The sequence below is a fragment of the Melospiza melodia genome, chromosome 22 (assembly GCF_035770615.1).
Source record: "Melospiza melodia melodia isolate bMelMel2 chromosome 22, bMelMel2.pri, whole genome shotgun sequence".
Classification (NCBI taxonomy): Eukaryota; Metazoa; Chordata; class Aves; order Passeriformes; family Passerellidae; genus Melospiza; species Melospiza melodia.
In genome coordinates, this window is record NC_086215.1 from 10,772,501 (window position 1) to 10,895,241 (window position 122,741).

The 122,741-nt window shown below is 53.0% G+C and overlaps 6 protein-coding genes, 2 long non-coding RNA genes and 2 other non-coding genes across 12 annotated transcripts; 6 read left to right on the plus strand and 4 right to left on the minus strand.

Moving 5' to 3' along the window:
* The first annotated feature begins 45,667 nt into the window (after positions 1–45,667).
* PPP1R26 (protein phosphatase 1 regulatory subunit 26) lies at positions 45,668–56,375 on the plus strand. 2 transcript variants are annotated; one of them, XM_063174821.1, is made up of 3 exons: positions 45,668–45,754; positions 48,091–52,092; positions 55,868–56,375. In XM_063174821.1, exons 2-3 carry the CDS (start codon positions 48,152–48,154, stop codon positions 55,869–55,871), a joined length of 3,945 nt encoding a protein of 1,314 aa, XP_063030891.1. In that variant the 5' UTR covers positions 45,668–45,754; positions 48,091–48,151; the 3' UTR covers positions 55,872–56,375. The 2 variants fall into 2 exon arrangements, with proteins under 2 accessions (XP_063030891.1, XP_063030890.1); XM_063174820.1 differs by lacking the exon at positions 55,868–56,375 and adding an exon at positions 53,421–54,291.
* A 164-nt stretch (positions 56,376–56,539) lies between these two features.
* Positions 56,540–57,641, minus strand: PIERCE1 (piercer of microtubule wall 1). Its single transcript, XM_063174825.1, has 3 exons — positions 57,555–57,641; positions 57,159–57,237; positions 56,540–57,021 (listed from the first exon to the last, which is right to left on the minus strand). Exons 1-3 carry the CDS (start codon positions 57,617–57,619, stop codon positions 56,821–56,823), a joined length of 345 nt encoding a protein of 114 aa, XP_063030895.1. The 5' UTR covers positions 57,620–57,641; the 3' UTR covers positions 56,540–56,820.
* Positions 57,642–57,778: 137 nt separating this feature from the next.
* Positions 57,779–59,390, plus strand: MRPS2 (mitochondrial ribosomal protein S2). 2 transcript variants are annotated; one of them, XM_063174822.1, is made up of 4 exons: positions 57,779–57,848; positions 57,928–58,005; positions 58,125–58,254; positions 58,528–59,390. In XM_063174822.1, exons 1-4 carry the CDS (start codon positions 57,821–57,823, stop codon positions 59,069–59,071), a joined length of 780 nt encoding a protein of 259 aa, XP_063030892.1. In that variant the 5' UTR covers positions 57,779–57,820; the 3' UTR covers positions 59,072–59,390. The 2 variants fall into 2 exon arrangements, with proteins under 2 accessions (XP_063030892.1, XP_063030894.1); XM_063174824.1 differs by having other exon boundaries at positions 57,806–57,848; positions 57,931–58,005.
* Positions 59,391–59,875: 485 nt separating this feature from the next.
* On the plus strand, positions 59,876–63,116 carry LOC134428032 (uncharacterized). The gene is made up of 4 exons (XR_010030310.1): positions 59,876–60,122; positions 60,588–60,695; positions 61,384–61,493; positions 62,931–63,116. It is a non-coding gene; the product is annotated as an uncharacterized LOC134428032 (long non-coding RNA).
* Positions 60,937–61,070, plus strand: LOC134428375 (small nucleolar RNA SNORA17). Its single transcript, XR_010030378.1, has one exon. It is a non-coding gene; the product is annotated as a small nucleolar RNA SNORA17 (small nucleolar RNA).
* LOC134428374 (small nucleolar RNA SNORA17) lies at positions 61,578–61,711 on the plus strand. Its single transcript, XR_010030377.1, has one exon. It is a non-coding gene; the product is annotated as a small nucleolar RNA SNORA17 (small nucleolar RNA).
* A 1,432-nt stretch (positions 63,117–64,548) lies between the features above and the next one.
* DIPK1B (divergent protein kinase domain 1B) lies at positions 64,549–70,970 on the minus strand. Its single transcript, XM_063174313.1, has 5 exons — positions 70,864–70,970; positions 68,499–68,633; positions 67,206–67,313; positions 66,902–67,078; positions 64,549–66,321 (listed from the first exon to the last, which is right to left on the minus strand). The coding sequence occupies exons 1-5, from the start codon at positions 70,924–70,926 to the stop codon at positions 65,509–65,511; spliced, it is 1,296 nt and encodes a 431-aa protein (XP_063030383.1). The 5' UTR covers positions 70,927–70,970; the 3' UTR covers positions 64,549–65,508.
* Positions 70,971–81,288: 10,318 nt separating this feature from the next.
* AGPAT2 (1-acylglycerol-3-phosphate O-acyltransferase 2) lies at positions 81,289–89,604 on the plus strand. Its single transcript, XM_063174829.1, has 6 exons — positions 81,289–81,528; positions 84,961–85,094; positions 85,507–85,682; positions 85,866–85,961; positions 87,405–87,477; positions 87,943–89,604. The coding sequence occupies exons 1-6, from the start codon at positions 81,341–81,343 to the stop codon at positions 88,092–88,094; spliced, it is 819 nt and encodes a 272-aa protein (XP_063030899.1). The 5' UTR covers positions 81,289–81,340; the 3' UTR covers positions 88,095–89,604.
* Positions 89,605–90,069: 465 nt separating this feature from the next.
* On the minus strand, positions 90,070–106,971 carry EGFL7 (EGF like domain multiple 7). Its single transcript, XM_063174828.1, is given in 13 exon segments — positions 90,070–90,351; positions 91,931–92,087; positions 92,353–92,417; positions 93,177–93,341; positions 94,476–94,571; positions 95,144–95,256; positions 95,831–95,947; positions 97,361–97,460; positions 97,463–97,523; positions 99,661–99,775; positions 102,346–102,414; positions 105,307–105,563; positions 106,833–106,971. Coding segments are annotated over 12 exon segments (1,221 nt in total). The 5' UTR covers positions 105,447–105,563; positions 106,833–106,971; the 3' UTR covers positions 90,070–90,328.
* Positions 106,972–109,257: 2,286 nt separating this feature from the next.
* LOC134428233 (uncharacterized) lies at positions 109,258–111,739 on the minus strand. The gene is made up of 4 exons (XR_010030348.1): positions 111,473–111,739; positions 110,123–110,212; positions 109,876–109,975; positions 109,258–109,795 (listed from the first exon to the last, which is right to left on the minus strand). It is a non-coding gene; the product is annotated as an uncharacterized LOC134428233 (long non-coding RNA).
* Between the last annotated feature and the right edge of the window lie 11,002 nt (positions 111,740–122,741).

Consider the following 122,741-nt stretch of genomic DNA (forward strand, 5'->3'; position numbering starts at 1 on the left):
TTCCTCTCACTCACAGAGAGCCCCAGAGCTGCAGCCACAGGGTCGGGAGCTGCTCCAATCCATGGATTTCCAAACTGGTGGGGCCTGGCAGGAGCACTGGAGTAATGAGCTGGGTTTTGTCCAAGGGGAAGGGCAGCTGGGCAGGGAGGGGATGGAATTGCCCATTCTCCATCACTGCTGATGGAGGAATTACCTGCTTCTTGTTGTGGCAATTGGGAACAAGAAGGAAATGCCACCTGCCAGCCTGTTAGACAGGGTCAGCATGTTTGTGGGCACATGGCTGTGCCTTCCCTGCACTCCCCAAAGTCACCAAATCCCACAAATCCCAAACTCTTGCAGGTTCAGCAAGCCCAGAGGCCACAGGGACACCAGGGCTGTTCCTGCAGCTGTGGATGAGGTTTGGACCTTGGCAATGCCCTGCTGGTGCGAGGGGAGCATCTCTCTCGTTTCAGAATGATTCTGAATCGCTGAATTCCCTTTTATTCACCATCCCAGCAAACCAGAGGAACCCTGCAGGCTCCTTCCCACAAACCTGAATAAATTCCTCCCCAGCACTGGGCAGCAGAGCTGTGCATGCAGAAATATGAGGCAGAGGATGCATTCCAGGCTGTGTTTTCCAGCTGGTGCACCCAGAAAAATGAGGCAGAGGATGCATTCCAGGCTGTGTTTTCCAACTGGTGCATGCAGAAAAATGAGGTAGAGGATGCATTCCAGGCTGTGTTTTCCAGCTGGTGCTAGACCTGTTGTCCCCACTGACGTCAGAGAGAATTTGGAGCCTGCACCAGCTCTGAGCATTTAATCAGATGTGACCTCTCTGAAAAAGCAGCAAATTAGGGGCAGAGTTAAGAGCAGAGCCCAGGAGTGCTGATCCCCACCTCCCTCCTTTAATCACAAGGCGAAGCTTTGTCCTGATGGAAAGCAAACAGAGGAGGGCAGGAACGGAGCTTTGGTGAGTTGGAAACATTCTGAGCATTGCTCGGGTTTGAGTTGCTCATCCCAGGCTCACTTCGCTCATTCCCGTGAAGGGAACACACAGATGTGGCTCTGCAGGAGCTCGTGGGTGTTGCAACCCTCAGCATGGAGGATTTTGGAGCATTTTGGAAGCCCAGTCTCACCCATCTCCAACAATGACATGTGATTTTCTTTCCCCTGGAGCAGGATGCTGCTGCTTGCAGCATCTTCACCCTACAAATTGTAAATGCAGCTTCACCTGCTCCCGCCAGAGGAGCTGGGCCTGTCCAGCTCCATAACCCAGAATTAATCTGGGACATCCCACTGTGACACAGAGAATCACAAAATATCCTGAGCTGGAAGGGACCCACAGGACAACCCCAAAAATCCCATCCTGGCTTGTTTGTAAGAAAGCTGCCCTAGCCTGTGAGTCACCAGTGGGATAAATCCCTGCCTGGCCCTTTGGGGATGATGACTCTGTGTCCTGATGTGATAGAACATGCAACATGGCACATTTTTCCTGGAGGAGTCTCCACCATGGGTTAGATCTGGGGCTAAGGAGGCATCGCAGACATCTTTTTATGGAAAATCCTTTCCTTAGGATTTTTCCTCCTGAGAAGCTGAGAGGCCTCAGGAACAAAATGTAAACAATGGTTATCTGCTGCTGTGGAATGCAACAGGTGGGTCTTTGATTGGCCCATGTTGGTTGTTTCTAATTAATGGCCAATTACAGTCAGCTGGCTCAGACTCTCTGTCCGAGCCACAAACCTTTGTTATCATTCTTTCCTATTCTATTCTTTGCTTAGCTAGCCTTCTTCTGAGAACCTTTTCTTCTATTCTTTTAGTATAGTTTTAATGTAATATATATCATAAAATAATAAATCAAGCCTTCTGAAACATGGGGTCAGATCCTCATCTCTTCCCCAACCCAAGAACCCTGTGAACACGGTCACAAGGAGGCTCAGAGTACCTGACACAAGCACAACCTCCCTTCAGAAGATGCATCCCTGGCGTTTGTCTTGAAGAAGCAGCATTTGGCTTTTCTGTGCATTTCTGTGCTGCAAAGCAGGGAATTGACTCCGTTTCAGCTGCTTTAATTAAACGGAGTTAAAAAATCCATCGGCGCAAAGTTTCCTGCCATGCCTACACAAAATCTGTTCCATGAAAAAGCAAAAATACAATGGCTATTACTTTCTCTCGAGTTCTACAGGATTTTCTCTTTTTTAAGAGAGGCTGAACAGCTCATCCTGCAGCAGTTAAATTCCGGCTGCTGCTCCTAAGCTTTTTATTTCCAATGGATATATCTTTGTTAAACAAGGCAGGCTGCAATTCTGCCTTCCCCATCCATCCTCTGGAGGAGCTTGAGGGGTGGAACTGCACCAGCACAGCCCAGGGAGAGGGATGGAGGGAGAGGGAAGGGGAGGCAGGAATCCTGCATGGATGTGCCATGGAATCCCCCCTTTCCCAGCAGAACAGGGGCTCTGTGTGTCACTGTGCTCCCAGAGCAGGGCACTTTTGGTCCCCAACATCATTTAATGCCTTCTCTGAGTGACCAGGTCACTCCCAAGTGACTGATCCATGGATGGAGAATGGGAAGCTGCTCTTGCCAAGCTCAAATTACTTTCTTTCCTCCAAGGAAAGTCTCATTTATACACCCCCAGATACACTGGGATGGGAAAGGAGTGATGGGGGCAGCTGCCTCACTCACCAAGCCCAGGAGCTGCACTCTCTGAATCCCCATGGAACGCCCTGGGAGCTGTGCAGGGAAAGCTTTCAGTCTGATCTGAGGCATTTAGGCTCCATTTGCTGCTCTCTCTGTGATAGGTGCCATTTCCAGAGGGGAAAGGGCAGCTCCTCCATGCAAAAAGAAGCACGTGGGACTTCAGACACGCCGAGCGCTGCTGCTGAGCATCTCCCGGTGTCATCTTCCACCAGCAGCCCCTGACGGGGAGATTTCCAGGAGGATTAAACTGCAAAAACCCTTTTCCAGCATCTGCTGCTGGAGGAGAGGAGGTTGCTATGGCAACCACATCTGGCCTATTCACATGAGTTTTTAGAAGGAGAGAAACAAATAAAAAAACAAAGCAAAACCAACACGGGCGGGCGGCGCGCGGAGGAGAGGTGACTTTGTCTGCCTCCATCAAAGGGACAATCAGAGCCACGAGGAATCCTCCAGCCTGGCTGTTTGTGTGTGTCCCTGCTTGCCACCATCACTCCTGCATTCCCTCGAAAGCCAGGGGCTGGCACATGGGGAGTTTGGCAAGGAGAGGCTGGAATTGGGGTGCTGTGTGTGTGCTGTGGGTGCCTGGGGTTCCCTGGGGGTTCTCTGGAGGTTCCCTGATATCCAGAGGAGGATCCACAGCTGGAATTTGGGTGTTTCTGTGTTGTGGGGTTGTTTGTGTCCCTGTGTGCCACCAGCACTCCTGCATTCCCTTGAAAGCCAGGGGCTGGGACAAGGGGAGTTTGGCAAGGAGAGGCTGGAATTGGGGTGCTGTGTGTGTGCTGTGGGTGCCTGGGGGTTCCCTGATTCCCAAAAGAGGATCCACAGCTGGAATTGGGGTGTTACGTGTGTGTTGTGGGTGTCTGGGGGTGCCCTGGGGGTTCCCTGATTCCCAGACGAGGAATGGCTAAAACAATGCTTGCTTATTTCAAATACAATACCTGCTTGTAAGCCTTAAAACACAACGCACAGAGCTCCATTATTAAGCTTCAACCTTCCTAATATCTCGCTAGATAAACTTTTCTGTGGCTTAGAGAGTTATTCTAGACAAGCATTAATACACAGACCATTATTCTATTTGTCCTTGCCTTTCTACACTTTAAATCATTTTTCTGCTGACCAATCTCATGGCTGCTGCTTAGCTCTGCTCACAGTTCTGCTGTCTCTGAGGCCTGCCTTTTGCAGCTTTCCCAAACCCCTCTGATTTTGTGGATTCCCACACAGGGCTTGTTCCCAATGCCAGGCAGGCAGGGTCATCCCAAAGAGCCCCCCACACCACCCCAGCCCCATCCAAACCCAGAATATCCCTGTCATTTTCAGGAACACACACACACACACACAATTTACCATCTGGCCTGGAATTCTTTATGCTCCGAGCTCGATGCAAATGAGCCCAGCTCCCACTAATTGCTGGGATGTTAATGATGCTCACACCGAGGCAGGGCTGAGCCCCGCACCACTCTGTCCTGCAGCCTGCCAGATGCCACAGCCCTGCTCCCTGCCCTGCCTTGGGATGCTCACAGAGCCTGAAATGCAAAGGTGACAGCAAAAAGAGCCGGGGGAAGGAAAAAAAGAGTGGAGATGCAAAGCAGGAATTGAGCCCTGCAGATGAGCTGACCTATAAATGCCTCGGGCTGGAGAGGGTGGGTACTGAGAGACCAGTGCTGGGGAATGCTCTCTGCAGCAGATGGGCTGGAATCCTCATCAGCAGATGCAGACAGGGAAAATATGGGAGCCAGGGCAGGGAAAAAGCTGCTGCCTGTGCAGGGAGGCTGCACAATCAGCATCAGCATCAGGCAGGATGGACCCTGACCCTGGTGCTGCCTCTGAGAGCCACAGACAGCACCCCAGGGCCCCCAGGGCCAGCCAGTCCTTCCTCCTGCTGCTCCAGGAGTCCCTGGATTCCCTTCAAGCAGCTCAGAGTGACCAAAGCCATGGAGCTGGGGCCAGGCAGCAGGAGGGAGCCCAGGCTGGGAAGCCAAACCCAGAGGATTCCATGGCTGGGGAGCAGGGAGGGGCTCAGAGCTGATGGAAGGCGCCTCGTGTGGCTCAGGGCTGTGGATCCTCCAGGTTCCTCTCTAGAAACCCTCTCTTCTTCATCCTCTCTCTCCCCCTGCTCTGGGGTGGGAGCAGGGATGAGGAAAACCTGATCCTTCCTTCCTTCCTTCCTTCCTTCCTTCCTTCCTTCCTTCCTTCCTTCCTTCCTTCCTTCCTTCCTTCCTTCCTTCCTTCCTTCCTTCCTTCCTTCCTTCCTTCCTTCCTTCCTTCCTTCCTTCCTTCCTTCCTTCCTTCCTTCCTTCCTTCCTTCCTTCCTTCCTTCCTTCCTTCCTTCCTTCCTTCCTTCCTTCCTTCCTTCCTTCCTTCCTTCCTTCCTTCCTTCCTTCCTTCCTTCCTTCCTTCCGCCACTTCCTTCCGCCACTTCCTTCCGCCACTTCCTTCCGCCACTTCCTTCCGCCACTTCCTTCCTTCCTTCCGCCACTTCCTTCCTTCCTTCCGCCACTTCCTTCCTTCCGCCACTTCCTTCCTTCCGCCACTTCCTTCCTTCCGCCACTTCCTTCCTTCCGCCACTTCCTTCCTTCCTTCCTTCCGCCACTTCCTTCCGCCACTTCCTTCCTTCCTTCCTTCCGCCACTTCCTTCCGCCACTTCCTTCCGCCACTTCCTTCCGCCACTTCCTTCCGCCACTTCCTTCCGCCACTTCCTTCCTTTCTTTCCTTCCGCCACTTCCTTCCTCAGCTTTGCTGAGCCTGCCCAGCCCAGGGATGTACAAGTGGCTCTGAATTTCCCGTTCTGCTCTTCCCCTCCTTTTATTATTCCCGATTCATCAGCAGTGGCAGGAAACCCTTGAGGAGTTTTCCAGAGGTCCCCTCTGAGGATGAGGCAAGGCCAGCGAGCTCTGGCACTGCCCTGGTGTTTGCCCAGCCCTGATTTACCCCTTCCCTGGGAGCACAGAGCGTGGAGCAGGGCCAGGCTCGTGCTGCTGACCACTGCAGCATTTCTCCCCTTTCCATGAACCCTGTCCTGTTTTGGAGCTGACAAATCCTCCCAGCAGCCTGCCAGCTCCTTCTGCTCAACCCCAAAGAGTGGCAGCAATTTTCAGAGGAGCAAAAAAGGGAGGAAGAAAGAAAAAAAAAAAAAAAAAAAAAACCAAAAAAAAAAAAAAAAAACCAAGAGGGGAAAATAAAAAAACAAAAAAAAACAAACCCTGGCATCACCATGGCAACCTGCTCCATCCTGGAGCTGCAAACCCTGAAATTCCCACTGCCCATTTTCCCTTGGCTTGGATCAGGCAGGGATGGCAGCTGGCATCACTCTGTGCTGTGTCAGATGGGGTTGTGCTCCAGAGCAGGTTGGGTTTGTGCATCCTCCCTCAGCAAGGCTGGACAGGTCTCTCCAGGAGCCTGCAGGGGTTTGGGGCAGCAGGACCATTCCTGGGGCAGGGAGTGCCTTGCCAAGCCTTGTGCCAGCTGGGTGTGTCCCTTTGGCCCCAGTTCTCCTCCCCAGTGAGTGCTGCTATAGAAAAGTTTTGTTTTCTGCCCTGTTTTCTGCCCTTTCTCCCTTTGCCATGCTCCTCATTACCCCCTCTTTCCCAAGGACAGACCTCCCCACCTCCAAGGGCTGTTTGTCCTTCCCACAGCCACTCAGGCCAGGCCTGGAGGTGCAGGATGATCCCAGAACCCTGCAAAGCTCCCAGCCAGCACAGCAGGGCCTTGTGAGCCCCCGAAATCCATCGGGAGCTGTGTGGGGCTGCCCCACTGCTGTCCCCGTGCCCCTGAGCTCCAGCAGGCAGGGACTGCTGCAGGAATGGGCTCTCCAGAGGGCACCCAGCCCTCATTTTGTCTCATTTATTGCTTATTACTGGCCCTGCTGTGCCGGGAAAAGCAGCCAGAGGTGGAAAGGAGTTGGCTGTGCCCTCTGGCAGAGCAGTGGGATGCTGGATTGCTCCACACCATCCCAGCCTGGGAGCAAGAGCAGGGCTGGCTCATCCCAATGGATCTAAAGGATGAGAGATCCCAGGGGACCTTCCCCTCCTGCAGACTCAGGGTCACTCATTTGGGCACTGCCACCACCCTGACCCATCCTTCATCCCCACAGGAGGAGATGCTGCTCTGGGAGCTCAGCAGATGGGCCTGAGCAGAGAGAAAATTGCTTTTGCTTTATAGCTCAGGCAGCAGCGCTTTATTTCTCCATTTATATCCCGTTTATATCCCACCCCATCCTCTGCAAACCCATTCCCCTCTCTGGCAGCACAAAGTGGCACCAGCTGGGTCCAACATCTTGTGAGTTAAGCTCTTCAGTAATGCCCAGGTGGGGCAACACCTTCTCCTGAAGCTGCTGCTTCCACCAGGCCTCAGCACCTCTGGATAAACCAGCCCACAGCTGGAAACTCCCAGTTTGACTTCTCGGTTTGTAAAATCCCAGTTTGGCTTCAGAATTCACTCCCAGTCCCTTTCTGCATGGAATAATTGAGCTGTCCTTTGCCAGCAGGGAAACTGAGGCACGGGCTGGACCTTCCCTTCTGAATGAGCCCACAGAGCAGCCCCTTCCCATCTGTTCCCCCTCCTGTGGAAAGCAGGGGCTCCAGCCCATCCCATCCTGCCCCTGCAGCCACCACATCTCCCTCGGGATTCGCTTAATGAAGATTAAAGAAGCGCTGCTGCCAATATGTCAGTCATAAAATCACGGAAAATAATACAAGGAGCAGAGCACCGTGGCTATCAGCCCGAGCGGAAATCTCAATTAGCAAATATATCAATCACTGATGACATCTTAAGTAGCAATTGCAGGGAGAGCATTACAGAAATGATCTGCAATTACAGAGCTGCTGGGAGCAGAACTTCCTGGGCAGTGGGGCTGGATTCAGGGCGATGCTGGCCTAGAACAGAGGCTGGATGGAGTTAAAGAATAAAGCAGGAATTTATTAAAAGGATCTCCTCAATGGATGCACCTTGGGCAGCACAAGAGCCCAGCCAGGGCTGCACCCAAGATGAACCAAAATGGTCACAAAATGCACGACCAGTCATGGGGTCTCTCACTTTGATCAGTTCTGCTCCATTTGCATATTAAAGTTCATTGTCCCATTCCAGCTTTAGCCCAGGCAGTCCCACCCTGCTTGTTTTTCTCTCTCCAGCCCACGGTGTTTGTGCTCCTGGGCTGAGATTTGGATCATTTGTCCTTGGTCCCCAGCTGGAGCAGGAATTGTTTTGTCTCCCTGCTCTGTGCACAGAGCTCACCATCCCCTGATGTGAAGCTCAGAACTACACACCAAAGCAGCACAGAATCTGAAAAATATAAAAGCTAAACCCTTAAGCACCAAGGGAAGCACCATCCAGGCTCCCAGGAGATATTTGAGAGTGTCTGCAATACCAAGGATCATTGTGTCCTCATCACTCTGTACAGCTCCTGAAAGGTGCCTGTGCCCAGGTGGGGCTGAACTCTTTCTCCAGGAACTGACAGAGCCAGAGCACACAATCCAAAGCTGTGCCAAAAGAAATACAAGTTGGATATCAGGGAAAAGTTTTTTACAGACAGAGCGATAAAGTTCTGGAATGTTCTGCCAGGGTGGTGGTGCAGTCCCCATCCCTGGGTGTGTTTAACCAAGCCTGGATGTGGCACTGGGTGCCAGGGTTGAGTTGAGCTGTTGGGGCTGGGTTGGACTCAATATCTTGAAGGCCTCTTCCAACGCAGTGATTGTGTGGTTCTGTGTGAATTGCTGTGGTTCAGCTGTGCCAGGACAGAGCTGTGCAGAGTGCCCAGCCTGCTGTGGCACAGCTCCATGGAAAAAGAACATCTGCTGCTGCCTGGGGCTGCAGCCTGGGCTGGGCACAGCACTGCTGGGTCAGCCACCAGTGAAAAGGCTGTGAAAAGCCTCCAAAAAGCCTCAAGGACAGGTCCCATCTGGGGCTCTGTGGCACTGAGAGCAAGGAGGGGATAATGGTGCAGCAGTGCTGGCCAGCATCACCCCACCGGTGGCCACCAGCTGGCCGTGCCCAGGCCACTGGGACAGAGCCAGAGCTGATTTACAAGGTTCAGGATGAAGAGGGATTGGGGAAGGTGCTGGAACGTGCACTGGGATCTGTGGATATCACTGGATTACAGCAGCTTACAGGCTCCAGCTGGGAGCAAACCCTGCTGGGCAGCACAGAGGTGAAAAAGGAGGAGGAAAAAGTCACTGCCAAAGCTCCCACAGCCCTGGGATGTGCTTCTGTACACACACACAGCCCCAAAACTAAAGCCACAACAAAAAAAAAAACAGCAAAAACCCCGTTGCTTGTTTGTTTTAAAGGTGTAGGATTGATGTCACCCCATTAAGGTGGCATTACTGAGCTGACAGCACCCCTGCAGCCTGCCCAGGCTCTCAAAAAGTCCCTCAACACTTATAAAAGGGATTTCGCGGCCGCAGCTGCATCCCTGCATCCCACAAACTCCCCAAAAACACAGAGCTCCCATCCCACATCGCTGCTGGGGCTGATTTGATTTCCAGGCCTGAGGAACACTTGTCTTGTTCGGGCTGGTGAATAATTTATAATTTGCTTATGAGCAAAGGCAATGGGGAGTGTGGGGAAGGGGAGGGAGAATAAATATATATTTATAAAATATGGAAAAAGCTGAAAAAAATCATAATAATGCCCAAACCAGCCCTGTAAACTGTTCCTTTGATCTAATCCAGAATAAATTATACATAATGGAGCTGGATGGGTTTGCTTGCCGCCAGCATGAATAAAAAACCAGAAAGCAAGAGAGCAAGCCAAATCATCTGAGCTAATAACAATGTGCTCGCTGTAGATGCTTCATCTGGGATTATTTTGCAGCAGCCAGCACAGATTTCCATGGAAAAGAAAGTAATTTTTTAACTGGGAGGTGCTGTGCAGGCAATGAGCTGTGGTAATGCTCCAGGATGCCTGGAGCAGCTGAGGAGATTTTTCTTTCTCATTCCTTGATTTCTTCCACTAAAGGATCTGGAGGCACAAAGTCTCTCAAACTTTGCTGTGGGCCATGGGGCAGATGCATCTTCCAAACTCCTGGAATTCCATTGATCCAACAAAAAAAAACTACCCATATTTTGATTTACAAAGCAGACACATAGGAAAGTGTCGAGAGCTGCAGATTATTTTCCTGTCACCATGATATTTTCTGAAAAATCCTCTTTGCCCAGGATTTGCTCCTGGGAAGCTGAGAGGCCTCAGAAAAGAATGAAAACAATAATTATCTGGTTGCTTGGGAATGTGGAATGGAGAGCATTTACCAACAGGTGCATCTTTGGTTGGCTCCATGTGAATTGTTTTTAATTAATGACCAATCACAGCCAGCTGTGTCAGACTCTGAGGAGTCAGTCGTGAGCTTTCATTATCACTCTTTTCTAACCTTCTGATGCATCCTTTCTCTATCTTTAGTATAGTTTTAATATATAATTTCTTATAATATTATATGATCAATATAATATAATATAATATAATATAATATAATATAATATAATATAATATAATATAATATAATATAATATAATATAATATAATATAATATAATATAATATAATACAATATAATACAATATAATACAATATAATACAATATAAATTTTGTATATTATAGAATATAATATATTATATATAATATATGATAATTTATATAATATATAAATTATGTACTAATATAATTTATGATATATAATATATAATATATAATGTATGATATATAATATATATTATGTACTATATACTATATACTATATACTATATTATATATTATATATTATATATTATATATTATATATTATATAATATATATAATATAATATATATAATATATAATAATATATAATATCAGCTTTCTGAGAACATGGAGTCAAATTCCCATCTCTCACCTCGTCCTGGGGACCTCACAACACCACATTTTCCCAATGCCTTCCCCCTTCCTCCTCTCTCCTCCTCCCCTCTCTCATGGATGAGGCAGCTCCTCAGCTCTGCTGTGTCCTGCAGAGCTCAGCTGATGGCTCCAGGATGCAGATCCATCAGGAAACACAATCCATAGAGAATTCCCATCCAGAGGCTCGTGGAAAATCACTCCCATTCCCATTCACAGCTCCTGCTGCAGCCTGCACTGACTTCCTCAGGATGAGGAAGGTATTGACCCAATAACCAATACTCTGAAATTAAAACGATTCCCTCAGGCCTTGGCTTCAGCATCCGATTAAAATTCCTGCCAGAGCTCCCAGCCCTGTGGAATGTGCAATTCCAGAGGCAGGGAATGAGCTGGGTGCGGATGTGGCACAGCCAGGTCAGCCACTGACCACAAGTGCCTCCTCAAATTCACAGTTTTGTCATGAATTAAGAGACAGATGGCCAACGGGATGAGTTTGGGAAGAACAAAGGGTCCCTGAAGGTCTGAACTTGGGGGTCTCCCAGCAGGAGGCCCAGCAAAGCTTCCAGAAGAGATCATCCTGCTCTGTCTTATTTGGAAGAAAAAAAAAAAAAAAAAAAAAAAAAAACCCACTTTTTTTTTCCTTCCTGTTTCTGAAACAGTTTTCCTTTTGGCCGGTTATTTTGGGAGCAGGGAGAACCCCATCAGCTGGTGGATGGCCCCATTGCTGTGGGGACAAGCTCAGGGTCGCCCCAGCAGCTCCTGTGCCCTGATCACCTTTCAGAAAATTCACACCCACAGCCAAAACCCGAGGAAAGCGGGGGAGTTTGGAACGCTTGGCTGCGAAGTGGCGCCGCACATCAACACTCTGCACATCTGCACGAGGGGAATGTGCCGCTTCACAGCTCGCTCAGCTGTGACCCCCTTCTTCGAGAGCCTGTTTGTTTATTTGCTCACAGTTCTGTGCGAAATCCACCTGGAGGGAATTCTCTTCCCTCCTCCCATCCCAGATCCAGCAGCCAGGCTGAGTCAGACGAGGAAAATGGGAAGGAGTCCCTGCCTCCATCCCTGCTCTCTCTGGAGAGGATGGGAGTGCCCAGCTTCTCCCTAAAACTAATCCACCGTGCAGGAGGGGAAAATGATGCTTAATTCCTCTCTGCACCTTATTCAGAGGTGGAGCTGAAGGGATCTGAGCTACTCTCATCATTTTTTAGCGGGCAGCCAGGGTGTGAGGGGGTTTGGAGCTCGTGGCTTATGAAATAGAAGTGATGTAGGAAAAATGAGTGGGAATAATGCAAGGAAAATAGCTTTAAACTGCCAGAGGGCAGGCTTAGGTGGGATATTGGGAAGAAATATCCTTGTGAGGGTGGGGAGGCCCTGGCACAGCTGTGGATGCTCCTGGATCTATCCAAGGTTGAGAAAAGCTTGGAGCAAGCTGGGATAGTGGAAAGTGACCCTGTCCATGGCAGAGGGTGGATTAAAATTCCTCCCAACCCAACCCAACCCAACCCAACTCAACCCAACCCAACTCATGATTCTGTAGCTTTGTCCCATCACCACCACACCACAACCTCAGAGCTGCCCAGGAAGGACCAGATCAAAGCAGTGCCCAAAACCCCCACGGGTATGACCCACACAGGGCTGGCTGTGCTCTGGGACCATCCAGCTGAGTGTTTGCCCAGCAAAAACACCAAAATGTGCCTTGGAGCCACCCAGGGAACTTCCACTCCCTTCAGGCTGAGGGGTCCTGCCCCGGAACCAGGGATGTGTCACTAATTGGTGCCCGAGAGTGCTCAAAGGGAATCTCAGCTCTGAAGTCAGGGCTGGAGGAAAAGGAAAACCTCCCCTGGACGGAGTGGAGCTGAGGAAGGAGGAGAGCAGAGCTGCAGAGCCTCGGAGATCAATCACAATTACAAACCCAGTTAGAAGCAGAGGGCTGCTCAGAGAGGTCACTTCAGGGTGCTCCTGTTAGGGAAGTCTATTAGGGAAAAGGCTGATAATGGATGGGAGGCTGCCACACGGGCTAATTATAAACATCACACGGTGGCTCGGGCTCAGCTGCTCCCTGCCAGGGCTTTGCTGTGCTCCAGGCTCCAGCTCCTTGCTGCAGGTGCCACATTTTCCTGGAGAAGCTGCAGATATCCCTGCAGCATCCGTGGGTCCAGCTGTGCCCACCCTTTATCATCTGTGACCTTATCAGCAGGAGCTTGGCTTCCAAAATAGTGAGGGGTGAGAGCTTCTCACTGCTTGTGAGCACAACCAGCCCCTCCTGGATTCATTCAGCCGCATTTGGCTTTCTTTAAAGCTCTGCTTTTGCTTTTTGACTTTGTAACAGCCTTGGTTTGGATTAAATGCAGTTTTCACCAAATTCCTTCATCTACTGGGGAAATGTGCCCCCAGCACCAGGCTGGCAGCAGCCAGCTCTGCTCTTTTGTGCCCTCCACGCAGCACTGAGGTGGCTCCAGCCTGGAAAAGCAGGATGGATCAGGAGCTTTGGCTGAGGAAGCCCCAGGGTGAAGCTGAGCTGGTTGCAGAGATCAGTTTAACCCACACACTGTCCTCAGAGTGGAGAGCAGGAGGCAGAGATGATTTCTAGGCGGAATTTTTGCCTTTTCATGAGCAGCACTTGCTCTGTGTGCGTGGCACGGGCTGGGCACGGGCTCGGCACGGGAGCCATGGCCCGGGTTCCTGAGGACAAGGAATTGCATAACTCCCACCCCAGCCCGGCTGGATCAGCTCCCCAGCTGGAATAAATCAGGAGAGATCCATCGAGGTCAATCCTGGCCAATTGTATCCACTTAATCTTCTCTCTGGAAGCACCACTCAATCGATGTGCAGAGCTCCTGCCTCCTCCAGGGCCGCTCCAAACCTCTTCCCAAAAGGGCTGGAACAGAAACCCCTCCGAGTGCCTGAGCCACAGCCCAGCTGGGGCAGGGCCAAGCTGCCCCAAAAAACACATCTGGGATGGGCATCCAGGGGGAAAACTGAGCTGGCTGCCCTGAAAAACATCATTTATGCCAGAGGGACGCAGGGTTAGTTTATTTATTTTTATTTATTTTATTTGCCTGAAATGGCTGGGGGCTGGGGTGGAAAGAACGGGCACCTGGGAAGAAGGGTTCTTGATAATTCATATTCGAGGATGGTCCTGCTCCCAGCCCCAGCAGGGCTCTCATATTTAATTAAAAACTGTGAAATATTTATCTCTGCTAAGTGCTCTCCCTCCTCAGCCCCTCTCCCCATTTGAGAGCGAGGGGGATGGAGCAGGACAGGGATATTTGTGTGGATCCTTCACAAGCAGTGAAATAATCAATAAATCAGAAGTTTAAGGCCAGGTAATTTTTTTTTTTTTTTCTGGGGATGTTTCCACACCCATACCTGCTGCAGCAACTCCCAGATTCACATCAAAGCACAAAACCAAGGGGTGGGGAGGGTTGGGGTGTCCCTGGGGCAGAGGGGTGACCACAGGCACTGCTCCCCATCCCTTTCCCTGCCATCCCCAGCCCTGCTTCCACCAGAGGCTGACCCCGGTGCTTTGATGGAGACGTCTTTCAAAGAATCCTAACCAGCTTTGTTAGATGTTTTATTCACTTTTTATAAATGTTCCTTGCTCTAAAAGAGTAAATGAGGAGTTTGGGGCAGCGCCAAGGGGTCTCTTTTCTATTTCTCTTGGCAGTAAATCAGCTTTCAAATTATTATTATTGCCATAAGGAAACACAATATTCAAACGCAAGCCTCTCTCCCTTTCATCTCCCCATCCCCTCTCCTCTTCCTTCTGCTGACTGCCCCTCTTTTAAATGCAGATCAGCCCTGGCCCTCCCCATCACTCCCTCCAGTTTTGGGGAGGTGACACTTGGATTTCCAAATTCTGTGGAGGATGGAGAGGAAGATCCTTCTTCCTATCCTTGCTTTTCCCATTTCAGGGCAGGATTGGAGCAGAGAAAAGGCGGAGAAGGAGCAGATAAAGGGCCTGGAACACTCCCTCGTGTGCTTGGCTCCACACACCTGCCTGCAGAACAGAGTTCACAGCAACAGGAGAGGGAAAAACCAGGTGGCACAGCCGGGCAAGGAGTGTCAAATCCCAGGGGCTGGAATTGCGGCAAGTGAGGATCCAACAGCAATCCTGGGGCTAAAAATCACAGCTAAAAACAGACAAGGTTGCTCCGAGGAGTGATTTTAGACGATTCACCAGGGGCTGGGGGTCACATTCCCAGGGGACATCAGCTGACAGTGGTGGCATTAAATCCCAGCAGCTCCTCATGCCCCGAGCACTGACCTGCTCACCCCCGGCTCCCAGCCTCTATTAAACCCAGCCTCGGGAGATGTGGCTGGCATGACAAAGCACTGGAGATTTGCATGTATAAAATTCCCTGGAACAAAATGGCTTTGGTGGGGCAAAAGTTCACATCAGATGGGCCCAGGGGTGACCCAGGGGAGGTTTCAGCACTGTCAGCACTGAGCTCTGGTGCTGCCAGGGATGAGGCAGGAGCAGAGCTGGGCTGATGGCAATGGGAACAGCCTCTGCTGCTGGGTGCCAGCTGGGAGAGCAGCATTTGCCATGGGGCTCACACCAAAGGGAGCAAAGGGGGGATATTCCCACCCACCTTGGCCCTTTGGGGCTGCAAAAGGCTTTGGTGAGTGTGAAAAGCGCCAATCACTTGTTTTTTAAATTTTAAAAGTTTAATAGTAATAAAATGGTTATGTAAAAATAGTAATACAATTAGAGTAATAATAATTTGGACAATTTGAATTAGAACAATATGAGACCATAAAGACAAAGAGTTATGGACATCGGGGTACCTTTTTCTGGGCAGCACGAGCCCAAAAAATGACCCACTTTAACAGAGGATTAACCCTTAAAAGCAACAGCCTGTTGCATATTCATACACCTCATACATGACGCATAAATTCCATTCAAACACAGGATTCTGTCTGGTCATGGTCAACTTCTTCCTCTGAATCCTAACAGCGCCTTCGAGGTGGGAAGAAGTTCATTTCTTCTGATAATGGGGCAATAAATTCCCTTTCTCTGAAAGATTCAGGTGTCCTGTGGCTGCTTTCTGGTGCAAGTGCCTCATTCCTTCCTTAAAAAAAACCCACTCACATAGTTCTTATTTTAACTACAAAAGTTACCTTTTAATCACAAGACTACATTTATTATTAAAATGTTGACACAGCACCACTAATCAATACATCAAAATACATATGCTAAATATCTGCATAGAGCCATATGATATGCACTTTTCACAGTGACCACTCCAAGTGACCATTCCTGGCCTGACAGCCTGGGGGGCATCCAGAGAAGCTGATTCCAATTCCCTCTGGAGCTGGTGGGGTTTAGAGTTTGTCCATCAGGATTAGAGCAAGCTCCCAGCTCCTGGAAATAACTCCTCCAGCAGCAGCACTCCATCAGTGGCAGCCCCAGTGCAGCCAGTTGCTCTTTGTGTTTCCTCCCAGCGCGCTGCAGCACATGTACGTACACAGAAAAACACAAACAGGGATAAATCACCTTCCAGGCAAAGCCTGAGGACTTCAGAATTGCTGAGAAATCAAAGCACATTCCAGGGGGGAAACGCCGTAAATGGGAAAGGGAAAAATGCACAGAGAGGCTTTAAATAAAAGCAGAGCCAGGGAGGGAGCTCAGAGCCCTTTCAGGGCTTCCATGAAGTGAGCGCCAGCACAGCCCTGGGGGCAGAGAGGAATAAATGCCCCCAGCCATGTTCCAGATGGATGTGGGTGTCAGAGCCAGCTGAACTCGCCCATCCCATGGAGGGAGAGCGTTTGGGGTGCTGGAGAAGCAGAGGTTTCCCAGCTCTGCTGTTCTCTGAGCAAGGCAGGAGTCAGCACTGAATGCAGTTGAGCAAGCCAAGCATGGCTCTACCAGGTGAAGGAACGACAAAAAAGGTGTTTTCTAAATGAAAAATATAAATCTAAAGTGCAACCTCAGCCTTCTCCAGAGTGATGAGGGTTTAATGGTGAGAGCTGGAAGACAACCAGCAAGTGATGGAGAGGAGGAGGCTGGGGCTGAATTCCCTGTTGGGAACACGGAGCCCTTCCTGCTGCCCTGACCTCAGGAATGGCATCAATACCCCCAACTCTGCAGTGAGGGTGGCTGGAAAACACTTGTTCAATTGCTCACAGCCAGCAGCACAGCAGCCAGCCCGGATTAAAGACCTGCAGCCTCCAGGGTTGCCGTGGGACTTTGGGAATGGCCCTGGTGGCTTTGTCACCACGCACTGGGACCTGCCTGGGCCACCACGGCTGTCACAGCAGTGTGACTGTGTGTTCACTCCTGCTGCTGCATTCCCCAGGCAGCCACAATATTTTGCTGGCTGATTTTAGGCAAGCTGGAGCTGGGATGGAGATGGATGCGTGGAATGGAATATGTTGAGATATATTCTGAATACATTGCCGGGAGCGTTTCATGACGGGAAGGCAGCACTGACTCCAGCAGTGCTTTTCCCCAGCCTCAATCTTGGCACACTTTGGCTTTTCCTTCCCAAGGACCCATTAGTCACTGCCCTGAATATAAACCAGCCCAGGCAGCCAGATCCTTCAGTCTTCAGCAAAGATCCCCCACATTGTAATTCCAAAATAACACCGCGCTCCTTTAATGATCAATAGCAATTACTAAGTCATTTATATCCAATAAAGGCTCCAGCAGGAGGTCTGGGTGATATATTACTGTATAAATTCACACTATGAAGCAGATTAACAAAGCATTATGAAAAGCAAGCTTATTATTTGCATGAACATGAGGCTCAAGAGCTAATTGAAGCAATCCAGCAAAATGTCAATGACTCCTTTTGTATATGAAATATTCATTAAAGGCGAGCACTTCTTGGTGAGCGATTGTTTATTTATACCTTTTCATTTGCATTCTGCTATAAAACTGGCTGCCTTTCCATTAGGCCACAGCCAGCATCACTTTTCTTGGGAATGGCTGGGACTTGGAAATTGCCTCCTGTCTGCAGGGAGCAGTGGGGGATTTTTCTTAGTGGATGCATCAGATGGATCAGGCTGCTGGGGAGGGAAGGGAGCAGCTGCAGGAGTGATGAAGATCCTCGTGCTTCCTCATCCTCCCTCTGCTCCGTGCCCTGGTGCTCTGGAATGGAGGTGGCTTTGGACACTCAATCCTTACAGTGAGACCTGGGGGGATTGCCAGTCTTGTGATGCATTTTTCCCTGGGCAATAATTTGGTACTCTCGTATTTATTTTATTATGCTTTTATTTCTGTATTTTATGTTTATTAATGCTAACAAGCAGCACTTTCCCTGCTGTGGGGTGCGGGACCCTCTGCTCCCTGCAGACCCTCTCTGGCGACAGCCCACAGGGATGGATCCACAGGTTTCCCCGGATTTATGTCCACTGAGGATGCTGTGGGTGACACCAAGAGGTGTCAGTGGGGTGAGCCCAAGGCACAGCCCTGAGAAGGAGCCATTCCCATTCTCCTTCCCCAAACCCACTGGAAACAACTGGAAATGGGTTTGGTTTCCTCTTGGCATCATGTCCAAAGCCCAGGGCAGCAAGCAGTGATGGGGGTGCACAGAGCAACAGATCCATAGGGAAAATCATCCCAAAAAAAGGGAAGAATTTGAATCCCTTGTGCCCCAGGGAGGAGGCACAGTGTGATCCCGAGGCTCTGGGCACCCTTGCCTGCTGCTTTCTCCAATTTAAGCCCCAAATGAAGTTTTTCCCAGCCCATCCATTTGCCAGGACAGCTCCTGGGCTGCAAATCAATGCAACACCGCATCTTATTTGCTCTGCAGCCAGCTGAGCAAAACAATGTAGCACCAACAGAGACATGAATCTCCCTCATTTGTCTTCCACTAGAAAAATTTCAAGGCTGGAGCTTTTTCTCTGGCTCTCTGGCAGCACTGTCAGGAGGGTGACGTGTTAGGAATGGCTGGATGGGGGCTCAGGATTTGTTTTCTCTGTGATTTCCTCAGTCTAAATTGCAGCTTTGCTCACACACATCCCCAGGTGCCAGAGACAAATGTTTGACCAACTGCTTAGGGCAGGATCAATCTTGGATCCTGCTCCCAGGGAGGCTCCAGGAGAGATGGAATCATTGTATATTGTATATTGTGTGTTGTATATTGTGCATTGTGTATTGTGCATTATATATTGTATATTGTGCATTGTATATTGTATATTGTATATTGCATATTGTGCATTGTGTATTGTATATTGTGCATTGTATATTGTATATTGCATATTGTGTATTGTGTGTTGTATATTGTGCATTGTATATTGTGCATTGTGTGTTGTATATTATATGTTATATATTTTATATAATATATAATGTATTATGTATTATGTATTTTATGTGATATATGATATATGATATATGATATATGATATATGATATATGATATATGATATATGATATGTATTATGTATTATGTATTATGTATTATGTATTATGTATTATGTATTATATATATAATAAAATTTTCCCTGAACTGTTTCTCCTTTCCTTTTTTTGGACCTACTCAAACCTGCTCCAGACTGGGCCCTGGGAACACCGAGAGTTTGCACCTTGTGGCTGCAGCAGCTGCCCCAGCACTGGAGGGACTGAGAACAGAGCGACCACCCCCAGAGAGACTTTCTGAATTTGTCATCTTTGTCAGAGTGGTGTCATCTGGTATTGTTCATTCTGTGTGCTGGGGGTGCTGTGCCTGTTCAATAAACAGGTTCTTTCCACTTCTCTCCAAGGAATCCTTCCCAAACCAGTTGTGGGATGGGATTTGCTTTCTGGAGGGGCCCCTTTGGAGGTTTCCTCCCAAATTTGCCCTAAACCAGGACATGTGGGAAGGGAAGGATGTGAGAGCTGCCGGGAAAGCGCTGACAGAGCGAGCTGGCTGCGCCCTTAATGGCTTTTAAATCACCGAGGTTCAACAGGAAAAAAAAACCAACCCCTAATGTTTACTCACACTTGCGCAGCTTCTTATTTGCATATAATTACTTCCTGTCACAACACTCCATCCAGAGCCTCTTAATCCTGGCTATCAGAGGAGCCCTGAGCAGGGAATGCCAGGAATAAATCCTGGGATGCCTCAGGAGCATCCTGGGATGTTCTATGGCAGAGCAGGAGCGACAGGGACATCCCAGCAGGGCATTCATCAGAGAGAGAAACATGGGGAAAATAACGAGGCAGGTGAAAACATGGGTTTCCTTTGGGATTTGGATGGGTATTTATCAATCCTGGGAATGCTGGGGACACTCTGAGCCCAGCTCCCTCCTCCTCAGCCCTTTTTTACCCCTTTAACTCGCCCGTCTTCCAGAGGAAATGAAAAGATCCCAATGATCCCAGAATGGTTTGGGAGAAAGAATCCCCCTTGCTCAGAGCTGCGTTTGTGACGGGCCGTGGCTGGCAGGGGGTTCAGGGTGTCCCCACAGCCCCAGGTGCCCGGGGACAGCAGGAAGGAGGCGCTGCCTCTCCCCGTGCCCGTCCTACTTTCCTGCTCATCCGATGATGCGCTCACGATGCATTTTTTAAAAACCTCCGTCTGTCTGGAGGATTTAACTCCAGAGACACTTCCCGAGCACGATGCTAGGGATGTTGGAAAACATGATTTCCAGGGAGGGCTGAGAACCAGCTGAAACCAGCCCTCTGTGGATCTCTGGAGCTCTTAATTAGACACGAATTAACACCCTGGGAAACGTTTGATTGCTAACAAGGGCACAGCTCCTTTTCGCTGGGATTAGCCTCCCTTGGACTCCTCAAGCTTTACATCACCCTCCAGTACACAGATCTGCCTCCCCCACTTGTCCTGGCATCACCTGCCTGTGCAAAAAGTCCCTCCCCATCTTTTTTAATCAGCTTTTTGTAAGTTCTGAAAGGCCCCAATGAGGTTTTTAGAGCATTTCTTGAGTCAAGCTTTGAAGGCATGAGGTTCTCTGCGTGTCGTCTCTTCCAGCGTCCCTCCAGTTCAGGGGAGGCTCCTCATTCCCCAGACTCCAGCATTTCTCCTGACAGGCCACCGGATATGCAGAGACCATGAAATTTTAACAGAGCTCTGCATTTTCCACACTCCAGTTCGGCAGAGCAGGAGCAGGGCACGGTGGATGGGCTGAGGAGACACAAAAAAGGGAGCAGATTTCGGCTGCCATGCTAGAGGAGGTTCAGACCAGCTAATTAAGCTCTTAGGGTGGGGAAGTGCCCTGTATTTTGTTTCATTCCATTTTATTTTCCCCCTCCCCAGCCCCTCTCCCCTCTCAGACGTCACTGCGGGCGAGCGCACGTGGGGCTCCCATGATTTATTCAGGAGCCACATCGGCTCTGCCTTCCACTCCAGCGAGCACAAATTTCAATATTTCATATGGAAATCTCCAGCTCTCTGTCCCTGTTTCTGCCTAAAGCTGCTGCTCCTCTCTGGGGTGCAAACACAGGGTGGGTGCAGAGCTCTGCTGCTGCTGCAGCTCCAAAGTTTTTCCCAAAAAAAAGAAAAACTTTCCCGAGCTTTCTGGATGCTGTTGAGTCTGTTCCTCCATGCAGCAGTGTGGCAGAGTATGTGACAAACTCGGGGTGGCACCGTGTCCCCTGCCAGTGCCACCAGCCCTGGCTGTGCCCGTGGTTCATCCATGAGCCTGGAATTCACCAGGATTTACCTGTTAATGACCCTTCTGTTGAGTCCCTGGGTAAAGGAATTATTTCCTGAGGAGTTCCTGCCTGGAATTCACCAGGATTTACCTGTTAATGACCCTTCTGTTGAGTCCCTGGGTAAAGGAATTATTTTCTGAGGAGTTCCTGCCTGGAATTCACCAGGATTTACCTGTTAATGACCCTTTTGCTCAGTCCCTGGGTAAAGGAATTCCTTCCTGGAGAATGAAGAGTTCCTGCCTGGAATTAATCAGAAATTACCCACTTCGTTCATTAGAGAAATTCCTTCCTGGAGCCATAATTCCAGAGCAGCTGCACGGGACAAGGTTTTGTCTTTTCCTGCAAGGATTTGCTTTGTGCCTGGAAAACCACACCTGGGATTTGGGTTTTGCCAAAATTTCTGCGCTCCCAGAGCTTCCAGAGGCTGAGCCTGACTGCCCCCAGCCTGGCTGGCACTGGGGACACCCAGCTGGGCTCTGGTGGCACCTCCAGTGACATTTCTCTGGGCTGGTTTGGGTTTTCAATCTGCTCTGAGGAACGAGGCACGTCCAGCCTGATTCCTCCCAGGGAGAGGGTAAGAGTGTTAATTAATATTACTCTCCACCCAATTAATATCATTCTCCATGAATGGCTTTAATCAGCCCAGCAGAAACACTTGGCAGCAGTGCAGCATTTCCAGGGATGAGCCGCCCTAAATTCACCCAAACTTTGGGAGGAGAAATGGGATGGAGAGGTCAAGGGGTGCTGGTATGAGCTGGTTTCTGCACTAAAAACCAGCCCAGAGCCCGGCCCTGCTGCTGCTGCTGTGCAGATGGAGCAGAGGGGCTGAGACATCTCCCTTCTTAGGCTGAAATTTGGGGATTTTCTAATTTGGAGATCTGCAATACTCAGAAAATAAATAAATCTCTTTTCCAAGCCCACCCCAAATCCCACCTTGCTCCAAGCTTTTGAGCTGCTTGGCACTTTTTAAGCTCTTTAAACCCAAACTTGGGGGTTTGGTTGGAATGAGGGATGTCAATCAGCTGGATGAGAGCAGGAGGTTCATATCCCATGGAATGTCTCAGGGATAAGGGGGAGCAGCACGTGCAGGGGGCGAGGATGCTCTGGCAGCTGATTCCTGCTCTGCGCTCCCATCCCACCGCATCCCACAGCATCCATATGGAGCAGGGCCCACGGAGGGGGAGATGAGAGCCACCAGACAGTGATGGTTCAATTGGAGAGAATAAAGGAAACAACCAGGATGATAAATGCATTCCAAGAGGGGGGGAAAATTCATGTCTTTTATTGCTCTCCCAACAAAAACATGAAACACAAACAAATCAAAGGGCTGGAAGTGCTTCCAGCCTGCGACATGACCTGACTGAACAAGAGGCTTTAATGTGGAGGGAGCTCCCAGGGGGATTAAACTGCTGATAATAAATTATTGAGAAATATTAGGTGGCGAATGGGCCCGACGCCAGATTGATTCACAGCGACATCCGCCAGGAACAAATGGAAAAATGCAGGAAAAAAAAACCTCAAAGCAAAGCAAAGCTGAGAGCTTGAGCTGAGAAAAACAGAGTGAAAGCATCTCCCAAAGGCTGTTTTGGGGCGCAGGTTTGTGTCCATGTGGTGGGTCTGTAAATCTGTACATTTTCCTCTGGATTCTCAATTTCTTGGGTGTCAATGGTGCCTTGCACATGCTGGAGGCAGGAATATTCTGGGATTGACCCTGCCTGCTGGAATGAAGGGAACAAGGGAGCCAGACACAGCCATTAAAGGCAGCTCAATGGCTTTAATTTAATATTTTTTTCTGTTAATGCTATTAATCACCATAGGCACACGTCAGGAGCTGCTGCATATTTAAACTGGGCCAGGAGCCAGTGATTTCTCCCATGCAATTTCCTAATGTTAATAATGTTTCCATTAACCATATTCAGGGAATCTGCCATTTTTTGTCCTCTTCTGGCCCCGACTTTTTACTTTTAATTATGACCCAGCGTCAGCTATTGAATAGGTCGTCGCATTTGAAGCATCTGCAAAGATTTCTTTTTAATAATGCAATTTCTTGGCTGTAATGGCCCTATAACAGGAGTAATTAATGAACCACAGCGTGCTCTCACAGGCTGCCCATCCATCCGCAGCAAAATCTGCTGGTGGTGGAAAAGGTCCCTCAAACCAGGGGAGAGGCAGGAAAAATCCAGCAGGGATTGCTGCTATCCCCTTGTGCAGAGGGGCAGAGATGGGAGCCACTGGCAGCTGCAAAGAAGGGTCTGAGGCCACTTCCACAACCCCCAAACACTCCAAAAATTAAGGAAAAATGGTGGCAGGAAAAGTTCAGGATGTGGGTTCTCAGAGCAGGATTTATCCCCTCATGCCCTCTCAGCCCATGGCACTGACGGGACACAAGGAATTCCACCTGAGAAGAGAAATACCCAGGAAAACAAGAAAAGTGCAAAGCTCTGGGGATTTGGAGGGTGTGGGGGTTTGGGAGATGGGGATGGGAGTTGCCAGCACCAAATTCCCTGTGGGATCAGCCCTCCTTCCCTCTTTCCCCCCTTTATCTCCCACCACATGAGCCAGCTCATCGGAGCAGCTGAGGTCAGAGCAGAGGAGATGATCAGGGTGTGTGGGAGAAGAGAAGAAATGAAATGTCCAGAGAGGCTGGTTTGGGTTCCCAGCTCTCCCTGGTGTTGGTAACACAATCCCAGCCTCAGCTCCCTCTGCAGGAGCAGCTTTGGGGGTGACAATGAGCCAGGGCTCCTGTTGTCATTGCCACCAAAGTCTCACCAGCCAGGGGGACACCAACACACCTGGGCTGCTGCTTTGCCCAGCTCTGAGCCCACAGAGGCGCCTGGAAATGCTGCCATCCCCCCTGCCAGCCCTGATCCCACTGATGGGTGGGGAAACGCTGATGAAAAACCTGATAAAACACATCAGCTGTGGGGGACAGGCCAGCAGGGAGGCAGAGCATCCCACTGGGTGCCACATCCCACTGGGTGCCACATCCCACTGGTCCCTGCATCCCACCGGGTTCCTGCACCATCCCCAGCAGCCAGCCCCCTGCCGTGGGGCTGATGGAACATGACAGCAGACACAAAATTAGGCTTTGGGGAGCTAAACGGGGCTTTTTTGCAGCAAAGAGCCGTGAATCAGCCTCCTTGTTGGGAGCTATTAGTGTCTCCCTTGCCCTACTTTCCCCGTGCTCCATGCACAATTCCACGGCTGGATGTGTGTTACTAAACCAAAAAGGACATTAATAAATGAGGAACCGTGCAGTCCCCATGCCTGGCCTGAAAAGGAGCTGGGTTTGCAGGGTTGAGGTGTTCAATAAAATCCATCCCCACCCCTTTGTCCTTCCCCCTGTGCCCCCAGCAGGGCCAGGGCTCCTCCTGATGAGGAACTGGGATGAAGCAGGCAATTAGCTCCAGCAGTGCCTGGGAGATGCCAGCGCTCTGCTGCTGCCCCAATGCACTCAGCTAATAAATGTTTGCAGGAATTTAATGTCACCAGCAGCGGTGACAGCGTGGGGACAGCTGGGGAGGTGCTGCAGGAAGATGCTGCTGCCTCTCCCAGTGCCACTGTGGGGACAGAAGGAAAGTCTGCCCTGCCAGGGAGGGTGGAGAGGCTCATTTTGAGTGGCATTTACCCCATTTATCCCGTTCCATCCCGTGGTATCCCGTTTATCCAAAACACAGGAAAAGGGTCAGGCGCCTCTCTTCCTTATAGAAACCAAAATTCCAAGGGGAAATTTGGACCATGAGATAAAAAATGCCCACATTGCACGGTGCCCACAGAGCTGCCCACACCCCCAAGGGCCCTCCTTCACCCTGGCAGCATCCAAAGCACAGGGATGAAGAGAAAATGACAGGGATGATAGGGAAAAAATCCCACCCTCAGCCAGCATCTGCCTCTGCTCGTGGCTGATGCTAAAAACAGAGTGAGAAGGGAAATGAAGAGAGCCCTGAGAAGCTTGAAAGGTAATTAAGGTAAAACTCGTTAATATTTCAAGGCAGAGCTGTGCCTATTACAGCAAAAGGCCTGGCTGGAGCCGGGGAAGTGACGGGAAGAGCTTGTCTCATTGCATAACTGCACTTTATGGGATCAAAGCAATAAAATTTAAGCAACCTGCTGAAAACCCTGGCTGGGTGAGGGGGGAAAAGCCTCTGGAAAAGCCTGGGAGAGCAGAAAATAAAAATGCTTCCAGCTCTTGTCAGACATGGATGATCATGGAGAAAAATTCCCTGCAATCCTCTCAGGATTTCACTAAATCTCTTGGCCTGGGATGGTTTTGTGGGGCAATGGGGAAGGAGCTCAGGCCTGGAGGGTGCAGGGGGTGGGCAGGGCCATGGGAACAGGGCAGGGTCTCCTTGGGACCCTCTCAGCATCCCCCAGGGTGAGGATGGGGCAGCACAGCCCTGAGCAGGGCTGGAGGAGCTCAGGTTTGATCAGGGCTGGAGGGGCTGGGCTCATTATTGGGGATGGAGGAACTCTGCTAATTATCGAGGTTGGAGGGGCTCAAGTTCATAATCGGGGTTGCAGGGGTTCGGTTAATTGTCAGGACTGGAGAAGCTCAGCTAATTATCTCTCCCAGCCATTGTTATTCCGGCTGGGCTCTCCGGAGAGGCTCCATCTCCGGTTCCATCTCCAGGAGGGCAGGGAAAATGGGGCTTTATCTCCTGCTTGAAAAATTTTCCAGGCAGGAGCTGATTGCTGCTCTAAAACCCTCGGGAGGGGAGGTGGCAGCAGCTCCTGGGGGTCCCCATCCCTGCCTGAGCCCAGCCTGTGGCCCATCCTGTGGGGGAAGCAGGAAATCCCAGGGAAGCTCAGTGCCTTGGGATCACAGCCAGACCTGAGGGGTCCCACAGAAGGGTTGGGGCTGGAAACTGAGCCTGGAAGCTCCGGGGATGTGGATTCCCAAAGCTCCATCAGCTCCTTGGCCGTGGGCTGTGCTCCAATATTGGATTAGGAGATAAGAGAGCAGGGACCTGGCAAGGTGAGGAGAGGATTCCAGTGCTCTGCCCCCCGTAATTCCCACCCCAGGAATTGTTCCCATTTGCCAGGAACACAGCTGCAAATGTTTGCCTCTTCGACAAACAAACCAAACAAACACGACTGCCCCAAACTGCCCAGCTCTGTGCCAGGTCCTGCTGCAGATGGGCTGGGGGATGCCCACACCCTCCCTGCCACAGCCACGCCATGTGCAGAGCTGGCAATTCCCAGCACACTGAGATTTATTGATGCCACAGATCCCCCCTCTCCTCCCCTGCAGCTTCTCCAGGCAGAATGATTCCCAAATTAAATTGCAGCATTTTTCCCAAGCACTCACTCCCTTGAATACACAAAGCAAGGGAAAGAACAGAGTTGCAGTGGAGGAATTACAGGATGGGGAGTTTATTTATGCTTTTTTCTGCTTTAAAACATGAAGCTGGGCTCTCCCTGCTCAGAGCTGTGAGGAAAGAAATTTGGGAGAAATCTGGGAGGAAACCCCTGCAGCTTCTCCAGGCAGAATGATTCCCAAATTAAATTGCAGCATTTTTCCCATGCAGCCGCTCCCTTGAATACACGAGCCAAGGGAAAGAGTTGCAGTGGAGGAATTACAGGATGGGGAGTTTATTTGTGGTTATTTGTGCTTTCAACATGAAGCTGGGCTCTCCCTGCTCAGAGCTGTGAGGAAAGAAATTTGGGAAGGAAACCCAGGCAGTCTCGGAAGGGGCTGTGGACAAGAGAACTTCTCAGAGAGCTTTTAGGAACGGAAAGAAATTTAAAATACACTGAAAAGATGCAACACAGCTTTAATGGCTGGCAAAAGGGAGCATGAAGGAATTAAGGGAACAAGCAGCAGTCCAGGAGGGGAAAGCCTTTCAGGATCTCCTTTCTAAGAGGGTGAAGGATCCAATCTTTTTGGCCTTGCCAAAAGAGGAAGCTCATTTTCCTGCTGCACTGGAGATGACACGCGGAATATTCTACTTGGATCCCTCCAGCCTCTGCAAAAACCAATTTCCCTCACGCCAGCAAAACTGTGTTTTATTAACAGCAATTTGAGCTCTCCAATAAATCCCAGCCAGGCATAATTCCCTGGAAAATGGCATGTCTGCATTGTTACTGCCTCCCTGCTCTTTGCTCGGAACCATTTAGGACAATACTGACTTGACGGAGTCTATTAAGCAGGATATTATGGGATGTGCCACAACTGCTGGTGTTAAACACTCTGGTCATTTCCTGGGCAATGGTCCCGAGCAGCGGGAGCAGCCAAGAGGATTCCCATCTATCCATCTATCCATCCATCCATCCATCCATCCATCCATCCATCCATCCATCCATCCATCATCCATCCATCCATCCATCCATCCATCCATCCATCATCCATCCATCCATCCATCCATCCATCCATCCATCCATCCATCATCTATCCATCCACCATCCATCATCCATCCATCCATCATCCATCCATCCATCATCCATCCATCCCTCCATCCATGCATCCATCCATCCATCCATCATCCATCCATCCATCCATCCATCCTTCCATCCATCATCCATCCATCCATCATCCATCCATCCATCCATCATCCATCATCCATCCATCCATCCATCCATCCATCCATCATCCATCATCCATCCATCCATCCATCCATCCATCCATCCATCCATCCATCCATCATCCATCCATCATCCATCCATCATCCATCCATCATCCATCCATCCATCCATCCATCCATCCATCCATCATCCATCCATCCATCCATCCATCCATCCATCCATCCATCATCCATCCATCCATCCATCCATCCATCCATCATCCATCATCCATCCATCCATCATCCATCCATCCATCCATCCATCATCCATCCATCCATCCATCCATCCATCCATCCATCCATCCATCCATCATCCATCATCCATCCATCCATCATCCATCCATCCATCCATCCATCATCCATCCATCATCCATCCATCATCCATCCATCATCCATCCATCCATCCATCCATCCATCCATCCATCCATCCATCCATCCATCCATCCATCATCCATCCATCCATCCATCCATCCATCATCCATCCATCCATCCATCATCCATCCATCCATCCATCCATCCATCCATCCATCCATCCATCATCCATCCATCCATCCATCATCCATCCATCATCCATCCATCCATCCATCCATCCATCCATCCATCCATCCATCCATCCATCCATCCACCATCCATCCATCCACCATCCATCATCCATCCATCCCTCCATCCATCCATCGATCCATCCATCCATCCATCCATCCATCCATCCATCCATCCATCCATCCATCATCCATCCATCATCCATCCATCATCCATCCATCCATCCATCCATCATCCATCCATCCATCCATCCATCCATCCATCATCCATCCATCATCCATCCATCCATCCATCCATCATCCATCCATCCATCCATCCATCCATCATCCATCCATCCATCCATCCATCATCCATCCATCATCCATCCATCCATCCATCCATCATCCATCCATCATCCATCCATCATCCATCCATCCATCCATCCATCATCCATCCATCCATCCATCCATCCATCCATCATCCATCCATCATCCATCCATCCATCCATCCATCATCCATCCATCATCCATCCATCCATCCATCCATCCATCCATCCATCCATCCATCCATCCATCCATCCATCATCCATCCAGGTGAATCCAGGCTCCTGGGCTGGGTGTGACCCCCTGGATGAGCCCAGGCTCCTGGGGGGCTCCTGCTGCTGCCCAGCCCCTCCCCAGGCACAGCAGAGCTGCCAGGACTCACCAGCAGCGCCCGTAGATCTTTTTTTAATTTGAAGAACGAACAGTTTCCAGGAACTGCTCCAAAGTTAGAAACAATATGATGCTGCTGGTGAATAAGTCATGAGGGCTGGAGCCTAAATCTACATATTTATGTGCACACTGCCTCATGCAGGGGGATGATTTGTATAATTTATACAAGTGAGAACACTCCCATGCCCCAGTGCAGCTCTCCCCAGGCTGGGCTGTGCCCCACAAAAGCCAAGCTGCCACCCCAAACTCCTGCTTGAGGCTGGCACTGACCCCCCAGCTTCCACCCACTGCCCAGGTGGCTTTTGGGACACCCAATCCTGCCCTCAAATCCATGATTTCCACCTGCCAGTGCTGCCAAAGCCACCAACAGGACGCCTCCTATTAGAGAAACTAAAAATATTGTCAGTCAATGATATCTCAGAGCAGGGAAGTCAGCAGAGATCTATTTTCATACACTTTCCATACCAACACTTATTAATTTTTTTTCCCTTTTTTCGCTTTTTTAATTATTGAAAGTTTCTGCTTCAAGAAGCTCCCCCGTTCTCGGGGGGGGGTGGGAAAATTATATCAAAATAGGCCTTTTGCTAATCTCTGCCTTTTAATGTGCGCAGTTATCCTTGGCAAAGCTGGATCCCAGAAACATCAGAAAGTCTCATGTGCCCCCAGGGTCTGCCTGCCACCTCCCCACCACGAGAGCAAGCGAGCCTAATTAAATTGTAAAATTGCAACCGGCACTTTTCCTTTATTTCTCCCTTTTTTCACTCAGCGCTCGGCTGTGCCTTTAATTACCACCTTCAATTATGTGTCACTTCAAGGCCCGAGTTCTGCTTTTGAAAACCCTTTTTTGCTTCAGTCAGGGGGAAAAAAAAACTGTGGAAAACACAGGGGGATGGCTCAGGTGTGGAAGCCCAGGCTCCAGCTTGACTTCAATCTGTGCTTGAGCGCTTTGCAAGGCTCGGGGCATCTCTGTGCCTCAGTTTCCCCAACCACCCCTCTGCCCCTGGGGCTGGCTTGGTCCTTTTCTTTAGGATGTTCTTTTCTTTAGGATGTCCTTTTCTTTAGGATGGTTCTTTTCTTTAGGATGTCCTTTTCTTTAGGATGGTCTTTTTCTTTAGGATGTCCTTTCTTTAGAGTGGCCCTTTCCTTTAGGATGGTCCTTTTCCTTAGGATGGTCCTTTTCTTTAAGACATCCTTTACTTCAGGATGGTTCTTTCCTTTAGGGTGGTCCTTTTCTTTAGGGCCATTCTTTTCTTTAGGATGGTCCTCTTCTTCAGGATGTCCTTTTCTTTAGGATATTCTTCTTTTAGGATGTCCTTTGCTTTAGGATGTCCTTTCCTTTAAGATGGTCCTTTTCTTTAGGATGTTTCTTTCCTTTAAGATGGTCCTTTCCTTTAGGGTGGTTCTTTTCTTTAAGATGGTCCTTTTCTTTAGGATATCCTTTTCTTTAGGACGGTCCTTTCCTTTAGGATGTCCTTTTCTTTAGGATGGTCTTTTCCTTCAGGGTGTCCTTTCCTTTAGGATATTTTCTTTAGGATGTTCTTTTTTTTAGGATGTCCTTTCGTTCAGGACGTCCTTTTCTTCAGGATGTTCTTTTCTTTAGGGTATCCTTGTCCTTAGGACGATCCTTTTGTTTAGGATGGCACCATCCCTGCCCTGCCAGGACATGGTCAGACCCTCTGGGTGCCCTGCAGGGACCTGCAGCATCACAAGTTTGGGGGCACAAAGGGATCCTCCGGGATCCTCTGTGCAGCGGGAAAAACGCTCCCAAATCCTTTTCCCCCTCCCCAGGACCCCCCTGTGAATCAGTTTAAAGCCTTTTCCCGAGGAAGGGCTCCCCGAGAGGCGGCTCCCCGGGCAGGAGAGGCCTCAGGCCGCTCACAGGAGCACCGAGGGCTGGGCTGGGGATCAAACATCCCCGCTGGCCGCGCTGAGAGCCGGGCTGCCTCTCGCAGCACGCAGCCTCCTCCTGCCCTCCCTCCTTCTGAAGCGCCTCCGGCCTTTCGTGTCTGTGGCACTGCCCCCTCCCTGGCCAGGAAAATCCAGAAATGGGATTTAAACCGCTCTGAGATGCTCGTGGTGGCGAGGCAGAGCTGCCTGTGCCTGCACGGAGCAGGGGATGGGAAAAGGACATTGTGGTGGCTCTCACTGCTTCCCTCCACGGGGGGCTGAGCAGCAAAGGTTCAGGGACCATCCTGCCGCAGACAACTTTCATGGAAAATCCTTCCCTTAGGATTTTTCCTCCTGAGAAGCTGAGAGGCCTCAGGAACACAATGCAAACAATGGTTATCTGCTGCTGTGGAATGCAACAGGTGCATCTGGGATTGGTCTCATAGACTTGTTTCTAATTAATGGCCAATCACAGTCAGCTGGCTTGGACACAGGGCCCGAGCCACAAACCTTTGTTATCATTCTTTTCTATTCTACTCTTAGCTAGCCTTCTGATGAAACCTTTTCTTCTGTTCTTTTAGTATAGTTTTAATGTAATATATATAATAAAATAATAAATCAGCCTTCTGAAACATGGAGTCAGATCCTCGTCTCTTCCCCAATCCAAGAACCGCTGTGAACACCGTCACACCCATGGAGCAAGGTTTGATCAAGGTCACACCATCCCAAGGCAATTCCCACATCCTGGGAGAGGTGTGGCTGTCCCCTGTGCTGGCAGAGGGGTGAGCACAGCCAGGGCCTGCAGGGAATCTGCCCCTGGTGCTCCTGAGGTCTGCTTGGCTCCCTCTCAGCTCCAGCCCCTCTGGGAAATGGGTTTCTCCATCCCAAACTCCTCCCTGGGCTTCCTTGGAAAGCTCAACCCTCCTGACCCAACTCCTGGTTTGGGCACTGCAGGTGGGCAGGTTCTACCTGCTCTGTCTCTCTTTCTGTGAGATCTGGGGGGGAAAAGAAGGAAAAAACTTATGCAAGGAGCAGAGAGGAAGAGGAAGGGTTCCCTGGGAATGAGTCCTTGGTGGCAGAAGAGGAAGGGGAGCAACAAGGATTAGCACAGACATGAAAATCAGGAGTCAGGAGTAATTAAAAGAGCCTGGATCACCTCTTAGGCCCAGAGAAACCCCTGATAATGGTCTGGGTGCTCATTAAAGAGATATAATTAGGACTCTGAAGCCACTGATGAGCCACTGCACATCCCCAGCACCACAATGCCCACACGGGCAGCTCAGCTCCTGTGGCAGGCACACAAACCCCTGCACAGCCCAAACCCTGACAGAGCCCACCCAGCCCCTCAAAAACAGAGCAGGGTTAGATGGGATATTGGGGAATCCTTCCCTCAGAGCTGGGCAGGCCCTGGCACAGCTGCCCAGAGCAGCTGTGGGTGCCCCTGGATCCCTGGAAGTGTCCCAGGCCAGCTTGGAGATGCTTGGAGCACCCTGGGACAATGGGAGGTGTCCCTGCACATGGCAGGGGTGGAATGAGATTAATTTTAAGGTCCCTTCCAACCCAAACCTTTCCACAATTCCGTGATTAACCCTGAGGGCAGCTCAGCCCTGCCAGGAGCGGGTCACATGTGGCAGAAATAATTGCTCACCCCCAGCTCGATGTGACCCCAGCCCCACAAAGATGGGAGGAATTGTTTGAACACACGATGAAAACCCTTGCGTGAGCTTGAACCCAACAGGGTGTTGTGATGCCTAATTAATTTATGTCCAAAAGCACTTTGAGGGCATCAGATGAAAGAGATTATTATAGGATTGCACAGAGATCCTTTATCCCACAAGCTGGAAGTGGGAACAGCCCCGGCCATGCTCCCACTTTAAAGGGCACGGGCAATTAGCACAGAGCCCACTGATGAATAGCAGCTATTTTATTTTTTTCATGTTCTGGAAATGATGCTGCATCTTCTGGTGATGACACATTGTCCTGGCACAAGAGGACAGCGAGGAGGAGAAGCTCCTGGTGAAAAACAGGGAGCTAATTATTCCCTCCTGAAAGCCTGCAGTGAGTTTGGACCCAAATCCCCCTTTCCCTGCAATGCCCCTGGGAGAGTTTTCCTCTCTGAGCTGATTTAGGGTGTCCTAACACTGCAGTTGTTTGAGGAAGGATAAAAGGGAACAGAGAGTTTGTGTACAGGGGTACACTGAGCTGATTTAGGGTGTCTGGGGCTCTCCTAACACTGCAGTTGTTTGAGGAGGGATAAAAGGGAACAGAGAGTTTGGGTACAGGGAGCTGCCCAGGGACAAGCACAGGGACAGGAGGCACGGAGGGCTGGCAGCTGCTCAGGTTTCCCTGCTGCTCCTGTGCCGTGCTGGCGGCAGGGTTTGTTTAACTGCAGCTCCACAGACAGGGATAATTTGTAGGTATGAAACCCGTCCTGGTGGGCGTTCGTTTTTGTTGGCTGTTTGTGTGAGCAGGCTGAGTTCCTCCTCCCAGGCTGATGGCTCCCAGCTGCCGAGACACCACAGGGAGGGCACCCATCCAGCTGGGAGCAGCGCTGCCCCACAGAGCCCGCCGAGGCACGGGCAGCTCGGGGATGGATCCTCCTCCTCCCCCTCTGCCAGCAGGAAAAGCTCCCCCGAGTGCAAGTGGTGCCCACTTTTGTTGGTGGGATGGAGGATTTGGCTGCCGGGGGCCCCCCAGCACCCCACAGCGTGGGTTTCTGAGTGGGGAGGTGTCGTGGATGCAGTTGCCATGGCAAATTAAAAATTGAAACCCCCGTCAGGATGCAGAGGGAGTTAATGAAATAATTAACAAGAAGCAAAATGAAAGAGGAGGATCGTGGTGGGGCTTCTGTGGATGGAAGCTGACCCTGAAAGCAAAGAGATGGAAAAAGCGGGGAAATAAATCCCACCTGAATCCCAGTCTGAGTTTTGTTTTGCTTTCTGTCCAAAAAGCAGAAATGAGAACTCCAGGACACAGAGCACAGCTCCCTTCTGAGCCAGCTCTCAGGGCAGAGGGTGAGGGACAGGCAGCCCTGCTCCTCCAGCACGGAGAGCCCTTGTGGCTCCACAGGACCTTCAGCCACAACTGGGATGGGGCATCTGAAAACCGGGGGGACGCTGGGAGCACTGCATTTCTGTGAGACGCTGCCACAGAAGGAGCAGATTTAGACATTACGAACATCCCCACGGCAAAAAGGAACCCCCAGAGCCTCTGTGGGGTCTGGGAGCCAGCCCTGAGCAGGGCCCTGGCTGGACACCCCATTCCCCCGCGAGCAGAAGGCTCCTTCCCACCCTGCCACGAGGCACAGCACCATTTATATCTCTGCACCAGTTTCTGCAGCACGGCGAGGCGCTCCCTCCGTCTCCCCGAGACACCAGTTGGCAGATCTGTGCTGTGAATGTCACGGCAGCCTTTCATAACAACTTCTCCCACCATCCCATCAAGTGCAGGGAGACGGGAGAACCATCTGCTGGGAGCTGAGCACATCCCTCCCTCGCCAGAGAAACCCTGACACCCTTCCCCGGGCCCACTCAGCCTCTCCCGGGGTGGAACGGCCACATTTGAGTCTCCCAAGCCTCTCCTTGGGGGGCAAACGGGTCCTTTTTGTCCCTCCTGTGTCTACAGTGATGTGCTGGGGGTGACCAGGGGTTAAAGCAGCTCCTGATGGGTTTTTTGAGCCTTCAATTCTAAGATAATCTGGCAGGGAAAAGCATCAATAGGATTGTCTGTGTACAAAGCTCCTTCCTAAAACAAGGAGTGGCAGCACTTGGAGCCTGAGGGAGAAAAGACACTGTAATCTGATTTTCTCAGCAGGAGAGTGTCACTGCCCAGGGGACACAGGTCTGATCTGTGCCCAGAGCCAGGGGAGGCTCAGCTGGGCAGTGCCAGGGGGAGCTGGATCGGCTGCAGGGGATCCCAGCCCCGAGCCTGGTGCCACTTGGGCAGCTCCTCCAGCCCCTGTCACCCCCAGGCCGTGTCCCCAGGGAGGCAGGGAAGGGGCTGAACCAGCAGTGACCAAAGGTTTATCCCAGCTTGGAAAGGCAGAGAGAGAGGGACCAGGCATCTGTTCCACATACAAGGGAAAACAGGCTTCCAAATGCTTTCCAAAGCTGATTCAAAAATGTTTCTTAAAGAAAACACTCAAACAGGAGTCGGGATCTTTGCAGGAGCACTGCGGTGGCCAAGCAGCAGCAGCAAGGCAGTTCATACCTGTGTGTGCACAGGGGGTGGGGAGAGCCAGGGCTGGAGTGGCAATTAGTGCAGGAGAGAAAAATCTCAGGGCACTCCAACACAATTTTGTTGATGCTGTTGCGCTCAGTGTGAGCTGGGAAAGGCCAGTGTGGTCCTTGCCCCCGAGGAATGAACAGTTTCAGCACTTGGATAATGAGGAAAAGTGTTTTCTGAGGGAAAAGGAGTGAAATGCTTTTCCTCTCGTGAGGCACTTGCTTTCTTTAAGCTGCTTGCAACACTTTTCATAATTAAAATACCCCCATAACGTCACACAGTGCTTTTTGATGCTTGCTCTTTGATTTGGATCAATGAAAATGTCCTGGGAGCTTATGGCAACAGCCTCGCTCAGCATTTTCTCCACTTGAAAGAAACCCAAGAGGAAAAAAACATTTGTGGGTCTGCAAGAAGAAGGATTTTCCAAAGGGCTGTTCCACACCGTGGAAAAAGGGAGTGATAATAACTTCACTCCTGAGTTTTCATCAAGGCTGATTTGCATAATTAACACTAAAATTAGTTGTTGTTCTGTCCTTTAGGGTGTATTGCAAAGGGAACCTGGTGAGAGCAGAGCTTTGCCCAAGGCAAGCTGGGTCCCCCCAGGGACGTCCCCAGGTCCCCAAAATGCAGCCACAGGTCCCTGGCAGAACCAGCACTGCCTTCATGCCTGGAGATGCCCAACCCTGAACACAGCCAAAGCCTGGCATGCCCGGGCACTCCCACAGTGCCCAGAGCAATGAGAAGAACCGTCGGATTCAAATCAAATTAATCAAACTGGAATCAAACCTTATGGGATTAGCACGGAAACCCGAGCGCTGCCGGAACAGGGAGCTGCCACCTCCGAGCCCTCCTCGGTTCTCTTTGGAATGTGCTCGTCTCCCAGCTGCAGAAATTGTGCTCAGGAGTGAATAATTATGAAAAGGGACTTTGGAGCCAAAGCAAAAAAAGAAAATAAAAAATAACTCAGCCCCAGCTCCCAAACCTGCGAAGCCGGAGCCGCGCTCACGCTCCGGCACGCTCGGCTACACGAGGATTTTCATTTCACCCCCCCACCCCTCAACAAACTGCCAGAAATGTACTTAATGAGAAGTTCTTCTGTTACAAATGAAGCAGTAATCTGTCAGAAGGGAAAATCTGCTGTAAAGTTAGAGCTCATCCCCTGACTCCATGCCAGCACCCGCGCAGCGCTGGCGGGCGGCGGGGCCGGAGTGCCACCTACAGCGGCCGGGGGGAACTGAGGCATCCCGGAGCCTGCTGCCATCCCGGAGCCTGCTGCCCATCCCGGAGCCTGCTGCCATCCCAGAGCCTGCTGCCCATGCCAGTGCCTGCTGCCCATCCCGGAGCCTGCTGCCATCCCAGAGCCTGCTGCCATCCCAGACCCTGCTGCCCATCTGAGCCTGCTGCCCATCTGAGCCTGCTGCCCATCCCAGAGCCTGCTGCCCATCCCGGAGCCTGCTGCCCATCTGAGCCTGCTGCCATCCCAGAGCCTGCTGCCCATCTGAGCCTGCTGCCATCCCAGAGCCTGCTGCCCATCTGAGCCTGCTGCCATCCCAGAGCCTGCTGCCCTCGGCTTTGGGGCTGCTTGCCCAAAAACAGCCTGGCGCTGCAGCTGGGAGAGTGGTGGGAACCGTGGCAGCGATGCAGGGCAGGTCATCAGCAAATAAATCGTCTCCCGAACACAAATAAGAGTTGCTTTTGGAGCTTGTGTTCATGATGGAGACTTCCAGAAACTCGTGTTGTGGGGTGTGGAGGGTCCCTTGTGTGCCTTCTTCATGAGGAAGAGTCAGGGCACAGGGCTCAGGTTCTGCACATGGCAAAACCCACCCTGGCACCGGGAGGAGGGGATGCAGTGAGAGCCACGCTAAGGCAGCTCCCAGAAAGATCTGCAGGAGAACATATGGTGTGTTTTTAAATGCACCCATAACATTTATTTAAAATACAGGCTCTAAAGCTTGCCAGCAAAGCTTAATGGCAGGAAAGCTTTCTTTGTGCTGGAATGGCTGCTATTGTTTCACTCAAATCATTAGGCTCGTATTTATTTGGGTTTAGGCTAAACAAGTGGGGAGAGTGTTGCAGGCAGAGCTGCCTAGGATTCCCCTGCCTGCAGGATCCCAAATCCAACCTGGCCTGGCTCAGGGGGCTGCCAAACCTGTGTGTGTATCCAAGGTCCTGTGTGTCCCCAAGGTTCTGTGTGTCCCCAAGGTTCTGTGTGTCCCCGAGGTTCTGTGTGTACCCAAGGCTCTGTGTGTCCCCGAGGTTCTGTGTGTGTACCCGAGGTTCTGTGTGTCCCCAAGGTTCTGTGTGTCCCCAAGGTTCTGTGTGTGCCCAAGTTCTGTGTGTCCCCAAGGTTCTGTGTGTGTCCCCAAGGTTCTGTGCGTCCCCAAGGTTCTGTGTGTGCCCAAGTTCTGTGTGTCCCCAAGGTTCTGTGTGTGTCCCCAAGGTTCTGTGTGTGTCCCCTAGGTTCTGTGTGTGTCCCCAAGGTTCTGTGTGTGTCCTCAAGGTTCTGTGTGTCCCCAAGGTTCTGTGTGTACCCGAGGTTCTGTGTGTGTCCCCAAGGTTCTGTGTGTGTCCCCAAGGTTCTGCGTGTCCCCAAGGTTCTGTGTGTCCCCAAGGTCCTGTGTGTCCCCAAGGCTCTGTGTGTCCCCAAGGTTCTGTGTGTGTCCCCAAGGTTCTGTGTGTCCCCAAGGTTCTGTGTGTGTCCCCAAGGTCCTGTGTGTCCCCGAGGTTCTGCGTGTGCCCGAGTTCTGTGTGTCCCCAAGGTTCTGTGTGTATCCAAGGTCCTGTGTGTCCCCAAGGCTCTGTGTGTCCCCAAGGTTCTGTGCGTCCCCAAGGTCCTGTGAGTCCCCAAGGTTCTGTGTGTCCCCAAGGTTCTGCGTGTCCCCGAGCCTGCCCGCTGTCCTGCCCAGCCCATCCCTGGCAGCCGCATCGCTCCATCCCGGGGATGAGTCAGGGCATGGCAGGCGGGCGGGGGCTCGAACAGAAGACAGCCGTGGCATTTCGGCTCCTCCGGCCGGCCCGGTGTGATCGGAAGCAGCCGGATTGCCGCAAGGCACGGGGGCACCCCCGGGATCCGTCCCCTCTCCTCCGCCTTCCGCCGCGCTCTGCCAGCATCTCCCGCGGGCACTGCCAGGACGCGCTGTGCCAAGGACAGAGAGGCCAGGAATAGCAGGAGACGGATTTCTCATCCCCCCGGTGCCACGGTGCCCGCGGCTGGCACAGCGCTGCTCCCCGCAGGTAGCTGGCGCACAGCCTCGGGCAGGTGACGCGTGGCGAGCTGTGTCCCTCGGCTTTGTCCCCTCCTGCCAAGACGCTGGGAAGGGGCCAGGGGGAGAGCCCAGGGCTGGCTGCACCCCCAGCTCTGCCGCAGGGTCGGGGTTTGGCTGCGCACGGCGGTGCCCAAAGGCAGCGGCACCATCTAGAGGAGAAACGGGCCCCGAGCAGAGCTCACACACCCAGCAGGCACAGAGGCTGCGGGAAAAGGGTAACCGGGGCAGCCTGGCCATGAGTGAGCTGCAAATCCTTCATGGAGGCGCTGTGCGAGTGATTTCTGGGTCTCATGAGTGAGCCCAGATGGCTCCTCTATCCCAGAGAATGGGAACACGGGGAGAGAGAGGATTCACAGATCCTGCCTCTGCCTGCTTTACATGCTACTGATCTCTGCTGGCTGCAGGGAACAGGGCAAAGGAGAGGCGGAAAAATAAATTAAAAATCCCCAGCCTGCAGTCAGGCTGACCACACACCCCCAAGCTGGGAATCAACAGCCCTGAAAGCAATTTCATCGCTCAGCTGGACCCGTATTATTGCTCTCTCTCTGAACAGATGTGCCAGTGACACTCATGAATTATCACAACAGAGATTCGAGGGGGTGAGGAAAACCCCCCCTTTTCCCATCCTGTGTTCCAGCTCCCCCTTCCCCACGGTGCTGAGGCCAAGCCCCTGCCCAGCATCCAAACAAGTGGCAGATTCCTGATCCCTTGTGCTGGGGATGTCTCCAGAGATTTTGAGGAGCAAACCCTCAGGGCCGTACCCACAGGTACCCAAAGGAAAAGGAGGCTGCAGTCCATGCTGGCAATACCCACAGGTACCCAAAGGAAAAGGAGGCTGCTGTCGATGCTGGCAATACCCACAGGTACCCAAAGGAAAGGAGGCTGCAGTCCATGCTGGCAGCACCCACCAGTCACGGATGGAGCAGGGAGTGCCCCGTGCCACCCACCACCTCTCCCACCCCCTGCCCTGTGGCAGCTGGATGAGCCCGTGCCTGGATTTGCGAGGCGTGTGAGAGCCTCACCCTCCCCTGCAGCACACGGGGATGTGGGAGCTCCGTTCCCACTGATTCCACATTTTCTATCCGCGCCGCTCAGGCCCCTGCCGGCTGTGCAAGTCACAAGGGAGCGTTGATCACATCCCAAACACAACCACTAACACGTCTCAGCTCTCAATCTGCCTCGTTTGCTGACACGGTTTTCTCCTCCTCCTCCTCCCACCAGCTCCTCGCAGCCGGTTCCTTCCTCCCAGCACGTAGGGCTCAAGCTGCTCCGGCTCTCCCGTCCCACGCAGGCACTCACAGCCCGAGGTGCTGCCCCCGCACCTTCCCGTCCCTTCTCCCGAGCCCCAGCCAAGCAGGGAAGCCTGGCCGAGGGTCAGAGCCAGCCCTCACCCTGCACAGTGTGGGATGCAGCCAGGAGCGGGCAAAATGAAAAGCGCCTCAGGTGATGGGAATGGGATTTTTTCCTCTCTCATTCTTCCTGGCCAGTGACAAGGGTTTGTGTGTTGTTGGGCCACATTTTAAGTGAATATTTTTAGCCCCACACTGTCCTCTCAGCATCTCAGTGGCCTGAGGGGTGCTGGAAGGATCAGAGAGGGTTTGGATCATCCTCCAAGCAGCCCAGACTGCTGCCAGGGGATTCAAGATGAGGATGAGGAAACACTTTAAAAGGACCATCAATGCCAGCGGCACAATCCCCACCCAGGAGAAAGCACACCACATTTTTCTTAATGCTTACTAGGACAGGATTTGATGCCCTGCTCTGTCTCCAAAGCTGTTATGGATCTGTTGTACTCAAGGCATTTGCAGTGCCCAGTCAACATTTCTCCATCACTGACAGCTCCGCAGGATGGGAGGCTGAATCTGACACTGCACTTAGCCCAAAATCCCCATTGCTGGCCAAATGTCATGGCCCTAAAAGACCCAGGAACAGCAGGAGGACACGTGGGGTGCGAGCAGCTGCACCTTGCACGAAGCTGGGGTGCTCCTGCCTGCACCTCTCTGTGCTGGGGCACTGGGAGAGCAGAATGAAGACTGGGGGAAAAGAAATACCTCAAATAACTATCAGCCTGCTCCAACCAGCCTGGAGCTGCTCCTGGAGTTCCCCTCACCCTGCGGAGCAGCAGGAGGCTTTGGCTCTGCACAGGCAATTCACTCTGTGCTGCTTTGCTGAGAAGAACCCAAGCCAAAGCATTGCACAGAGTCCCAGCCCAGCGTGGCTTTTCAGCCTGATGAAAATTCGAAACAGCGGTGATCTCTGGCTTGATCCAAAACTTATTTAAGGAAGTGTTTTAAGCACTGAACCAAACAGGAGCTGTTTGCAAATCCTTGATCAAAGCCGCTTGCGCAAAGAGCACTTGGCAACTGCAGAGGCACCTCTGGATGAGGCTGTGCGCCCTGGCCCTGGTGGGACTGGGCAGGCAGCACCCTGTGGTGGCTCCCTGGGCTCAGCCTGCTCCTCAGGCACCTCGGGGACAGCTCATTTCCATCGTGCTGCACTCCAGACAGAGAGCCTGAACCCCTGCCAGCCGCCCTGTTGTGAATTCACCGCAGAGAGGTTTCACTTGTTTGCAGCCAAGAGAGTCCAGGGATGCTAAAAATAGAGCACTCCTTGAAGGTGATCTGAAAAGCTGAAGATGCCTCTTTAAAAAAGGCAGTTTAGAGCTAATGGGGGCTGGGCCGGTGCTCAGGGTGGCCCTGCTGGGAATCAGGAGTTGCTCCACAGAAGGAATCCAGCAGCCTTTGCCTCAGAGGGGGCTGCAGGGATGCTCCTGGGCGAGCAGCAGGTCAGGAAAAGCACTCTGTAAATGCAGGACCTGGTAATTGCCGGTGGACAAGTCCATGGCTGTGCTGGGATTCCTCAGCAGACAGTCAGAGATGCAGTAATGAGGGCAGCTGGAGCATGTTGTGTTTTCTTTCCCTCCCCCTGCCCCATTAAAGCTCTCAGCAACTGCAGCACAAAGTCAAAGCAGTTTTCTTTTGAAATATAAAGTGAGAGCAGCATCTCTGGCTTTTCTTCATGTAGCAGGGCAGGTATCTATTCCAAGGTACATCTTTGATCCTGCCCTTTAAATAAACCATTTTAAGGCTCACAGACCCCTTTTCATCACCAGCCACCTCGGCTCAGGGCACCAAATGCCCGTGTTTATATCCTGCCTCGTGGCTGGAATCAAAGTGCTGCTGTGGGAAACTGCACAGAGTTCATTAAAAAGTTTTTTAAAAAGCCTGGCTTTCTGTCCCTGAATGAATCCCCACGTGTTCAGGCGTGCTCCCAAGCCCTGAGGTGCAGGAAATATCCAAGGGCTTGGTGCCAGCATCAGCACTCAGTTCCAAGTGCTCGTCCCAAAAGGAAGATGGGCAAGGTGGGCAGAGGTTGGTCCTGCTCTGACAACACCTCAGTGACCCCACAGAGACCAGAGCAGCGTGAGGAGCTGCTGCAACAGGAAGAGCTGACCTCGGGAATGCAGTGAGAGGTGGCCTAAAACACAAACGTGCTGCAAAACCCGGTGGGTTTGGGGCAGGAGCTGCTGCCTGTGGATGCTCATTCTGTAGCCCAGCGATGAGCAGTGGCTCTGGAGGGATCCCAGCTGCTAAAACCTGGGACAAAACCAGCACAGAGTCCCCGTTTGGTGTCCCAGTGAGCACCACAGCACCCAGTTTGCCCTTTTTGGGTAGGACCCACAGGTAAGAGAGCATCCCAGAAAAGCCACACCAGCTCTGGCTTCTCATATTATCTGTTCTCCTCGAAATCCCGGGAACTGGAGACAGAGTCGATAAGAGTCTGACACCTAATGGGCACAAGCAGAACTGTGACAAGCACAGGAGGCAGCTGGAAGCGTCCTTGAGGGAATACTGACAGCATTGCCCACAGCAAAGCCCGCGGAGATGGACAGAAAGGAGGCATTTGTGTAAAGAAAACTCTTAAAAGCCCACACGGCCCGTGTCCAGGATTGTAAACATGAAATATTTATCATTTAACCTAGATAGGAGTGAGTCATACAAAACCCATTAAAAGGTTCCAGGTACAGAATACGAGAGAGGGGATGTAATTTCCTTTGATATTTTAGAGGTCTCTGCCACATGGTAGCAAGAAAAGGTCAGGGTTACAGTTAAAACTCCTGGCACTAAATTGTGTTTTCCACTTTGTGTTCTTATGCCAGATACACTCGGAATCAACAAGGAAAAGGGACATCTCTCCGTGTCTCCCAAGGGACATCTCCCAAAGCAATGAGCTGTGCCCCACAGAGACCTTCAGCTGCACTTGGTGTAATGGTCAGTGATGAAAGGGAAGCATACCAAGTTTGACTCAAAAATGTTAAATGCATTCTGTAACCTGCCTCTGTGCTATAATTACACTTTAATTTCCTTCATGGAGTTGGTTGATTTCTTTCCTTAAAAAATTCTGTCAACCAAAGGTGATTTACAGCAACGATGTGTTCCAAGGCAAGACAAAGCACAGCTTCCAGCACTGGGCTCCACCAAAAACTGCCCTTGAACCTCCTCCTGCCTCAGGTGCTGCTTCCCTGGGCAGCATCCAGCCCTGCTGAAAGGCAGCTCAGACTATCTCTGTTCCATTCAGAGGGTAAATAGAAATGTTCGATACCCAGCACTGCTTCCTGGCAGCTTTCACAGGCATCTCTCTTCCCTTTTTTTTTTTTTTTTTTTTCTTTCCTAAATTAGATCTTTCTATTATAACTTCAAGGCCTCATGAGTCTCCTTGGCATTTATTAAATAACAACTAAAGTCTTCAATTTGCCATGTTACTACATGATCCAGTTGTTCTCTATCTAATAAATCATCTGAGATCAGACTGAAGGAGCTGAACAGGGCAGGGAGATGTTGGAGCAGGGCCAGCACTGAGTGTCCTGAAGTTCAGTGCAACCATGTGAGAAATGGACCTTAAACACTGAGGGTGAGGGAAAATCAGATTAGGTTCCATCCACCTCCTTTCTCTGCTGCTTTTCCCCCAAAAAAACTCAATGTTCACAGCAGGATTGTGCTGTTATAAATCAGTTTTGCCCCAAAACCCAAAGAGGTGCTTGAGGAATGTAAAACTGTCCCCAAGAGGGGAAAGGTTTTGTGGAATCTGAAGTTATCAATTTCCCTCCTGTCCCAGACATGGATGTGCCCTCAGCCAGCATCACTTGTGACCCATATTCCCAAAAAACAGCAGCACAGCAGACGTGGCTGGTGTTTTAACATAGCTCCATGTAGGAATATTAATTGGCCCTGAAGCCACAGGTTACCCAACAACAAAATCTGCCCAGTGAGTCCTTTTACTCCTGCTAATGTGGTTTTAATCTTGTCCTTTCTCTTGCTGGGGAAAAAAATAACACAAGCCATTGCCTGAGCTCTGATTCCAGGCTCTGAGGTATCCAGAGGCACCTGTAATGAGCACCTACCCCTGCAAACAGGAGCAGCACATCCGGAGGTCAGGGCAGATGTTTCATTTTGGAAATGTGAACGTTCCCCTGCCATTCCAGCCATTCTAACGAGGGGTCCAATTAGTGCTCCTGACTTTGTCATCCGTCCACTGCCCTCATTTCTGCCAAGATCAGGGATCAGGAAGGCAAATCACCCCTAATGGCACCTCTGCTCTTCTTTCAAGTCAAAGTGGCACACAGAGCCACAAATGCCACCTCGGCTGGGGACAGCAGAGCTCTCCAGCAGCAGCAGCCTCCCCCCTCCCAAGCAACTGCATGTGCACAAAAACATTTATCAGGCTTCTGGCCGCAGCTTTGACTTTAATTTTATTTTAAAAGTGCATTCACATGTAAATTGACTTGGCCCGGGAGGATACATGAATACAAGAGCCCTTTCTTCCCTCTGCCGCGGCATTAGGGAGGAATATGGTGAGCGAAGCAAAGTTTCCTCACCTCCAGGCTGCAATTCTGCAGTGAAGGAAAAGCAAGTCCATTGTTTCCTCCTGCACACAGATGCTGGCTGTGCTGTTTTCAGCAGTCTCGTTCAAGCGAGCCAGATCAGAACATAAAAGCATGTTACATATCCCAGGGACAAGAACACACAGGCAAATGTCTTATCGGCTCTGTTTTATCTGTTGTAAGAGCAAGAGATAAATTAATACGAGTTTGTAACTGTGTCTGATGGTTTGAAACATGGTCCTGCCCCACATTCCCAGGGTCAGACCTGGTTTGGTAGTAGAGGATTTCTTTGGGTGAGGAAAAAAAATTAAAATGTGAAGCTGGAGTTGAGGAAAGGGCACAGAAATACATGTGCTCCCCAAAACAGGAATCTCTGGGATAAAAGTGGTGGAAATCTGTTCCTCACCATATCTTGCCATAGAGTGAGCACAAAAAGAGTGCAACATTCTCAGTCACCCCATTTCCAGCTTGAGACCCCCCCCTTACCTGTTGTTCCCCACTCTCAGCCACCCCATTTCCAGCCTGGGACCCTCCTTAGCCACTGTTCCCCACTTTCCATCACCCATCCTGAGCTTTTGATGACACCCAGCCAAAAGATGCTGATTTCCACTGCAGCATCACAGGTGTTCCCGCCCCACGGGGAAACAAAACACACTGACAAAGTGAAAACAGGCATCACTTTGGGTTGAGGCACCAGGGTTTCGTTTGCCAGAGATGAGGAATGGAAATGCTTGTGCAGATTTTTAGACTGAGAGCTGTGACTCACTCTGTGTGTTTTAGGAATGAGCAGGTTGAAGCGGGTGTCCCGAAAGGAAGCATCTCACTGCTCTGGAAGGACAGGGATGATAGCACAGGGTTGGCACTGTATCCCCGGGAAAAACCCGCTTGCCAACAAAACAGGGATGAATTCGAGCGCTAAAACTTTGCTGTTTCGCTGTGTGAAACCTCCAACAACCCAACCGCTCCAGGAGCCCCAGCACTGACCGCTTCAGAGGCCTTGGCTCTCTGCACCTCACTTCTCATTCTGCACCCCAAACTTTGCACCTGGGACAGCCAAGTGTTGCATCCTGCCCATATTTTGAGTTTCCCCCACTCTGGCACCCCGAAGGCAGCGGATGGATCATCCCCTGCTCTGCGCATAGCTCTGAGACGAGACCCGAGCACAATCTCGTTCTTTCCGCCGCTGTTTTGCCGGTCCGCGCCGGGACCGCGGTCTGGAGCCCGGCCCTGGCCGCGGGGCTGCTGCAGGAAGCCGCGGTGCCCCTTCCCCCGGCGGCCCTTCCGTTACGATCGTTACCGGGCTCCCTTCGCCCTGCCTCCCTCCCTCCGCTCCGCGCCGGCTCTCGGGGCCAGCGGCCGCCGCCGCCTTTGTGCCCCGGCCCGGTGCAGTCCCTCCCCGCCTCCCCGCCGGAGCCCTGCGGCGCATGCCTCCCGCTCCCCGGGGGCAGGGAAGGAAGCGCCGCCCGCCCCTGCACCAGCGCGGCGGGCAGCGGCGGAGCGGAGCCCGGCGGAGCCGACAGCCCGGCCCGGCCGCCGCCGACCCCCGTCGCCCCTGTCGGCCTCCTCTCGGCAGGTGAGCGGCGGGCGGGGGGCGCGGCCGGGCCCCGCCGCGCCGGCGGCCGAGAGAGGCCCGGGCCCGGGTCCGGGGCGGCGGAAGGCGGGAAGGGGGAGCCATGGCGGCGCGGGCAGGGCCCGGCCGGCCGCGGGCAGTGGGCGCGGCGCCCCGCGGGGGTCCCGCGGGCGGCGGCTGCGAGCGGCCCCCGAGGGTGGGGGGCCCGTCAGAGCCCGTCCGGGGTGCTCTCCGAGCTGGGGGTACCCCCGTGTCCCTTCATGGAGCCTCTGTGGGTGCCCCCCGGGTTGGTGTCGCTTCATGTCCCCTCATGGAGCCACTGTGGGTGCCCCCCTGGGTTTAATGTCGCTTCACGTCCTCTCGTGGAGGCACTGTGGGTGCCCCCGGGCTGGTGTCGCTTCATGTCCCCTCACGGAGCCACTATGGGTGCCCCCCGGGTTTATATCGCTCCATGTCCCCTCAGTGAGCCTCTCTGGGTGCCCCCCGGGTTGGTGTCCCCTCACACACCCGCTGAATTAGTGTCCCCCCATGCAGCCGCTGTGGGTGTCCCTTCATTTTCTCTCAGAGTTACACAGGGTACCCCCCTCCTTCTATGTGTGTGTCCCCTCATTTCCCCTCAGATCCTGTCTGGGTGGGTGTCCCCTCATGTCCCCTCACACCCTCAGTGGGTGTCCCCTCACACCCTCTGTGAATATCCCCTGGGTGGGTGTCCCCTCATGTCCCCCCTCAGGCAGCACCCAGGTGTCCCCTCACGGTCTCCTTGGGTGCCCTGGGTGGGTGCTGGGACACAAAAATTCACCCCAATCTTGTGTAATTCATGCAGGACCCCCAGTTCAAGTGTGGGGTAGTGAAGGCACCTGCCCCTTCCCTGAAAACTGTGGAAATAGGTTAATAGGAAAAACGTTGGGTTTTATTTTTTAATGAAGCTGGGAGCTAAAGTGTGTTAATTATGTTGCTTCAAGGTAATGAGGTATCCTAATTTCTGTCTTTTTGATCCTTAGCTGCTTATTGCAAGGAAAAATGTTTTTAATTTATATTTGCCCAAGCAAAGATGAAGAATTGTCTTCCTTGGTTGTCTGTTACCTTACCCTCAGTAAATAAATACAAGTTTTAAAGAGTTTAGAGTCATTAATCCTTTAAAATATTTAATGCCACTGATTAATTTGAAACCAGAACTAGAGAATAATTGACAAGTGCAAGGTCAGGGAGGTTTCAGAGGGAAAATTGTGTCCCTGTATGTTGGCAGAGTCCAGTGCCACTGCAGTTGGGACTCACTGCGTTTGTGTGGAGCCATCCAACTGCAGTAGTTTTTGGGAATTACTGTCACCCTCAATCCTACCAAATGATGCTGCAGGTGAAGCCTTCAACCCTCATGGGACCATGTGGAGGTGGTGAACTCTGTGGGGTGTTAACTGGAATTTTGTGGGTGGCTTTTTCCATTCTTCCACAAACCGAAGCTCGTTCTGTCTGCATTTTCGACTGGAACACAAAGAATAGCTCCTAATCTTCATCCTGCTTTTGTGCACTCCCCAAGATCTGTGTTTGCCAAGAGCTTTTATCCTGCAGTGAGGCCGGATGACTGATGTCTCGGGGTTATTGCTGTAGAGTGTGTTTCAGGAAGAAATAAGTTCCCTTTCCTTCTCTCTCAGCTGCCCCAAGTCCCCCAGCTGTGTGTGTTTAATGCTAAGTCAGATCCAGTAAAAGCTGTTTTGGAATATTGTGTGATCCTCTGCTCTCTGAGGAGGAGTTGGTTTGTGTCCCACCATCCTGGATGATGGTCCAGGTTTCTCCACATCCACCCATCCTGCACCATGTGGACACAGCCAGTGCTGCTTTCCTATGAAAACTGGAAAGCTGAGCTGCATGATCCTGAAAAAGGGCGGTTATGCCAAAGGAAACAACGAGCAGAGTATTTTGCTGAGTTCTCCACTCCCACTATGAAAGAATTCCTCAAAATTGGTTTTCCTCTCCTGCCACAAAGTTTTCTGCAGAAGTATTCAGTGCAAAGGGGATTGCACACACCAGTGCACTGAATATGGTGGTGTATCATTATTTGGGAGCCCATTATTTGGAAGCACAGGAAGAGTTTCAGAAGTGAATTACCTGAATTTGGTTATGATTTTGCCAGAAAATACTTCAAACCACAAATGATGAGCTCTGCCTTATGGCAGTAGTGACTGATTTACGTGTTCAAGTGATGTTGAGGAGTAATTCCTGTGATTATCTGGCACAGTAGTTCTGAGTGTTAATAATTTACAGTTTATGTTACCAGGATTATTACATGGAATTTCTGGAAGGCACAGGTTTAATAAATAATTTCCTTTTTTAATTTGTTTTAGGATGGAGGAGAGACCGGTCTGAAAATCTGTTCCTCGGTGGACTTTGCTGTGGTCTGCTAGAATGTTCCTTATGGATGCTCCTCCTCTGGTAGCTCTTCAGACAAAATGGGAGTCCTTTGGGCCAGCAAGGAATTGTAGATACCCCGTGTGCTTCCCTGAGTCCGACAGCAACGTCACCAGAACCTCCGTGAGCGCCAAAGTTCAGATGATCATAAACAACCTGCAAAGCCAAGAGCCTGCCCTGGGTATGAACAATGAGTGTGGCTGTGTTGTGCAGAAGAAACAGAAGGGAGAAAAAGGCAGCAGTGCCAGAGTCACATCCAGCACCACGCTGCTGCAGAAGCATCCTCAGTACACCCAGTGTGGGCGCCCCGAGGATTCTGATGGCAGCGAAGTGGAAGGGAATGTAGAGTTTGAGACTCTGCTGCTCGATTCTGACAGCGACGATTCTGTGGACCGAGGGATAGAGGAAGCCATCCAGGAGTACCTGAAAACAAAAAGCAAAAGTGCCCAGTCGTTGCCAAGGAATGCAGAGCGTTCTGGGAATGTGGGCAGAGACAAAAGGTTTAAGAGGGAGTTCTCCCAGAACAAAGTGGCTAGTAACCTCCTCCCTGTGAAATTTAATGCCGAGATGCTCTCTGAAGAGTACCTGTCTGACCACCTGGGAATTGGGAAAAGAATCCAGCCTGCTTCCCCTCAGAGCATCAGCAGCGATGACTCCTTTGAACAGAGCATACAAGCTGAAATAGTGCAGTTCTTGAATGAGAAGAAGCAGCAAGAAATTAGTAAATGTGTTACCGAGGAGGATAAAAAAGATTCCCGTGTGAGATCTGTCCTGAAATGCAACAAAGAAGCAACAAACAGAGCAAACTGTGGTGCTATAAAGCAAGGTTGTAATGCACTGCTCCTGAGACACCATCCCAAGCTGCAGAAATCCAGTGCCCAGTCCAAGTGTTTGCAGTCCAAAATCCAAGCAGAGCCCAGTGATTTCAGCCAGGTGAACCAAGCTTATCTAGAAATGGGCACTGCCAGCCAGCCCTGGCTCGTGGAGGAGGATGAGGGAAGTGCAGCTCATTACTGGGAGCCAAGGGAAGCACTCATCCAGGAGAGCATGCACATATCTGACTCGAGCAGTGATGATGGCATTGAAGAAGCCATCCAGCTTTACCAGCTGGAGAAAATCAGGAAAGAGGCAGGTCATGCAGCAAACTGTGTCCCTTTGCAGAGGGAACCATTTGATCCAAAGGGTATGGCAGACATTTCTGCCAGCCTGACAATTAGCTCCACAAAAAGTGCCTCACCAGAAATCCATAAAAACCCTACAAGCAACAAGAGAAAAGAAGTTAATTCCAAGTCAACAGGATTAGAAAGCACCAGCAATGACTTTAATAAGCTGTTTAAACCACTGAAAAAAGCCAGACATTTTGCACTTCCAGAAAACAAGATTACTGCTTGCGAGCTCACATTGCAGGCCTCTTGCAGAGCAGACACATCTGCAGAACTCATGTGTGCTGAAGCTATCCTGGATATTTCCAAAACAATCATGCCATCCCAAATGGGAAGTGACAACAAATCCCTCACTGCAGATTCCTTCTTTTCTCCCCAGCTTCTCTCCTCCTCCCGTTGTGAAAGTGACAGCAGCCTTGTGGACAGTGATGACAGCATAGAGCAAGAAATCAGGGCTTTTTTGGCTCTGAAAGCACAGTCAGAGAACCTTGGAACAAAACCTCCCAGCCTGTCACGCTCCATGCAGATGCCTTTGCCTTCTGATCCAAACAGCCTCACCGGGAGCCTTGAGCCTGCTCTGCCCAAAACACTGAAATTATCCCTGAGTCGGAAAAGGAGACTTAAAAGGGAAGGCAGAACAGCAAAACAAGGGGGGTCAAAAGTACCTGAGCAGCTGGAGACAGGACTTGTCCAGCCAGGTCACCATTCCAAATTCCCAGTGCTCCAGGAGGAGCCAGCCCTGAGCAGCCCCACAGAACTCCGGGATGCTCAGAGCAATAAAGACCCGAGGCAGCAGCAGCTGACGTCTCCCAAATTGTCTGGTTCTGATGGCAGCAGATGTGTGCCCTTGGACTCTGTAAACCCTTTTCTGCAGGTTCAGAGTAGCACAAAAAAACCTGTCAAAAACCCCATCCAAACCCCAGAGAGGGAGGGGTCGGGTGATGAGAGCAGCTCTCTGGACAGTGATGAGGACCTGGATAGTGCCATCAAGGACCTGTTACAGTCTAAAAGGAAGTTAAAGAAGAAATCCAAGGACCAGAAAGCTCAGTGCAAGAAGAAAGTCAGATTCAGTGAGACAGAAACTCAGCTGCTGGATGAGTTCAGTGGCCTCCAACAAAACGAGTGGAAATGTAAAAATCCCTCACTGCTAAAAAGCTGCCTCTCAAAACCTAGGAAAGCTGTGAGGGAGAATGCAGTCAGGAACCCTCCAGACAACATCAAACTTCCCAATGACAAGCCAGAAACCATGAAAAACTTGGAATCTAACTTACAGCTTAAAAAAGGCAATAAACCTAAACCAGTTTCAAACCAGCGGGGGGCTAAAAATAGGAAATGTGCTTTCCCAGCTGTGTCAGATGCCAGTGACAGCAGCTCAGTGGACAGTGATGACAGCATTGAGCAGGAAATCAGGAGGTTTTTGGCAGAAAAGGCTAGAGACTCTGCAAGCAATTCAGAGATGCAAAAAGGTGATGCAAGTCTGGACCTACTTAGAGCGACCAAACAAACTGGTAATAAAGGAAAAGCAAAGCAGCAGCCGGTGGAAAACGAGATTGACCTGGTGCTGGGTCAGAGTAGAAAGACTGAGGCAGCTCAGCAAACTGAGGAGGTGAAGAACTCTCAGAGAACAGAAGGGAAAAGTGCAATGTTAGCTGGCAGTGGAAAATGTGCTTCCTCTGCAGAGAATGTTCCTACTACTGGTCAGTCAAAAGCTAAGCAAGGACTGGGGGGGGTCAGAGGTGGTGCTGCTGAGGAGTTACCTGGGAGTGCAACAGGTAAAAGGAATGTCCATAACACAGAGCCCCCAAAACCCAGCAGAAATGAAGGGTGTAAAGTGAGAAAAGTCATGAATGCAAAGCCCAGATCTAAGAGGAAGAATACCTTCCAACTAAAAATCTCAAGTAAATTTATTGCAGGTCTGAAATATGCCCGGGACAGGAAGAAATCGATGCTTTTGAACAAAAAGCAGAAAGCAGAGTGTTTGCTCAGCCAGAGCAGTGCCCTGGGAATGGAGACAGCTTCCCAGGACACAGATGTACTTAACCCCTTGCCAAAAGGGGAAATTACACCAGCAATAAAAGAACCCAGTTCTTCTCAGAAACTCATTGTGGGAGGGGCGAGTCCCCATGTAGCAGAAAGCTGTGCAGGAGCTGGGTGTGTCCAGGAGGCAGCTGAGGGTTGCAGGAAGGCTGATGCTCCAGGGGATCAGTCCCAGTGCAGCCTTCCCTCACAGGAATGGAGTGTGGCCGCAGGAAAAGCTGATAAGGTTGGCAGAGGAGCCTCCAGAGCTGAGAACACCCAGATGTGGATCAAGGAAGGAGATATCCACCAAGGCAGCTGGGCTGACCCCACTGCAGATCCCCCACACCCTGAGTGCAGTGTGGGAAAAGCAGATAAAGCCAGCAGAGAGCCAGCTCAGCACAGTGCTCGGGTGGACAGTAAGGGAGGGAATAACCAGCTGGACAAGAGGCCAGATCCAAGTTTAGCTTGCCCAAGGCATGAATTCCACGTGACAGCAGCAGCAGTGCATGATAGTGGAGGAGCACGTGCAGATAACAGTGTGCAGATGTGCATTAAGGAAGAAAAAGCTGACAGGCAGGGAGAAATTCAGGTATCCAGCTCCAAAATGGAAGGAAAAATACCTATCCTGCAGAACAGGGAAGCTGCTAGTGAAGTACACCAAGGACAGGAATTTTTAACCAAAACCTGTGCAAAATTTACTGACCTACCTGCAGGGGATTGCCCAGGTTCCCTCTTGGCAAAAAAGGTTTCAAATATGTAAGTACTTTTTTTTTTTTTTTACACTAGCAGTCTTTTTATAAAATAACTGTGATTGTAATTACCTTGATAAAGCTTGAGAGAGGAAAGGAGAGGCAGTGGGAGATGCTGATACCTGTATATCATAAACACACTAATGTGAAAATAATTCTATTTAACAGGGATATCACGGATAGGCATTCGTAGCTTTTGTAGAATTTTGTAAATTATTTAAAGTGCTCTGAGGAAATATTTTTTTATAATGATTTTTAGGGCTTGCATTCCTACAGGATGCTGTAGCTACTGTAGATAAGATATTGGCTAATCACACTTTAAATTATGAGGCCTCTAATTGTCTCTCAAAGGGAAACCTGTTTGCGCACAGAATTTATTTGGGAGCCTGTTCAGAGATCCTAGGGAAGCACAGCCTTGGATAGCAATGCAGATGTGACACTGGCCACATCCCAGCTGCCTCGGGACAATCCTGTGGGGTGGGATTTGCTGGAGCTCAGTTTTCCCACCCTGAGGACTGTGGGATGAGGTCCCTGAGCAGAACCGGGGGTGTGGAGATCCAGCCTGGAAGACACAAATGCAAATTCAGGTAAATCAAGTGGATGGCTCTGTCTGCACCTCCTGTGCAAAGAGATCTCAGCAGCTGCTCAAAGTCCTTTTACACACCCAGAACCTCCTGCTAGCAATGATTCCAAGCACAATTGCAGTCCAAGTCAAGTGAAGGAGTGTGTCTGTTCAGACAACATGATTTCCCTGGATTTCCCTGGATTTCTGTACTGTCGGGCCTGCAGGGCTCAAACAATTCCTGTTATTCTCTACTCTCTCCTTTTGATGCCCTGCAGTTACCCAGAGATGGCTTTTGGTTTCCTGAATGAACTTTCTGGAACTGAGTGCCCTTAACTTTCCTTTTTCAGAAGTGGTTTTTAAAATGTTACATTTCTGTGAACTTTTCACTGACAATTTTGGTGCAATAAAGCAAAGCTGGGTTTGCTGTAGGAAGTCACAACACAAACGGATTTTTTCAGCCACGGATATTTTCAGCACTGTTCTTTCTTCAGGCTCTTTCTCTGCCTCCGTTTCCAGCAGCCAGAATAAAGCAATTTTTCACTACTATCTTTTTATTTGTACTGACTTTCAACGGGATTGAAGTAGCACATTCACATCACACACACAAAAAAGTGCCCCCACACTGGTTTCGCTGCAAATTCAAAAGGTGTAAATTGGAGCTGTTGGCTCTTTCATTTTCATTTTTGTGTTGTGAAGTCCTTGGAAGAGTTTGTTCTCACATCTTGTCCCTGTGAATTGATCTGATATTCTCTTTGTCTGCTCTTCTGCAGAACTTCTCAGCCAAACCACCACTTGGCATCACTTTGTTTCTCAGTCACTTGAGGAGTCTTCCTCCAGGCTGGCCTTAAACTTGCAAAACGGAGCAAAAGCAGCCAGGACTGGATCCAGAGCCCCGTGGTGTCCCTGGTGTGATGCAGAATGTGGGCAAAATACGGTGTAGCATAGAGTAGTGACTGTGGCATGTAGAGAAATAAACATCTTGGTGTGTTCATGCTGTTGTGCAGCTGCGTTTGAAACATGTTCCTAGTGCTCACTTGGCATTTCTGACTGTCCAGCCACCTTTCTGTAGCCCTGGGGTTGGTTGGCCGGGTTGTTTAAAGGTCAGTGTGTTAATTCATCTCCATTTTGTGGTAGGATACCTTGGAAAAGTGTTTTTTCCTTAGCTCAGTGCCTGCACTCCCTCTCCACAGGTTTATCTTTTGCTCTGCCTTGATTCCGTTGCAGGATTTGAGCCTTTTGTTTGGAATAGGTCAATAGGCTGGTATTTTAAACTAGAAGTTTTCCAAGTACCTTGCTTTAAAAGGATTAAACTGTATACTTAATTTTCCTAGAGATGTTGGAAGCACTCTGTACTGTTTGTATAAAAAGCTGAATGTTTCTTCTCAAAAGTTTTCAGTAAATCCACATTAAGACTTCAAAGGTGTCTCGTGCCCCTGTTGCTGTGTCTGTGTCCTCAGTACCACTCGTGACCTGATCCACTCCCAGTTAAAATGCAATTCCAGTTACCTTGTGCTTTAAATAAAACCTGATTTCAAACAGCACTTTTTTATTTTAATTGATGAACTTGATTTGTATATAGGAACTGGTGTACATTGCTGAGTTTCTAATGTTTAATAAATGGGGTTCTGCCCATGGACCGTGCATCTGGAGTGTTCCTATGGTTTGTGTCATCATCTTGAGTGAGTAATAATTTCTATGTTCCCTCTTCTTCCCTCCTCACTGAGGATGTCATGAATTCTTTGTGACAAAACTGAAGGAGGAGAATTTATAAAGTACAAAGGGTTGGCTTTTGGGAGGTGAGAATGGTGCTTGTGGTAGCAGAACCCCAAGAGATTTTTTTCCTGGTGTTTGATCAAGAAGTGGAATCTTTGCTTGTGTAATTGGGTGTGTGTCAAGGAGCATCTCTGGAATTGAACAGCCAGGCTGCAGTGGCAGTGTCCTCATCCTGGCCCAGTTCTCATCACTTGTGCAGAAAAGAGAAGTCTGGTAGTTTGCAGCAATAGGAAATCCCTCTTACACATCACTAAAGGCTGAGCAATAAAAAAGATTCTCTTGAGTGGCAATAAATCCCACACGTGGTACCAAGGCTGCAGCACGAGTCTCTCAAGGCTGAATCTTCATACCAGCAGTTCCAAAAGCAATTTTATTTCCTGTTCATGGTGCCCATGAGAGCCCCAGGGAGGGCACAGAGTGGGCACAGCCTGCACAGCCCTGCTCCTCCAGTGCCAGCTCTGGGGAGTGTCCAGAAACTCTTTTTCCCATTTCTCCCACCCTCCTGAGACACCAATTAATTATAATTACTGCAGTAGATACAGGGAGCCATAAACCCAGCTCTTCTAAAGCTTATTAAGTTACCTTTTTTTTAATGAGTGCTGGCTCATATTTTTAAAAAATGCACAATGGTCATTTTTCTTTCCAGTCAGAGCCCAAAACTTGTTAATTTAGATATTAATGCTTAAACCACTTGGTGTTTTTGATTATGGCTCAGGTGAGTTACAGATCCTGGCTGCAGTACCACAGCTGGCAGGTAAATCTGAACAGGGGTTTATTGCTTCATTTTTTACCCCAGTGACTGGTTTTGGGTGCTTTGGGAACAATCTTCAAGGATCCTCAAGGGACAGCAAGGACTCCCTTAATTTTTTTATTGCCAGTTCTTTGCTGCTGTTTTAGGAACACGTGTTTTGACATGTAGCTGCTCTTTATACAAGGCAAGAACATCCCTGCCTCCATTTCTTTTATTAATGTAGCTTTTCAATTTTTCATCCCTTCAGTTGGTGATAGTTCAGCCTCACTTAATTTCATCTGCAAATGTGAAAATCTTCCTTTCAAAAGACAGAGTAGAAAGAGATTGTCTGAGGTAGTCCCTGTGTGGTAAAATGAGTCATTTTTTTGGAGGGTATTTTGAATTTGTACAGGTATTTCTTTTTTTAAAAGTGCATTTGGTCTAACCTCTGAACACTTAGATACACTGCACGCCACTCTTCAAAGGATCTGGTTTCAAGAATAAAATTAAATCAAAATTGAGGCAAGAAAGAAGAGGTGGGTGTTTTCAGATGGAGTGGGAAAATATGTGACAGAATCCACTCTGTTAATATTTTTATGAGGCAGCCTTATCCCTAAATTATGCCACCTGCAGAAAAATCAGTGGATAAAAATACATGTAACATTGTCACAACTATTTCTATTGATGCAGCACTTTGTTATTTTCTCATTTCAGGTGAAGAAAGGGAAGTTCTAAAGAAGCTCCAGGTATTGTCTAGAGTCTGATACAAGGATCACAGCAAATGGATGAGGGTTGCTTATTTATTTTCAGATGTTAAATCTTTGAAATGTTAACTTTTCAGGCCCATTTCTGCTCAGTTTAATTACCTGTTCCAATTTATTATTTTTGGTGTGTTTGCAGCTGGAGGATCTACCCAGCTCTTACCACATGTCACAAACAGGGAATGGTTCTGACATGTGAAGAGTATCAATTGCAGTAGTTTGGACATAATGTTCCACTCATTATTTATATTTTTGGCAAACAGTTTGAATAATATTATGCTCATTTTTAATGTTTTGTTACACCTGTAAGATGGGACTGTTTCTCATCCATAAACAGGCAGAGTAGTTTCTCTTAAAAACTAATTTTTAAGCCAAAAATGTTCAGGTGCTCTTTCAGTGCACTCACTGTCCAACTGATGCAGTTTCTTTGCCTGTACCTACAATTGTTCCAATACAACTTTTAAAAAAATCTTCTTTTTGATTACTTGTCATTATTTGAATAATTTCTTAAAACTTGTAGTTTGGACACAGAAGAAACATGAACTTTCTACAAGAAATCCAAAGCGTTCATGAATAACTCTGGAAAACTTAGAGATTGATTATGCAATAAAGAGTAGAGAAGCAGTTTAGATCTTAATTTTTAATGCTAGGTAGTAAATAAGGCAAGAGTGTAAAGGATCACTAGTGACAGAGAAGGGGATAAGGGGATAAAACCAGAATTTATGTTGTCCTAGTACTTATATGCTGCTGATAAATCAGGTAAAACGCTTCACATGAGCTACCTAACTGACACTTAACCGCATTAAACCTTCACTAAATACTGCTAATAACATTCCCCCTGCAATCTAGTGGGTCCGTTTAGGATCAAGGCCGGCTGCGGGCGTTTTTGAGGCCGACAAACGCTGCCTACGGCGGCTGGTCGCGGCAGTGCGAGGGCCCGTTGGGGTTGTAGCTGGGGTGGAAGTCCATGTGCTCGTAGGCCGTGATGAAGGTGTCGGGGCCGGTGCAGTGGCTCTTCTCCAGGGACGTGTTCAGGCTCTCGTTCCTGCACATGCCAAACCTGCCCAGGTGATCCGAAAACGTGTGCGGGAGGATGTGAAAGGAGTTCTGTGGGGGCGACAAAGGGTACGGGGTAAGAGGGGGGGTAGGGATGGTTTAAACATGGACAGCACCTGCAAAGGCCGGCTGTGTGCAGGGCTGGACGCGGCCTTGGGCCGTGTCTGCGTCCATCGGGGTGCTCCTACCGGCAGCTCGTGCACCGTGGGGGCCCTGCTGCCGTAGCTCTGGTTGGCGGTCCGGTAACGGGGGTGAGCCGGCGGCTGCCTGCGGGGGAGAGCAGAGATATTGCGGGGGCAGAGCACAGCTATTGCGGGGAGCGGGGCCCGCCCGGACCGGCGGCTGCCTGAGGGGCAGAGCACAGCTCTTGTGGGGAGCGGGGCCCGCCCGGACCGGCGGCTGCCTGAGGGGCAGAGCACAGCTCTTGTGGGGAGCGGGGCCCGGCGGGGCCTGCGGGGCAGAGCACAGCTCTTGTGGGGAGCGGGGCCCGCCCGGACCGGCGGCTGCTTGAGGGACAGAGCACAGCTCTTGTGGGGAGCGGGCCCGTGGCCGGGGTAGAAGGAGAGCTCCGGGCCGGCGCTCACCCGTAGCCGCGGTAGAAGGTGAGCTCCTCGAAGCGCCGGGGCACGCCCGGGCTGGGCTCGGCCATGGCGGAGCCGCCGGGCCGGGCCGAGCCGGGCCGCGGGGATGGAGCGTTACCCGGCGACCAAAGGAGGAGGGCGGGGAGCGACCGCAACCGCCCCGGGGCGCGCCCGCCCCGCCCCGCCCCGCAGGAAGCGGAAAGCGCCGCTGACCTTCCCCGCTCCTCCTCCTCCTCCTCCGTCCCCGTGCCCTGCGGCGGGCTCGGAGCATGGCGCTGCCGCGGCTCCTGCGGGCAGGTGAGCGCCGGGGCCCGGCCCGGCCCGGCCCGGAGCGCCCCGGCCACCCCCGTGTGACCCGCGTGTTTCTGTCCCGCAGCAGCACCGCGGCTCTACAGCACCGTCCCGGCCCCGGCCCCGCTCTCGGTCTCGGTGCCGGCAGGCAGCCGGCCCCGCGGTGAGTGCTGCCCTGGCACCCCAGCCCCGTGCGCTGATACGAACCGGGCACGGTGCATCCTCTCTGCAGTGCCGGCCCGTCCACCCAAACGCAGTGAGTATTTGTTTCCCCTCTCTCAGCTGACGATGACAAGCTGCTGACAGAGCCTCTCAACCACCCCGACTTCTTCAGCGTGAAGGAGCTCTTCACCCTGAAAGATCTCTTTGATGCTCGGGTGCACCTGGGCCACAAAAAGGGATGTCGGCACAGGTGAGTGATGCTTTTCGTGATGCAGTGCTTGCTGACAGCAGGAATGCTTCCCCAGACCATATCTGCTGGATTGGTCTGAGCCTGGAGCTGCCCACACAGGGCAGGGTACAGGGATCCCCCCAGTGTGGGCACTGCAAGGATGTGGCACTGGGACAGACGCAGGGCTCTCTGTGCTGTCAGCCAGGAGCAGGAGCATGGGATGGTTCCTCCCCCACATCCAGAAACGCTCGATACCTGCACACCCCATCCCCGTGTCCCCCTGTGCCCCCGCAGGTTCATGGAGCCCTACATCTTCGGCTGCCGCCTGGACCAGGACATCATCGACCTGGATCAGACCATGCAGCACCTGCAGCTGGCCCTCAACTTCACAGCCCACGTGGCCTACCGAGGGGGCATCATCCTCTTCGTCAGCCGCCGGCGCCAGTTCTGCCACCTGGTCGAGAGCACGGCGCGGGCGTGCGGGGAGTACGCGCACACCCGCTACTGGCAGGGCGGGCTCCTCACCAACGCCCACATCCAGTTCGGCCCCGGCGTGCGCCTGCCCGACCTCCTCATCTTCCTCAGCACCCTCAACAACGTCTTCGAGCCGCACGTGGCCATCCGCGACGCGGCCAAGATGAACATCCCCACGGTCGGCGTGGTGGACACGAACTGCAACCCGTGTTTGATCACCTACCCCATCCCCGGCAATGACGACAGCCCCGCGGCCGTGGAGCTCTACTGCAGGCTCTTCAGGATGACCATCATCCGTGCCAAGGACAAGAGGCGGCAGAGCGAGGCCGTGGAGGAGCTGCAGAGAAAAGCCCAGGGCAAGTAGAGCCCCAGGGATGGGCTCGGTGCCTCTGCTCCGCTCCACGGGGCTGGCTCTGCATCCAGCACTGCTGTCGGCACAGCTGGCTGGTGGGGAGGGGACCCCCAGCCCTGTGCACGGTGATCCCACTGCCATGGAGGGTTTCCAGATCCAAAAAATTGTCCAGAGCAATGCAAGGGAAAATGGAGCCAGACTCCTGTTCCTTGAGTTTGTCACTGTTGCAGGGAGTGCCACTGTCCTGTGGCTTTCCTGAGCTCATGATCTCACCTGAAACCACTTGTATCTTATGTCTGTTCTTAGTAAATAAAGGGATTTATCCTTGTGATCTTTTTTTTTGGTTTTTCCCTAGTGGAATGGGATGGGGAGCCTGGCCAGGGCAGTCAAGGCAATGGGATGGATAGGATGCACCCAAGCTGGGGATATTTCAGGGTGGCTGATGCAGGATGAGAGGATCCCCAGTGGGGGTCGGAGGGTTCCAAATTTTCCTGGGACAGGCTGGGAACCCAACCTTTGCCACCACGGGAGGTGGGGGACTCCAGGAGCAGCTGAGAAAAGGGATATCCATCTTTTAGTAGCCTCGTGTCTCCGTGGGAGGCCCTGGAGCAGTCCTGGGCAGGGATCCGTGTGCCATCCCCTGTCCCCTCCCGTGTCCCCGGCCGCGGTCCCAGCCCCGCCCTCTCCCTGCTCTGAGTCCTCCCCCCGCCAGGGGGCGCTCTCGGGCGGAAGAGCGAGTGCGCAAGCGCGGCCGTTCCCCGCACTATATATTGGGGAGGCGCGGAGTCATTCGCCCTTTCGGTGGGCGCAGGGCGGCGGGAGCGGCGCTGCGGCGCTGCCTCAAGAGGGACTGGACCGGGACTGGGACCGGCACCGGCCTCAGCCTCTCCCGGCGCGGCCAGCGAGAATCTCTGCGTCCCTCATGCGCACCAAACCGGTGCTGGTGGAGGCGGCTCCACAGCTGCGCCTTCCCCCGCCATGTTCTGGCGAGGCTCCCTCGGGGCCGGTGCCGCTCTCCGCCGGCCCCGGCGCTGATCGGCTGCGGCGGGAGGAACCGAGCGAGGTGAGGCTGGGAACGGCCCCTTCCCCTCAGCCCCGCGGCCCGGCCCGGCCCCGAGCGGCCCCGGGGCTCGGGGGGCTCCGGGAGCTGCCACGTGCGCTGCAAACCCCCAAATTGTGGAGCGCGCTGGAAGCAAAACTATCGATCTATTTATCAATATATTAATATGATGTTAATAATACGTCCATATATTGTGAACCGAATATATTGCAAGGTGTATATTTATATCTCTAATATAAAGCATACACAGATGTGTATTTTTTTAATATACTCCACTGAAAAAAAGGAGAAAATTCAGGGATTTCAGGTTTTCAATGATTTCAGTAGCTAACGTGAATCTTCAGTGGATATCATTCTTTTAACTGTTGTAATTCTCTGGTTTTCAGATGGATGGTGTGCTTCACCAAAAAAAGGCTGTTAGGCGATTATTAACAACATTTTTCCTTTGTTTTGCTTTTCTTTCTTCAGCCTGGCAGTGGACAAAAAATGAAGTGACCAGGATGGTGTGAGTTCAGAAATGCAGGGCGATCCTTCAGGAGGGGGCTGCCCAAGCAAGCTTCAGCCACCTTGCTGACTGTGAGTGGTGTGTTACACGTGGTATCTGCACATGCAGCAAATACCTTGCTAGCACTGCTTTTAAATAGTGATTAAATCTTCTAAATACTACAGAATCATGGAATGGTTTGGATTGGAAGGGACTCCTTCCACTCCCAGGCTGCTCAGAGCTGCATCCAGCTGGGCCTTGAACACTTCCAGTGATGGACACCCACCCATAATTACATTTTTCCAGTGGTTTTGGGTTATTTGCTCCCCCCAGGCTGCCACTGGCGTTGCAGAGATGGCTGCTGTGGCATCTTTGTGTCAAAGAGTGGCAAGAGAGACCCAGGCTATGTTCTACGCTCGTTTGTTCTGCACCCCGTGAGCAATCAGAGTGATTGATAGCCTGACATCCCTAATCAGCCTCATAGGAGACAGGGACACCAGCTCTGAACTGACTGGAATGTGGGGTCTGGGTAAGGGGAGGTTTGTTCTGTGCAGAGTGAGAGTTTCTGATCCTGTGGGTGCCACGTGCGTTACAGAAGAATAAGTGGGAGTGATCTGTAAAACCACGTGGTAACACTAGGAATTTATCATATCAGAAAATAAAAATATTCCTGTGCTCTTATTGATACCTTTTAAATTTTTGCTGCCAGTGGAACAGTACCTGTGTAAGCAGGCTTTGGGCTGTGTCTAAAGGCTGCCCATGCATTTCTCTCTTTTCCAGAGGCAGACCAGAGGAGCCCAGCCCAGGTGAGCTCCACTGCTGGGAGGTGCAAGCCCTGCCCAGGTGAGCTCCACTGCTGGGAGGTGCCAGGGGGTGCCAGCCCTGCCCAGGTGAGCTGCAGTGCTGGGAGGTGCCAGGGGGTGCCAGCCCTGCCCAGGTGAGCTGCAGTGCTGGGAGGTGCCAGGGGTGCCAGCCCTGCCCCATCTCGTGTTGCAGGCGTGGCTGCAGTGCCACGTCTGTGTCATTCGGTGGCAGACAGCAACAGGCGAGGTCTTCCCTGGTGCTCTGAGCCCTGTGAGCTCTCAGGATTGCTCAACAACCTGACATTTCAGTTCTTTTCCTGCTCTCTTGCCTTTAATGGGGAATGGTGGAGGATGGACACTGTCCTTCCGTCCTTCCCTTCCTCAGGGACACCTGTTGCTGTGCCAGCTTGCTCCAAGCCCTGTGCACAGGTGTCCCTGTATCCAAGTGGTGCTGTGTGTCACTGTCCCTTTCTCGAGGGACACCAAGAGCAGCTCTGGGCACGCAGAGATTGTGACCCTGAGCTTTGCACTGAGTGGCTCTGGCACTGCTGAATGGGAAACCTCATTAGAGGGGCAGAGGGGCCTCAGTGGTGCAAAGTGAACCCTTCGATTGGCAAAAGTCACTGGCTTTGGAGAAGAATGTTAATGAGGTTGTGGGGATGTGGTTCTGCTTGAGGATGTGGCTCTTTTATTTAAATTTCTTGACGTCTGTTAACCTGCAGTCCGTGTTTGGGGTTTTTCATCAGGCATTGCTCACTCCAGGGGTCCTGCGTGGGCATGAGTGCTAATGAGTGTCTCTTTAGAGCTCCCTGTGAGGCACAGCAGAACCATGAACATTTTCCTGATGGCATTCACTGGAACTGCCCTTCCCCAAGCAGCACTCCTGGGCCATGGAGATTGCTTTGCTGAAGGAAAAACTGGCTCTGAGCTGTGGAAAACATGAATGTTTTACATGAAAGTGGTTTAGAGAGGAATTAAAAATCTCTCAGCACATAGCACAGCCCTTCATCATCCAGGACTGGTTTATGTCATGGCTTTAAAGCTGGAATAAGCTCAGATTTTTTTTTTTTCCCTGCACTATTAATAGCTTGGCTCTGCACCAAGGTTGGCAAACTCACCTTGGATTTTTAGGGAGTGATGGAATAACCCAGAGCAGGCTCCAGCTATCCTGCTCCTAAATTATCCCTTTCCTCAACTCCCCCAGCCAGATACTTTTCCAAAAACCCTCTGATGTCCTGCCAAAGAGCTTCTCCTAATTTTGTGCCATGTCCTTCTGGGCTGAAGGAAATCCCTGTCTCAAAGTTTCCTTGTGAACCCTGATAACAGCCTTAAAATGTTTCATTTTATATTTCATCTTTATTTCCTCTGGGATGTGAAGACTCTTGGGACAGACCCAAGACAGTGAGGGCAACAGAGTCTGCATGGCAAGGGTTAATTAGCTCATTAGTATTGACTTCATTGCTCCCTTTTCTTGCCTGTTTTTCAACTTTTCCTGACGTCCCGGGCCTTATTTTTTATTTGCAGATTATGCCTTGAGCTGCAGAATGTCTGACAAACTGAGAACTGCTTGGCAGCATCCACGTCTGATGGCTTGGAGATTCCTGAAACTTGATCATCTGTGTTTTCTCTGCATGGTTAAGAAGGATTTAAATAAAAATTAAAAAAAAAAAAAAAAAAAAAAACTAAATAAAGATGCCACCTACAAGACTGAAAGGATTATGCTGTGTGTTTGTAATGCTATTTTTTAACCATTCTAGGATGTAGGACTTTGTGGATATGAGAATTTAGGATTGTTTTTGAGCAATTTCAGGTTTTACCTCCATCCTCTTGAGCACAAAGGGGATCCACTGAGATCAGATTATCAGTTTTGGAGTGTCCTAGCTTTTCTTCCATCTCCTGTGGGGAATCTGGAGGAATTTAAGTGTGAAACAGCTTTGCCTTGACTCATTTCTCTCCTGTATCCCAGAGTGGTTTGTAAACTGCACTCACTTTGTGCTTTTTATTAGTGATGAGCAGAATTCCTGGGAGTGTCCAGGGCCACAGGGGATGTGCATTAATGGAACAATTGCTGTCACAAGTGTCTTTATTTCAATTAAACTGTCAGGGCCTGGTCCCTCAGCTACAGGAGCCACCACTTCATAAATATTTAGAGAGGTTCTGCTGTTGGGGAAATTGTTTTCCTCCAGTTCTCCAGGTGCTTTAGCACTGCTTTGAGGGAAGGGAACAGCAGGGATTTAGTGGGAGTAAACCACGGAGGGAAGGATGGAAAATGGCTTTTCTGCCGCCCTGAGGAGGGGATTTTGGCAGGGGCTCGGGTTCCTCTGCAATGGCAGGAGGAGCTGGGTTTGTCGGGGGAGCTGTTGCCATGGGGATGCAGGACAAGGGATGAGGAGCCTGGAGCCTCATTGCTGAATTCCAGGGAATTCCAGCCCTGCCTGCCCTCCCCTGCACCTGCAGACAGGACCTGGATAGTGCCCACACCCAGCGCAGGCTGAGGAGCCCTTCAAACCTGAATCCCCCCAGCTGCTGCCATGGGGATGCAGGACAGGGCATGAGGAGCCTGGAGCATCCTTACGGAATGCCAGGGAATTCCAGCCCTGCCTTCCCTACCTGAACCTGCAGACAGGGCCTGGATGGTGCCCATACCCAATCCAGGCTGAGGAGCCCTTCAAACACAGAATCCTTGGGAGTGCCCAGCTTCTCCATGGATAAATCACATTCCACAGGCCATTCCTCAGCAGGGACTGAGCCCTGCTGGACACAGAGCACTTCTAACACCAAAATCTGCCCAGTGAGAAGTGATGAGGAGCCTAAAGAACCAACAGAAGGAAAATCCTGATCTTTGTCCCCAAAGGGCTCCTAAATTTGCTGCAGTGTCAGGTGTATTTTTATTTTGTGATGGCACATCAGCTGCATGCTCGCTTCCCTAAGGAATTGTTGGCAGGAGAAGCAGCACATGCTCCAGCAGCAGGAATATGGCTGTGCTGGGAACAGAGCAACCTTGGGGAGTTTATCCAGCTCTTCCTCCCTGCCCAGAGCTGTAGGATTGCTGTAATTGAGCATTTCAAGGAAACAGCCATAGTTGGAGCCCTGGGAGCACAGACACAGCCAAAAAAAAAATGTCTGGAGACCTGCTAAAAGCTTTGCCTGGAAATTCATTTTAATAATGAGAGAAGCACTGGATTATTCTGGTATTAACCTTCAACCTCTGCAGGGCAAGCCCAGCTTAGTTTTTGGAGAATTAAACGGAGGGGTTGGCTTATCCCTGCTCTGAGCGTGGTGGGCAGTGACACCCGGGCACACGGAGGGGTCACAACGTTCGTGTTTAGCCCTTTGCCTTTAAGCCATCCTTGGCCTCGGCCGCTTCCAGAGCGGACACGTGAGGGAATGGCTTGTGCTGCCAATTCCGGACCGGGGGCAGGAGCAGCTGGGGGGAGCCTCTCACAAGCCTCGGCATCACCGTCAGGGTCAGGCACTTAAAAACGGAACCAAAGCACTGCCACGATTCTCCACGGTGCAACAGACAGCTGATCTGCTTCCTGTGTGACAGCTGGAGCTGATGGCAGATGACTCAGACACTTAAGGAGAGGCTTTTGAAAGGGGAAATCTACCTTTTCCTCTTTTTTAGATCACAAACAAGCTGGTACTTAACAGGCTGCTGTTTGGCTATTGATGGACGGGTGTGATTCACGTAAAAGCTGTTTATTTACATCAGAGCCGTTCCTCAAAAGGAGATGTGACAAGTACAGCATGAATGATTCATTCCCACCGCTTTGCTCTGCTTTCCTGCTCATCAAGGAACAGTTTGATGCATCCAGCTGGGCTCTGCTTCCTCATCCCTTTCCGCGTCTCCTTCCTCCCCCAAGCCTGCTCAGCCCAGCTCAGTGTCCCAGCTCTGCTCCTGCCGACCCATCCCTGATGCTGCTGGGTGGTGCAAGTCACGATGTTGGTTTTCCATGAAGGAGAAGGGGCCGCAGCTCTGCTGAACTCCCTGTGCAGGGTGTGTTTTTCCTGGGGAGGAGAGGATGGAGAAACAGGCCTTCAGCCCTTGGACCTCGCTCCAAGCTCACAGATTGGAAATTCCAGGGCCGTGCTTCCCCCGTTAGGAATATTTGGTGTTGGAAATCTTCTTCCAGAGCAAGGTCTTGAGGTTGTTGAGCACGAGGGAGTGGTGCACTTCCATCTGGCTGGCCAGGCCACTGAGGGTCATGCAAGTTCGGAGCTGTTTCTGCAGCTCTTCCTTCAGCTCCAGGGGAGCTCCATAGAGCAGGTAGTCCTGCAGCAGCCCGCACACCTTGGCCAGGTTGGGCTGCACCACGTCGCTCTTGCACTGCTTCAGGAGCTTGTCACACGTGGCCGTGCAGTCCCGCCCGTAGGTGCAGTCCCCGTTCTGCTCACAGTGCCGGCCCTTGAGGAAGCCTCTGATTGTCATCTCCGTGGCCACCTTGCGCAGGTTGACCATCTTGAAGTCGAACTTGTCGTTGTAGCCCACGTTCCCGAGGCTGCTCTCGCAGATGTAGAAGCTGCCGTAGGTCCCGTGGAAGATTTCCTCCACGAACTCCAGGAGGCCGATGGCGATCTTGGCGCGCCGGGGCCAGGCCGGCGCAAACCACTGGTGGATGAGCTGGTGGGCGAGGGAAGGCAGCAGGGACTGCAGGAAAGGGGGGACATCCACCCCGTACAGGGAGGTGTGGGGGATCTTCTCGGTGACATAAAGGTCCCCACAGTGCCCCAGCAGCTTGGCCGTGTGCTCCTTCTCGTGCAAGGAGAACATGAGGAGGAACTCGTTGAGCTGGAGCAGCGCCCAGATGGATTTGGCCTCTGCCAGGGACACCTTCCCGTCACGGTTCACGTCTGCCATGGTGATGATCCGGCTCACCAAGGCGGGAAGAGATGGCTGATCCCCCAGCTTGGACTGCAAACAGCACAAAATTGGCATCAGACCCTCACAGCTCTCCATGTTTGGGTGTCACATCACAAAACAGAACTGGGGGAGCAAAGAACTGAGCTGGGGAGGAGGAGGAAATGGTGACACTCCAGAAAATGCTACACAACGTGTGGGCATCCAGCTCCAGCAGAATTTTACCAGCCTCAGGGCTGCTCTAGAGCTGGAACCCCACCACTGCTGCAGAAGCCCCAAGAGGGGAAACTACCAGGACCACCAAATCAGCTCTGCCCAGCACAGATGCCACCCAACAGGGGTAACTACCAGGACCACCAAATCAGCTCTGCCCAGCACAGATGCCACCCACAGCCGTGGCACAGCCACCTCCAGAGATGCTGCTACTGAAATCTCACAGATAAGAACTCCTTTCCTCCACTAATCACTGCATGGCACTGGCACCCCACTAATCACTGCATGGCACTGGCACCAGCAGTGGATGGGGGGCACAGGATGGAGGAGCTCTCGTTCAAAGGGAAGGAAAAACACAGTTGGTGTTTCTGACTCACAGAGCCGTGCCAGGGCTGTGGATCCCACAGGGCCCTGCTCTGACCTTCAGGAAGTTGAGGAGCATCTCCTTGAACTCGTCCATGGAGGTTCCCCGGGTGGGTTTGTCGAAGAGCACCACGTCCCTCCTGGGCACGGAGTCCGGGCGGCTCTCGGCCCTCAGGGCTTCCCCGATGCCACATTTGATGATCACCTCCCTGTCCCTCCAGAGCCCTCTGTACACCTGGAGCACAGGGAAGGGCACAGCAGGAGGAGGGAGCTGGGTGCTGGTTTGGGATGGGCACAGGGGCAGATGTGCAGGGTTTGGGGCTGGTGCCCAGCCCTGGCACGGCTGGGGGGCACAGACCTACCTGCTGGCTGGGGGAGGAGGAGAGGCAGTGCTGGAACAGGAGGCCACGCTCCTCACACAGGTCCTTGCACGTGGAGCCAGAAATGATCCCTTTCTTGTACTGGTCACACTGGGGAGGGCAAGGACAGAGAGGAGCTCAGCAGGGACAGATTTCTACTGGCCCTTAGGGGTGGCTCAGTGCCTTGGGCTGGCAGGGACCCCTGTGCTGCTGGAGGGATCTCAGGGAGTTGTTCCTGGATGCTGCTGCTGCTAATCCAGGGGTTTGGGAGAACTTCCTGTGCTGGAGGAGAGGGCAGCGTGGAGCTGGGTGAGGAAGCACAGGCTCAGGCTGCTCAGCAGAGCCAGGCTGGCCCCAGCCCTGGGGGTGGCAGGGACAGGGACAGACAGTGGCTCTGATCCATGGCCAGGCTGGAGCTGGAGACATCCCTGGGCAGGAGAGGCTGCAGCTCTGCAGCTCCTCGGCGAGGGCACAGCAGCCTCAGGGCGGGAAGCTGGAGCTGCAGACATTCACTGCATCTTTTCCCTTTTTTTTGCTGTTGTGGATGGGAATTAACCCTTGGACCTGCTCACAGAGGACACGGCCAGACACGGAGCCTGGAAGCCCCAGCTCCGAGCAGAAATTAGCGCCCAAGACCCCGCGGTCGGAGTCAGGCAGAAAATCAAATTAAACAATCGTTGCTGTTGTTATGGCAATTCCTGCCTCCCTTCTCTGCTGAGGGATTGATCAACGAGGCTTGTTCTGACACAGCCCAGCTCCCCCTCCTCTCCTGGGCTGGGCTGAGACCCACTCCCATGCCAGGGGCACACACAGCACTCCTGGGGACATGCCATGGGGAACATGGAACATACCACAATCCCATGGAACTACACTGCAAACCCCAAACAGGGCAAAACACACAGAGCCAGGCAGCCACACAGAGCTCTGCTGCTCTCCTTAGGGCTGCTCAGCAGCCACAGACAGGTACCATGGACGGAGTCCTCCCTTTTCCTCCCGCTCTGCAGAGCCCAGAGGGGGCTGTTGTGATGCTGTCCCTGCCCACAGATCCTGCTCCCTGCCCTGCCATTCCAGCTTCACCTGCACAGACATGGATGTGCCCACGCCTGCCTTGGCTGCTTCCCTCTGCCATCTCACAGAATTGTTTCACCGTCACCCTGGCAGGGTAAGGTCACCCCTCCTGCTCTGAGTCCTGTGCCCTGCTGGGGACAGCAGCTGCCAGGAGGGCTCCTCCTCCCAGCTCTGCGGCTCCCACAGCCCCAAAGAGGACAGGAGCCAGGGGGCTGTGGTGCCACTCACGATGATCATCCGGCAGACGTGGCCGCGGCACAGCTCCGAGTAGGACGCGTAGTGCATGTAGGCCACCCAGCTGCCCACGAAGATGCCCAGCCACACCACCAGCAGGTACTTCACCTTGATGCCCGGGAGGCGGCCCTGCAAGGCAAAGGAAACGCTGTTGAAACCCTTTTGGAAGGGCAGGGCATTGCCCAGGGCAGCACAGCTGGCCAAGGACGGCTCTGCCACAGAAACCGACCTGAGCGCCGGGGAAACCTTCAGCCTTTTTTATATATATATATTCATCAGTCTCTTATGCAACTCCTGCTGCAAGTAGGTCACTTAAAATTCCCTAAAAGCAGGGGGATTAGCAGGCTGGGCTGCAAGGAGCTGGATGCTGTGCATGCCTGGGAGCTGTGGCCACATCCTCCTGCTCTCCTGCCCTGTGCAGGGCTGGGGTATCCCAGTGGGGCTGCAGGAGCTCTGTTCCTGTTTGGGGGGACCCCTCTCAGCAGAACCCCCCCTTTAGAAAGCCCCAAGGGCAGGGGAAGCTCCAAACAGCAGTTCCTGTGTGGGAGTGGGTGAGTAACAAACCTGGGAGCTCACAGGTGATGCTCTGTGCAAACAACTCGGAGGCTCTCAGCAGGATTTTGGGTTTTTGGCTTTGTTTCCTCCCCCCTGACCCTGGCACAGCAGCGCTGCTGCCATCTGGCCTCCTGCAAGAGAGACTGCTCACCTGGCTCGTGTAACGGAGCAGATCCCAGCAGTTCCAAAGGGCAGGGAATGAATCCTCGCACTAAACAAACCCTTCCATCCCTTTTCTGTAGGTAATTCTACAGAATCCCTGGCCTTTGACCACCTCCAAACCCTCCTCACGACCTGCTGCTGGGATAGGGCTGGATCTGGGTGGGTGCAGCACCTTTAAAACCTGCCAAGGATCCTGGCTTGGGTCTTGTAGCCCAAAACCACTCCCCACTCCAAAATGCTCCTCCTCAGCCCCTTTCCAGGAGCTGTCAGGGCTCTGGGAGCCACAGGAATGGGCAGCGAGGGTGAGAGCAGGCAGGTCTGCCTCGAGATCGTGACATTTCTCCCATTAATTGGAAACCCTAAAGTGTGAAGAGGACCAGGGTGCCCAGCTTGCCTGTGAAGCAATGGCACTGCTAATTAACGTGAAATTAAATTAAAAGAGAAGCCAAGCACAGCCAGGACTTGGCAAAGACAAAGTGTAGGTGGCTGCTCCTGTGAGGTGAGAAGCAGCCCATGGCCCTGAAGTCAGGCACACTGAGACCTTGAGATCCCCCCAGCACAGGAGCCCCCCAAAACTCAGTAAAGGGGCTTTTCCAGGGACTTCCCACTAGAGATATGTCTTGTCTGGAATAGCCAAAATGTCACTTTTTACTTATTCTGACTTAGAATCCATCCTGTAGCAGAAGGGGAGTCAGGACTGCTGCCTGAGCATGGCATGGGGAGCTCTGGCTTCATCATCCCCTAAAGGGTGGAAAGAAATGTGGGAGTGGGGGATGCATTTCAATGAGAGATTTCCCCTGACATTTGCTTGGATTTTGGATTGTGAGGGTTCCTCCAGTGCCTCAGTCTCAAGGCACAGGGGATTCTCTCCCCATTGCCTTCCCTGCACTGAAGGGTGTTACCCTGTGAGAGTTGCTGTGTTTAGTTTTAGAGTGACTCTGGAGGATGTGAAAGTGACTTTGGGCTGGGGCTGACTTCAAAGGCAAAATGGATGCAGCATCAACAAAATCCTGCTCCATCCCTGTGGCTCCCCGGGGAACACGGGGGTTGTTTCACAGCACTCCCAGCTCTGCATCCACCTCCTGCCAGCACCCTCTGCCCACCGGGTATCCCCTCCCTCATCCCCTCCGGGATAACCCCTCTGGTCCAGGATCTCTGCCACAGTCAGGCTTTCCCATCCCAGGCTGCAGAGAAAACCCCCATTCCAGCATCCCTGACATCCCCAGCATCCCTGGAGATGTGAGGGAGGTGCCCGGCCCTCGGAAGCTCAGGGATGGGAAGAGGACGGAAGATAAAGAAAGAGAAGGAAGGAGCCATCCCTGCCCTGCTGCATCGGCGGCTTCACCGAGCGCTGCGGGCTGGGCTGCCCCGGTGCTCCCCGGCTCCGGCACGGCGGAGCGGGCGCGGGTTATGCAACCGCTGCGGCCCCGGCTGCCGCTCCAGACCCCCGATGTGCCGGTGCCCGGCCCCGAGCTCCTTGCACCGGCGTCGGGGGAGCCGAGGCGGAGCGTCCCTTTGTGCACGGCCGGTGCCAGCATGCGGAGACGGGCATCCCCGAGCCCGCATCCCAGCGCATCCCCCCGGCCCGGCGCATCCCCGAGCCCGCATCCTCCATCCCGGCGCATCCTCGCTCCGCCGGTACCTGCAGGCCCTTGGAGAAGGGGCAGAACAGCACCAGATGCACCAGCCGCCGGATCCTCCGCATGCTGCGGGCGCCCCGCGGCCGCGGGCCTCAGGCTCCGGGGGGCATGGCCGGGGCGGCCGCGGCCCCCGCAGCGCCGCCGGGGCCGGGGCGGGCCGGGGTCCCGGCAAGGGGGGCCCAGGCGCGGCGCTCGCTCCGCCGCAGCGCCCGGCCCGGCCCGCGGGGCTCGGCGGCTCCGCCCGGCGCGGGGCGGTGCGGGAGGCGGGGGCGGCGCTCGCAGCTCCGCCGCAGCCCGGGGAGCCGGGGCTGTGCGGCCCCGCTCGGCCCCGCTGGGTTAAACCAACCCAGCGCTCCGCATCTGGGCACCCCGCCCGGGGGGCTCATGTCCCATCCACCCGAGCATCCCGCTTGAGGATCTCATGGCCGTGCCCATCCCATCTTCCGGGGTTCCACCCACCCGGGGATCCCATCCCCGGGCTCACCCCACCACACAGCCCTGGCTGATGATCCTGGCAGAGCAGGGGGGGTCTGTGGAGATGCTGATCCCACCTGGCCCCCAGCACTCACAGCAGCTCCAGGTGTATTCAAAGCCATTTTGGGTGGCAGAGGGCCAGCCTCCCTCCTTGTTACCCATAGCAGGTAATCTGTGAGCACAGCTCGGGGCTGCACCCCTCCGGCCTGAGCCCTGCCATCACTGCCGCTCCTTCTCCTCCTTGCTGTGTCTTTTCCCACCCTGAATCCCAGCAGCAGCACTGGCTGGTCCTCTCTGTCTGCACTGCAGCCGGACAGGGAAACCTCAGGGCAAGACTTTGACAGGCCAGGGACAGCCCCATCCAGGGAATCCTGTGTGCACAGGCAAGTTAGAGCAAAGGGGACATGGAGCAGATAATATGATGGGAAATGATCTGTGAGACTCAGTCACGAGGGCATTGTTAAGATAATTCCTTGCCTGCTATCAGCAAATCTTCAGATTATCCGTTGCTCCCTTTGCATGGCTCAAGTTGCTCCTTCCTTTTAAATTTGGTTCACAATGACCTTTGAAAACAAGCTGGTCACTGCGAGCCCAGATCCCCGCTCAGTGTGAGTGCCAAGCACCGAGTTATCAGGGCCTAATGAGCAAAAGCCTTTGCTGGACTAATCCAAATAATGGTGATGGATAAGGAGCATCACACAAAACTGCCTGAAGCCTCCCAAATCCTGCAGCGTGTTTGCTGCCTGCTTTTAACCCTGAGGAGGTCCCTGCTGCTCCAGTGCTGAGCCCTGACCTCAGTGTGGGCTGGGCTGACATTGCCCGCAGCGGTGACAGGGACAGGGACAGTGAATGTCACCTCGGCCACCCACAGCCCCTGTCAGGGAAGGTTTTACCATGCCACTGAAGCCAGGATGGTTCTGCAGCAGGTTCTTATTTTTAGTGTTAATTAAGACAGGAAAGAAGAAGAGCCTCTGAGATTTATTTTTGATGTTGGGGTTGGTAATTTGGGAAACAGCAGGGACGGGAAGGTGCATTGCTGGATGCATTCCACACTCCCTGCTCACCCTGCTCCTGCAGCTCCTTCTGACTGAACCCTGATTTTGGAGGCCAAAAGTGGGGGAAGAACCCTCGATGGAGATAGGGAATGGCACACCTGGCCGGGACTGAGGATGCCTGGAAATCCACAGAATTCCACTGCGGGGCTCTGCAAAATTCAGAGGTGGATTGTCCAGCGAATCTAATTAGGAATGAGCAGACCATCCCAAGCTGTAATACGCCAAGTAATTAAGTGATTAGTATTGATTGTTAGAATGCCTAATGAGCAGTTATCACTGAATGATTAATTAATCCAATCAAAAGAGTAATAAAAATTCTGCAGGTGTGATGGTACCTTATATTCAACACAGAAGGGAAGTGAGATGGTTCCCCATGGTGCCCATCTCCGGTTTCCATCCCAGGCACCTGGCACCAGGGATGCACTGCCAGGGCTGCTGCCCCTGTGCAAGGGGTCTCTCCCCTCTCCAAAATTCCCCTGGCACTGCCAGGATGGGCTCCAGCACCAGGCAGGCACCCAGAGCTGTTGTAGCTCGAAGGCGGGGAAAATGCTCCCACAGGCGCTGTCAGCATCCAGAAGATGCCGGGATCAGCCAGCGCTCAGCTCCTCCCTGGGAATTCTTTCTCTCGCTGCCTTGATTAAGTCGCTTCAGTTTCTCCTGGTCAAAGCCCTGCTAATCCCAGCTAAGCCCGCAGCGTGCCGCCCGCTGGCCTCTGCTCACTTCCCTGCCAGGCGGTGGCTCTGCGGGCACGTCCCCAAGAGCACGGTGCCCTCGGGACGTGGCAGTCGCGGGCAGGCACAGCCCTGCAGCGGTCATTTGCTGGCCCGTAATGTTTGTCTGACTAAATGATAACGAGTAAATGATCTCCAGCCAGAGCTAACAGCAGTGCGGGGCAGCCTTGACTCGTGAGCAGGGACCCCCATGGGTGGCTACCATCCCCTCCGGAGCACCCTGAGCTGCCAGCGTCCTCTGGGTGGGATGTCAGAGCTGGGTGACAGCTGGGGACAGCCCAGTGCCATCGCCCGCAGTGCTGCTGCCAGCAGGGGAGGCAGGACCCCAAACCAAAATAGGGGCACATGCTCTGCCCCCTCTCCTCTGCCATCAGGACCAGCCCCGTGGCCACACACCAGAGGGATTTCTGTCCCGATGGCACCCGGCACTCCCAGGCAGTGCCGCAGCCCCGGAGATGATGGATCCAGGCTTTAATGCTCTTTTCTGTGCATCTCAGAAGGATTTGAGCTGATCGCCCGCGCTTCCTGCGTGGCATCCACAGCTGGCTCTGCACAGCCCGTCAGCTGCCTCTGCTGCCTGCCGGGCCTGCCGGGCTCAGCGCAGCGGTTATAATTAGAAATGCTAATCAGCTCTTGTGTTTCTGGCTTGACAGCCCTGCCACCCCCAGCACAATCTTCCCTCCAATCTGTCCTGTGCTCGCCCCCTCTGCTTCCTCTCCAAATCCCCGCTACTTGTAATTAAGCACTACGAAGTTTAGGGGGATTGAATGGGGGTGCTGGGGCTCGTTGGATGCTTTGGGCCAGGACTGCAGCCCCCACAGAGCTCCTGGATTGCTGGGAACTGTTTGGGGGTCTCATCCTTCATTCACCGCCATCCACTGGGGCTGGGGACACCCCAGGGATGTCCCTGGCCCTGAACTGTGAGGGGGAAGAGAAGAAGCTCTGCAGGCAGTGCTGGGGTTAAAGGCAAAGGGTGGTGGCTGTGCCTGGGAGCCCTGCGGTGCTGGCTCTGGAAGGGGAGCTTCTCTCCTTGGGATTTCCATCATGTGCCAACCGTGGGCGCTTCCCAGCCGAGGAGGAAAGGGAGCTTGCAAAGGAGCTCGGAGATGGGGGCTGAGCAAGCAGATCCCTGCACTGGCTTTGATTATGGAGTTATTCATCATCAGGTCACGCTCTGGGAGACACAGCCCAGGGATTCCTCGCTCACCAGTGCCCATGCCAGCCCCCAGCCTCTCCACTCCACAGCCAGGGCACGGCTTTCACCCTGGGCATTTTGCTCCCAAAGTCAGGCTTGGCCAGGGAGACATTCCTTGGGGCAGGCACAGGGCTCAGCTGGCCTCAGAAGAGACAGAGATGCACAGGTGGGATGAGCAGCTCTGGACACGGTTTTTAAGTTAACATTAATCTTCCAGGTGCTCCCTGCATATCAGTTTCAGTGAGGAGAGAGGCTGCAGTTTGGAGGGTTGATGTGCAGAAGGTTTTCAAGAAGGCAGTGGCTGTCTGAGCAAAGGAGAATCCCCTCTTCACCTCCTCTGTCCCATGCTCCACCTGGGACACATCTACTCACTGCAGCATCTCCCAGTGTGTGAATCAACAAAGGGCTCTCCCTCCTCAGCACAATTTCTCCCTGGAGAAAGGGTAATAAGAGAAATAAGGAGGTATCACAAAAAGAGCATGGGAGGGACAGGGCATGGTGGCTTCAATGATGATGCACTCATGAAAAGGCACCAGCAGCACAGCCAAGTGACTGGGAAAGCTCTGGGGGAGAAGTCGGATTGGATTTGTCATGACTAATTGACTCCCTCCAGCACTGTGGTCCAGCCTTCACGCATGGCATGAGCAGGGTCCCAAGCATCCAGGAATTAATGAGGGTCTGACCCTGTCTGCTCAGCCACTTGAGTTTTGCCAGTGCAGACAGCTGGCTTAAGAGGCCCTTTTATCCTTTACAGATCAGATCAATTTGGATAGTTATAATCTAGTCCTGGTGAAAGCTCAGAGCTGACTTTATTGCCCAACCAGCTCAAGGAGAAAAAAAGCAAGCAAGAGGGAGAGGTCATGCTGAACTATTGATTGTGCTGCTCCCAGACTGGCCTCGGCAGAGAGCTCACCTGGGACAGTTTGCCTCTATCTCCTGCTAATGCTGCTCCATTGATCTCCTGTGACAGGCGGCAACTACAAGATTTTTTGAGGTCAGAGTCATTAAGAGGCATTAATCAATAACAGAGGAAACAGAGAGAGAGCAACTCTTTGTTTCATGCAGACATATTCCCCGTGTGGATTTTAGCCTGCTGAGGTGTGCGTGGTTTATTTCCAGGGAGGTGTGCCAGGAAAAGAATTCACCTTGTGCTGGACTCTGGCACTTGGAGGAGATCCTGAGCCAGTTGCAACACACTGGCACCGCCAGCAGGGCTGTGCAATAAGAGGGCAGCACCTGGGGAGCTTGTGGCATCCAATTCCAGGTACCCTAGCATCCTACCCAGCAATTGCCCAGACTCTCTGTTCCCACACAGGCACCCCAGGAAGAGATGGGCACTGATTTCACATGCCCAAAGACCTGGGTGCTGGTTTCATGTTGTGCTTCTACTAAACAAAGCTGCTGCCTGGCCGTGGTGCAGCCAATCCCAGCAGCCTGTTCTGGGATCCAGCCCTGTGTGAGCTCAGCCCCAGCCCAAATTCATTCCTGTGGCAAGACTGGAGCTGTTCACAAGAAAACAGTCTTTGTGCTGAAAGCACCCCGGGCTGCTCGGCTCCCTCCCGCCCTGCCCTGCGGTGTCAGTACATTTCCACTGCTCCGTGGTGGCAACGCGCCTTTTCCTTCTCCAGCAGCTCCTGTGCTCAGCCCCAGCAAGTGTCTGTGCAGGTGCTGGAGCCCATTTTCCCTTGGAGAGGTAGAGAAGGGGGCAGGAGACCTGCACAGGAGAAGGAGGATGGGATCATCTTCAAAGGTGGTGGTTCTGGCACCAGCAGAGCAACCAGCGGCCTCGGGGTGATGTGGGCTGGGGAGGTGCTGGTGCTGCCACGGCTGAGCCCAGCTCCAGGAGCAGCCCTGTGACACACACCAATGGCACACCTGGACTTAGCCCAAAGGCCCTTTAGTCCTGCTGTGTGCCACAGAGCTGGCACACCCTGTGACACAGTGCTGGCAGGTCTGGCAACCCAGGAATGCCACACTCAGCCTGGGGAGAGAGCACGGTTCAGCCAACAGGGCCTGCACCCAGAAGGTGCCATGAGATGCTGCAGAGAAAGGGAAATGTCCTTTGGGAGGTAGGGATGGAGATTCCAGTGGAGATCAGTGTCCCCTTGTGGGCACACCTTGCCTCGACTCCCAGAGCCCCAGTGTCCCACTTTATGGTGGTCAGTACTGCAGATCCCCAGGGAAACAGGATCTTCCTCGTTCCTGTAATTACAGCCACACATCCACAGCACAGGCATCAAGGGCTGCAGGAGAGGAGGGGATGAGATTGCTGGCTCAGGTTGCACAGGTGGGGCACACAGCTCATAAACACCTGGCAGTCCAACACCAGAGACACACCCAGAACTCAGCACCACCAGCTGAATCCAGACCAGGTGTGCCTTTTTATGAGAATCCAGACCAGGTGGACTCTTTATAGGACTCCAGCCTTGGTGGACTCCTTATGGGAATCCAGCCCAGGTGTGCCTTGTTATGGGAATCCAGCTCAGGTGGGACACATGATGCTGGTGATGAGCAGGGGCTCCCTGAGCTGAGAACCTCTGAGGTGGGAGATGCAACAAACCCCCCTCCAGTCCCAGGTTGTTCACCAAGAGAAGCCCTTGGCTCACAGCTCTGCCTTCCCTGCTCAGTCCATCAGTCTCCAGGTCAACCACCCAGTCCCTTTCACCGTCACAAAATCCATCAGAAACAATTTGATTTCCTTTATTTACACATGGCATTTGGGAGAAAGCCTAATCATACTGCAACTTGAAAACAAAAAGAGTTATTCCAATTTTACATCCTTGTGCCTGAGACAGCTCAAGATCTGCAGCCAGACAAAATGTCCTGTACTGGGCACACCCTCATTTACGAGCATGGTGCAGAGACTGTGAGGTGCAGGGGGATTTCCAGCCTGTGGTTTCAAATGTAAATGCAACAGTAAGATCTGGAAGTCTCGTGCTTTTGCTACCTCCTGTTTTTGGCAAAGTCTACCAGAAGCAAAAAAATAAAAGTCAGTGCTGGGGGGTTTGGTGGTGTGTTAACCCCAGCTGCAATCCTTGCCTGATGCACACTGGCTCTGCAAACTCCAATTTTCAGCCTCACTGAGAGCCCTGGCACTCTGGGGGGGGCTGGTGTGGCATCCCTCTGAGGATCAGCATCCTGCCTGGTGTCCAGCATGGATTCAAATCCACACCTGGCTGGTGTGAACACTCCAGCAGATGCAGTCTTACCTTTCCAATAGAGTTACTTGTAGGTGAGTAAAGGTTACAGGAAGGAAGGAAGGTTGAGATTATTTAATAGCCTTTTAAAACACGTTTCTCTCTTAATTGCATGTTGCCAGAGTCAAAGTCCTTTGGGCTCTTTGCCTTACCAGAGGCCAGTGAAGGCTGTGCCTGCGGGCAGTTTAGCAATCTCATGCTTCTGGTTCTTGTGCAAGGCTGTGTTGTGAGCAGGGAGCTGCAGCGCTCACGTTGAAGCCACGCTGAGTCACCAGCCGGTTCCTCCCCAGTGTTTACTCTGCTGTCACCAGAGCGCTGACGTGTGATTACCGGGGAGCCCAGCGAGCACAGGGAGTGTGGCCATGGAGCAGCAGGAGCCAGCGTGGAGGCTGAGGGTCAGGCTGAAGCTCTGCCCCTGTGACTGTGGGCTCACCATCAGCTCCCACACAAGGAGCAGCAGGAAAATTTCACCTCCCATGTGCCCTTTTAGGTGACAGGGAAATGAGATTCACCCACATCCTTTGCACAAACTGCTCTTAGCACCATCCTCGCCAAGCAGACTGTGGTGTTCCCAACCAGGGGAAACCTCTTCTCTGTCTTTGCCAGGGCAACACTTCCAGGAAAGATGATGCCAGCCAGTGATGTCAGCCCTTGGGGCAGCCTTGCTTATGGATGCAAACAAGGTCCAGGTTCCCAGCCTGCAGCCCTGCCCGTGTGAGAGTGTTACACAGGGTAAACACGTCAGTGCTGTGATGCTGGACTGTCCTGTGTACCCTGAGCTACACAAAGGTGACACACAGTGACACCAGGCCCTGACACATCTCCCAGAGCCAGCTGTTAATTCAGATAGGTGAAGAGGCAAGAGGATAGATCAATGGATGCATGGATGGACAGACTGACAGAGGTCTGGAAGGAGTTACAGCAGATGTGTGGACCACCTCACTGTCCCCAAGCCCCTGACAATGGGGGTTGCTGTGCAGCACGAGGTGCCAAGGAGTTTGTCTAGCCCACAGCTTCATGCTGTCAGCCCTTCCCGTGAGGGCTCCCAGGCTCACACATGCGTGCCACGAAAAGGCCACCAACAAGGATGTTTGGCTGCTTGCTGCCTCCTCCCCCCCACTTTAATGTCACCAAACCCAGCTGCTGCTTTCAACACACGGCCCTTGGCAGGAGGCAAAGGGAAGCAGGCCGATGGGTAGAGCTGCCAGAGGCGCTGTGGGAAGCCAAGGGCAGAGGCAGGGCGAGGCAGCACAAGTGAGATCCTGCACAGATCCAGCCTTCCTTCAGCACAGCCGGCATCTCCAGAGGGTCCTGCTGAGCACCCACCCAGCCTCGAGCCTCCTGCTGCTCTACAACCTGCTCAGTCAGGAGATGGACACATCCCTCCTTCCTTCCTACCCCTCCAAGTGCTTTCCCTCTCTTCCCTTCTCCATATGTGGGAGATGTTCTCCCTGGCTCTGTTTCTTTACCAGTCAGAAGCTAGTCATCCACAGGGAGGTCACATGCTGTTGCCAGGGAAGCAATAAATTTAGGCAAATAAAACATAAAGAACACAGCCAGATTATTGTAAGACAAGGGTAATGCTTTGAGTTTCATGACTCTTCATGGAGCCAGGCACAGAAATCCCACCACCAGTGATGCTATGTAGACCCTTCTGCTTGGCACTGGATGTGTTCTTGCTCCTGCCAAGGATTCTGGGCCCTGCTCAGCTACACTACCAGCAGGGTACCCTTTTAACGTGTTTAAATAATCCAGTCAGTAGGTTAAATATGCAAAACACACAGCACAATCTAGCAAATCAGGGTTTCTTGAGTATTTGGAACTGCTTCATCCTGGCTGCTGCAGCTTGGGAGGACAGGGATGGGGTCACCTTTGTCTCTACCCCAAAATGGCCATGTTTCAGGGTGATGGGGTGATGCTCGTGTTGCACAGCAGGCAGAGGCTCTCGGGCCTCCTCCATCAGGCAGTTTGTTATGAAAATGTTAACGCACAGGCTGTCGTCATCTGGCAGCACCACCGCCTGCCTTATGAAATAACTCAGCATGACAGCTCTGCTTGCTCGCAGGCAGGCCCATGTCTGGCTTCTAATCTGGCATCAGAAAGCGCTCCTCTTCCTTGAGCTGCAGACTAATACTAAATGTTTCATTTGCATTACTCCAGATAACGCGCTGGAGAGCGTGGGGAGAAGGGGATGGCAGCCAAGCTCCTTCAGGAGCCCACACGTGGAGCGTTGCACCAGCCCCACCACGCCGGATCTGCTCACTGCGCTTGCCGCCGGCACCGTGGCCCTGCCGGGATTTATATTTCAGATTCCCAACGTCAGCCAGCGTTCATGAGCTCCACAGACCGGCCCGTGCAACTTTCTTCCAGGGACTTTCTTTCCGTGTCATCAGAAGGGAAAAGTCACGAGGATAGCACAGAATCGCTCCGGGCCCAGCGTATGCTCAGCTGCAAAGGTCTCGGTGACTTCTCAGGCATATGTTGGCTGGCACGGCGCTGGAGCAAGGCTCCCTGAGCAGCCCACACGACACAGGCAGAGGGGATTAATCTCATGCTGTGTGGAGATGCTAATACAATAAGGGTTCTTTGTGGCATTAGCTGGAATCATGAGACCAGCTCTGAGATGTCATTGCCTGGCAGCCGTAGGGAGTGCCAGCCAGGAGCTCTCTGTAGAGAAGGAGCCTGTCTCCTGTTCCCAACCCTAAAGCTGCTGTGGGGTAAGGAAAGTGCAGTGAGCTCTCCTTTTTCTGGTGACAGCTCGTTTGGGAACAGCACGCAACTTCTGTTGGTGAATCCAAGGACAGCTGAGGGAACAATGGTTATTTTAACAGGGCTAACACATTTCCATGATTTTTCCAAGAGCTGTAAAGCTGTGGATGCCAAGGGGATGCTCAGAACCACAGGGTCACATCTTACCCCACTGAAGTCTCCGCGGAGATTTGCAGGACTTGCATTTTGCTATAAAAAGTGTTGCAAAACCAGCCGAGCTCAATGAATGGTTTGTGTCGGTTCCAGCAGACACTTTCATCTCCCACATCAGCTTTGTACCCACAGAGCTTTGGGGCCTGATCCTATCCTAACCCCAGTGCCAGCAGGGAAAGCTCCATCCCGCGCAGCATGTTTGTGCCGCTGGAAAAACAGCATCAAGCACCAGCAGAGAAGGTGGGTAAGGGTCTATGAGGTTTGTGTCCCTCACAGTGCCCTGAGGGACACAGATTCCCTCACAGCATGGAGGAGACCAAAGCCTTTCCATGGCGCCACACAAGCAGTGAAAATCCCCCATAGAGCTCCATGAGAGTCCCAAAGGCCCACAGCGCTCCATGAGGGTTTCATGAGGGGACCAAATCTCCCACAAAGTTTTATGAGGACACAAAACATTCCCAGGGCTCCATGGGGGTCCCAAAACTCCACATGATTCCATGAGGGTCCCAAACTGCCACGACCAAACCCCCCACAGAGCTTCACGAGGAGACAAAACGCCCCCGGAAATCCATGGGGGGGATCTCAAAACTCCTCATGCTTCTATGAGAGTCCCAAACTTCCTCCATGCGGGGACCAAACCCCCACAGTGGCTGGTGAGGGCACCAAACCCCCACAGTGCCCCGTGAGGGAACCAACGGCCCTCCTCCCCTCGCCACGGCCACGGCGCTCCCCGCCCAGCAGCCCGAGGAATGCCCGCTCCACAGGGAACGTTCCCCGCTCGTTAGCCCGTCCCGCCCCGCCGAGGGAGCGGCAGGGCGGGCAGGGCCGCCCACATAAGGCGGGCTCAGCGCGGGCTGCCCGGGGAAGAGGCGGCAGCAGTAGCGGCTGGTCCGGGTGGAGCCGTCATGGAGATGGGGTGGCTGCTATGGAGCACGGCCGTGCTGCTGCTGCTCCACGTCCTCATGGAGCTCAGCCCCACCGTCAACTTCGCGCTGCGCATCGGCTTCTACTGCGTGCTGTGCCTGGTGGCCTCGGCGCTGGCGGCCGTAGCCTGCCTGCTGATCAACGGCGGCCGCACCGTCAAGAACATGAGGTGAGAGGGGAACGGGGGCCGGGGACAGCGGTGTCACCGCCCCGCCGCTGCCCGGAGCTCCTGGGGTGGTGGCGGCCTCTGTCACACCGGTGGCAGCGCAGCCCCGGCGGTCCCCTCTAGGCTCAGGGGTGGCTGTCCTGGCCTGTGGCAGAGCCCTTGGCAAGGCATGTTTGGGGATGAAGTGTCTGGAAGGTGGCGGTGGTGGCTTTTTAAGGGAAAGCTGGAAGAGAGCGGTGTTTGTTGAGAGTAGCAGAGCGCTGGAGCAGGCTGTCCAGGGAGTGTGAGGGATCTACCTGTCTGGAGACATTCCAAACACACCTGTGTCACTGGGTGACCCTGCTGTGGTAGATGGAGCCGGTCTCCAGAAGGTTCCTTTTGATCCTGACAGTTGGGTGGTTGTGTTTGGGCTGTTTCCTGCCCCGGCAGCAGAGGCTGGCAGGCTGTGTGCCATGTGCTGCCGGGGCACGGCTCTCCTGCAGCTGTTGTCCGGCCCTGTGTCCCCTGACAGGACACCTGTGACAAGGGCCAAGGGGCTGCTATCATCCAGCACCCCCTCTCCGTGCCAAGGTACATTCTATGTACAGAGCTGGCGCTTCTGCTGGCAGCCCAGGACAGCTCATTTCCTGGTTTTGCTGTCCCCTAGGCAGCTTTTTACCTCTGCTGAGCATGTCGTGTGGATGCAGCGGAAAGGAGAGCCTTAACATCCTTTAGGATCAAAGGTTGGCAGCATCCGAGCAGGTGGAGCTGGACTTTGCTTTGCAGTGTGGCTTTCACATGTAGGACTCGGGGTGGAGGGAGCTGATGTGGTGCCTTGAGGGCTGTGCCCTGCCGGTCCCAGCTGGTGCCATGGCCCCAGGCAGTCTGCTCTGTGATCTCCAGCCTGGCTCTCTCTCCAGCTTTGGTTGCCTTGGCTCACTCAGGAGCAGCTTTCCAACACTCAGCTAGCTCTGCAGCTGGGAGAATTTATGATGTCAGTGATGGAATCGCTATCCTTTTATTTCCCCCCAAAAATAAACCCTCTAAACTTTATGTAAACTTCAAGGAATTATTTGGGAACAAGAATTTGCATTGGATAACTCCTCCTGTTGAAACCCAGTCTGAATTTTGGCCAGAGCCACCCTTTTCCTGTAACTTAAGCCTGTTGTTTCCTTGTAGTGGCACTAGCTGAAGATTCTGGTGATGTATCCCAGCCCCTGGGAGGTCCATGGCTGAGGTGATGCAGTGAGTTCCTTATTTCTCCAACATCCCAGGCTGTTTATTCCAGCTTGGGAAAGGGGGCTGGAGCAGAGCATGTGCTGGTGGACAGACAGTGATAATGGTGTTGTTGCCTGGCACAGAACACCCCGTTCTTGCTGTGCTGCTGGCTCCAGTGTCGAGCTGGTGTGACTTGGAAGAGGTTACCCAGGGTGTCTGATAGAGATAGAACTGTTTATCTGGGGTAAAACATCTTGCACGAGCCTCCAATCTGGTAAGCAGATTTCAGTAGTCCTTGAAAATCAGAGTATCCCAAACAAGCCCCTGTGACTGGCTGTGCAGCAGAGCACGTGAATCCGGGGGCTGCTGGCTTTCATACTCACACTGTTAGGGATGCACTGAAAAGTCCCATTCCCTGTCATTTTTGTGCTCCTTGTCTCTGGCATTAAGTGCACTGGTTTTACAGCTCTCTGCAGCTGTGGCTGCACCACGTCTGACTCAATGATTCTGACAGAGAAGTCACTTGTGGGGTTGTGGGGACTCAGATCCATCCTTTAACCCTGTGGGTGACGTGGCCAGCCCAGCAGGTCACCCCTGCTCTTTGTCTGCTCTGAGCTCTGCCCCTTTGCCTCTTTCAGCGGCTCACACCACATCTTGTGCAAGGAAAGTCTGTCCCCGGGCTGGCAGGAGGAAGCTGGATGGTTGCTCTTGAGTAATGTGTAACCAGCCTCTCCCAGCAGCCAGTGAGCACTGTGACTTCCAGAGCGGTGACCTCTTTTTTGGTTGGCAGTCAGAAGGGAGGAGAAGTGTGATTTAGGTCACCCTGGTGGCCTGGCATCCCCCATGACCTCTGTGGTTTGTGTCACCCTGCCTCTGATCACCTGTAGCCCCAGCTCTTCACCTGCACTGCACCCCGTAACCTTGGAGCGGGCTGTGGAGCTCTGCATTCCTCCCCGTGTCCTTTCCCCGGGTGTGGCTCTTTGCAGCAAGTTGAAATGAGGACTGATAACGGTGTCACCTCGGGGCATTGGCCTGGCCTGAACTCCGGTGTCACAGCCAGCTCGGGCGGTCTGCGTGGGGGGACACCCCACGGAGATGTGAACCCTGCTGTGGGTAGGAGCAAGCTGGGAAAAGTGCTGTGGCTCAAAAGTTTATGGAGACTTTCAGAGGGCAGATGCTGGGAGCTGCTGTCAAGAATGAGATGCTGTCCAGGTGCTCACCTCCCACCTGAGTGACAAGATGCCTCTCAGCAGGATGGTGCTGCACAGTTCCCAAGCTGGACCCTGTGGTGGGGACAAAGCTGGCTGTCCCTCGCTCTCCTGCTGCAGGAAGGAAAGCTCCGTCCCCTGTCTGCCAGGGGAGAAGGTGGCCCTGAGGCAGGACATCCAGGTGCTTGCTGGAGGTCAAGTCAGCTTGAATCAGCTCTAGGGAGAGCAGATCCAAGCTGGTGGCTGTTCCTGGGAGCCTTGTTCACGTGCAGGCTCCTCTGCCACCTGTCCTGTAAATGGCTGTTCCCTTGCCCAAAATAGTCCCCGTGTTCTGCCAGCTTCTGCCTGTGTCCTTTGGCCTAGCTGGAGAGTCCCCAAGTGCCCCGGTCAGGGGGTGGCATAGATGGGCCCTGCTCCCGTGGGCTGACAAGGAAATGTGCTCCAGTGCTGGCATGGCTGTTGGAGTGTTCCAGCTGGGAAAAGCTGGGAGCTCTGTCAGACCTGTACATCCACTGGGGAAGGGCAAAAGCTTCAGCACGGTTTTGCTTGGGGGCACCCAGCCTCTGCCAAGCCACGTGAGGAGCATCCTGTTTGCTGCCTGCATCCTTGCCTTGTGCAGGGAAATGTTTCTCACCTTCATTCCCCTCCTTCCTTGTGCACCCCGGATTTGTTTGTATCACTGAGCCCCATCTCCCAGCACTGCAAGGAGCAGACCTGGCACAGCCTTCCTTGGGGGTCGGGTGTGCTGGGGAGTGGCAGCTCCTGGGAGAATTGTTTGACAGCTTGTGGGGCCCTGCTGCTTGCAGGAGGAAGAGCCTGGTAGCACCAGGGCAGCCCAGAACCCTGGCACTGAACAGCACTCCTGCAGCACATGGGACCGTGCAGGACAGACACCTGGGTGGACCACAGCACAAATAAGGCTGGAGGTTCTCTGTCCCAGAGCTCTTCTTGTCTCCTTCCACCCCCACTGGGTACTGCAGGCCTTGGCCTCTCTACTCTGCTGCTGACTGGTTTCTTTTTCCTTCTGCAGAATCATCAAAGCTGTTGTCAAGACCTTCAAGTATTTCTTCGGCTTGAGGTTTGAGGTGAAGGGACTGGAGAACTTCAAGGTGGAGGGCCCTGCTGTCATTTTGTCCAACCATCAGAGCGTCCTCGACATGATGGGTGAGGAGCTGGTGGGAGGGAAGAGAACATTTCTCCTGCTCACCTTTGGGAGAAGTCCTGCTTGTACCTCCTGGACAAGCAGCCTTGGTGCAGCTTCCCCATCAGTGCTGGTTGTGGGGAGGGTCTCCTGTCACTCTGAGCAACCCCACACCTCTGCAGCCCCCCAGGTTCTGCTGTCCTTGAGGTGCTGGCCCAGCACATGTGCCAGTGGCCCTGCTGGACTCCCTGGGGCTGGGGAATCAGCTGCTGTCACCTGCAGCCACCCTGCCCACTAACTCTGCTGTGTGCCAAGCCTCCTGCTCTCAGAAGCCAGGAGAGAAGCAAGACACCAGCCTGTCCCTGGTGCCCCTGTCCTTGTCCTGTCCTTGTCCCAGGGGTGACTGCTGGGTCTTGCCCTCTGCCATCCCACTAGGGCTGATGGAGGTCCTGCCCGACAACTGTGTCCAGGTGGGCAAGAAGGAGCTGATGTATATGGGCAGCGTGGGGCTCATCATGTACCTGGGTGGAGTCATCTTCATCAACAGGAAGAGCACCAGCAGTGCCAAGATGGTCATGTCAGAGGTGGCCAAGACTATGGTAGCTGAGAATGTGAGTGTCACTGAGGAGCTGGGTGGGGTGGCATGGGGGCATTGTGGCACTCCTGGTGCTCCTGGCTCAGCTTGGCCTTGAGTATCCCTTTGCCTTGAGTCTTTGGGGAGTGCTTTTGATTCCATTTGACTCCCACCACTGCAAGTGGATTTCTGGAGCAGAGCATTGTCTCTCCATGTGCAGGTGAAGGTGTGGGTATATCCAGAGGGCACGAGGAACTGCACTGGGGATTTGCTGCCATTCAAGAAAGGAGCATTTCACCTTGCTGTCCAGGCACAGGTAACGGTGCTTTGCCCCTGCATGGGAGCTCTGAGTGCTTTTGCAGTGGCACTGCACACTGGTCATGCAGTGTGTGGTTTGTTTGCTCTCAGATGAGCTGTGCTCCCAGGTAAACCACTGGTGTCAGAAGTGCTGCCCTGCAGCAGCCAAGGGCCTTTTCCATCCCCTCTGGGAATGGGCATGAATGGCTGTGGACAGTGGAGAATTGCCCTGTGCTCTCTCCTGCCTGCCTCAGTCCTGGTGTCCCCTCTGGAGGGAGGGCTGTGAGGGACACTTGATCCCCATTTCCAGGCTTTCCTGGCAGCATGGCAGGGCACTGCCAGTGCCCAGGGCTTCCTGGGGGCATGGCTGCAGCCCAGAGCTCACTCCTGGCAGGGAGCCCAGTGGGTTCTTTCCTGGGGAAGCCCAAAGCTGACGATTCATTTCTCAATCCCCCAGGTCTCAATTGTGTAGTGATGATTCAGGATTGTTAATTCTTGTGCTTTAGAGCAACATCTGGGCTTGCTCTGTGTGAAATTAGCTGCTGCCTCCCTGGCAGCCATATGGCAGTTCTTGATGTGTTTTTTCTCTCCAAAATGACAGCATCCGTGAGCAGTTAGTGGGGGAGCAGGCCAGAGCTGTCTCAGGAGCAGGGTGTTTGCCTGGCACAGTGCTGGGGCAGTGTGCCAGAGACTGGGATGACTCGAGGCCTTAGGGGAAACTGGTTTCCCCAGGAAAGGTGCTACAGCAGGGATTTTGGGAAAGGGAAGAGATGCCAGCTCTCTGACTGGGTTCCTTTGGCCAAGCCCAGGGTGTAGCCTGTGTTGTACCATCCCCATTCCTGCCTGGGTGATGCAGCCAAGGCAGAGCCTGGCAGCTGCTGGAGGAAAGGATGACATGGAACTGGTTCCTGCCTCTGCTACACCCCCCTGAGTCACCAACTGTAGATCCTGGCTGTGTTACCAGCACTGCAACAACAGCTCTGCCTGCCCTCCTGGCCCTGTGTCTGTGTGAAGCTTCCCCAGGAGCAATTGATAACAACTGGTGACTCCTTTTCTTAGAAACTGAGAGCAGAGCAGCCACCCTGCCCCAGACACGTGCCTGTACAGCAGGCAGGGCCTGTCACAACAGGCAGCCTGCAGTGTTTGATTGCAGGACAGAGGGTTTGGAGCCTCACTTGGGTCGAGGAGCCCTAAAAGCCAGTGCTGAGCTGAGGCTGGGGTGGAACTTGGCCCTGGTTCCTAGAGTATCCCTGTGCCTTGAGTCTTTGGGGAGTGCTTTTGATTCCATTTGACTGCTGATTGTTCTACCCTTTGGGAGTGGGTGTTGCTGGTGGGGCTGTGTGTGCCCTGTGTGTCTGAGAGCCAGGCCAGGTCAGCTTTGCAGCGTGGATTTGCTGCCTGTCTCTGGCCTGCCCTGAGCTGCTGAAGTGTCACTAACTCCTCTTTTTCTTCCCTTCCCAAGGTCCCAGTGATCCCTGTGGTGTATTCCTCCTTCACCAGCTTCTATAACCCAAAGACAAAACTGTTTACATCAGGTAACAAACAGTCACTTGGAGACAGGGTTGCTGTTGTCCTGTGTGGAGATCTGGCTCACAGGGGTGTGGGAGGGAAGCAGAGCTGGGGTGAGCAGGAGGAACCCTGCTGGGAGATGTTTGGAGGCCGTTCAAAGCACTTGGCACCAGAGCCTGGGCTGGGTTAACTCAGGAAGGGCTGTAATTAAATACACTGGGGGATGTTTTCATTAAAAATTGGGTGCCACCTCCTGCTCTGGGCAGGCTCTGGCTGGGATGGCAGTTTGGGGCGCAGGGGGATTATTCTGGGTGGCACAGCTGTTACAGCTGTTGGAGCTGGGGTCTAACTCTGCCTGTGCTCCAGGGGTGGATGCCTGAAGCCCTGGGAGGGGTTGAGGGCTGTGCTGGGGCTGTCCAGGATGGGGACAAGGCACAGAACAGAGCTCCTGTGGTGTGTGGGTTTCTCACAGGCTCCTCTCTTGTCCCCAGGCAAAATCAAGGTTGAGGTTCTGCCTCCAATAGAGACCAAAGGGCTGACGTCAGACGATGTCACCGAGCTCTCTGACAGATGCTTCAGCACCATGAGGGAGACCCTCTTCAGGCTGTCAGGGCACCCAGGCCAGGCAAAGGACTCCTCCTAGAGCCTTCTCCAGTGGTGTCACCGTGTGGTGGTGGCTGAAGGGACCTACCTGTCTGTTCTTGCCAAATACTGAAAGATCTCCTCCTCCTCTGCAGTGATTTCTAACTCTTGGGAGCACCACAGACTGGTACACACAGGGTGTCAAGCCAGCACTAAGGTTCCCCTCTGAGTGGATTTCTCTTATGGGTTCATTTTCTCACTTTGCACTATCTCCTTTTTTCTGAATTTCTCAGGCATCAAACTTGTGCTACCAAAGGGCTCAATGACTAGAGAGGTGAGTTCCCCCAGCTCTTGCAGCTAGCTTGGGGTGACAGCAAAAGCCTGCCTGGAGCCTGAGCTCTGCCTCGTGTGACTGTCCCTGCAGCTGTGTTCCTGCAGGCTCAGCTCCTGAGGTGGCCCTGTGATGTCCCAGGTGGAACCCACCAGGCAGCAGTTTGTATCAGCACAACCTTGATGCTCCAACAGGGCTGAGAACTGGGGTGAAAATCCAGATTTTGGCTTTTCAGCAGTGCTAGGAGTGTGGTGTCCTGCCTGGACAGCCCAGAGCACTCCCACCCACCAGTGGGACACACAGGCCCGTCCCCTTGAGGTGCCCTTGTGTCACAGCAGCATCACGTTGGGAAACTGCTGCCAGCTCCCCGCCGTGCTGGTGGCTCAGCCTGGGCACATCCCTGCAATGCCCCTTCTGGAGGCAAAGGGCTCTGTCGCGCTCCGTTTGTCACTTGTCATGGTCAGCGCTGGCCGAAAGATGGTGCCTGTCCCGCGTCTCTGCTGCTCTGCGGGGCGGAGCCGCTGCTCTCCAGGGCTGTCAGACCCCTGCGGAGCCACACGGCGGGTGAGCTGCAGCTGGAACGCGGCTGGGAAGGCTTCAGCTCCCCCTTTGGGGGATATACACCGCTTTTCCAGCCGGATAAAACGGGTTCCCCTGTGCCTTGGGGTGATGGACCAACAGAGCTCCTGCATCCCTCACCGGGACCTGTGGAATGTTGGGGGCTGGCTCAGGTCCACGGTTCTTTAGCTTTAGCTCTCCTGTTCATGGCACAGGGGAGCTTGGGATAAACCAGCTGGGGCTACTCAGGTCAGCAGCACACCCAGCTCCTGCAGCCTGCTCTGGTGCAGTTGTGTTTGTCTGGCTCAGCTGGGAAAGGCAGGGAGCTCCATGGAAGGAGCCCTGGGGCCCAGCTGGTGCTGCCAGGGCCTTCATTGGAGGGGCCTTAGTACAGACTCAGGGGATGGGAAGGGTCGGGGTGGGAGGATGGGAAGCAAACCAGCACTTTGTGAGAGTGGCAGATAAAGGGCTGTCATGGAGGGTCAACCCAGGAGGGCCCTGGGAGGGCTCCTGGGGAGGGGAACCATGTCTGACTCCTCCTGGGAGGAGGGAGCAGTGCCTCTATGTGCAGTTGTCTGCTGTTCACTTTTAATTGGGCTGAGAATGTTATCTGCTTTACAAAAAATCAACCAAAAAAAAAAAAAAAAAAAAAGGAAATTACACCTTTGGTTATTTAAATAAAGGAGCCTCCTTGTCTTGTGTGGGGGCTGAGGGAGGAGGATGTGGGGTGCTGAGCCCTGAGCTCTAGCAGGGGCTGGTTTGGTGATGGAGGGGCAGGGGGGGGTCCTTGTCACCACCCTGTGACCCCAGACAGGAGGGCTGTGCCTCACCCAGCCTCACTGCTGAGGCACCATCCACCTCCAGAGCGGAATGGGAGCTGCAGGCATGGGCACCCACTCCTGTACCCAGCTCTGCAGCCACCAGGTGCTCCTGTCCCTGCTGTGACACCTGGCTTGGGGCTGCAGGGACTTGTCCCCACCTTCTCCCTGCGACAGCAAGCCCAGGGAGCGTGAGCTGGGCCAGGTGTGTGTTCCACAGCCAGCCCTGTGCCTGCTGCTCCCTGGGAGCTGTTACCCCAGGGTAGTGCTGAGGGGCAGCTGAACACCCCCAGGTGACACACAGCAGGCAGTCTGGCACAGGCAGGCACTCATGGCACGAGGTAAGGCATTTATTTGCTGCCTCTCCAGCAGGGAGAGGGCTCAGAGTCCAGTTTGGAAGGAGCTGTGTGGCCTCTGCTGAGGTGAGCTGGAAGAGAGAATGATGAAGATGGAGCTCAGCCTTCTCCTGCTTTCTCCTGCCACCCTGTGCCTTCCTGTGATGCTGAGGCTTCATCCCCAGCCTGGGGCTGGAGAGGGAGAGAAGAGCTGTGGGTGCACTCAGCTTGCTCCAGGTCCCCAGGCACTCTGCTAGAGTTCGTTCTTGCAGGAACCTGGGAAGATTGGAAAAAAAATAAATTCAGCCTGATAAATTCAGTCATTAGCCTGGCAGAATGAGACTGAGCTGAACCTCTGGGAATGTCACCCACACTTGCTGCTTTCCTTTTGGCAAACAGCCCCAGGCTGGCTTCATCCCCCCACACTCAGGAGTGTCACTGTCACCTCCCTGGCATGTCACAGTCCTTGCCTGGGCCCTGTGCACAATGTCCCCAAATCCAGTGACAGTAACAGCCTGTGCTGGATCAGGGGCCAAAATCATTATGGTTTACAGAGCTCTGAGCTGGTGCCTCTGCTGGTGGTTTAAAGAAGAGAAAATGGGGTTTTGGTCATTGCACACATCCCCACTGAGCAGTAAATTGGGGAGTGCAGTTGTAGGGTAGCATTCAGTTGGGAAATGTTCCACCAGGCACAGAACAGGGATGGCTGAGTGACTCCATGGGATACCCTGTGAGCCCAGAGCTCACTGGGGTACAACAGGACAGCTTTGTGTCCTACAGGGACCATGAAAAGAGACAAAAACAGGTTTTGCTTGCTGAGACAGACTTGGCAGAAATTAATTTCAGGACTTTGGAGTCATCCCTTGGAATGAATCCATGTTACCTTGTGATACTGCTCACATTCCTCGGTGCTGTCACTAACAATATGTGCAGGGCACTACTAGAAAACCCAGCCTGCTGGAACACTCAGTGGTTCTGGTAATTACCCCTTTCTGAGATGGTTTTTAAGTGTCTATTTGCAGCCACTTTGTCTTCAGACAAGTTCTTTGAATTCTTTTCCTCTCTCAGCCATTACTGCAAGCACTGAACTGGGACTGAATATGCCCTGAACCAGTTTCTCCTGAGTCTTTCCAAGGCTCAGCAAGCTGCTGTTGCACACCCCAGCCGTGCCTAGTTTCTGGAATTATTTAATGGGAAAATGAGCTGCAGAGAGCTGCCTATCAAAAGAAAAGATAAGAAAATAAGTGTTCTGCTTGGAGTCCAGGTGAGCACCACAGGGACCCAGGGGATGCTGTCCCTCTGTGTGGTGGGGACACCAGGCAGGACCCCCACCTCCAGCCATTTCACACATGACAGCTCTCACTGGGGGCCCTTCCTCACTTTGCTACCTCAGAGACCCTCTCTGGTGCCCTTACTGGTCTGTAAACTTCCAAAAGAAATGCCTAAAACTTCCCAGGCTCATAAATCTGCCAACTTCTGCACGCTCCCTAAACTTCCCTGATTGACTTTTTGGGCTGTTAATTTCCCAAGAGTTGGGGGATCTTTCCTAAGGACTGAGTTACCAGAAAGGGACAAGAGTTGTGAGGTGCTGCCTGCCCAGTGCCTCCCTCAGCCCCACAGCCACGTTGCCATGTGCCAATCCTACAACTTCTGGCTGCTACGTGGGCAGTCAGATGGTGCAGCCATAGAAACAGCTTTGAAATGAAGCTAATGGGCTGTTTGTGTTCATCCTTTATTAATTACAGGCTGCTGAGCTTGAGGCAGATCCAGATTAACTGCGGCATATGTGTTACTGATCTCGCTGGCCCACATGGCTGCAGGGACATCCTCTCCCACTGATTTTCCAGGCACTTACAGGTCTCCAGCCTCTCCTCCAGGAAGGAGATCTGCTCGCTCAGGGAGTCAATCCTGTCCAGCTGCTGCAGGGAGTGCGACAGGCGGCTGATGGGGTCTGCACCCACATCCTCAGGCGGCATCAGGTTGTGGAAGGGGGCCAGCACCAGCTGGAGCTTCTGCAGGGAGAAGGGGAGCTGTGAGTGCATCCCCCCGGCCAGCAGGACCACCCGGGGGATGCAGCACCCACCCGGGAGGGCTCAAGGGGCTGTGGTTGTGCTCAAAGGGCTGGGAAAGCCGTGGCGTGGGCGCAGCCGGCGGCTGCTGCGGGGAGCACAGCTGGGATCGCTGCTGGGATGGTAAAAACAGAGCCGGGGAGGAGGGAAACCCTGGCTGCAAACAGCCCCCGGTGGGAGCAGGGCACGGGGATGTGCTGCCACTCACCTGCTCCAGCGCTTCCACTCTGCTCCTCAGGTCCTTCATTTCCTCCTTCATTTCACTGGAGGCACCTGAAAAAGTGACCAAGGGGATGTCAGTGAGTTAAAGCCCACTGCTGAGGGAGGTGGAAGCTGCTGGGGAGGAAGACACGGCTGCAGGGCTCTGGCCAAGCCCTGCTGCTTTCCACCCCCAGGGTCATCCCCCAGAGCATCAGCTGGACCTGCTGGCATCCGGTCCAGCTGTTCCTGCTGCTGCAGCACCTGCAACAAAGCAGGGAGGGTTTCAGGCACTGGGGCGATGCTTTAAGGACAAGAGAAATGGTGGATCCTGGCCTTTTGTGCCCGTGCTTCCACAAAACGCCCAGCTCTGCCCTGTGCTCGGTGGGCACAGGGGGTTGTCCCTGTCAGGGCCCTGCACAGGGGCAGAGGCAGGTGGGGCACGTGCAGGCTGTCCCAGATGTTTGCTGTGTGATGCCCGTGCTGGCCACAGCGCATTATTACTCACGGTACGAGTTTGAAGTGTCACAGCGCGTACCAAAAGTAATAATGGGCCGTCACCAGCGCCGCTCCTCGTGGCTCCAGAGCTGCCCTGCAGGAACCAGGATGATGAGGGAGAGAACAGACACATCCCAGACAGCTCCAGCCACAGCCAGGCCCTGCCACCCTCACAGGGATGGATTTGTGCTCAGGGGAAGCTGCTTGGGTGGGAGAAGCACTCCTGGCTCAGAGAGAATAAAGCTGAGGGGCTCTGGCTGTTGTCCCCTCTCCCATCTCCTGCCATTCTGAGTGTTCCCTCCGCTCTCACTGGGGCTCAATGTGGGGACAGGATACCTGCTTGGCTGGAGGTGTCTGTCCCAGGGGCTGGCACCAGGGGCTGGCAGCCCTTGGCATCGGCAGCCAGGCTGAAGCCGTCCTGGCAGGCGCACTGGAAGCTCCCGGCTGTGTTGATGCAGAGCTGGCTGCACCCGTGGCTCTGGCTGGCACATTCATCCACGTCTGGAATACAGGAACAGCTCAGTGAGGAGGGGACAGGGTGAGGGACACAGGGGGGCTGCAATGGAACCCAGGGAGTGCCCTTCAAGTGAGCTGGTGTTTGGGCTGGGCACAGCTCTGGGGGTCTCAGCGCCTGGGACAGCCCTGGATAAACCTGGGCTAAGCTGGAGGGGGTCTGGCCTCCTCCCCTCCTCCCCTCGTCCTGCTCCCCCCACAATACCACCAGGAGGAGAAGCTGTGGTCAGAAATGTCCCAGCTCTGGCCAGGCAGTGCTCGCTCTCATCCCGGATTTATGGCCGGGGTTTTGGTTCCCGCCAGCTGTGGCGAGGAGCTATCAGCCTTTCAAGTGTGTACAGAACCCAGTAACCTCTCCTCACACGGGGGAGTTATTAAAGCTGTTCCCACAAAGCAGAAAGAGCTGAAGCTCTTCCCACGCCCGGGCAAATCTGTTTTAGGCAGTGGGAAAATCCTTTCCCTCGGAGCTGGAGCTGTCAGCGATGGGCTCAGCCCTGCCTGGCCCAGCATGGGTCAATGCCACACGCTCCTCCTCTGCCTTACAGGAGGCTGGAGAGCTGGGAAAAGCTGGGAAATGCCGTGGCAGGGGTTTGCAGCAAGCACACTGCCTGCTTTCTCCATGCCGTGAGGAGCACTGGGGCTGTTCCTGTGCCTGGACATCACCAGGCTTCCCCTCCACCCCCAGATATTTTTGGCGCATGGATTTTTAGTCTCTGCAGTAAAAGGGCATTTTAGTTTACAGCAAGAGTTTACAAAGCCTGGGAGGGATGATCACGAACACACGATCCCAGGCTGGCCCCACAAGGGCTCTGTGCTGCAGAGAGGCTCACAGCTCTGCTCACTCTGACCCGGCACAGAGCAGCAGGCACAGAAAATGGGGCTGCACAGGAGGGAGCACTGAGGGAGCCAAAGGGAGCCACACTCCCCATCCTTCCCTGCAGCAAGTGTCGTGTGTGTGCAGAGGGACAGAACCAGACACGGCCCACGGTCTGATAAGGGATAAGCTCTGATAAGGTCCCTGTCCCCGCTGAGGGGTTGGTGTGGGGCACAGGACACCCAGAGCCCCATGGCAGCTCTCCCAGCAGCAGGGCAGGTGTGACAGCAGGGGGACATGGCCAGTACCTGTCTGGCAGGCTCTCCCCGTCCAGCCAGGGGGGCAGGAGCATCTCCCAGGGAAGGCACAGCTCCCTCCGTTCTGGCACGGCTCCCAGCACACAGCTGTGACAGGAACACAGCACAGCATCACCCAGCTGCTCCCCAGCTCCCTCCCTGCCCCCCGGGGCTGTGCACACCCCAAAACAGCAGCACACAGCACGGCTGAGCTGCCCAGAGGGAACAGAGCTCGGGGTGGATGGGAGGAAGAGGAGCTGGGAAGAAGCTGAAGGCCCTGCAGGCAGCAAAGGTGGGAAGGAGGAGGGCAGCAGCAGCAGCCCCTGATGCCACACTGAGCCCACTGGCTGCTGCTGTGGTTTGTATTTGTTGCCTCCTGACAGCGTTTCTCATTCATTTCTGCTGATTTAGATGGGAAGGAATTGTTTTATTGATCCTCTGGTAACTCTAAAGGTAATAAGCGATCCCAAAGGAAAAAGGCCCAAGAGGCAGCAGGGAAAAGCTGGGAATTAATCAGGTATTGAACCACATTTGGCTGTGATGCTGAAAATTTAATTCAGGGAGAATCCACTGACAAGCAGAGGCTTGGTAAATGAGAGATGTGGTCCTGGGGCTCCCTCCAGGGACACGAGGGCTCTGGGGACAGGCAGTGGCACCGGGGTGACCCAGCAGCTCCTTACCTCTGTTACAGCCCAGCGTGTGCCCGTTTGCTCTGCTCCATCCAGGACAGCACGAGGCCATGGGCTGGGGCAGCTGCCTGAACCTCTGCCTGTAGGCAACCCTGTAGATGGTCCTGCAAGGCAAGGCTGGGCTGAGCAGGGCACCCCAAACCCCTGCCCTGCTCCCAGGGGCTGGGATCCCCATGGCTGTGGGGGGAATGTCACAGACATCTTTCATGAAAAGTCTTTTCTTCAGGATTTTTCTTCTTAAGAAGCTGAGAGGCTTCAAGAACAAAATGTGAACAATGGTTATCTGTGGAATGCAACGAGCAGATCTGTGATTAGCCCATGTTAGTTGTTTTTAATTAATGGCCAATCACAGTCAGCTGGCTCGGACTCTCTGTCCGAGACAGAAGCTTTTGTTATCATTATTTCTTCCCTATTCTATTCCTAGCTAGCCTTCTGATGAAATCCTTTCTTCTATCCTTTTAGTATAGTTTTAATGTAACATATATCATAAAATAATAAATCAAGCCTTCAAACATAAAGTCAAATCCTCATCTCATCCCTCTACCTGAGACCCCTGTGAGCATGGTCACACACACGGGACAGAATCCCCAGGCCTGTGGGGGCACAGAATCCCCAAAATCCCCACGCCTGTGGGTGCAGCAGGGTCTGTGTGCCCCTGGCACGGACAGGAGGGCTCACCTGTAGGTGCTGCAGAGCCTCTGGCCCGGGCAGGTGGTGAGGTAGGGCTGGTACACGGGCTGCACGTGGGACTCGGTGTGGGCGCTCGGTGTCGCCGTGGCTGAGCACACCCTGCGCCTGGGCACACAGAGCTGGGTCAGCCCCACACCCTGACACGGCCTCAGCTCCCCTCCCTGCACTGGGGTGCCCCGGTGACCTGGGAAGCCACTTCAAGCTGTTTGGGGTCAGTGACACAATTCTGGAGCGGCCCGGGCGCTTCCTCCCCCGTCCCAAGGGACCCAGATTTAGGGATGATTTACTCATTGCATCCATTGTCTCCCTTCCCCTAAAATCACTCACTTTCTGGGCGGATTTTTCCTTTCTGAGACATTCCTGAAACGGATGCCCCTGTGGTCACTGAGAAATTAATGATTTCACAGGAAGGGTCAGGCTCACCGCAAAAAAAAAAATTAGAGGTTGGACAAAAGGCACTCCCCAGCCTTGCTAAGATAAGTGTTATCCAGGCAAAAACTTTCCCAAGGTTGACAGCCAAAGTGGTCTTGGTTAAACATCCTTTTTTCAACAATTTCCAGCCCAAGCAGGTCAGTCCTACTGAGGAACCCATCTCCTTGTCTTGGCCTCCCAGTTCAATTAGAAACTAAAATAAAGAGCCTGGGAATTAGCATGGCCATCAGATGGTTTCCATTAACTCCAGAAAACTCCTCTCAGCCTCATGATTAATGTTATAGAAGATGCAATTTTTAAATGGCAATTGTTTGCTTTGTAAAATCCAGAACAAAGTTTTAGCTGCAGCCTGTGCGTGTGAGCGAGGAATTCAGCTGCGGTTTCAATCCTAGACAGAATGTGAAAGCTTTGACACTGGAGGAGCATTTCAGTGTAAAAACAAACTTTGTAGAAAATGTGAGCTGTGTCTGGGGGAGGGTTTGGAGCTCCAGCTCCTCTCGGCTCGGGAAGAAACTGGGGCAGTGAGCTCTGGGCTCCCTCAGAGCAGCAGGAGCTGAGCTGTGCCTGCCCTGGCTGTGCTGGGAGCTCTCCCAGACCCATTTCCCACAAGGGGAAGGGGAATTGCTGGAGCTGCCCCTGCTGGGGAGCACAAAGCCCAGCCCAGGCTTTCCACACCTGTGCCTGGGTGTCCATCAGACAGGGAGCTGCATCCTCCTCTGATGGGAGCTGCATCCTCCAGTGACAGCTTGTTCACAGGGCTTGATTTGTGTGCTAGCAGGATTTCACACATATTTTCATGAAGGATGTGCTTGAAACAGAATGTAATAATTCCTGAACAGCTCAGGGCCTGATGAGCTTTTGACTCTCCTGGACAAAAAGCCCAGAGCGTCTTTGTGTCCCTGCCTGGAGTTAAGCAGAGCTGGGACATTTCCTCTGAGAGATGCTTTAGCTCCAGTGAGAAAGCAAACAACCAGCAATGGGCTGCTGAGGCATGGGAGAGCTTTTTCCACCTCCTCACCATCCCAGAGAGGACACAGGGCTGGATGGAGAACACACCTGAGAGCTGCAGACAGAACAAAGCCTTACCCTGCTGGGGCAAAGCCCTCCGTGCCGGCGGCGCTGAGGATGAGGAGGAGTCCCCAGAGGAGGCAGCTGAGGCTCCTCATGTCCCGTTCCTCCCGCAGCACTGCTGTTCCCTGGGACGTGCTGGCTCCTTCCTACTGCATGGCTCGTCCTTCAGCAGGGATCCCTGCGGGCAGGAGGGCACCGCTGTCAGTGGGAGGGCATTGCAGGAGGAAACTCTGAACTGAAAGAGAGATTGGGCACTGGGATGGGCTGCCCAGGGGGGCAGCGGAGTCACCGTCCCTGCATGTGTTTATAAAAAGGAATGGACGTGGCGCTCACTTCCATGGTGTGGTTGATAAGGAGGTGTTAGATCAAAGGGCTTCATCTCAAAGGTCTTTTCCAGCCTGGGTCATTTTGTGAGGTGTCCCTGCCCAGCTGGTGACACCCAACAGAGCCATGGGGACCAACCCTGGCAGGGTGGGAGCTGCCCCGGGCACAAACCCACCCTGCCTGCTCATCCCATCACCGTGCACAGCATTAATTCGGGAATTACCCTTGATTTACCCCGGGGGATGCCTGGAGATGCTCTCAGGGCACCAGGGGCTGCCCAGCTGTGTTGAGGGGCAGCGAGGGGATGTGTTTTGCCTCCAACTCGCTGCCAGTTCCAGGCAGTGAGGGTAAAACAATGGCCTGTCATTTCTTAATGCACACAGCATTGTAAAGCTGTGCTTTCCCACCACATAAAACGCTGAAATCTGATCTTCTTCTCTTTAAAACACAAATTCGTGACAGAGAAAAGTGCTGTAAGGGCCATATGTACCATCTGCAGAGTGAGCTCTGAGCACAAACCCAGAGGTTTTGATTTTCCAGCACAGGACAAATACAAAACAAAGCTGAAGAGGGTCAGTAACTATATCCTATTGAAACAATATCTCATTTAAACAAAGCACTTGCCCTCCGGAGGGCAGCAGCTGAAGGAGGAAGAAATAAAGAAACCCACCTTAAATATGCACCAATAAAAGAAAGAATCTTCTGGTTAAATTTTCTGAAATGGGAGACTACACAACAAGAAACCTCCTTCTGAGACTGCAGATTTGGTGAGCTGCAAATCAACTTTCTAAAATCCCCACGCGCTGTGGGGCAGGATTGGACTGGAAAATTGCAGTTTGATCCCCAAACTCCGCGGGGAAATCCCAACTCTGAGGCAGGAATTTACAAATAACCATGGCAAATCTGCAGACATGCAGGTCCCCAAGCCCTTCTCCAAGGATTGTCCTTTCCTTGGTGCAGGAGAAGAATCTGAGGCAGGGAGGAATGGAGATTCACATGTGGGGAGAACCCAGCCTGGTGCCTTCCTCCTTCATACCAAATGTCAAATATCAAATATCCCAGCAGATTTCCATGCAAGCCCAGCCCTGAGGATGCAAGGAGGATTTTGGTGCTTTAAAGCCTGTAGTCCTCCATTCTTCTTCAAACACTGCAATTAGTTTAATTTCCTAATGAAGAATTTATGGTACCTCCACCATCAGGAAGCAAATCTCGCTTGTCCTGCAGGAATTTTATTTTTTTTTTTTAAAGAGTGCAGGAGCTTTCCCTGTCCCCATTCCTCCTGGAAACATTCCAAGGACACTGGTGTACGGACACACACCAACTCCCCTTGGCTCCATCAGCCAGCTTTTCCCAGGGCTATACTGGGACACAAAACTTCCCTGCAAGCCCAGATCCTGAATTCTGGAAGCCAAACTCTGCCAACCATCCCCATCCTCCCACAGGACTCCCGTGGCTGCCATGGCAGCTCTCCTTGTGGGGATGGCAGCAAACGCAGGGCACGAGCCTGAAATCCAGAGTTTGTTTTTTCACTTTGAACTGGAGCTGCACGGCCCTACCTCGAGGGCCATAAAATTATGGTTGCTTAGTACCAGAAAAAGCTGTAAAAGTAGAAAATATCACAGTCTAGACTCATATTTTTTGATTGGTTTACAAAAATCAACCTCTTTAAAGCTGCTGAGGATCCTCCAACCTGTTGCCACCATCTATTCCATGCTTAATAAAGCACAGAACTTGAGGAAGAAAAAAATTTTGCTGAAGAAAAAAAGAAATATTTTTTTGTCTCTGCCTTTTAAGCCTCTCACATGAAGAGGTCTGACAAGTGAAATTATGTCTTAGGGGTCAGCAAACCCTCTTTGGACCACGTGCTCTGCGAGTCTGGGGGTCCCCATCCCACCAGCCAGAACCATTCCCAAAATTCTCATTAATTCCCGAAATTCTCCTAAATTCCCAAAATTCTCCTAAATTCCCCAAATTCCGCTCTGGCCTCTCACCTGCCACAAGCAGCCGAGGGGACACACAAGCCACGGCGCAGGTGAGCAGCACTTTCTGCAGCTCTGCCCACGGAACCAAAACTCCAGCTGAGGGCAGCAGGAGGAATCGCTCTGGCTGCGGAGGGATGAGATGAGATGAGATGAGATGAGATGAGATGAGATGAGATGAGATGAGATGAGATGAGATGAGATGAGATGAGATGAGATGAGATGAGATGAGATGAGATGAGAGATGAGAGAACCCAGCCCCGGGCGAGGATGCGGTGGCTCTGCCGGGACCCGAAGCTGCTCTTTGCCACACAGCCTGGCCTGGATGTGCCGGTGAAGCCGGGATCCCGTGCTCTCAGAGCCGAACCGTGCCGGGAGGGGCAGCGCCAGCAGCAGGGCATGGATTCTCCCTCTGTGACACCTCCACCGCGGGATGGAGCGGGATGGAGCGGGATGGAGCGGGATGCAGAGGGACACGGGCATGGTGACACCGCCGAGGGGGCTGTGGCACTGTCCGGAGGGACCCGGGGACAGCGTCACCATGCAGGGAACCGGGTACCGCGGGGGCTGCGGGGACACAGGTGTCCCAGGACGGCTGTAGGGACACGAGTGTTCCGGGGGGTTGTAGGGACAAGAGTGTCCCGGGGGCTGTAGGGACACGAGTGTCTCGGTGGGCTGTAAGGACACGGCTGTCCCGGGATGGCTGTAGGGACACGGCTGTCCCAGGACGGCTGTAGGGACACGGGTGTCCCGGGGGCTGTAGGGACACGGGTGTCTCGGTGGGCTGTAGGGACACGGCTGTCCCAGGACGGCTGTAGGGACACGGGTGTCCCGGGATGGCTGTAGGGACACGGGTGTCCCGGGGGGACGCGGATGTCCCGGGGATGCTCCCGCGGCCGCATAGCCCGAGTCCCGAACCCCGAGCCCTCCCGCCGGTCCATCCCCGCCGGGCGCTCCCCGCGCTCGGTACCGAGCCCCGCTCTGCCGGTACCCCCGTCCCCGCTGGGGCTGCGGCCGTGCCGAGCCCCCCTGGGCCCTGCCGAGCCCCCCCAGCCGTGCCGATCCCCCCCCGGTCCGTGCCGATCCCCCCCCGGGCGTGCCGAGCCCCCCGGACCGGGACTCACCGGTGCCGGTACCGGTGCCGCACTCGCTCCGTCCCTCGCCCTCCGCGCGTTTCCTCCCCCGGCCCGAGCCGGTCCCTCCGCCCCGGCCCAATGAGCTCCGGGCGGGGAGGAAAGCGGAGCCTCCCGGCCGGGGGAAGCGCCGGGCCCGGGGATCTCCGCCTGCCCGGGGCACGGCAGCGCCGCCGGGAGCCGCGGGAGCCGTGCGGGGACACGGCGGGAGCCCCCAGCGAGGGACACGCTGTGCGCTGTGCCGAGTGCGCTGATGGGGACGGGGCTGCGGGGACACGGGCGGGTGTGGAGCCTTACCTGTGACCCCCGGGCCCCACACGCGGTCCCTGAGCCCCCAGTGGCCCGGCCCGGCTGGGTGGGCTGCGGATCAACAGCGAGAGATCGCGGCTCGGCCCTGCAGACCCCTCCGGTGATGGCCCGTCACCAGTGCAGTGCCCGGGGCAAACTGGATTTTCTGTACTAAAAATGACCGTCCTGCTCCGCACTCCCCACCACTGAGGATTTTCGGAGACATCGCCCCTCCCTGGGTTAGAGACCTGCTCCAGACCCTGTCCCCAATCCCCCTGAGCTCATCCCAAAGTCCTGCAGGCGCCGGTGAGGAACCGCCAGGTTTCCAGCAAATCACAAAGGATGCTTAGGGGATTCCTCAGAAGCCCCCCAGCTGCAGAGGGACTCTCCAGGGTGACACCCAAAACCTGCCCCAGCACAGCCCCAGCCCAGCTGCCTACAGGCTTCTCCTCTTAAATACCCAGTATTTTATCAAAGCTGCTCGGTTTGTGCCAAAATGCCACTTGTTTTGTCTACATTTTTGTCTGGAAAATTAAAACACAGAGGGTTATTGTTTTTCAAGTGACTTAGGCGCCTGCCCATGCACAGAACCATTCTTGAAGATAGCAGGGATCTGATGTGCAAATGAATGGCAGGATACAGCCCCCTGGGAATATTTGTTCCCATTAAAGCCCTGTAAAATTTTTTGAAAGCATGTAAGCATTTAAAGGAAATATTTACCAGTTCAACAAGAATGGCTCCAGGAGAGCAAGTGAGATCACTGGCCCATCCCCTCTGTTTCCTCAGGGACACGCTGGGGCTGCTGGTGGAACTGGAGCTCTGGGGAAGCTGATGGGTGCTTGGGGCTCTCAGTGTGAAAGGAGCTTTGGTGGGAAGGGAGCAGAGGGGAATCCTCTCTGGAAGTGCTGCTGGAGATGGAGATCCCTCCCAGCAGCAGGGAAAGGTTTGCTGGTGCTGGTGGAGGTGCAGCTCTGTGCTGTAAATCATCTCACACAGGTTTGTTCACCCTCTGGAGCCATCCTACCTCTGGGGAATGATTTCAGCTCCCTTAATTTCATCAGCACAGGCAACTTCTCCCAAGAGCCTTGGAAGCACAGTAATTATCTTGTTATGAGAGAGCGTTACTGTTTTTGGTTTTTTTTTTTCTGGTGTACGGGGGAGATGAACAGAGCCTGAATTATTGTCTAATAATTGCAAAATGCACGTGGAAGCCAGAGCTTCTCTGTGTGGCCATGCTGAAAACACAGGGTCTCATTTTGCAGCTGAGACAACTCACCTCACCCCCGGTGCTCCATCAGGTGTGCTGGGCAGGGATCCTTTGCTTGTGGAGCATCCTGGTTTCTCTCTGCGGGGACAGAAAAAGCCCAGTGTTACACTCCCCTGGTCAGGCAGGCAGAGAGCAGAGACCCAGCCCTCACCCACCACGGACCTGGTGCTCCCTGGACACTCCTGAAATCCCCGCAGGGTGGTGCCCACAGAGCCCCTGCGGCACTGAGCTCACGCTGCTGGTGTGCCACAGAGGCACAGACACTGTCACACCCACGGCAGGGCACGAGGAAACCCATCCCCGTCCCACGGGGGGGTTTGGGAGCACCCCATGGCCCTGATCCTCCCTCGCCTTGCTGTGATCCCAGTGGGAATCGGAGCCACGGTGCCTTTGCAGCTTTTAGGGCTGAGCAGGCTGGGGGACGAGCAGGGGCTGATGAGCAGAGGGGATTTGCTGAGCAGGATCTATCCCCTCCAGCAGCTCAGGGCTGGGATTTTCCAAGGACCAGGAGAACAGGAGTGCACCTGGAACACTCTCCCAGATGTATCCCTGGTTTGTGATCCCATCTGCTGTTCCCCAACACTCTATTTTACCATTACATTCTATTTTACCATTACACTCTATTTTACCATTTACCCTCATTTAAGGACGAGCATCCCTCACTTCCCAGGAAACCTTTGCACGAATCCCTGGGATTCCAAGTGTAATTTGATGGTGAGGAAGAGGATGGACTCATCCTTCAGCTCCTCACAGGACTCAGCACGCTGCCCCAGGGACCCCACTGGAGCCTGCTCTGCCACAGGCAGCCACTCCTGAAATGCACTGAGCATTTTAAAATTCTGCCAGTATTTTAACTGCAGAAAGTTTCCTTTCCAGTTCCATTTATTGGGTCAAATCCTTGCTGAAGCAAAGTGCCCGTGTCAGCTGCTAAAGAACTGCACACAGCCCATTAAAAGAGCATTTAATCCTCCGCTCTCAGGGAGGGTTCTGTGTCTTCTGTGCTAATATTCATTATGCTGGGAGGGAAATCTCCCAGGACGAGGCCTGGCAAGGTTCCCTTGGAAGCAGAGGAGTTATGGCAGCGCAGGGTGGGGGAAGATCAGATCTGCTGGCACTGTTAGTGTCAGTGTGATGAGCTCCTGACAAAGGCAGCAGGGGATTCTGGCTCCCGCCCGCGTGGCCGCCCGAATTCAAAGTCCTCCCTTGCCCCACGTTTTACATTTTCCCCCCACAGCTTTCTCCCTTGCACACCACAAGTGTACTCCCACGACATCTAATACTAATGCTTGTCTCCAGGCCAGCAGAGAAATGTTTCTGCCCAGCCTCCCTCTTGGATCCAACCATGTGAAAACCTCCTCGTCTCCCACTGCATTTACCACCAGCGTGAGCTGGGAGGGATGGCGAGGGCTGAGCACGTCTCAGGCTGAGCACCAGGTGAGATTCTCACCCACATCCCAATTTCCTAGAGCCTGCCAAGCCCCCTGCACCTGCCTGGGCATCCAACATCCCCCTGAGAGCATCCGTGGGGATTGAGGGCTGCAGATGAGGGCTAGGAGCGCTTCCCGGTTTGGTAGAAGGGCGGGAGGTGTCTGGGGCATGAAGAAGGAAGGATGAACAGTGGAGAATTAATGGATCAGCACCACAGGCCCACACCAGGAACCTGCTCTTTGGCATTCCCAGACCCTGGCAGCAAATGGGACGTGCCCAGGCACACGAGCTCTCCCAGAGTGCAGTGACAGATGGATGGGGACACGGGCAGCAGGGACACACATACAGATGCAAAACCTTTCAGCCCCCCCAAGCCGTGGCTGACCCCGCACCTGCAGTGCACAATGGGCTCCACGGGGGTCTGGCACAGAGCTGGAGCCACTGGCTAAAGCAAAAGGGAATTTTCGGTGCCTCTCAAAAATAGAAAAAGGAGGAATGGCTTTTGCTGTTCCAGGACAAATTCTTCTGCCCGGGACTTCATGAGGCTGTTTGTAAACTTTACACTTTGGAGCAGCCCCTGTTCTGCAGGGCTCTGTGAGGAAAATGACCTCCCACTGTTCTCCTCTGGCCCACATTGTTCTCGGCTGCGTCAGCTGCACTGCAGCTATCTCAGTGGAAATCTAGGAGCCCACTGATGGCAGTGGGATAAAACCAGGTCAAACCAAGAAAAAGACTTGACCCATAACTCTTGCCACCAGTGGCTCAGGACTCTGCATATTAAAACTGAGACCTGAGCCCCACAGAGTGATTTAATTGTTGGCCTGAGTGAGGATTCACAAGCATTATTTGTCTCAGGACCAGTGTGTTATAACTTAAGGTGCCCATAGGGACAGCCAGCAGCTGAGCTGGAGCTGTGCAAACACAAATGCAGGAACAGGGCACACCCCATAGCCAGCTTTATTTTCCCTCCCATGCACACTTGAATTTTTATTTACATTTGGAGGAGAAGCAATGGCTGCAGTGTAAAAACTGGGAAATATTCATCCCACCCAGGAATAAACTGAATTTTGCGTCTCTCTGTAAAATTTCCCCGGCAAAACCTGGCAGTGAAATTTCCCAGTGAATCAGCCCATGGGAAGTGTGGTGGGATAGCTGCAGGATGGCTCAGCCCCTTCCCCATCCCAGGGAGCAGCTCAGCACAGAGCCTTTCCCACAGAAAATCCTTGCTCTGATTGTCTTTTCTCTTCCAGGGGAAATTTTCCAGCTGCAGGAACCTGCCCCAGGCAGGACAGGAGCTCACTTTGGGACAGAGGAATGAACAGTTCTGATCCCCCCTTCTGTTTGCAGAGATATTTTTGTTTCCCAGCCTGGTCTGGGACCTCTTCCCCGGTGTTCCTCCCAGCCCTCCTGCTGCTGGGACAGCAGGCCGGGCTCATTTTCCCCGATTTGCTGCAGTTTGTAAATCTGCCTGCCCGGGGCCAGCCCCATCTGCAGCACGGAGCCTGGGAAAGGGCTCAGACGGATTCCACTTCTCGTCCTTACCTCCGGGGGAACCTGGCGGAGCTGGAACAGCAGAGAGGGGCAGCAGCTCCATCGGCACATCCAGGGAGGGACGGGAGGACCTGCGGGGGCAGATCCGCGCTCCCACTGCTGCCCAGAGGATGAGGATGCTCCAGCCACATCAGCTTTCCACAGCCTCCCAGGCACTGCCAGACCTTCCCAATCCAGCTGGAAATTTATTGAATCGCTGTTTCTTTCTGTGTTTGGTTCTCTGCTGGCTGCTCCACGAATGTTGGACCCTGGGGGAAAATGTGCTGGGTTATTTCTACCAAGAGCCCCTCACTGGTGTGATTCTGCTCCGTATTCCTGCACAGCCAGACAGCGCCTGGTGCTCCTTTATCCCAAAGGAGTGAAGTTCTCCTCCTGCCTGCACTGTGCAATGCCACAGACGAGGACAGCAGGACCCACAGACAGCAGGAAAAGCGCCCAGCGCCGTGGCTATAAACTGGGGGGCTTTGCTGAGCTCCTGGTGTGCACACCCAGCACGATCCAGGCTCGGCTGCTCCTCAGGAAAAGCCTTGGAGGGACAGCCAGGACAGTCCTGCCCATATCCCTGTCCTGCCCCATATCCCTGTCCTGCCCATATTCCTGTTTGCCCCACATCCCCTTCCTGCCCCACATCCCACCCGGGTCTGGGGTGAATTCAGCAGCACTAGAGGAGAGCAGGGAGGATGGGCAGCCTGGGGATGTACCCAGGGCATCCAGAGAGCAGGCACAGGGAAAAGGGAGGCAGTCACAGAAAGAAAAGAGATTAGCCAAGAATTCCCAGCTATCGCACAGGAATTTGTGCACGTGTTTGCAGCCTCTACATGCACAGGAGGCAAAATTTACCCACTGGCTTCTCCTCCCCGTGAAAACAGCCTGAATGCCAGTGGGGTGACTTAAAAACAACAGTGCTGGAGGCTGTGCTTAGAGCAAAGCCCTGCTCAGCACGTGGCTGAGAGCACATCCAGCCTCACCAGGAGCAGGTGGAGGCTGCCTCACACACACACCTGTGTGCTCCAAGGTTTGCTTTGCACACCCCTGTGTGCTCCTCGGGATGCCTTGCACACCTGTGTGCTCCTAGGGATGCCTTGCACACCTGTGTGCTCCAAGGGATGCCTTGCACACACCTGTGTGCTCCAAGGGATGCCTCACACACCTGTGTGCTCCTAGGGATGCCTCACACACCTGTGTGCTCCAAGGGATGCCTTGCACACCTGCTCACTCCCTGCTGGGTGTTCAAGAATCCCCAAAGCCGCCAGCATCACGAGCAGGGCCAAAACCCACTCAGAGCTCACAAGGACCTGCTCCCAAGGAGCTCATGCTCCTGCTGCCCACAGAGCTCACAAGGACACATTCCTGCTGCCCACAGTGCCAGCTCCCTGTGCCATGCCATGCCATGCCATGCCATGCCATGCCATGCCATGCCATGCCATGCCATGCCATGCCATGCCATGCCATCCCATGCCATCCCATCCCATCCCATCCCATCCCATCCCTCCATGCCTCCTGGGGCTCTGTGGTACCTTGGGTGCCCCCCTGTCCCCTGGTGGTTCCTGGTGGCTCCTGGTGTCCATCCCTGCCCAGCCGCCCTGTGTCCAGCAGCCTCGCTGTCCCCGCTGTCCCCATGGCTGGCTGCTGGCTGTGCACAGGCAGGAGGTGGCTGCCGAGGTGGAAGGGCGGCTTTTTATGCTTTTCTTCCTGTATAAATCAGGCCGGGGATGGACAATCCCAGACAGGACTTCCTGTGTGTGTTGCGAGCTGATAACGGCGCCGCGAGGAGAACAAACACGGGCGCCCCGAGGGGGAGAGGGGCACGGGGCGGGACCCCCAGGCCGAGCCCACCACCAGGGGAGCAGCCACCGCTCCCTGGGGACAGGGGAGGGACAGGGCTGCGGGCCCAGGCACCTCCTGAGCTCACACCAGGCCTGGCATGGGTGGCACCCAGCCCAGGGCACATCTTGGCAGCTCCCGTTGCCCCCCAAAAGGGGACACTGGGGACCCCCACAGCACCGGGGACATGTGGCAGGCATGGCAGGGTTGGTGGCCACCTCCTCGAGAGGGGCCGTGTCAATGCTGATCACCACTGGAGCGCCTTCTGGGGTGTTTGTGACCCAACAAAACTTGGGTACAAGGCTGTGCTCGGGTTGTTGTCACCCTGTCACGCTGTGCTGGGTTGGGAAAGGGGGAGGTGTGTGGCTTGGGCCACTAAACCTTCAGGACGTCCCCTGACAGAGGGGGAAGTGTGGCAACAACTGCCCTGGTGCCCTGAATTTCAAACCCATTTGTGTGCAAAACTGATTGTATTCCAAATTTAATTTCTGTGTGTGTGGGTGTGTGAGTGGGTGTGTGTGACCTCAGTTCTGGGCAGCCAAAGGAGCAACAATTCAGTTTGTAACAGGATTTTGGAACCTCCATCCAGACTAAAAACCAGGCATTTTGGAGCTTCTGTCCAGACTAAAACCAGGCATTTTGGAGCTTCCGTCCAGACTAAAACCCAGGCATTTTGGAGCTTCTATCCAGACTAAAAACCAGGCATTCTGGAGCCTGGTTTTGTGCAAAACTGATTGTATTCCAAATTTAATTTCTCTCTGTGTGTGGGTGTATGTGTGGGTGTGTGTGACCTCAGTTCTGGGCAGCCAAAGGAGCAACAATTCAGTTTGTAAAGGGATTTTGGAACCTCCATCCAGACTAAAACCAGGCATTTTGGATCTTCCATCCAGACTAAAACCAGGCATTTTGGATCTTCCATCCAGACTAAAACTCCTGCGCAGGCTCAGGGGAGCACACAGAGTTACTCCCACCCTGATTCAGCAGAACTGTGCTCTGGGCAAATCCCCCGGGAGCTGCAAAATATCCCCGTGTTTATTTATATGAATGCATGGCTAAAGAAAGCCCCCTCTTGTTTTCCTTGGCAGAAAGGGCTTCAGAGGCTGCCCAGCGCCAGGTGATTTTGTGCCCCATGTGTGAGCGCAGCACTCCCAGCTGAGGGAATCTTTGGGAGCACAGATATCCAGGGAATCTCACAGACGAGTCCCCGAGTGCTCACATTGACTGCAGGGAGGCTCAGTCTCCCTCTTTTCCCCTCAGTGATGGGTTTTGAGCAGCAGCTCCCCGTGGAAAGGCTCAGGGGTGGCTTGTGCCACCTGTGGGATGAGGGATGTCAGAGCCAGGGCTGAGACCTCTCCCCACCATCAGCACACACACAGATCCAGCCCTGCAGTGCTGAACAGCCCCAGAGCTCTCCCTAAAACTCCACACCCCAGTTTCACCATCTGCAGCAGCCCTGCCTGGCGCTGTGCCATCTGTCCTGGGATGAGAGCAGGTCACAGAGGACACCACGGGGACACCACCCTGTTCCAAAATCCTGCTGCAAATCCTATCACCCACCCCCCTGAGCCCACACTGACTGCAGGAGTGAAATGGGACGTGTGGAAAACCCAGGTTTGGAGCCCTGAGCAGTCAGCAGGGGCCACGTGAATGGAAGGGATTAAATCTGAGATCTGAGACTGGGGCACCAGCGTAGGACCCAGGTGGGCAGAGTGACCCTCACAACCTCTGGGATGCTCCTTGTGCACTCTGAGGCTCAGCCACCCCTCTCTCCTGACAGACAGCCCAAGGGAAGCCTGGTAAGAGAAGAGGAGAAAGTGAGGGAGCAGAAATTTAGTATTGTGCAAGTCTTGAACACGGGCAGCAAAGGCTGGGGGAGAAAGAAACTGCAGCTCAGGGCTGGAGGTGTGATCAGAGGATATCAGATATGTCATTTGCTGTGCTCTGTGGAGGCTTATTCACAGAATGGTCTGGATTGGAAAGATCTTAAAGATTTCCAACCCCCTGCCTTGGGCAGAGACACTTCTACTGTCCCAGGTTGCTCAGAGCCCCTTCCAGCCTGGAATTGGACACTTCCATCCACAACTTCTCTGGCAGCCTGTGCCAGAGCCTCACCAGAAACACCCCTGTGGGTGTATTGACAACCATTAATTTATTTTTGCCATTATTTGACAACAGAGCCCAAATCCTAAATGCAGAGCCTTGCTTTCAGCAAAGATCCAAAGCACGCATTTTGAATTCTCTGCCAAAAGTAACAGCAAATTATGGATCAGGTAAGGACTCCCACAGACCTGACATTGATTTCATGGAATCCCAGACTGATCTGGGTTGGAAAGGATGTTAAAACTCATCTCATTCCACCCCTGCCATGGCAGAGACACCTTCCACTGGCCCAGGTGGCTCCAAGCCCCGTCCAGCCTGGCCTTGGGCACTTCCAGGGATCCAGGGGCAGCCACAGGGAGGAATTTCTTCCTAAAATCTAACAAAAATCTACATTCCTTCAATTTAAAGCTATCCCTCCTTATCCTATCCCTCCGTGTCCTTGGAAAGGTGACTTCTGGGCTATTCCATCCTCAGCAGAGTCCTGAAGGCTGAGCCCTCCTCTTCCTCTTCCCGGCCTGCAGCCAACCATCTCCTTCCCAGCAACTCTCGCTGCTCACTGTAGACGACAAAAATTGACATTTTAAACCTTCCTAGTCACAAAACAAAACACCTGCGACTGATTAAAACATTTTCTACCTTGAAAAAATACTCTGTGCATGGGAAAAATGCACTCAAAGGGCTGGTTCTGGTCTGGTTGTGTGGGACAAAGCCCAGAGGAGCTCTCCATGGAGAGGACCTGAAGAATGGACAGGACGTTACATTATTGGTGTTGCACACAAATGATCCAGCCAAGTGAGCCCCAGCTGAACAGAGCTCCACAGCCTTTTTATAAAATTAATAATGCGTGGAAGAGATAAGCGTGTCCCATTAATGGGTTTAATACCTTGGCTTAAAAGTCCTACCCAGGAAACTTCCATGGCTTTTCTGCTGACTCCGCTGGATTTCAGAGCATGAGAGAGAAGTGGAATTCAGCCTAAAAGGCAGACAGTGAATGCAGAAGTCAGGACTTAGGAAAAAGATTTTTTTTTTTTTTTAAAGAGCTGTTGATATTTCTCCTCTCTGACACGTCCCAGTCTGTCAAAATGGCCACTGCCTTTATTTTGTTTAATCACTTATCTCCACGGAGGGAAGAGGAAATTCCCAAGAACGCGCGGTCGTTAAAAATATTAACCAGGCACTGGTGATTATTTTTGGTAGCTAAAAACTTCCTGGCTGAGGGCTCTGGGTTTGCATTGGACTCGAGTGAATGTTTTAGGATAACTTTCATAAATACCCATTATGCTGAAACCAGTGGGCAGTTTACAATTCAGCTGGGAAGGGCGGGGACATGTTTCTCTTTCTTTTGTTCTGCCTGGCCGCATGCTAAAGTGCATAGATCCACACTGAATTAGCATTTGGCTATTTTCTTGTATCCTTAAATAAAGGACCAGTTCACACAGTCAGAAATCTCTGTTTCCTTTCGGGCAGGAAAAAGGAAGTGAATGCGAGGGGCAGATTTGGAGTTTGCTTGCAAGAACAATTGAACTCCCATCCAGAGGGGAAGGGGATCTGCGTCAAGAGGAATTCACTTTTTTTTTTCTCTCTTTTTTTTTTTTTTTGCCCCCCACCCCCAGCTCTGGAAGGGAAGAGAAAAATGACCTTTAGTTTAAAAGCCTGAAAGAATAAAGGTCTGAGCCTTGAGAGCTGCCTGCACAAACAGAGCCATGAAGGGTTTTTCCTGAGCAAAGGCTCCTCCAGCGGCTGCTCCCCGCTTCTTATCCCAGGTGCAGGGCAACACCCAGACCTGTCAGCAGCTCCTGCCCACCAGGGACAGGCCCTGGGTGGTGCTGAGCAATATCTGACATTTTCCTCACTGTCCCTCCCCAGTGCTGCCCATGCTGCTGGGCTGGATGAGGTGGGATTGAGAGGATCCCCTTGCCTTGCTCACCCAAAATCTCATTTATAGATGTGTGTGCATTGATTCAGCACCTCACACTGGCCCCATTTTGGTCCTTTTACTGCACACCACAAAGCCTCTCCCAGCTTCTCTGGGCAGGGGAAGTGCACTGAGCTCTCAGCGGCTTGACCAAGCATCAAACCATTTTCTGTGTGGTCTCATCTCCATGGTCTCACCCAAACCGTTTCAGTCCTCAGCACTACTCTCCATTTAGTGGGCGTTAAATATCCACAGACTATTTTTCTCTGTATTTTTCCCCCATGCAAGCCAGATTTCCAAGACAAGCAAATATACAACCTCAAGACCGAAAAGTGAAGAGTCCAGACTCGTTCCTCAGGAGCAGAGACATCCTGCACATCTCGGGGCAGCAATGAACAACCAAAACCTGAGACTGCAGCTGGAGCCTGAGTGAGGTTCCAGGCCCTGCTCATGGCTCTGTTACACGAGGGAGCCCAGCTGGGAGCCCATCCCCACATCCAGCCCGGGTGGGAGCAGAACAGCAGTGGGACAAAGGCAGGATCCCACTGAGCACGGGGAATCTGCCGTCCCCGTGGATTCCCAACCTCATTCCCGCTCCCCTGGAGCTCCCAGCGTGCAGGGGCTGCACCTCCTCCTGCCTCGGTGCACCGAGGTAATTCATTAACTGCAGGAATGAGGAGCCTCAACTTTCCCCCAGTGCCTGGCACAGCAGCAGCTCCCGCGGCGCTGCCAGGCTGGGGACGGTCCCCGGGGTGGGGACAAGGCAGGACGTGTGTGCCCAGCTCCTCAGGAGTGCAGGGAGGGCACCAAGGCCAGCTGGCTGTGAGGGGCTGGGAGCAGCAGGGATTTTGTTCCCCTCATGGAAAGGTTGGGTTCAGCAGGGTCACAACGCCAGGTTTGGGGTTCCAGAGGTCTGCAGAGGCTCCAGGCAGGTTCTTCCCAATGGAAAGCAGATTGTGACAGGGTTCTGAGCGCTTGTGCAAGGCCAGGGATGGTGGCAGAGCTGGGGCTGCGAGCCCACTGCACCTGCAGGGCTGCCAAGTGCCCTGTGGGGCTGGAATAAGCTCATTGCCTCCCCAGGCCTTGATTTACCCACCAGAAGCAGCAGAACCAGTCCCAGAAAGGGCTGAGCAGACATTGGGATTGCTGCCCCAAATATCCCAGCAAAGAGGATAAACCTGTCCAGAAGGAACACTGGAATGACCCAACTCGAATTTACAGCAAAAGAACATTTTCCTTCTGCTCCTGTGGGACCCCCAGGGCTCAGGGCTGCTGCTGGAGGCTGTGCCAGCCCGCTGGGGAGCCTTCAGCTGCTTTATTCATAGAGACCCAGAGCAGCCCTGGAGCTGGCAGCAGCCCAGAGAGGGTCTGTGCTCTGTGGAAATGGGCAGGGCAGCCCAGGGCTGGTGTTCCTGCTGGGGAGACAACATCTGGATCAGCCAGGGCACGGTCTCAGCAGCACAGATAACATCTGGATCAGCCAGAGCAGGGTCCCAGCAGCACAGATAACATCTGGATCAGCCAGGCAAGGGTCCCAGCAGGGGAGATAACATCTGGATCAGCCACAAAGGGAGCCATTGGGGCAGGACCCTGACGTGCCCTGCTCCTCCTGCTGCACACACGAAGGGTTCAGCCTGGATCATCCTATTTTCCATAAACACTCCAGGTTTGTAATCCTGGATTTGCAGGACAGCGCTGCTGGCACGGTGCTTTGAGCTCGAGTGTCAGCCCTAAACCTGGGCTTTGCTGGGATTAGTCCCAGCTACAGAGCCAGCAGCACCCAGCAGGCTCCAAATGAGCACAAAAATTGGTTGGATCAGGATTCCTGTGGCACACTGAGCGAAATCACTGGCCTGTTATTTCTCAGTTCCTTTTCTTTCCTTTCCTTCTCTGCTCTGTTTTGATTTTGATTTACTTCTCTCCCGTAGGAAGCAGCTCAGAGATTGGTTGTGACACAGCCCAGGTCACCAAAGCCTGTTTTCCAAAGGAAACATTTGCCATCTCACTCCCAGCTTGGATTTGCCTGTCCCTGCTCACTTGCCAGAGCTTGTTCTGCTGTGTTAATAGGGAAATTTCTTTGCACAGAGCCAATTGTGCCCCAGTGATTTTGTTCAAGGGATAAAAAAGCACATTCACTTGGTGTTTGAGATGACATTTATTTGGTGGGTGAGCTGGAGAGCTCGGTGGGCAGAGAGAGAACAAAAACCCACCCTTGTCAGGAGCTCTTTGAAAAGCAAAGAAACAAGAGCACAGCAGAGATAAGAAAACGAACATTTGCAGAATCTGGGAAAGCCTCGTGCAGAGGGACAGAGACAAAGCACGAGAATGCACTTTATTTGTGACAAGCTTTCCATCCTGGGCAGCCAAACAGGACATCCTGCCTCAGTTCTCCTTCCTCTCTTTAATTAGAGCTGCGTTCAGGACGCTGCCATTAATGTCATCTCAGCATTTCCACGCCAAAGCCCTGTTTTTGCTGGGCTTTAGGAACTTGGCCCCAGCAAAGGCTGTTGTTGGTGTGCAGAGCTGCTCAGCACGGGGGGCTGGAGCAGCTTTGTGACATTTCCATCACGGGGAGCTGCCACCAGCCCGGAGAGAGGCGTTTCCACGCAGGATGTGGGGGCAGTGGGGGAAATCAGAGCCCCTCTCTGGCCACAGAGGGATTCGGGGCTGTTTGTGCTCCAGGAATGTGTCTCCGTTTCAGGTCGGGGCTGTGGCACCTCCGTGACATCCGGAAGCCACTGAAAACACACCACCCACATTTTCCAAACCGTGAGTCACCGTGGAAGCCTCTGGGGCTGCAAATAATTAAAGGAGAACCTGAAAAGTGGATTCTCCAGCAAAAGTGGATTCTCTCAGGTGTTTTTGCTGCCTGAGAACAGGGCCTGGCTGCAGCCCCCCAAAAAGGAGCCCCTGAAATCCCTGTCAGCTGTAAAACCCCCATGTTGGAAAGAAGCTGAAATGCACCTCAAACTCCAGCACAGCCTGGCAGCTCTGCTGATAAACCAGATTCCTGTCATGCTTGTTCTGTATAAACCCCTTCCTCTGGGTCTCCAGGGCAGGACCTGGGGTTTGTGCACAGCTCTGAGCACACAGACAGGAGAAATCCCCATTCCCATCCCACTGAGAGCCTGTTACCCCAGACTGGGCATCCCTGAGCAGGAGAAGCCAGAGCTCAGTCCAGCCAGCTCCTCTGGGGCTGCTTTTGGCTGGAGAAGTGCTAAACATTATTAGCAAAAAGAAAACCACTTTTATTTTTTTTTTCCACGATGGAAAAACGAGTCCTTAGTCCTCCCAACCCAAAATATCAGCGAGATTCCAAAATATCAGCGAGATTCCAAAATATCAGTGGGATTCTTCCACTCCTGAAGGGAGGGCAGACAGATCCCTTTGTTCCTGCTGCAGCCCCAGGTGCAATGCTGGCATCCAGGGCAGGGCAGGCTCTGGAAGAAGCTGTAAAGCAACATTTCATCACAGGATACTCCAAAGCAGACAGGGTTAAGCCAAACATCCTTTCAGTGCTCCTCTTTCACTTCCCATTCGAGGGCAGAGCGCACAATGGCCCTGCACCCTGAGCTAGGGCTCTGCTGGGGCATCCCCAGCTGCATTTTCTGCTGGCTTCCTGCATGGCCAGGCTGCTGTGTCCCCTGGCCCAGGAATTCCCTGCCTTTCCCACCCCACAGCTTGCTGGGGAGCCAAATCAGAGAACTCCCACCAGGAATTCCCTGCCTTTCCCACCAGGAATTCCCTGCCTTTCCCATTCATGCTGTCGCCCCACAGCTTCCCTCCCTTGCTGGGGAGCCAAACCAGAGAATTCCCACCAAAAATTCCCTGCCTTTCCCAGCCCTGCTGCCACCCCACAGCTTGCTGAGGAGCCAAACCAGAGAAATCCCACCAAAAATTCTCTGCCTTTCCCACCCCACATCTCCCCTCCCTTGCTGGGGAGCCAAATCAGAGAATTCAAATGGACCAACAGAGGGAAGAAACAGTGGAATGGGGCTGTTTTGGGGCTGTTTCCCAAGTTCCCCACCTGCTGGAACAACCTGCTTTGGGTACAAGGCACCGATGCCACCACAGGGCACAATCCCACTGTTTTTGGGGTTTGGGCTCAGGGGATTCAGGATGTGCTGGCCCAGTGTTCCCCAGCAGTGCCCCCCGATGCTGGGCAGCCCCGGGGGGGCTCAGGGCTCTGTGCCCCCCCAGCAGAGCAGGGCAGGGCAGGAAGGGAGCAGGGCAGATGAGGAGATGAGTGTTTCCTGCCCCTCTCAGCAGCGCTGTCACTCAGCGGCCCCCGCAAGTGCAGCAGCAAGATAACTCCAGACACAGCCACCAGCACTTCCCCCCTTTGTCCCGGGCTTTTTTCAGGCCTTCCTGAGCACAAACGTCCCATCTCCACAGGAATGTCCCTGCTGCTGCTGCTGCTGGCTGCCCCCGGGGATGTGGGTGCTGCAGCAGCCCGGAGTGAGGGGCTGCCCTGAGCTGGGCACTGCCATGGGGGGCATGGAAATGTCCTGGCATGGAATGGAACTGCAGCTGGGCATGGAAATGTCCTGGCATGGAATGGAACTGCAGCTGGGCACTGCCATGGGGGGCATGGAAATGTCCTGGCATGGAATGGAACTGTGACCGTGTTCACAGGGGTCTCAGGTTGAGGGGAGAGATGAGGATCTGACTCCATGTTTCAGAAGGCTGATTTATTATTTTATGATATGTATTACATTAAAACTATGCTAAAAGAATAGAAGAAAAGGTTTCATCAGAAGGCTAGCTAAGAATAGAATAGCAAAGAATGATAACAAAGCTTCTGTCTCGGACAGAGAGTCCAAGCCAGCTGACTGTGATTGGCCATTAATTACGAACAAACTAACATGAGCTAATCCCAGATGCACCTGTTGCATTCCACAGCAGCAGATAACCATTGTTTACATTTTGTTCCTGAGGCCTCTCAGCTTCTCAGGAGGAACAATCCTAAGGAACGGATTTTTCATGAAAAGATATCTGCGACACTGAACTGCCACACGCCCCGGTTCCCTGGCCTGAGTCTCTCCCCAGTGCAGGAGATGAAGGAGCTCACGGAAAACAACGAGCTCAGGGCAGCCTGAGAGGCAGCAGAGCAATGTGCCACACGTTCCTCAGGCTCCTGGGCTGGCACAATTCCCCTCCAGCCCCACCAGATGCTCCAGCAAGGTGCCCACATGACGTTTCCAGCTCCTTGCCTATCCCTGTGTGGTGCCCACTGAGCCAGCCTGGGGTAACACCCAGGCACTGCTGGCACAAACCCCTCTGATCTGAAAGCAGGGAGCACTCTTGGCCCTTCAGTTAGGCTGTATTTTCCCCCAAAGTCCTTCCCAAAGAGGGCTCTGGGTTTGGCTTTTGGGATGCCCTCACCCTGCAGAGCTCAGCCTGTGACTCTGCCCAGCACAGACCCTCCAGTGCCCACAGCTGCAGAGATCAGCCCCACAGGAGATTCCTCACTCCCCCAGCACTGTGGGGCAATGGGGGGCTCTGACAGGAGCAAGGGGGACATGTGGCACCCCCAGAGAGGGCCCGTGGCCGGCACAGCACCAGTGTCCCCAGAAAGCCAAGGCTGGAATGCAGCGAGGCTGTTTCCTTATCTCCTCCCCTGCCTCTCAAGGACACAACAATCTAACGGTTGTAGGAACACATTTTTCACCACGGGATCCTCCATTAGTGCTCGTTTCCTCCCCCCAGCCGTTTCCTGGAAGCAGTTTGTGCTGCAGGAGCTGCAGGGGTGCGTGAGGGAGCACACGCATTCCTGCCATGCTCCATGGGTCACACCTGGGCACTCTGCAGTGCCACTGCCACCAGCTCTGCCTGCCTGGGAACACAGACAGGCGGGGACAGGGAAAGGAGGATGGTGTTGAACTGGAACAGGAGAGATTCAATTCAATACCGGGGAGAAATTCTTCCCTGGGAGGGTGGGGATGCACAGAGGCTGCCCCTGGATCCCTGCAAGTGTCCCAGGCCAGGCTGGACAGGGCTTGGAGCAGCCTGGGATGGTTGAAGGTGTCCCTGCCCATGGAGGGAGTGAAATGCATCATCTTTAAGATCCTTCCAAGCCAAACCAGTCCATGATTCTATAATTATATGCACCTCACAGACAGGTCCTGGTGTTCCCAGCCCCATGGCTCCTGCACAGCTGTTTGTGCATCAACCATAAATATTTGCTCCTGGCTGCAGATTTCAATCCACGAGCTATTCCTCCATTCTTCCCTGGCTGTTTACTCCTGGAGTTCCTCTGAGTTAAACACAGCTTTATTTCTAGACCAGCAGGAATGGGATATCCATCATCTCCATCGATTACAACAAACCGATTACAGATTGTGCAGCAACCAAACAACGAAAAATTTAAAAAAAAAAAAAAAAACTAAAAAAGATCAGCCACCAAAGTGCAGCCCAGGGAGGGAGGGAGGAAGAGGATACGGCGCTTCTGGGAGCCGTGGCCGTTTGAAGGCTGGGCGGGAAGCAGGCCAGGGGTTATCCAATCTCTCAGAGCAGACATTTCCGCCTGGCACGCCCAGAGCGCCGTGCTGGGGCAGCCATCCATCATCAATCACCCGCCCTGCCCGGGCAGGAAACAGGAGCAGGGCCCGCGTGGGCACTGCAGAGGGGGCACAACGCAGCCAGCAGCCCCCCAAGGTCCTGCCCAGCCTTTGCAGCTCACCTGGCCAAAGGAGCCAAAGGAGCTGCGGTGCCCGAGAGCCAGCACGAGCTGGAGATGTGGCTCTGGGATGTTGTCTGATATTTTTCGCTTGAAAAGCTGAGAAGCCTCAGAAAAGAAATGTAAACAGTAATTATGTGATTGCTTAGAATGTGGTATGGATGTTGCTCACCAACAGGCGCATCTTTGATTGATTCCATGAGAATTGTTTTTACTTAATGGCCAATCCCAGTCCAGCTGTGTTGCCTCTCTGGTCAGTCACAGGTTTTTATTATCATTCTTGTCTAGGCTTCTAATGTCCCCTTTCTCTGTCTATTTAGTACATAATTTTCTTTTAATGTAATATAATATCATAATATAATAAATCAGCCTTCTGAGAACTTGGAGTCAATTCTCATCTCTCACCTCATCCTGGGGACTCTCAACAACTGGTGACCAGAGAGATGAACAGAATTCTTCCTTCTATCAAGTGTCCATTCCCCCTTCCCAGCCACAGAGAGCAGCAGATCACTTTCCCAGGGAAAAGATAACTCTCCCAGGGAACAGATAACTTTCCCTTTCCATCATTCTTGAAAAGGCTTTGAGAAGATCAGAAAAAAAAAATGAGAAACAATCCTTGTCTTCCCTTGCTGCACCTGGCATTGCGAACATGTGGAATGTGCTGTGGAGATTGGTTTACCAAAGGGTGGTTTCTTAATTTGCCAGTGGTGGTCATGGTGTTTGGATTCAAGGACCAAGTAGGTCCACCTGTATTGTAACTGTTTATAAAAGAGCAATGGGTTTCTTAATAAAGATTATTATTGATGAACCTTCTGTCAGTCATGGAGTCAATGGTAATTATTACCTGGCCAGGGGCCCATTCCAACAACACCCAGCTGCCAGTCCTGAGCTTTCCAAGGGCTCCCAGGCTCTCCAGGATGCTCTTCCAGCCCCAAACCATGCAAGCAGCATTGTTTCCCCAGGAACACAAGTATGGTTTATACATTTTTGGTAGATGACTTTGAGCAGGTTTGGCAGCTGTTTGAGCACAGCTAACGTGGGCTGTCCTGCTGGATCCAGCCACTTGCTGCTACCCATCATAGCAGCATCCTAACCCTGGTGGCCCCCACAGTGCCCTGACCCCCGGGGATGGATGCAGGGATGCCAGGGGGGTGGCACACCTCGTGTCACCCTGTCCTTGCAAGGACACCCTGGCTAGAGCAGGAGGGACAGGGACACCCCAGGTGTGGTGATGCAGCCACCCCCGGCCCCACAGCTCCCTGGGGCTGCTCAGTGACACAAATCCCTGCCACCAGAGCTTCCTGTTTTCCTGCTGCAGCAGCTCACGCTGCCCTGCAATCCTTGACCCCTGGGGCTGTGCTAGGAAGGACGTGAAATTGCCTCTGCTGCAGCCCGAGGCTGGGCTTGGGGCTGCCCCTGGAGCCCTGAGCCTGCAGCTGCTGTGTCTGTGTGTGTGTCTGTGTGTCTGTGTGTCTGTGTGCCTGTCTGTCTGTCTGTGTGCGTGTCAGTGTGTCTGTGTGCATGTCAGTGTGTCCGTCTGCGCATACACAATGGTCACACCGTGCCTCCCCGGCTGGCACAGCTGCCAGCAGCCTCAGGGGACAGGATCTGATATCTCAGAGGGAAAGCTGAGCCACGGGACAAAGCAAAGCCCAGCAGAGCTGAGTCTTTGATTACAACCCCTTTTTTTCTCCTCTCTGAGCAAGGAAATACAGGCTGCAGTTGTTTTCTCACTTGCACTTCCCCCAGATTCCAAAGCTCAAGGGTTTTGTTTTCCCTGCACAGCTGGAAAGAAACTCTCCAAATCCCTTCCTGGCACAATGGCACGGGCTGGGCTTCCCAAAATGCCAGCCAGGGGAAGGTGGGGTGTCTGTGAGAGCAGGAACTGCTGCTCCAGGCTGTGCAGAGCACCATGGACACACATTCAAGGAAACGGCCCAGCCTGAGCCTTTGTTGCCTGGCAGAGCCACCACCTCTCATCCCTGCTGGGAAACGATGCTGCTCATTTCCCAGCTTTTCAACATTTCAAGATTTCGAAGTGTAAAGCAAATGCTGATGACACCAGGATGATGGGTGCTTCACTCTGCTTTTCTTGGGGTGACAAGATACTTCGGCTCTGGTTTTGATTTGTTTTTCTGTTGCAGGAGTGCCAAAAGTCAGAAATCCCTCCAGAAACAAAGCCAGGTCTCCCCAGCAGCTGCAGCACAGGGAACCCCACACAGACATTATTGCAGTGGGGACAAAAACATGAGCAGGGCTTTGGGGAGGGGGCAAGGACAAGGGCAGAGGGTACCAGTGCAACCAATATCAGCCAGATCCAACTTTCTTTGGAAAAATCCAACATTTGTGATCTCTCTTGCCCAAAGGAGCTGTGATAACCATTTATTTCGATGCTTTTCTAGTGGAGATCTTCTCATGTAACAGTGCTGGGCCAGACCACCCAGCAGCACCTCGGGGACATCATCAAGAGCTCTGCAGAAGGGCTCAGCCCCCAGAACAGAGGAGTGAGGACACGGAGCCACCCAGGGCTGAGCCCTGTGCACAGGTCAGGGAGCTCGGCGCAATCACAGGAACACAAATCCTCCCCTCCCAGCCCAGGGCTCCAGTTACACCACACTTAATCCTGGAGCCACTTTGGCACTGCAGCTCAGGGCTGACCCACTTGTGAGGCAGCGAGGCCCCCTGAGCTCAGAAATGTTAAATACATTGTAATTGGAGCCACCACGGTGCCTCCGCTTTCCTCCCCATGCTGAGGCCCTGGGAAGTGAATTTTCCAGAGTGTTCCTGGAGAGGAGCCGATTCTCAGCCCAGCATGGACACATTGGGATCTTCCCCATCTGCAGGGTGGTCACATCAATGGCAAAGCGAAGGAAACCCAATCCAGCCGTTCCTGGTTTATCCCAGAGGAAAAGGGAATGGGGCTGGATAAGGGCTGAGCTCCCTGGGGAAGGGAGGGGAGAGCTGAGCACTCCCTGTTCCAACTTTTGCTCCTTTAATATCAAATCTTGCTAGTGGTGCTGCCAGAATCCTGGTGAAGTGACGTGTCACCTGTCCCCTCTCCTTGTCCGTCCTGGGGCACTGGGGACAACATCAAATTGGGAACAAATCATCCCTGATGCACTGGAGGGGCAGCACAGACATTTGTCACCACAGACATTTGTCCCCACTGTCACCTCTCCCTTTGCCATTGCCAGGTGAGGCTGGAGGCTCCTTGGGGCAGAGCCACAGGGCAATGCTCCCAGGTGCTATTTTGGCATAAAAACCAGCATTTCCCCCAGCTTTAAAACGCTTTTCCTCCCTCCCAGTGCAGGTGAGCGCTCCTCTCTCGCAGCTGCTGTCCTCTCCAGAGGGAGTTTGAAGGCCACGGTCACAAAATCAGCAAACTGGGGCAAAAGGCTCTGCCAGACACACAGGCAAAGGAAACAGATGCAAGGGGAGCTCTGGAACAGCCTCACTTTGCTACCAAACACTCCAAAACCTCGTGAGGACAAACCCAGCAGGAGCGTGAAACTTCTTCTGGGGACATCAAAGAAAGCCACTTTGTCCTGCTGGAGTTTCCAGACTCACAGGTCACAGCCAGGAGCTGCTGCCTGGGGTGCTGGGGCAGAGCTGGGGCACAGAAAGTCCCGTGGGCAGTGGGGAGCACCCACGGGGGAGGCAGCCGGGCCCCAGCCCTGTTCCCAGGGCTGTGTGGGCTCAGGTTTGGAAGCAGGAAGGGTTTGGATGCTCCCACAAAGCCCTGACACGGCTCCCAGAGGCGTTTCTGCTGGGAGATGCTCTCGTGGTTTGCCTCCCTTTGAAGTGAAAGCCCTGGGAAAGGCAGGAATGCCTCCAAACACACTTAATTAATCCAACTTGTCACATTAATGACATCAAACCACAGCCACTGCAGCAGAGTCTGGGCCCCCCATCTCACACCCAGCTACAGTAAACAGGGAGACCCCTGTGGCAGGGAGGAATGATGAGGAGGATTCATTCCATGGACATCAGATGGCTAATAAATTACTTTATTATATAATATTTATTATATTATAATAATATATAATAATAAATATACACTATCATATATTTTATAGTTATCATAATAAATATATAATATTTATTATAATAAATAATTAATATATAATGTTATATGAATAATGATAATAATTTTATACATGATAACAATGTTATAATAATATAATTATAATATATAATATTATATATAATTATAATTATATAATATAGATAATTAATATAACATATTATATTATATTATATTATATTATATTATATTATATTATATTATATTATATTATATTATATTATATTATATTATATTATATTATATTACATATATAACTATAATAATAATTTTATAATAGTATAATTATTATAACAATATTATATATTTAATAATTATTATCATAAATATATATATCACATGTTAATAAATAATAATTTGATAATTTTATATAGAATAGTAATAAATATATAATATTATTTTTTTATTTAATACTATATTACTCTACATTATATTACATTACATCTAAACTGAATCTGCCCAGCACACAACTGCCCAGAATCTCGTGACTGTCAGCCCACAGTCCTCATACACACACCTGGCCCTGACAGGCCAAGGAAACAAAACACCATCACTCTGGGTAAACAATCTCCATCTTCCATTCTACTTTGGCACAACACAGGAGCAGGGAATGAGATAAGAATTGTTTAGATCATTCCTTTCTCTGCTTCTCTCGCTGCTCCTCTCTGGTTCAGAGGATGTGGATCCCACACCCAGCAGAACTCGGGCAGGACGCAGAGGGCTCAGGGCACAATTTGTGCCTGCACTGGTGCAGCAGTGGGGACAGCAGGAGCAGGACCCCATGGGCTGTGCTCAGAGCCCATCCTGAGCCCCCCGAGCGTTCC

What these genes read in the sequence shown, in the direction of transcription:
- PIERCE1 (XM_063174825.1), bottom strand. Translation starts at nt 57,619, where the DNA reads ATGGCCGAGCCCAGCCCGGGCGTGCCCCGGCGCTTCGAGGAGCTCACC. An exon ending in ACCTTCTACCGCGGCTACGG is followed by an intron (nt 57,238 to 57,554) that starts GTGAGCGCCGGC and finishes TCTCCCCCGCAG; the next exon opens with GCAGCCGCCGGCTCACCCCC. An exon ending in CCACGGTGCACGAGCTGCCG is followed by an intron (nt 57,022 to 57,158) that starts GTAGGAGCACCC and finishes TCGCCCCCACAG; the next exon opens with AACTCCTTTCACATCCTCCC.
- PPP1R26 (XM_063174820.1), top strand. Translation starts at nt 48,152, where the DNA reads ATGTTCCTTATGGATGCTCCTCCTCTGGTAGCTCTTCAGACAAAATGG. An exon ending in GCAAAAAAGGTTTCAAATAT is followed by an intron (nt 52,093 to 53,420) that starts GTAAGTACTTTT and finishes GCTCTTCTGCAG; the next exon opens with AACTTCTCAGCCAAACCACC.
- DIPK1B (XM_063174313.1), bottom strand. Translation starts at nt 70,926, where the DNA reads ATGCGGAGGATCCGGCGGCTGGTGCATCTGGTGCTGTTCTGCCCCTTC. An exon ending in CCTCCTCCCCCAGCCAGCAG is followed by an intron (nt 67,079 to 67,205) that starts GTAGGTCTGTGC and finishes CCTGTGCTCCAG; the next exon opens with GTGTACAGAGGGCTCTGGAG. An exon ending in TGCTCCTCAACTTCCTGAAG is followed by an intron (nt 66,322 to 66,901) that starts GTCAGAGCAGGG and finishes TGCTGTTTGCAG; the next exon opens with TCCAAGCTGGGGGATCAGCC.
- AGPAT2 (XM_063174829.1), top strand. Translation starts at nt 81,341, where the DNA reads ATGGAGATGGGGTGGCTGCTATGGAGCACGGCCGTGCTGCTGCTGCTC. An exon ending in GAGCGTCCTCGACATGATGG is followed by an intron (nt 85,095 to 85,506) that starts GTGAGGAGCTGG and finishes CCATCCCACTAG; the next exon opens with GGCTGATGGAGGTCCTGCCC. An exon ending in ACCTTGCTGTCCAGGCACAG is followed by an intron (nt 85,962 to 87,404) that starts GTAACGGTGCTT and finishes TCCCTTCCCAAG; the next exon opens with GTCCCAGTGATCCCTGTGGT.
- MRPS2 (XM_063174822.1), top strand. Translation starts at nt 57,821, where the DNA reads ATGGCGCTGCCGCGGCTCCTGCGGGCAG. An exon ending in GCCGCGGCTCCTGCGGGCAG is followed by an intron (nt 57,849 to 57,927) that starts GTGAGCGCCGGG and finishes TCTGTCCCGCAG; the next exon opens with CAGCACCGCGGCTCTACAGC. An exon ending in GGCAGGCAGCCGGCCCCGCG is followed by an intron (nt 58,006 to 58,124) that starts GTGAGTGCTGCC and finishes CCCCTCTCTCAG; the next exon opens with CTGACGATGACAAGCTGCTG.